At 40.0% G+C, this 144,179-nt stretch overlaps 1 protein-coding gene across 6 annotated transcripts; it reads right to left on the bottom strand.

The window, feature by feature from the left end:
• Positions 1–101,491: 101,491 nt before the first annotated feature.
• On the bottom strand, positions 101,492–130,810 carry ZWINT (ZW10 interacting kinetochore protein). 6 transcript variants are annotated; one of them, XM_072723527.1, is made up of 9 exons: positions 130,669–130,810; positions 130,113–130,203; positions 129,893–130,016; positions 129,577–129,743; positions 129,394–129,450; positions 128,718–128,860; positions 128,483–128,642; positions 128,294–128,376; positions 101,492–104,913 (listed from the first exon to the last, which is right to left on the bottom strand). In XM_072723527.1, the coding sequence occupies exons 1-8, from the start codon at positions 130,713–130,715 to the stop codon at positions 128,299–128,301; spliced, it is 867 nt and encodes a 288-aa protein (XP_072579628.1). In that variant the 5' UTR covers positions 130,716–130,810; the 3' UTR covers positions 101,492–104,913; positions 128,294–128,298. The 6 variants fall into 6 exon arrangements, with proteins under 6 accessions (XP_072579628.1, XP_072579626.1, XP_072579627.1 ...); XM_072723525.1 differs by lacking the exon at positions 101,492–104,913 and adding an exon at positions 109,614–113,453 and having other exon boundaries at positions 130,669–130,799; XM_072723526.1 differs by lacking the exon at positions 101,492–104,913 and adding an exon at positions 114,321–115,988 and having other exon boundaries at positions 130,669–130,799.
• Positions 130,811–144,179: the final 13,369 nt, after the last annotated feature.

Raw genomic sequence — 144,179 nt, 5'->3', positions numbered from 1 at the left:
GTGCTCTCCTTGTGCGTATCCATTTCACCTCTCACTTGCTTCTTTTAGAAACTCAATAGCCCCTCCCCAAAGTGAAGGTAGGTACACTGTGAAACCACTTGCAGTTTTTATTCCATTGTCATGACCAGTTTGTCTTCTCTTCTAAAGTGAAAGTGTTTTTAAGGCAGGGGACCCACTTGTACCCCAATCCCCACCACAACGCCTGGTGCCTGGTGGCACGTCGTAAGTGTTCGCTAGTCTGAAGTAAGACATGCTCCCTCTCACTCTGTGTTCCTCACACCTCTGTCCATCCTTAATCTGTTCTAAGAAACCTTGCAAGCTCATTATTTCTCCTCCAGGCTCCTAAAAATATAGAAACCACCGGCCTTACATTTTCCAAGACAATCTTAAGTGTCTTACCTACCCAAATAAAGTAACAAATGCGTTGCCTACTCTTTGTCCATTATTGCACTATGCAAAAAAAGACTGGATGGATTTTATTAAAATTGATATTAGTTAACATAAAATATAGACTTCATAGCACACCTCCTTAAAAAAAGAAAAAGGAAACTTTAGGAAATTCTGGGAGGAGCCCAAGGACACAGATATTCTTCCCAACAACTCCAAGTGTGAATCTATGGGAACGACTACAAGTGGGCAAGCTTGGGTGTCGCAAGGGGAGCAGTACTACTTCTCCCTGGGAGGACCACTGTCTGCACGGAGAGGGACGCCCCACGGAGACTGTGTGACCATGCATTTCCACCCTCAGACCACCACTGTCCAGAGGAGACTGGCGTAGCACCCCGCACACGGCTGAGGATCCCTTGCTGGTGGCTGCTTGGTGCCTTCCTTACAGATGGGAACGCTGACTTTGCACAAGGGGAGCCACAACCCCAGTAAGCCACAGCACGGACACAGTTAGGACTGAATCCAACTATCTGTAGGTCAAGTTAAGGCACCTCTACGCAGTCAATGTTTCAACAAGTGTTTTAAGATGAGTGAATTAACATAATATAAACATAATCAGATAAAAATCACATGTAAAGCAATTCTTTTTAGCAAGTGTGGTGTCTACGTGGGGTGTCTCTGGATGAGATGGGGGGCCCCAAATGTGGAGCAAGGGTAAGGTGGAAGCCAGTGGTGGGGGCAGTGAAGAATTCACTGGATGCAGAACAAATGTGATGGAAGTGATGGACGGACTACAGGGCAAGGGGGACTGGGCAGAACCCCAGGGGAGCAGCTCTGAGAAAGAGGCTGCTGTTGCAGGGGATGGGGGGTCTAGGAGTCTGGAATCTTTCCTTCTCAGCTAACTGTGCCTGGTGTCAGGAGCCCCCTGGTCAGTTAGGGCCTGTGGATACTCTGAGTTGGGCCACCCAGTGGGCCTGGCCTAAACCCCCCTGCTTATCCGTGTGCCTGAAAGCAGCCTCCACAGAAAGGGGGGAACCTTTCCTTATGAGATACTCTGTATTTTCTGTCATCCATTTATTTGCTGAATATTTGCTTCCTTTGAACAATACTTTTCTTTTAACTTGTCCTTTCTCCCCAACTTGGCTGATATCTTGCAAACTGATTGTTTAATGTCTCTTGAAACCATCTCAGTCTTCTCCACTATTAACTACCAACAATGATTTGCAGGTTAAATTGATGTACAACACTTTGTAACTCAAGTTCTAAAAATCGTATGCAGTCATCCCATAATAAGGAGGGTGCTGCAAGGTCTGGAGGCCACACACGCATCCACGGGCCACGTAACTCTTCATCACTGTTGGCACTGGAGATGATTATCTAATTTGTCTCCCTGTTTTTGTTCCTAAATGTGTTCCTGTTCAACATCTCACTCCAAAGGAACGCTCTGTGACAGGATGCTGATTGGGGTGGGAGACAAACAATCTTATCTCTTACCTCAAACTAAACCTGCTCATGGTGGAAGACAGCAAGCATTTCCTGAGCTTGTTTCAAGTGATCAAGTACTGAGTCAGGTGATCTTCACAAGGACTTTTATCTGTATTTGCAGATGAATTTACTGAAGCACAGGGAGAGAGGTGAGCCACTCCCATCAGTCCTTGGCAGTAGAATCCCACAGTCTGACCCCAGAGCCCACACTCCCTATACTGAACCACGGGGTCTTGTCCAAGAAGAGCCACAGGTGACCCAAGGACACAGAGCAAGTTCATGTCACAGCTGCCAAGGACCGTCAGGTTGTTCTGTTAGAAGAGTAACCTATCATTTCCAAGCAGAGAACCGTTCTTGTCTCAACCAAGTGTATATATTCTAACAAAGTTTACTTTCAAGAAAATATTTCAAAATTAACCTCAAAATTGTGTTGAGAACAAGTCACAGTGAAAAACGGGCAGAAAATTCACAGAACAAATGGTCAAGTTTCATGAAAAATCATTTAGCTTCATGTGTCTCTAAAGAATGGACATTATTCAGGTTAATAACTGAATTTATGTATAGGAATCATAGGAATCTAAAATATTTATACTTTATTAACCAGGAACCTTACTTTAAAAAAAATCCAAAGGAAATAATCATAAACTTAACAATATATACATAATAATATTAATAATGAAAACAGATTAAGCCTAAGTATCTGAAAAAAAAAAAAGGTTCTTTTACACAGGACATACTTAAGTAATTAATGTGAAAATCTAAAAATAAATTATTTTTCAGCCTTCAAAATACTAATGAAGACCTTTTAATGTCATTTGAAAATGTGGATATATTGATAAGGACTGTGTTGAATATGTACAGCTAATTGAGGAGTAGTGCCACCTTGATAATATTAAGTCTTCCAATCCATGAATATGGGAGTCTTTTCGTTTATTTAGAATTTCTTCAATTTCTTCCAACAACATGGTCTAGTTTCAGTGTATAAATTTTGTACCTATGTTAAATTTATTCCTAAGTATTTCATTTTTATTCTATTAGAAAAGAAATTGTTTTTCTTAAATTTTTATTGCTTGGTTTTAGAGAAAAAAAATGACCTTTGTACATTGATCTTGTGTTCTGCAACCTCATCTATCAGTTTCAATTATATTATAAGCGATTCCTTAGAAATCTCTAGATGCAAGATTATAATATCTGGAGAGATTTTTACTTCTTGTTTTCCAGTTTAGAAGCCTTTCACATCTTTTTCTCACCTAATTAATCTACAGCTAGAACCTCCAGTACAATATGAAATAGAAGTGGTGAGACTACCCTACCTGTATCTTGTTCTCGATTTCAGGAAAAGTCTTCCTGAAAGACTTTTGACATGTTTTATCAGTAACAAGAATGTTATCTGTGGGTTTTATGCAGTTTCCCTTCACCATGTTGAGGAAGTTCCCTCTATCCTTAGTTTGTTTAATGTTTTTATCATGAAATGGGATTACTGGTTTTACCAGAAGCTTTTTTTTTTTTTTTTTTTTCGTTTCTACTGAGAAGATCCCATGCTTTTTAAATTTCTCCTATTGATATAGTAAATTACACTAGCTGACTTTTGGGTGTTGAACCAACCTTGAATTCTTGGACCATATGATCATTTTCATGTTGTCTAACCCTTTCATATGTGGCTGGATTCAGTTTGGTACAACTGCTGAAGATATTTTCATACATACATCAAGCTGTAAATAAAGATAAGCCCCATTTACTTTGTTCTCCTTTTGCCTCTGTCCCCAATATAACTCACATGACTCTTCTACTGCATGCACATCTTCACATGAAGGGAAATGTCCCCTTAGATCAGTCTCACATCTAGGTTTTCCCTTCCACATTGAATCCTCAATATTTGTTTCATCATTTAACTGTCCCTAGGGAAGATTCTGCTTTTTAAACAAGAGATGAAATTCTTCAGGGCATTTATAAATACGGTAGCTGAAATTAGTGATATTTCTGAATAATGCTGGTTTAAAATCCTACGATCATTATGAAATCACTATTCCAGTCTGAATAGCTTTCAACCACTTGTCCCTATGAATACTTCCCACTGTGGGGCTAAGAAATGAGAGGAAAGCATGAGTAGATTCTGAAAATCTTTTGAGTAGTATATGACATTCCTGGATTGTTTGAGATGTTGAATTTTGGGCGATGTCAGAACCACTGCTTCCTACAGTTTAACAAACTCCCACTAGTAGCATCACTCTGTGCAGAAGAAAATAAGCAAACATAGAATTTTAACTGGGTGACTCCTACACTGCAAAGTTTATGATAGTGAGTTACAAACTGTTTCCTGGTCTGAAGTCATAAGAGGGATGAGGTATGTGTATTTGTTGAAGCTCATCTGGTGGATCCCAGTTCTTCAAAGGGACATTTATGACACTGCTTTCACCACATATTTATTCTCATTCATGTTTTAATGTATGCATGTGTTGGCAGGTGAGGGTGGCAAGGATACTAACCTAGAAATTTGAAATTCTGTGATGGTGAAGACATCAAAATCATAAAGCACAGATGTTTAGAGACACACATTCATGGAAATATCAAGACCAGCACATAAAAAATGAGAAGCTTTTATCTTACATAAAAATTAAGCATGTTTATGTTGAGTGCTATGGTGAAGTAATGGATATTTTTAAAGACAAGAGCGGTGTCTAATAATTTTCTAGACAGAGATTAAAACAAACTTTTAACATATTATTGCAATTAAAATTTTACTTTCCAATTCATCTCCATGAAGAGTACATTTCAACTTTACCACAATGATGTCAGAAGAACTAGAAAAAGGAAGTCTACTGTACTGACCTCTAGGAAGGAGACTCTCAGACATAGGATAAAGCTGAGTGATGCTTTAGTAAGTTTGGAAATGATGAATAACATATGATGTGCCTGAGGAACTCCTACTGAACTTAAGAGGATCCAGAAGGAAAGATGTCTTTATATAAGTACAGAACAGTGTGTGCCATTGCTGCAGATGAGTAAAACCTGTGCTGCAGAATCTCACTCCAGGCAATTTAAGAGATATAGTGTATATGCGTCAATATAAGAAATATTCCCTCAGGTCACGATCTCAGGATTGTGGACTGAGCCCCGAGTTGGGCTTGGGGCTGGGCATGGAGCATGGTGAGATTATCTCCCTCTCCCTCTGCCTGTCCCCCCACCTCCTGCTCATATGTGCTCTCTCTCAAAAAAAACATTTTTTAAAAATTTTAAAAAAATTAAAAACTAATAGTCTCTTTTCCCTATAGAAGTCTCTTTTGAAAAACCACATAAGGGGGCACCTGGGTGGTTCACTGGTTGAGCATCTGCCTTTGGCTCAGGTTGGGGTCCTGGGACTGAGTCCTGCCTGCATTGGACTCTCTATAAGGAGCCTGCTTCTCCCTCTGCCTATGTCTCTGCCTCTCTCTGTGTCTCTCATGAATAAATAAATAAAATCTTTTAAAAAGAGAGAAAAAAATCACATAAGGTGAATAATGCATAGAAAATTAAATACATCTCTGTTGCTAAAAATTAAAGCTAAAAAAAAATTTAAAAAAAATTAAAGCTAAAACAAGAGCCAGATATTTAAAGTGTCCACTTCCTTAACCACAATAAATTAGACTTTAAAAGATACACAGTGTTTTCCAAAATGGAGTTAATCTGCAATGACATTACCAGGCAGTTGCTCTTCATATTTTTATAGAAAATTAAAACATCATGGATTCAGTATCATTATCAATAAAAACTGTCACAAAACAGTCTTTTAGTATGACTGGAGCTGTCATGTATAAATTTTAGCTCCTCACCTGGAGATAGCATGCATATATATTAGTTCCTGAAATTCAGTCTGCTACTTGCTATAGATATATTAGTTCCCAGAAAAGTGAGCCTGGAAAACACTAAACTGTGAATAAGAAATGATAGTCAACAAAGTCATGAAGGTCACCGAGCATGGGTCAGAATTATAATGTCCCCCAAAATCAATCGGTAAGGCAGTATGAAACCCATTTGCTCCTCTTTCTGCACAGGTAGTGGGGAAGGTGAGTACCCAAGATGCATCGAGGGTCAGTTTACCTAGTAAATGAGAAGGACATTGTAATTTGGTTTCATCTGCTATTGCTCTTATTCTGCTCTGCTAGGTGAAAGGAATCACGCCTCCCTATCTTTAGCCGAAGTATCTGCACTGTGGCAGGATGAACAATTCTTAAAAGTTTCCCAGAAATCAGATTTCTGTATCTGTATATTCATAATCTAACTGTGAAGTCTGACCTCACTTCCGCTCATTATCTTGGAAAATTAGACCTAACTTTTTCTCTGACAACTAGCCTCAAGCCCCAGAAAGACCAAAGACCCCAAGAGCTCAGCAAATTCCCAATATCTTGCCACAACCCTGGCTGCTTGGAATTTACATTCCAAGTTTTGCCTTCATAACACATGGTTTCTTTCTTACTTTGTTGAGATCCATCATCTCCCTTTGTTTCAATGCATATCACTGCCATGCACATCACTGATGTCATCAATGTGTATTCAGAGTGCGCCCATTTTCCAGTAATACTAGTGAGTTCAAATAAGGCCACAGGCTTCTCTTTCCTTCACATCCACTTGGGTCACCCTGCAGCCCACTAGTTCAAGCAATTATCTATCCCCATCCCATCTATCTGTTCCTCTCAATCCAAATCTCAAATACTGTCCTTGTTTCAATGCAAAATACTTCATGCTCATCTTTTTCTGAAGCGCTATCATCAGTCACCGTCCTGTTTCCAAAATCATGTGTTAAGCCCTTGTAAGAAACGCCTCAAGATAAAGACAGATTCCCCTTGATGGAAGTCGGGTGACATTATACACGCTATCCCAATACGGCATATAAATTTACTTTTATATACCATCAATTCCACCAGCCATATTAAGTGATGGAGTATTTGTCTTATTGGTTTCATGTGTGCACATCGTCCTCTCATTTAATAACAGGTGGTAAGCTGTTTTGAAGAAACGGAATTTTCTGGGGATGAAGTTTTGGACAATGCAGATTTAGATGAAAGTAAGCATATCTTGCAAACCTGTATCAACATAAAGCCTCTTTACATTAAGTTCAGAGAGGTAGTTAGATAGTCTATACCCAGCAAAATGTCCCAAAAACTTTCAGGAATGAATGCTTTTGAGCTATCAAAAAACTTTAATCCTATAAAGAGGTTATATCCAATTCTTCGACAAAACGCATCACCATAATCTTATTTGGTACATTATTTAACTGGTGTTTATTTACTTCCCATATATGCCAACTACAGTGTAAGCTTCATGAAGGCAGAAATTTCTTTTTAAAATTCATACATCCTATTTCCTAGAACACTGATAAGTACATGAATGCATGATAAATATTTGTTGAATGAACATTCATTATAGCAGCCGTGAATACTTAATTTCAATACTTTATTTCTGTTGCTGATATTATATTTGTTTTAACTTTGTCAAACGATCTTCTTTGTTGACTATGTCTCCCTTTGAATGATTATGAAGAACATAGTGGATAAAATGAACGCTCTGGCAAGCAAAATGTCAAAGCTATTTTCACTTCACATGTAAGACAAATAAGACAAATACTCCATCATTTGATATCTTGGAAGTTAAATGGTTGAAAGCACATTTTTAGAAGAGAGGCAATCTAAAATTTGAATTTTTGTTCCATCATCTCAAACATGTGATGAGCAAATTTCTAAACTTTGCCATGTCTTCATTCATGCTGTGAGACTTGTGTAATATAATTGTTGAAGATTAAATTAGATGACATAGTTCATGGAACTATCAATGACCTGGTAGTTTTTGCAAGTATTATCTCTATAGAGAGGTTGTTAAGTGTTCATGTGTTTGGGCTGAATAGTAAATGCCCTTCACCATGGTGTCCTCTCCTCTATGTAGAAGAATGAAGTGATCAATAATTGATCACATACGAATGAATCAATAACATGACTGCTGCAGGTTTGGCTGCGGGGAGCCCTTTAAGATTGGGTTCAGTGTCCTTTGATGTGATGACATCCTTTAATTTATTTACTTCCAATCACTTCCCTATCTTTAGGAACCATAAGAGTCTCCAAGCTTATTTTTATTTTGTATTTGCTCTGTCTAGTCCTGGAATCAACAAAGTCTCCATAGAAGCCTGATATTCTTATCGGAAATTGGGATCTATTCCACTGGCTTTGCTCATTACAACTATTTCTGGGAAATTTATACACAAACGCACACACACACACACCCCAAACATGCTACACGTACAGCACATATATCAGCATGTGTGTATACTAACATGCTGCCCTGTATATCCACACGCATATGTTGTACCTAAGAGTCTGTACATTATGTGTACGTGAGACACACACCCTCATGTCGCAGCCTCCACCTCCTATCCAACATTGTGGGGTGGATTCTAGACTCCCCCCGGCCCCCGTCTGTCACTATGTACTCTTTCAATCAGAGAGCCCAGCCTCTCACTGTTAACAGTGCACTTACGGACTTGATCAACCCTGGTATGCGTATACATTAGTCCAGAAATGCTACTGCACAGGTCTGTGAAAAATACATTTAACTACTTGAGTGCAGTGTTTATGTAGAGTTCACTGTCTTCAACCTCACAACAGCCAGTTAAACAGTTTTCCACAGTTACTCAGCTTAGCTCCTCTCTTCTCTGCACCCCTCGTCATGCTTATGGACTGTGTCCAAATTCTCTTCAAGTCCTACTTGATCTATTTTTTAAATTTTGCATAAAGTCTTATTCAGAGCCTCCCCTATGGAGGAGCTGGGCCTCACCTCCACTTGGCCCCAAGTTCCCACCCACTGAGTTAGATCCCAGGGTGGCTGCCCTACCTGCTGCCAGGTGTGTCCAGCCATAGTAGAGAAGAAATGGGACCCTGTCACCTGCGAAGCCAGCCTTGCACCTGCAGAGAGAAGCAGGCCCTGAGCAGCATCAGGTGAGGCCACCTCACCCCCACCCCTCCCCAATGTCTGATCCCCGCCATCCCACCCTGGCTCATTTCTCTGACACTGTGCCCTTGGGCCCCAGCAGTGTCAACACAGTTTTATTCACATAATGTATGATTTTTACTCTGTGAGTTCTGACAAGTGCATAGTCATGCATTTCCTATCCCAGCCTGTCATATAAGAGTCCCATCACTGCCACAGCACCGTGACTCCCATAGTCAGCCCCTTCTCCTAGCGTTTCTCCTATTGTATGAGACAGCAGGTAGCTTTCTTGAGTGTAGATCCTCTCATTTAAATACATATAAGATTCAAGGAGCCTGGCTGGCTCAGCGGTTTAGCGCCACCTTCAGCCCAGGGCCTGATCCTGGAGACCTGGGATCGAGTCCCACATCCGGCTCCCTGCATGGAGCCTGCTTCTCCCTCTGCCTGTGTCTCTGCCTCTCTCTCTCTCTCTATCTGTCTCTCATTAAGAAAATAAATAAAATATTTAAATAAGTAAGTAAATAAATAAATAAATAAATACATTTAAGATTCATTAGTGTTCTATGGATTAATACTTCATTCTTTATCAGTGAGTGCTATGCCATTGTATGGATGCTTATCTATAACTGGTTGAAGGAGATCTGGTTTGTTTCCAGTTACTAGTGACTATGAATAAAGCTACTATAAACATTTGCATACTGATAAATATGTGACCAAAGTTTTCACATTTCTAGAAGAGGAATTCCAGGGTCATATGATAAATGTTATGTTTAACCATATAAGAAACTGCCAATATAATAACAATGACAAAGTTTGAAATATTGTTAAGAATTACCCAAATGGGACATAGGGTGAGCAAATACTATTGGAAAAATAGTGCCAATAGACTTGTTCAAAACAGGGCTGCCGCAAATCTTCAATCTGTAAAAAATACAATCTGTGGAGTACAATAAAAGAAAGCACAGTAGAGCCGAGGTATACCTGGATTAAGATTGGTCAGTGGACAGGATGATTTTAGAAACTGGAATATAAATGAATGGGGAAAAGTTTTTCAAAAAGCTTAATTCTGCTTCTTCTGTCCTCTGCACCATATGCAACATTATAAAAATACATACACAACTTCTATAGGCTTTTTAAAGTTCTGTATTTTCTAAAATATATCATCTCAGCTTTTGCTATAGCAATCTTCCTAAATTAAGTATCAGGGAAGTCTATGCAGGGGAGGAAAATTTTTTCTACTCTTCTAGGTTCTTTAGCTAATCTAATAATTTAATTGACATAAGACAAACAGTAGAAAAACAAACTTAATTCTGTATGTATAGTGGCCCTATAAAAACAGGAAACTCAACAGCTATAGGAGCAATCAAGACTTCTGTGCCATCTTGGGCCAAGGAATGTACAGGACCCAGGACTTCAAAGGGCAGGAGGGTGATTCATGGGGCACCAAGATGAAGTGATGTCTGGTAGTCAAATGTTTTCCCTGCCATACAGACAGTCACTCAGATAGAAGTTATCTCTGGTAATAGCTCTCTCTGAGCCATGCCCCCCAATCTAAATTATTGTAGGTAGTTTAGAGAAAGGTAAAAAGATTTTCCTAAGGCTGCTGGATCTTGATTGCCTTCAGCTCAAAATAATCCATGTACCAAAGTGGCATTTCTCCCTTTTACCCAGAAGAATTATTTGAATATAAGATTCTCTAAATAAATCCCAAGACTCAGGGATCTTTTAGAAAGAATAAGAAGAAGCCTTGGCAGTGAGTCCTAAACCAGTACATTTAGCAGGTGAACCCTAGGTCATCCAGAGAAGGCACTGATCTTTGATATACAAAATTTTTCAAAGGCCTGAAAATCTAAATTTCAATCCTTGAGAGGGAATTTCCTGTTAACAGGCTAAATCCTGCTATCCTACTATTAAATAAAATTGATCTGATGGGCCTAAAATCCCATGGAAATGAAAGAGACATACTGAAGGAAAAGTTAGTCATCTGAGAAACTGAAAGCCACCAAATTGCACTTAACAAAAGAAGTGAACTACAACATCTGAACCCTAATTCAAATCTCTTAAATTGCTGAGCTCTTTGCTTTCCTCCTACTTAATGATGTTCTCACCACTTATAAATTAAACAATAAGTTTTAAATATTATTCCTAAAACTTTTATTCTAAAAACCAAACTGCCTTGCAAAACAGGTCTAGCAAGATGCTGGCAATCATGCAAGGCAATAGTAACAGAAGAAGACAGAAGAGTGCTGAGAAGTTGAACATGTGAACTTTAGCTTTCCTGGAAGTCCAAGCCCAGCCTTATCCCTAGAGGAAGCTAGTAATGGGTCCACTAGAGCCTTTGCCACGTGTAGTAGAGGAGCCACCCAGTGAACCCTCTAGCCCCACTCCTAGCCAACAAAATCATGAATAAAAATAAGTTACTCTTTCTGTAAGCCAATACAAAATTTAAAAGTCAGGATTCCAGGGTGGCTCAGCGGTTTAGCACCTGCCTTCAGCCCACGGCATGATCCTGGAGTCCCGGGATCGAGTCCCAAGTTGGGCTCCCTGTATGGAGCCTGCTTCTCCCTCTGCCTGTGTCTCTGCCTCTCTCTCTCTCTCTCTCTGATGAATAAATAAATAAAATCTAAAAAAAATTAAAAGTCATATATTTCTATGCCAGAATCATACTCTTTTAAATAGTAGAAACTCTTTCTACAATATTCATGTTTTTCAAAATATTTTTGTCAGAATTGTTCATTGACCTCTTTCTTAAGAAATACCTTTACTGTATATTCTGATTTTAAAAGTAACAAGTGCATTGTAAAGATTTTATTTTTTAAATTATTTTTTTATTTTTTTGTCTTGCACTTCTTCTGGCTTTCTGTTGAGAGCCACTCTTTCACTTCTCAATTTTTATTTTTCTGCTTGTAAAAGCAGCACATTTGTTAGGGAATTATATTTGGGAACCACAATTTTATTTGCTATAAACATAGAGTTAAAGATAATAAGTTAAACTTAATTACACTGTTTTTGGCAATGCAAAGGAATTTCATAACAAAGCAACATATAAATAACATAAACAATATTTACATTGCTATGATCAAAAACCGTCCTTGGGCCTAGAGATATAGTCATCCTTTAGGCTACTTATGTTTTAATTTGGTTTAAGATATCTGAAATTGTACAGAATGACAATTTATGAGATAATGCTTGCAGATCCTTCTCATTTTTTTAAATAATAAATTTATTTTTTATTGGTGTTCAATTTACCAACATACAGAATAACACCCAGTGCTCATCCCGTCAAGTGCCCCCCTCAGTGCGCATCACCCATTCCATTGTAATGATTTTAAAATAGGATAAGGATTTTATAAATATCCAATAGCTTTATTTTGTTTCTGATTATAAATATGAATGTGCAAAGATTAAGTTAGGAGGAATTAGAGAAAACAGCTTCACAGTATACAGATTAAAACAAAGTTACATGGAGTTCTTTGATACAGAAATTCTCTGACCCTTTTTCCTATGTTAATATATCAGAAGGAAATTGCATGCAGCATTCCAAGATGATTTTTGAAAATTTTTCAAAGAGGAAGGTTAGAAATTATTGTGGTTATTATTTCACTAATGATGAGATATGATTTGGCTATTTGGTATATGATTCATCCACTGTATTGACAAAATGTTCTTATATTTTTGAACTAATTAAGATTGTCATTCTAATATCCAGAAAAAGATGCCTTTGGACATTTCCCTCTTCAATTTTAGTGGTGTGTTATTAAAATATTTATGATAATAAAATATCCTTGCTTTCCTACCTAAAGTCATGTCTGGGAAGACATTCAGATCTGTCACTGGAAAGAAGTCAAAGCTCTAGTCAAGTTCTAGATTGGCCCCAATTGTGAACGTGGGAAAGTAGGGAAGAATTCCAGCAAAATATTAGTGAAGTAGACGTCCATTTGTATTATGGCAACCTATGACTAAGGTTAAGTATATAGGTGCATGGGGACTTGTGATATATTTATCAGATACTGGTTTCCAACATATACCTCATATGTTTCTGTATAGGAAGATATTTAATTTTTATCATACTCATGCCTTTGCTCAATACAAAACAGTATCTTTGCTCAATATCAAGCAATGATACATGTGAGCAATAATGTCTGCAGTTCACAGAGAGCTGAACTTGATGTCATCATATATTTTCAGAGCCTTTCAGATAGGCTTTATTTTTCATTTATTATTCTGTGTATTTTCTCAGCTGAATCACATATAATCTTTCTAATTCTCTGTGATTAAGTAGAGTAAACGTCAGGATGAAAGCTAATAATGAATAACCTTTGAAAACACATTCATTTAATGTTACATCCATTTCCCATTTTGGAATGTTTGCATAAATTAAAGCAATGTTAATTTTCTTTCAAAAGTATGTTTGATATAGTAGTTCTCATTTCTTAAATGAAATACCATAACCGCCAAAGTGTTCAAACAAATTTTATCCTTTCCCACTGCTCTATTACATTATTTCCTCCCATTGTTCTCAGAACCACTCTTCTACATAATGTGTGAGTCTATTAGATGTCAGCATAATGAATCATGGGTCTTCGTAAACCCCAGTACAGAGAGGGCCATCCTTGGGTGATCAAGCCTCATCATCAGAAGCACAGAGACTCTCAGTCTGGAGCTGTTGTAGTTCCTGACTCACAGCAGAAGTCTCTCAATGGAGATTCTGGGAACTACTGAGGTTAGACAAAGACCCAGTTCAATTTTTAAAAGATTGTATGAAAAGGGTCCTTTAAAGGACTCGCCAGAAAAACAGTCAGAGGCACCAGATTCTCCTGGAAATTCAAATGCTTCATATGAAGTTCTACTCTCTCTTCATACCAAACATTAATCCCTAGAGCTTGTCTCAGATCCTAGTTCCTCAAAAAACCCTACCCAACTCCTGCATACTTATCTGAAGGCTCTGTATATCTCTTGGCAATGTGCTTTAGAATCAGACTTGTACCAGATTTCATTTTAATTGTGTATGCAGCCTCTCCCTTACTAAATGGTGAGCTTCTTTGATGTTAGAAGCTCAGACTCAAAGGGTTTGGTGTCACTCGTTACTTTTCTATCTCTAGCAGTTACAACAACCACTATAAACTGAGGGCAGCCAATTGATATTTAATTAAAGGTCAAAGAGTATTCAGGAATTATCTCAGTTTCATAGCTTTTATATTGAGGGGACCATTTCTTCCTTTATCTACTTGGTTCTTACTGCAGGACACTGCACCTTTTGTGATTTTTAAGACTTTCAACTTTATATAGCTTCATGATCCTTTCACTTAATCAGTATTGTGTATTTTCCTTGGCTTTTCAGCCCTGGGTTAGGAGATTAACATTATCCATGGTCACATAATTGAGATAAGACAGATCCCCCCAAGAAGACTAAGGAAGCCTGGGACCATTCTTGAGTTTCCTGCATTATCCAGCATCCCAGTGAATTTTTATTATTTATGTTTACTAATCAGAGGACCATGCACTCCTAACAACACAATTTTATCACATTTTTGGTCTTAAAATGTGCTATTCTGTTATATTAGTTCTTACATTTATTTTTCAGTAATCATGCTCAGGTCCACTACAACAAATTGTAAGCAGATGTGGGAACAATGTGGAGAATTTACGTCTTAAGACTGGATATATCTTTATAAATGGAGCAGGATGGATAATCCTGAGCTGCTCATTTTTCTTTAATCCGGTGGATATCTACTATTCTTAAATTTAGAACTATGTGCTCAAATGATATAAGACCTAGTATCATCCACTAAGAAAGATCTGTCACTTATGGGGGAAAAATATGACAAAGATGTCACAAGGAATTATAAAATTGAGAAACACAAGGCAGTTACCAAAAACACACATAAATATTATTTCTTGTTTACTTTGGTTTCCAGTTATTAAGACTGAATATTTATTATAATAGTTTTATGGACTAAGGCAAAAAAAATAACTTAGAAATATAAAAGCAAACTGAAATTTAATTATTTGAAATTCTACTAAATACCATTTACTGACTGTAAGTGCTGTATGTAATGTTGTTTACTAATTACACAAAACATTTTTAAGTGTCTTATAATTCAAGGTCAAAATCACTGCCAATCCATACAATTATCAACTCAAACAACAGATGTTGGTGAGGATGCAGAGAAACGGAACCCTCATACTGTTGGTGAGAATGCAAACTAGTGCAGCCACTCTGAAAACAGTGTGGAGCTTCCTCAAAAAGTTAAAAATAGAGCTTCCCTATGACTTAACAACTACACTGCTAGGTATTTATCCACAGGATACAAACTAGTGATTCGAAGGGACACCTGCACCCAATGTTTACAGCAGCAATGCCCACAATAGCCAAAATATGGAAAGAGTTCAGATGTCCATCAACTAACAAATGGATAAAGATGTGGTCTATATATAATGGAATACTACTCAGTCATCAAAAATAATGCAATCTTGTCATTTGCAATGACATGGATGGAACAAGAGGGTTATATGCTAAGCAAAAAAGTCAGAGAAAGACAATTATCCTATGAATTCATCATATATGGAATTTAAAAAACAAAAAGATAAACAGGGGAAGAGACGAAAATTAAAATAAGATGAAAATTGAGAGGCAAATCATAAGAGATGCTCAAATATAGGAAACAAACTGAGGATCCCTTGAGGGGAGGTGGGTGGGCAGGAATGAATAACTGGGTGGTGGGCTTAAGGAGGGAACGTAGGCAGCCCGGGTGGCTTAGCAGTTTAGCGCCAACTTTGGCCCAGGGCATGATCCTGGAGACCCAGGATGGAGTCCCACGTCAGGTTCCCTGCATGGAGCCTGCTTTTCCCTCTGTCTGTGTCTCTGCCTCTGTGTGTGTGTGTCTCTCATGAATAAATAAATAATTTTTTTTTAAAAAGGAGGGAATGCGATGTGATGAGTATTGGGTGTCATATGCAACTGATGAATCACTAAATTCTACTTCTGAAACTAATGAAAAAAAAGCCATTGCCAATCAATATGGAGAACAATTTCAAATAAAATACTGACATTTGATTGTAGCCATAATTTCACAAGTATATCCTCTGGATAGTAAAATAGTAACCTTAATTATAAAAAATTAATATAAATACATATTTATATTTAAATAAATATTATTTTAAGATATACTGTTTTGGAAATGCTCAAAATGTGCCGCCAAATGTGTAGTTAAGTAATAGTAGTACATGCACACAACAGAATACTATGTGGCCATCAGGAAATATAATAAATACCAATAATAAATTTAATATATACTTACTGTCCATAAAAGTAGACTAACATACTGTTCATACACATCTACACAGATACGTACTTGGACACATATTTTCAAATTTTTCTACATTGCTTCAAATTTTTATTGGTTCAATAAAAAGTTCAAAACTTTGGAGGTTTCCCAAAATTCTCAGGAAGCCATAGGTATGGTGCTCAGAGATGATTAATAACAATAGATTCAAACTTTTCTATTACTATTTTGCTTTTATCTTCTCCATCTAGGAACATGACTTTCTGTCTAAAGTAGAGAGGCTGAATATTACGGAGAAGATTCTGAATTCCAATACAACTGCAGAACTGCTAGGCAGCTTTTACATGACAAATGAATCCAAGTCTTAGCCAGAATGTAAGATGGATCATGAATTGAGTCTTGGCAAATGTGATCATTACAGAGTTGGAAAGTACAGGAGAGGAATCAGAAAGCCAAAGACGGGCAAATGATCAGTTTTCCAAAAAGATGAAGGAGGATAATGAAAAATATGTATCAGTGAAGTTAGAGTAAGCCAAAAATAAGATTTTTAGAATGACTATTTAAGATGACAATTTATCAATCATATCTGCAATTATAGAAGTGAGTTTCTAAAAACTAATTAATAAGCCACTTTCCCTCTTTCCTTTTTATACACTCATTATAATACTTTGAGATTCTGGAAATAGAATAAATTATAGTAATAAAGCTGAATTTGAGCAAAGAATTGATAAGTTTTCCAAAACAGTTTTGTGAGAGAGACATGGGCTTTGTACTTGTCTAATACAACTTTAATCAATATTTAAATTCTAAAACTCCAGTATAATTTAGAATCAATTCCAAATTGGATATTTCAACTACGATACTGTATTTAGCTTGTTTTGATATAATATAACCCTGAGAAGCTATAGAAGTTTATTGGTTTATATTTGAGGAAGAGACAAAGAGGGAAGGCTTCTTGGATACATTTGATATCAGACTGAAATAGACACTGGCAGATCTAAAGCAGCACATTAATATTCACAAAATAAACATGGTGATAAGTTCAAGATCCTATACTTGGTTCTAAAAAAATGGTACATTCACAATGGAGAAGAGCTAGCTAAACAATAGTTCATACAAAAAGTTTAAAAATTAAATTTATTCAAAGCAATTCCGAAGTATGAAAAGTTCAAGCAATGGCTACCTTGATTTACATTCCACGAGAGGTGATCATCCCATTATATACCAGACAGAAAGGCCATTCACAAGATTTTGTGTTTCATTCTGGACAGTACTTATCAGGACACAATCTACTGCATGTGTATTAATATTAAGGTAACAACAACATTACAATGAGAAACCAAAGATTTGTTTGCCTGTAAAAAAAAAATACTGATGGATCAGAACCTATAATAATTGCTGCCCTCAAGTACTCCATAATCCTTCAGAGGAATGGGTACAATGAACACAGCATTGGTTGCGCACAGAGAATCTAAGCTAGAGCAGGAAAGATTTCATCTCAATAGCAGTATGGATTTTTTATTGTAGAATCAGTCACAAGGTGTTGCGGCATTAAAGATGTGACTTTTTAATCAGGGAGGTACGTATGTAAGATGTGATTCTGTCCCTTAATGAATGGGAGACCCCAGGAAAATGAGGCAACGGTCTGAGCTTCAAATCCGTACTCGGTGAAGGGTGGATACCAATATTTCTACTGAAGTGTTGGAAGGATCAAATAGTAGTGTACGCAAAATACTTAGCACAGCGCCTGTTACAACAGAGAACTCTCAATACGTGGGGACTATTTTATAGTTGGTGTAATTCAACAAATGCGCCGCACCAGTCATAATTCTTGGTCGCAAGCAACAGAAATGCGCTCTGACTCTGTTAGCTAGAATTAAGCTTGGCTGAAGTGACAACACAACAAATTCTAAAATCCCAGTTGCTTAGAGTTGTAAACCCGCTAAACAAGGCCTTTTATTGGCTACCATCACTTACCTTTATTACTTTTACACTCATTTATCACCTTCCAAATAAATACTAGACTAGAACACACAAACTTAGGTCAGAGTCTCTTACTTGGGCGTGGGGGGTGAGGCGGTGAGTAGTGGATCAAGCTTAGAACAGCTCACACCAGAAATGCTCCTAAGAACTAGAACCCTCATGTTGATTTGATGAACTGGATCACCCTCTGAGCAGACAACAAGAACCTTGTGATTCTCATGGTGTGACGATAAATACGAGGAGCACTGATTGAACAACCCATACAAGTGTCCTACTAAAGATCAGGACAATAGGGGGAAGGAAGTCGGACCTTACAGTTTAGGATGTGCTATGTAGCTGGATGTTTCGAGAACTGCAAACCCCCAAATTTACCTGAGTAATCTGTGATAAACAAAATCTTCACCCTCTGCACTTGAAGCAAGCTGTGTCATCTGGCCCAGAGACAACACAGAGCTTCACTGAGTGAAAACATCTCAAGAAGGTGCTTACCCCCCTGGAGATATGCTTACCCCCCTGGAGTTGTGCCCTCATCTCCCTGGGACGTGTCCAGTCTGTGCCTGGCAGTGGGGATGTGCAGACAGCCTGGTAAGAGCAGTGCTGTCCTTACTCTGGAGGAAAGAGACTAAATGTGCAGGGGCCGTGGCTGACCTGTGCCAAGTGACTCTGGGAAAGCACATGCAGGAAAGGATTTTGGGCCTCTTGGAGCAACGTCCCTCAGGCTCAAGTACAAACCAGAGCACTGCCATGGGTTCTGCATGAAAAATAAATAGGGTGTTTGGGGTTCTTTTTATAATTACCAAGATTGTTATCCTTTCCTTGAATAACTCTACCAATTAAACATACAGTTCCCCCAGGAACACAGGGTTCCCCACTATGAGGGTTCACTTAGATGGGGACTTTTTATGAATACAGTACTGTAAATGTACTTTCTCTTTCTTATGAATCTCTTCATAACATTTTCTTTTCTCTAGTTCCTTCATTGTAAGAATACAGCAATATAATACATATAATGTACAACATGTGTGTTCATGCACCATCAATGTTACCAGCAAGGCTTCCAGGGATGAATTAGTAGTTAACTTTGGGGAAATTCCATAATTACAGACAGATTTTTGGGTTGCAGGGTGGAGAGGGTCAACAGTATAAGTCAGAGACTAAAGACTGGAAGTTTAAGACCTGAACCTAGCATGCAAACCTTTAGTGTTTAACAGACGCTGTCAAATATTTATAGATAATAGTACATGAGAGGCTTCTGGGCAGCACGGTCAGTTAGGAGGCTAATTCTGTATTTCGGCTCAGGTCATGAGCTCAGGGTCCTGAGATTGAGCCTCGTGCTGAGCTCCGTGCTCAGTGGGGAGTCTGCTTCAGATTCTCTCTCCCTCCGTGGCCCTCACCAACTTGCACTCATGCGCTCTCTTTCTCTAAAGTAAATAAATCTTTTAGAAACAGTAAATAAATAAATAAATAAATAAATAAATAAATAAATAAATCACATTATAATGCCTACAGCTGGGTCACGCTGTCAAGATCATATAGCCAACACTGTCTCCAAGAGTCTTATATCTATATTTTTCAGGTTATATTTAGCTGTATAATTCCTGAAGAAATTTAAGACTATAATCCTCTTTTTAATGGTTGAAACTATTTTCTCTTAGGCACATGTACTAAATATTTCCAAAATGAATACTCCCATATCATTCCTGATCTTCATATTGCTTAGCACAGATACATGTTTAATAAATGTTCATTTATTAATGAGTATGTTTAGAATTTCATATGAATTTTGTTTCAATGAGAGCATGCCTTGATTACCTAACTATTGCAGAGGATTGCAGAGGATATAAATACTCTGCATGGGAACTAGAAAACCATTATATTTTTTTCCATTCCTGAATACTCTTTTATCCTCTCTTTTTTCCTTTTTTTCCCTTTTATTTATTTTCTTTTTTTTTTCATTTAATACTGATCAAATTGAATATATATGTTTTAGTATTTTTTTTCATGTTTATGTTTCTTCCACTTACAAGAATTTAAGCTCCATGTGGGCAGGTATTTTGGATTATTTCATTCACTTCATCTGCTCAGAGCCTAGAATAGGGCCTGGAATATAGCTAGTGCCTGAAAAAATTTGTTCAATCAATAAATGAAATCTAAATAGGACTTATATAGGAATAGGAAAAATTATATCAGTATTCAAAATTACACTGGCAATACCGTATTCCTATAGTAGTAAAGCCATCAGGGTGGTTGGAACCAAAGGATGAAAGGGTCCAAACCCCTCCTACATACAGAGTCAAGTAATCACTTGGCCCCAACATGCTGCCAACAACAAACTGCATATATCTAAAAAGTAAAATGTGATCAACGCAACATATGACCACACCTGTGAAACCACTGCTACAATCGAGATAATAAACATATGCATCACTCTGAAGAGTTTCCTCATGTTCTTTGCTACCTTCCCTCCTGCTCCTCTGTACCCACCACTAACCTACCTCCCATGTCCAACCACTGACTTCTCTCACCCATCACTAAAATTAGTCTGCTTTCAATAAGGTTGCCTGGCCTTTATTAGCAGTAAGCATTCATTTAGCTCACAAGTCTGCAGGCTATTTAAGGGTTGACTGGTCTAGCCTAGAGTTGTATCTGCTCCATTCATCACTCACATTTCTCAGAAGACAAGTAAGTCACCCCTGCTATGTCATCCCCTGGTGATGCAGTAGCAAAAGGGAAGGATCCCAAATGTGCAAGCAACTTTCCACCATTTAGTCACACCACACATCCCATTAGCATTCCATCAGCCAAAGCAAATCTTATAGTCAAACCAAAGTCAAGGATTGGAAACATCTACTTTTCCTCTAGTGGAAGAAGCTGTGAGGCCACATGGCAAAGAATATAGATTCAGAGATGGAGGAGGTGTGAGAAGGAAGGAATTGTGCTGTTCATAAAATTAGCCACACCATCAAATGAGAGGCCTACTCAATTTTATGGATTCTCATGCCTTCCATAGTATGTTCTTCTGAAGTTATCCTAGTGCTCTAGTAATTCTTTGTGCCAAACAGAGATCTCAGAAACTTTAAAATAAATTACCAAAGATTCTGTTCCTTTATATCAAGCAACACTACCAAACTTTCTTCAAAGTCTTCTATTCCATAAATTTAGTTGATTTGTAATCTTTAAATCTCCAATTTTCCCAGAATATTTTTTCAATATGTAACAATGAAAGACAGAGTAACACATGATGAGTAAATGAATGAATTACTAGCTAGCTCTTGCCTATCTTATTTCTTCATGTACATTTCAATAATCAGTAATTATAAGTAAATTTAAAATAGCTCCAGTTTCAACTTGTGATGACAATCAGGTCTTTTGGTGCCAGAAATAACCTTTTATGCCTATATTATCTGTTTTTCATATTAAATTTGCCTCCCATTAGTAATTTTTAAGTCCTCTTTATTTTTTTTCCATTACACCAACAAAAGCAGGCTTGTTTATACAGATTACTTTGTTTATCAATGTGCAAAATGGCCAAATGTAAGATTTAAGAAGCAACTATTGATACATATAATAATGTCACGTGCTTCAAATCATAATAAGTAGATACTAGCCACAATGCACCAGACATTGGAACTACAGGGTACTTAAACAGTTTAAGAGTTAAAAAGTATATATTTTATATGTACATTTTGTAAAGTATTTGAAAATATTTTAATCACTGAAAATCAATCATCTAAACCTCTGAATTTTTGCTTAACATATGAACTTAACATATTAACTTGTCATTGTTTCAATATTGGGTAAACTTTGTTTTTTTTTTTTTTTAGAATTCTTACAATTCTATAGCTAACTACTCAATTGTAGAGTTTATGTGAGAACAAACACAGATTTGTAAAATACCAAACTGAAACTTACCTTTCAAAATAAAGCTAACAGGGAGTCTTTAAAACTCAGCATTTCACCTACTCGTATCACACATAGGTTGGATTAAGAGTCAAAAAAAAAAAAAAAGTCCAATTAAATTAACATTAAATACTTGTCAACCTGAATGAGAGGGAATGAGAGTCAGAGACAAGAGACTGGATCCAGTTCAAAGGAAGGGCTGGTAGAGAAGTCAGACCATCTTATAAACAAGGAAATCAGTTCTGGAGGGCTGAACCCAAATACGCAAGATGCATATACAAAGCACAGGGCACATTCAAGTAACAGTGGAATCACAGAAGTTCTTGGACCACACCAGATTTCTCTCTATTCTCCCTCATAGCCTGCAGCTGCTCTTCCAACACAACAGCCACTGGCCATGCGCCACCGCTACTAAGCACTGAAACTGTGGGTAGTGTGAACTGAGACATACTACAGGACACTACAGGGTACTACAGGGTGAAATACATGCTCTTTTTGAAAAATTAGGTCTAAAAAGTGATATACAATATTTCACTAATAATTTCATATTACTAATGCATTTGAAAGATAATATTTTAAATATTTAATTTCTACTATTACTAGAAGCAAATTTTCAATTACGTGTCTAGCTGCCATTATATTTCTATTTGACAGTACTAGACTAGAGAAAAGCTAAATCTTCCAAGGTAATTTTTCCCTAATTCATTTTATTTCAGATGTACTTAACAAAAATATCACTGTGGTATCTGGGTGGCTCAGTCGATGAAACATTCTTGAATTTGGCTCAGGTCATGATCTCAGGGTCATAGGATTGAGCTCCTGTGACAGGCTCTGTGCTTAGTAGGGAGTCTGCTTGAAATTCTCTCTCTCCATCTACCTCCTACTGTCCCTACTCCCACCATGTGCATGTGCACTCACTAGTACCCTTTCTAAAATAAGTAAATGAATCTTAAAAGAAAACCAAAAATATCATTAAGAATATAAAAAATATATGTATTGTAATAGTGACCCCATATAACTCACACTTTAATAAAACTGGAGGTAAGATATATATTTTTTGTTTGAATCAGGTTAACTTAATTAAGAATTATCCTAATAATCACATACAAATTAAAAGTTAGGCATTGTATAATGCTTCTTAGAATAAATAACATTCATTTGCTCAAATTTTTTTTCTGAATTACTAAAATCTATGGCCTCAACTGAGTAATATTTCTGATTGAATTTTATAACACTGCGGATGCTAAAAGAAAGTTCCATAATGAATTTTAAGAACCTTGAGAGAGCCAAATCCAGAAATGTAAGATTTCAATAAAGCAAGAATAACTTAATGCAAATATTATATGTAATTCAGTCTAGGTATGAACAATTTAGGCCACAAAGAAGGAAAGTCTCATTACTTTTACTTGACTTTCACTGTGAGTGATATGGTTCATTTGATCTTGAAATACATAATATAATACAACTTTGAAACCCATGAAAATCAATTTTGGAAAAAGCCTTTATGGTGGATGTTTCATGTTTTTACACAGTTATGGTTGATGCACTTTTGGGTTAAGGTAAGATTATCTTACTCCTCTTGGTTTATAATAAACTTCCTTATCTTCAATAACTTGTATTTTTTCACATTCTTAGAGACATATTACAGGTTGATTTTTTTTAACCATGACAGCTACCAATATATCATTTCATTTTATATCCACATGCAAATGGCCTAAGTTTTCCATAACTGGGTATAAATATGATTGAACTGAACCAAACATAAGTAAATCACTCAGGTAAGTAAAAATGTGTATTCATGGGAGAGCCTGGGTGGCTCAGTCTGTTAAGGGTCTGACCCTTGATTCTGGCTCAAGTCATGATCACAGAGTTGTGAGATTCAGTCTCATGTTGGGCTCTGCGCCGTGGAGTATGCTTAATATTCTCTCCCTCTGCTCCCCACCTCTCATCCTCCCTCTTAAAAAAGAACGAATATTAGTAAAGAGGAATAATATCAAGAACGTTCCATTTAAACATGAATCCTTTCTACATTAAGCTAAACTGCTATTTAAAAAATAAATATACAAATAGCAAAGCAGCCAACTTTCCCTTACAGCCTAAAGGTAAATCCAACATTGAAAATGACCTTTCAGAGGATCCCTGGGTGGCTTAGTGGTTTAGCGCCTGCCTTCAGCCCAGGGTGCGATCCTGGAGTCCTGGGATCAAGTCCCACGTCAGGCTCCCTGCATGGAGCCTGCTTCTCCCTCTGCCTGTGTCTCTGCCTCTCTCCTCTCTCTCTCTCTCTCTCTCTCTCTCTTTCTCTCTGTGTGTCTCTCATGAATAAATAAATAAAATCTTTAAAAAAAGTGAAAATGATCTTTCAGCTTACTAAAGCTTCTATCATTGCACTGTAAATGACATTCACATACAATTTTCAAAGGAAATTTAACTATGATTAATTAAAATTGAAATACCATTTGTTTTCAAAACTGTTTAATATTGTGCCTTGGGGGATACTATAATTAGTATATTTATCCAGTATTTATTTTATAGAGAAGTAATGAATAAGAAGATATTTCAAAATGTGTTTTCACCAAGCCACAAGCTTAACTGTGAGGCATCTGTGAGCTTCCACAATGTAAGTATGAATTGGAATAATTCAGAACCAGGACTAAGGTCAAAGGAAGTAACTTTCCCCAGGTCAGCTATATTCCCCAAAACAGTGAGCAACAGCACATGTTTACCCATAACATAGACTGATGCTAATATTGTAAACATCACATCTGACAGCCACTTACTCCACATTACTGTCAGCATCTGCAAGCAGAGAGATGTGCTGGTCTTGGTCTCTGGGCCCTGAACCCAGGACGAAGCAAGAACAGTCAACAGCAGCAAAACCAGACCATGTTCCCACAAGACTGCATGCTATAGTGGAACCTTTTGTGCCATGGTTTATTTTAGCTCGGGACTGTGTTTGGTTTTGAGTGATAAGAAGATTAAAAACTGAAGGTCAACTCAACTCAAGATTATCTAAAGGATATATTCAACTTTCAACCAATTTCTTTGTCATTCTCAGGAAGTTTTGGATGCAGCCTTCTGAATTCATTTGTAGAGGTTCCTGAGTACAGTTCAGCGCTGTGAAGTTAGAAAACTTGAATTATTACTCTCACCAATTCTCAATCCTGTTTTCCCTCAGAAAACTAAAAGATAGTAGCTACCTAAGCTTATAGCAGTGTTTTTAAGAGGTATACGAAAAGTTGCTTTATAGAGGATGCTATTTTACAAATCTGCAATTTTTTTTTTGTTACTACTATTGTTGCTGCCGTGGTAATGATAATTTTGCTGCTGGGAACCAGCTAATAAACATGCTAATATTACTATCTTGAATTTTGCATGGACCTGAATAAATGCTTCATTCTATCATATCCTTTTTTTTTTTTTTTTTTTTTTTAGTCTTTTAGATTTTATGCAACAAGCTGTCTATTTTCATGTTTATGTGTGTGGAGAAGGAGAGGTTTGCCTGGTGCTTGACTCATTCTCAGTGTCTTTAGAAAGAGAACAAAGATCCCTCCGCCGCAACTTTTTTAGTGTCCAGAGCTCAGCCACAGGACTCACGTGCTTATTAATGACTGCTTTCAGAGTATAGCCCTGAAAATTTAATTAATAAGAAAATGTTACTGAATAATCAATCTGGGATGAAGACATGCTGTAGCACAAAGGCAAGACCTGAATTAGTGCATATAACCAATTCATGTGACATCATAGGTGGCAGGAAAAAGCAAGAGTGGAGAACAAATGAGGTGAGAAGGGCTGGGAAATGGGGAGTGACTACAAGGGATGGAGGAGGTAGATGCTGAGGAAATGAGAAGGGCTCTGGAGACAGCTCCAGGAATGTGAGCCCCCCCACCCCCCCAGGGATGCTGCTTTTCATCTGCAGCCAACCAACTTCCTTCAGCACCAGAAGGGCTCTTTAAAGAGGTTAATGGGAGCCCAGCAGAGGACACCAGATGCTCACTTAGCATGACAAATAAATCTCTCTGTCATATCCAGAGGCTTTCAAAAAAAATTCAGAATTTCTGACAACCAGAAGTTTAAATATAAATATGCTCCTAGAGAGAAAAAGATGACTTGACCTAAGTATACTACAGGAGCACTTTGGGAAGTTAACTGTCTCCTCACAATCCAAACTTTGTAAAAGAATATCTAAAAACTATTTGATTTATAAAGCTAAATAGGTGGCTTATTGGGTTTTCCTGGGATGCAAATAAAGGCCAAGTCCATCTGTTTTGATGATCACAGTATCTATGCTTCTACTCTAACGAAGTGTTTTGCTGGCATAGACAGGGTGCAGAGTAACAACGATGAACCCTCACTGATGCAGCAACTCTGTTCTTCTGCATAAAATCCAGGTGAAATTGTTTATGCACCTGTGATGGGAGAACATCATAATCACAAGGATTATGACGAAATGTCCAACTGCATCATGGCCCCATCCTTATGGACTGTTCTCTTCACAGAGGCCAGGCGCTCTATACTGCTTCCTTGTTCCATCCTCCCAGATACTCTGTAAGGTCATGTTTTCTTTTCACTTCACACTACCTAGGCTGAAATAAGATGTTTCCCTTACAGATTCTTAGATTTTACATCCAGGATCTCGGCAGCTCTAATCTTCGTAAAGGATACTTCTATAGTTATGATCAAATCACTCAAGAAAAGAGTATCTAAGTCAAGAATTATCTGTTAAACCTCGATGAGCACACCACACACTGAACTCTATGACTCTATTCAACAGAATGTCTCACTCTGTATTTCTTTACGTCAAGGAATGTACTAGACATTTTTTATGGAAGCTTCAACTACTACGACTACAAGACTGCTGCCAGATTTTTAAACATGGACAAAAGCTGTACTTGAACCAAGTACTTTAAAAATAAGCACCTCCCAGAATCCAGTCACCAGTACTATAAATGACCAACCACCCTATGTTGCTGGGATTGTGAGCCTAGTTCCCAGGATCTCCAGGGCTGAATCCAACAGTCTTGGGCCAAATGGAACGCACTGGTCACTCTACTCGTGAGATGTGCTGTTCAGATGCTTTCATTATGAAATTAAGTCCAAAACATTCCCTTCTAATTATAATAAGAAATACCATTTGTCTCACATTGGTCCTTAAAAGCTATTTTATTTTATTTTTATTTTTTTTAAAAGCTATTTTATATGTTACGCTGGAGCTACCTGAGGTAGGCAAAGATCTGAAGGACCATGCTCTAACACATTTTTCCCCAAGACCAATCAATTTGGGGTGTTCTAAATCACCAATTAGAATACTCAAGAATTTTTCCCCAAAATACATGAGATTTCTGCCACATAATTATGTTTCATTTATTCACGCAAAGATCAGAATTCATTGTTTAAAGGAATATGCTAGAAATAGATACTATGTGTTTGATATCAGGAATCAGAATCAACAGATTGTAACAATAACCCCTATAGGTGCCCTCAAACTATTTATCACAAAGCTTCCCTCTCCCTTGACATTTTGAGTGCTCTGTACCACAAGATTTTTCTCCTCCATTAATCTTGAAAAAAAAAAAAAAACACTCATAAATCTAAATAGCAACTTTTTAATGCCATGCCTTGGTTTCTGTGTAGAGTATGAAGTGATCCATTGGGCATCCATTCAACTAGCATTACAGATCTGTTGCTCACGCCATGGGACTATACACAATTTTGTGTCTGGCACTTAGTAACCTGCCTAGCAGAGAAGATGACCTTGATACAGAGCTGTTGGTACAATAAATGATTCCCAATGGAAATACGTATAAAAATGTATTTTTACTACTAACTTCATCTTTTAAGAGCTTATAGCCTCTGTGGGGAAACACATCATCCATTAAAAACCATGTTTTCTCAACTTCAACACTCCTGGATATTTTGGGCCAAATTCCTTGTTGTGCTGGGCTTTCCAGGACATTACAGGACATTCGGCAGCACCCCTGGCCTCTACCTACTAGATGTCCACATCTATACAGTAAGCCTGTTCTGACCACAAAAGTATCTCCAGACATTTCCAAAGGCCTCCTGGATGACCCAGATTGAGAACCAGTAGTATAAAAAGTCAGTCACTAAATCTGAGATAACAGTAAGGACAGTTGTACCCCTACCCTGAATGTGACGTGAGCCCTTAGAGGGCCACCTGATATTGAGCGGCAGTGAATGGAGGGAGGGGTTAATACATTTGCAGGATCTGGGGAGAAAGCTCTCGAAATAATCAATTTAGTACCAAATCTTCCGGGCCCTTTTTCTTTTTTTTAAGATTTTATTGATTTATTCATGAGAGACACACAGAGAGGCAGAAACACAGGCAGAGGGAGAAGCAGGCTCCATGGGCAGCCCGGGGGGCTCAGCAGTTTAGCCCAGGGTGTGATCCTGGAGATGGGATCAAGTCCCAACTCACACTCCCTGCATGGAGCCTGCTTCTCCCTCTGCCTGTGTCTCTGTCTCTCTCTCTCTCTCTCTCTCTCCTCTCTGTGTATTCTCATGAATAAATAAGTAAAATCTTAAAAAAAAAAAAAAAAAGAAGCAAGCTCCATGCAGTGAGCCCGACCTGGGACTCAATCCCAGGACTCCAGGATCCTGCCCTGAGCCAAAGGCAGAGGCTTAACCGCTGAGCCATCCAGGCATCCCCTTCCAGGGTTTTACAGAGGACAATTTCGTTGTATTTTTATGGGGTCAAATTCTAAATGGATTTGAAATGATAATTTTTTGCATATGCCCAACCTATTCTTTAAATGCTTTAGAAAATTCCTGAAGACCAATAGTCTATACTACCTCTCAATAAATCCAGCACTGCCTATTTCTCCCCCAGCCCCGGCACACTTTACTCCTCTCCAAGCATCGGCACATAAAGTGGTTGGCTTGTTCTTAGCAGTTCTGCTGGATTTGAAAATTAGAGATGCATTCTAGGCTATAAACGCTTCAGGTGCAAGAGTGAAAACTACTCACATTATTTAACACATTTTTCATTATTTAATTTTTTTTTATGTTTTTCCTTTATGGCTGATGATGTATAGCTTCGTTTGTGCAAGTAATTTAAGTGTGCCTTTGATGTGGCTTGTCTCTATGAGACAGAGAACGGAATAAAAGACCATAACCTAGAAGGAGGGAGAGATCAAAGTTGAGCATGCAAATTGGAGCCCGGAGGAATTCCCAACATTGGGAGGATGCTGCTGGCCCTGTCAATGTGTTCCTGGGTGCAGTCAGCGTGAGGATGGAGGGTTAAGGGTGCTGCTCCTGTCAGAATAACAATGCCAGGGGCACCAGAAGTTTGAGTGGAGGGACAGTGGTGACCTGAGGGCTTGCTGAAACACCACTGGATGGGCGGAAGGGATTTATTTGGAAGCTATGGAGACTGTACCAGGAAAAACTAAGAAAAACTAGCAAATCCATGAAGAGGAGCCCATGTTGGTTGTTTGGGAAAATCACCATAAATGGGTTTGGAAGGATAGCGTAAAAGGAAAATTTGGCACCACACACTTGTTATAAACAGCAAGATTTATTTGATTTGAGCTACTGTGGTAGAATTGAGCTCGATTCTGCACACAGCACAGACGTGAGGGGTACGGGGGTGGAAGGTCACTCAGAAGAACCAGACTGGGTATCAAGGCCAGGGGGAGTCTGCTAACTGGGCTCAATGGAACTCTTGGTGAAGGTGGGCCAAGGACTCAGACGTCCACGTCAGGCTGTGCAGCCTGGACTAAATTACTTAACATCACAGTAGTTGTCTTCTGGCCTACAAAGCATAGCGCATGTCAAGCAAGTATTTTTGCAGAAATATATTCAATTACATGTAGTACTTGGAACTGGATTTGTATGGATAAAAAGGATGGCAGCTTCTTTTTTTCCTTTAGGTACGGATGCAACGTTTACAACTATGTAACATATTCATTAAAAGAAGAAATTTTATCTCATACATTTTGTGAGCCCCTCATCGTTCAATACTGATAAATATATGGCAGTTTCTCACAAAATATTTATTGATCTGCATCAGTAAGTTGATTCATTAATCCCACATTGGACATCGGTCCTAGAAATATTTAATTTTACTTCTTAATTCTAAGGACGTCATAGGATGGTGTTAAGAGCATTTCCCAAATACCTCTGATAAACTGGGCCCTAAAACAAATATTGTTTTTCCTTGAAAGTGAAAATTGGCCTCAGTGCTATTTTATAATTCTGGCATCTTGCAGTAATGTTCACCCTCTCATTCCCTGAAATTACATTACCTCAGTGCTCTAAAATTAGCTAATACCTTCCTCCAAAAATTTCTGATTTTAACAGTGAAGTAAGATAGTAAAGAAAAAGAATTATTTGAGAATTTAGAGGAGTAATAAGTAAGTTTAAGCAAATTTCCTCTTGCTTTCACACATGCATCCACATGCACACATACAAACATACACACGCAAGAGGAATTTTTTTTTTTTTAAGAATTAAATTCTACTTCGTTCTTTCCCCAAGAGATGGGCTCTTTGAGAGCTCTTAATAGAGGAGCTGCTTCAAGAGGGAACACTGAAGGAATGTCTCACAAAGAAACTGGGTATGTTGAAGTCTGGAATGAACTATTTGCTACTGGTGGCTATTTCTTACACGTGGAATCAGAGCTTCCCAGAAGCTTAACAAGTGGTGAAATTTGGGCAAGTTCATAAACCAAGACTCCAGAGGAAAACACAGAGAAACATTCAAAGAAATGCCTTAAGCTCTAAAAACACCATGTGCCTGGGCAACAACCCTGTTCTTTCATTTAAAACAGAAAAGCAAAACAAGCACATCTTTTCTGCTTATTATTGCATTCACTGGGAGAAAGCAAGGAAATGGTAGGAGCTTAGAGAATTCGAGTTCTGGTCTCATTAAAAGAACATTTAGGTGGAAGAAAAAGCCTTCAGCATGAAAAATGCAACAACTACAACCCAGAAAAACACTAACTGTCCATTTTACTTGGAGGAAGAGAAACAGATCCTCATAAAATGGAGATTTGTCAACAATAGAGGGGGAAAGACATCACTAAAAACCTAGGCTACAATCCTATCAAATTCTAAAGGGAAAGAAACATGTCTAATTTTGTAGAACTGCCAAAGGCACACAAATTGCTTCCACATATTCTTTGATAATAATGAGACAAAGCAGAAACGTTTCCATGCAGAGGAACAGGTGAGTCAATCAACGGCCAACTTGCACCCCAGGTAAGCCAAACGATGGGAAGTAGTGGGGGAGCCACACATGAGGAGTGAGAGATTCTACCGTCCCCCAAGTTTCCTGGCATCTTCTAGCACCACAGACTTACATCTTAGATATAGCTTTCATTCAAAAAATACCCGAGACAACTGTCCTTCTCACATTGGCCACACTGAAACAAAATAGTTTTCTCTTTCTATAAATCTATCCCTAGCTTTATGAACTATGACTTTATCCTTCTGAAAGTTGGCATGTGCACTCAACAAATCTCAAAGAAAGGTCAGTAGAATGATAAAAACTGTACTTGCAAAATAAATAAATGAATAAATAAATAAATAAATAAATAAATAAATTAATTAATTAATTAATTAAAAAAAAAAAAAAAACCTGTACTTGATCTGGTAAAGTCCCCTGGGCAGGCATCTTCAGTTAAAAATAAAGATATCCATTTGTTTTGCTCCTGGGAGTACACCTCAACCCATCCCTAATTTATGCTCCAGCATACCCCAAAGACCTGGAAGGGATTTGCAGCAGTCAAAGGGCATGAGTCCCCCACCCACCTGGCCCGCCCCCGGCCCTGGGCATCACAAAGCTCTCTTGGTGGGCTGCTTTGTTATACATTTCTCTCCTACTTGGGCAACTGCACCTTCTTTAACATAACTACCCTTTGCCAGCAGTGAAGACTGCCTGATAAATTGGTGTGTTTAGCAAGGTCAAACGTATCCCTCCATATTTTATTCCATATTCCGGGGAAGTCTCTTTCCCACGGAGAGGTAGGTAACAATTCTGAACCACTATAAACACTCACTGAAATGAAACAAATATGTATGAATAAAAACAGAGGAGCAAAAATCCATACAACCAGTAGGACGATTACAGGTGCACAAGTGGAAGAAGCCAGAATCATCCTTGCAGTGGATGGATCAGAATCTGAGGCACCAGAAAAAAAAAAAAAGAAAAAAAGAATCTGAGGCACCAGTGTGAACTCATGTGGAGCTTTACATAGATATAGTCACACATAAAAATTCATACAGAAATGTTTATATTCCCTGGCTAATACACTCACGTGTTTTTTCTTGCTCTGTCATCTTAGAGGGTCTAGAAGCAACGCCACTCCAGAAACAATGGACATGCCCAGTACCCAGACTGTGGCTTTTAATGCAATTCTCTGATAACAGCAAGCAGGAGGCCGGGAGGAAATGGCTGATTCTAGAGTGGGGCAGTAAATACAGGAAGGACCCAAACAGCATCCAGCGAGCCCCACACTGATGAGACCATGTCAAATGGGCTCTGAAGCAACGTTAAAATGCTTTCTACCTCCAAAACTGGAACAATTTGAGCAAGAACAAAAGTAGCATTGGATTATAATGTAACATAAGTACTCATGAGTTCATGCTGGTATCAGCAAATTATTGTACAAACAAACTGGGGAAAAGGGAAAAATCTCCCACCACAATGAGAGTTCACGTCACACTTTTCAGAATGGTTCCCACCAAAAAGAGAAGAAGTGCTGGCGGAGATGTGGGGAAAAGAGAACCCTTGCAAACCGTTTGCTAGAATGTGAACTAGTGCAGCAAGTTTGGAAAACAGTAGGGGGCTCCTCAAAAAATTAAAATAGAAGTACCATATGCCATAGAAATCCTACTGCTGGGTATATATCAAAAGGAAATAAAATCATTGCTTCAAAGACTTATCTGAACTCCCACGTTCACTGTGGCTTTATTCACAATACTCAAGGTATATGGTAATCACCTAGGTGTCTGTGAACAGATGACCGAATAAAAAAATGTGGTAGATATATGAAATGGAATACAATTCAGCCTTAGAGAAGAAAGAAATCCTGGGGCCCCGGGGTGGCTCGGTCGGGTAAGTGTCTTGATCCACGATCAAATGTCATGATCTCAGGTTCTTGAGTTCAGGCCCCGGATTAGAACCTGAATAAACAAACAAACTAAATAAATAAATATTAAAAATAAAAAGAAGAAGGAAATTTTACCATTTGTATGAATACACGTGAAGATGGAGGGCATGATGCTAAGGGAAATAAGCCAGACAAAGATAGACCAACTTCATGGTATCACCTCTGTGAGTCAAGGACCAGTGGGAGGGGTTGGTAAAAGAGAACCAACTCTCAGTTATAAGATGAAAGATGTCTGAGAATCTCACGTATAACACGGTGCTATAGTTGATAGCACTGTATTACATAACAGAAATTTGCTAATAGAGCAGAACTTAAATTTTATCATAAAAAGAAACCTCCAACACAGAATACTTCCAAATAACTCATGAAGATACACCATTCACAGAAGACGGAGCACGACTCCCTGGTTCCTGAGTGTGGCTGCACAGAGTGACATCCTTCTGAAGAAGCCTGACAAAGGTGGCCTGAGCCAGAGGGCATGCTTACATCAACAGTGACAGGTCACACTAACAGTGTGCACCCCAGATGTGATGAAAGGACACTACTTCTATTTTCTCCAAGACACAAAGCTCTCTTCTGGTCACAAGGTACCACCAGACACCCTCCCAAACATCTACGCAATACTCCTCAAAGCTATCAAGGTGACAAAAACAAACATTCAGAGAACCTGTCACAGCAAAAAGGAACATTAGGAGACAGGATGACCAAGTGTAATGTGTCACACTGGAAACATCTTAACCATGTAAGGGACCCTGATAGTCAAGACAATTATTTTGTTGGAAGTCCATGATTTCAACTTATATCATTCAGGTTTTTAGTTTTGAGGTTAAAGTCTCTTCAGCTGTCCCAAGTGAAAATGTCGATGGAGCCCAGAATAATCAAGATATTAATGAGTTAGTCACTACCACCTTAGTCTTTAAACTTCACTTCAATAAACCAACAGAAAATTACCTGAAACTGGAAATCAGAGAACAAAACTGACAGTATAATATTTAGAGCAAATACAGTGTGGGAGAGAAAAAAGAATGCACACCCATCAAGATAAGAAAGTGTTATTTCAGAGAAAGGACATATATTAATGGTACCTTTTAATGCCAGAATTTCTTTTTTTTTCTTGGAAAAAAAAAGGCTTTATTGACTTATGTGAGAGGAAGAGATAGAGAATACAAACCAATTGGGAGCAGCTAGGGGCAGAGAAAGAGGCAGAAGCTGAACGGGGAGCCTAGCATGTAGGCTCAATCCCAGGACCCTGGGCTCATGACCTGAGATGAAGGCAGATGCTTAACCAAATGAGCCACCCAGGTGCCCCAACAGTAGAATTTCTGTAGAAACAAGACATTTTTAGGTTTGACTCAGTCAAAAGAAAGTAGAGAACATGATGTACAAAATTGACAGTCACATGCTCTGACGAACATTTCCTTACAACTTGATTTTGCCTGGGATTGGGTCTGATGGGACATCAGAAATATAAATAAGGCAATTCATTTTATTAATGATAAAATGATAGTAATATATGATGAAATATATTTGCTTTCACGTATAGTATTCATTACAATTTTATTTTGTAAAAACCATTTGGAAGGTATAAGTAAGAAAAAGAGATGGTTGCATTTGAGTGTATTTTAAATATTTGGTTGAGTTACTCAAGTTAGTATAATAAAGAAGAAAAATTTGCATTGGTCATTATATTAGCAGGTAAAACCAAATTACATTATACACTTGTAGCCTCAAGACCAAAATAAATAGAATTTTTCTGGATTAAATGTCTCTTGCTCAAGTTAATGATCACATAATGAGATAACAGATCAATTAATTAAACAGTAATTACTGACTCATCATAGGTAGAAGAGCAATATCATCCTTTATCAAATGTCTGGATGGGAGTTTGTGAGGAAATTGTGGGGAGCAAAGGATGAAATCTCAAGCAGATAGACACACGTTGTAAATAAAAAATGGTTGAACATGTTTCCTTAAGAACTTCTTAGATGGAGTAGAGGTTTCTTCGATTGATTGAACATACTCATTGTAAAGAAAACAAGCAGTTTCATAGATCCTTTTAGTCCAATTATTCTTGCTGTCAGTCTTGTTCTATGAAAGGGAACGTGGTCCGAGGCCCAACAGAAAGGCCTGGCTTGGGTCTGTGAACTGCCGAATAAGCACAGCAAACACTACAGACTTCTGCGCAAAGTGCTGATCCTTCTTCTTTTGTGGAGGGCCGACTCCCCTCACAAGAGGGCTGTATGTATAGAATAGGAGGTCAACCTGCTATAATTTTAAGCTTCAGTTTAAAAAGTACAAAAAGAACTCTTTCATGAGCCTAGGAAAATTGGAGAAGTGTACTCCAAGCACCTTAGGTTTCTAAAGTTCTTTTTTAAAAAATCGATAGCAATATCAGGCGGTACTATATACTAAGAGAAATTTCTAAAGCATTTATACAATCCTCCATCTTTCAATAGAGAGCTTTGATTTTAAGTCCCTGTCCCATTGACACAAAGTATTGATTTTTCTTCCCATTGTTCACGAGGTCCTTTTATTTGTATAAGAATACTACTACAATCCATCCATCAATTCAGGGGGAAAGGGTGAATACACAAACTATAGTCCAGAAAAAGCTTTACTCTGCAAAAATATAAAAGAATACAATCTATGCTTTTACACTTTATGGTCACTCTGTATATTGATGCGTCATAAATACTGCATGGTTGGTCTAGTAAGGAAATCATTACTTTTATCATTATTTCAGGATCAATAGCAAGAAAGACACTCTAGTAACAGAAGAGAGTCTAGAAAATAAAGCCAAGTCTGTCAGTCTAAGCCCTGCTTCTCTTCACCAGTGACCACAACTGAAGCATTATCCAATTTCAATGTAAAAAAATAATTTTTGATTTACAGTTTAAAGAGTTAGGATAGTTTTGGTCCCCTTATGTAAAAAAGATCTGCACGTTTCTGACCTAAATCATCTCCCTCTGTCCTTTTTTAAATAAACCCAGATCCACAGGACATTTCTCTGGGACTTAATTATTCTTTGTTTTTTGTTTTGTTTTGTTTTGTTTGTTTGTTTGTTTTTTTGGGGGGGACTTAATTATTCTTATGTCATGTCTAAGAGCCAAGAGATGTTGATTAAGTACTGTCCTATCCCTGCCTCACACTTCTATTCTTCTATTCCTTCATGACCAACCAAGACTAATTAAGAGACTGTAAGACTGTAATAAGATTTCTAACTGCCAGAAGGCAACAACAGTCTCACTTTTTAACTGACCATCCTAGTCTCTGGTGTCTTCTAGAACTTTCAACATTGTGGTGAAGTTTGTTATGGCTGAAAAGAGGTGTGGTATAAAGAAGGAAGGCATGCATACATGCAAGGACAACTATAAAGCATAATTTTGGCACATAATTTGCCTATAGGTGTCAGCTGAATTATATTTTTTCACATGGAGCTATTTTTATCTCTACTTTAACAAAGTAATAAGTTCAATTTTGAAGGACTAAACACTATTTTATGGAATTGTCTGATAGTTTCTTATAATAATATATTTTATTTGTGCATACAGAAGTTTTTTAGAAGTCTTCACTAATTTGAAACTTGAATTTCATGACACAAACTTATATTTTAAAGTATATTTTCATTCTAAAAGGTATAATGTTAGAAAATAACAGAAAATAAAGAAAAAGATTACAATATGTTCGTAATCATCCCTACTGGAAATGATAATTTTATTTTATGTTATTTTTAAAAGATTTTATTTTATTTATTCATGAAAGGCAGAGAGAGAGAGAGAGAGGCAGAGACACAGACAAGGAGAGAAGCAGACTCCATGCAGGAAGCCCGACATGGGACCCCAACCTGGTCTCCAGGATCACCCCCGGGCTGAAGATGCCGCTAAACCGCTGGGCCACCAAGGCTGCATGATAATTGTAAATGACATATTTTCTTGACACATTTATCCTATTTGTATTTGTTACACAAATTTGGAAACATTGAATACACATTTTAAAAGTACCCAATTTCATTTAATAATATATCATGCAGTCATATAATTAAAATGATTTCTAAACCTTCTTTAGTGACTGGCATAAGATTCATATGGCTATAGCATAAGTTCTGTTAACTTACATCTATTTCTAGGCACTCAGTTTGTTCCCAAGTTTCTCCCTGAAAAAAATAATACTGCAATGTTCAGTTTCCAGTTCTGCACATAAGGAACTCAATATCCTAACAATGAGTCGTAAGCTGAACAGACTGAAAATCAACAACTACTTTTGATCCCTAGGAGAGGGCAAGACCAGGCAAACATTCCCCCGAGTCTGCAGAAACAGACAGGTGAACACATACAGTCAAGGTAAGTCTCTGGAGCAGAGACTCATGCGAGATACCACCAAGGGAACCAGTTACAGGGTAGGCAAACCTGAATTCTAACTGGCAAGATGCTGGAGCTCAGTATGCACAACATGAGTATTAGGAGCTCCCAGAGGACTCAGAGAGAGGCCCTCACAATATTGGAGTTAATAAATAACAGGTCATAGGACACAAGTTTGATATACAATAGTCAATTGCTTTCCTACATACCAGAAATGAACAAATGGAATTTGAAATTAAAAACATAATACCATTTACATTAGCACCGAAAAATGAAATACTTAGGTATAAATTTAACAACATGTATATAAGATCTATATGAAGAAAACTACGAAATTCGGATGAAATCAAACAACCAAATAAAGGAAGAGATAGTCTATGTTCATAGACAGGAAAACTCAGTATTGTCAAGATGTCAGTTCTTTTCCCAACCTGATCTATAGAATCAATGCAATCCAACCCAAATCCTGGTAAGTTATTTTGTAGATATCAACAAACTAATTCTAAAATTCATATAGATAGGCAAAAGACCCAGAGTAGTCAACACAATATTGAGGGATAAAAACAAAGTTGGAAGAAGGATGATTTCACCTTACCACAAAACTGCAGTCATCAACGCAGTGTGGTACTGGTTTTAACACTGATAAATAATACATCAAAAGAACTGAACAGAAAGCCCAGAAATAGACCTTAATAAATATAGTCAAATAACCTTTGACAAAGGCACAGAGGCAAGAAAACTGGGCAAAGACAGACTTTTCAACAAATGGTGCTGAAAAGGTAGACACCTACCTACATGTAAAACAAAACAAAACAAAACAAAACACTTTAGATACAAACTTAATTCCCTTCACAAAAAATTTATTAAAAAGGGATCCCATATCTAAATATAGAATGCAAAACTATAAAAACTCCTGGAAAGTAGCACAAAAGAAAACATAGGTAATTTTATGATGACTCTTTAGATACAATATCAAAGGCATGACCCATGAAAGAAATAACTAATAGGCAGGACTTCATTAAAATTAAAAAGTTCTGCTCTGTATAAGACAACATCAAGAAAATGAAGAAAAAAAAGACACGGACTGCGAAAAAATATTTGAAAAGGATACATCTGATAAAGGACTATTATCCAAAATATACAAAGAACTCTTAAGACAGTCCAGGTCAAAGATGAGTAAAAGATCTTAATGGACACCACAGCAAAGAAAATATAAAGATGTCACAGAAGCATATGAACAGATGCTCCACATCATATACCATCAGGGAAATGTGAATTAAAACAATGAGATACCACTATATATACCTATTAGAATGGCCAGATTATGGTCATTTGCTGGCAACAGCAAATGCTGGTGAGGATGTGGAGCAATAAGAACTCATTCATTGCTGATAGGAATGCAAAATGGTGTGGCAACTTTGGAAGACAGTTTGGTAGCTTCTTACAAACTCAGCCAAACTCTTACCATATGATACGGCAAATGTTCTCCTCGGTATTTACCACAATGAGTTGAAAATTCACGTCCACACAAAAATCTGCACACAGATGATTATAGGAGTATAATCACCAAAACCTGGAAGCAACCAAGATGGATAAATACACTGTGTTATATCCAAAAAATAAAATATTCAGTACTAAAATAAAATGAGCTATCAAACTGTGAAAAAAAGTATGGAGGGACTTTAAATGCATATTATTAAGTGAAAGAAGCCAATCTGAAAAGGCTGCCTACTGTATGACTCCAACTATGTGACATGTTGCCGGAAAAGGCAAAACCGTGAAGACAGTAAAAAGGTCAGTACCTGCTGGGAGTTGGTGGGGGACAGGGGCGGGGAGGGATAAATAGGCAGAGCACAAAGGAAAATACTCTGCATGATATCATAGTGACAGATCCATGGTATTATATGTTTTTCCAAACCCAAATAATGCACACCAAGAGTGAACCTAAATACAAACTATGGACTTTGGGTGATGGTGTATTACTGTGAGCTCCTTACCTGTAACAAATGTGCCACTCTGGTGGGGCATGCTGACAGTGGGGGAGGCTATGCACGTTGTGGTGGGGGGTGTATGAGAAATCACTGTCTTCCTCTCAAATTTACTATAAACCTTAAACTGCTCTAAAAGAAATCAAGTCTTAAAAAATAATACAATAAATTTGATTTATATAAAATGGACCAAACTTATGTGATATTTTGCTGGAGTCCAACTATAGATTGAATTGTTTCCCCTCAATGTTCCTACGTCAAAGCCCTAACACCCAGTACCTCAGAATGGGTATTATTTGGAGACAGGACCTCTAAAGAGTTGATGAAGTTAAAACAAAGCCATTTAGCTGAGACCTAAACCAATTTGACTGGTATCTTTGTAAGAAGAGGAAATTCAGGTACACAAAAAAGAGCTACAAAGGAGGCACGTTTATGGAGGAAAGACTGCAGGCGGACACGATAAGGGAGCAGACATCTGTGGTTCAAGGAGAGAAGCCTCAGAAGAAACCAAACCTGACAACTCTTGGCCAATATGACTGTAAGAAAAATAAGTTTCCTTTGATTAAGCCACCGCATGTGTGCTACTGTGTTCAGGCAGCCCTATCAAACCACTACAGGCGCATCCAGATGTGATAGCACTGCATGAAGCCCATGGACTTCTGAAACTCTGGATTCACACTGCCGTCTGGCTTAGAAAGAGTATGAGGATTCCTGTTTTATTATCTGCCCACAAAAATATTTGCTTATGTGTTCAAAAGAACAAAGGAGAAGCACCGGGGTGGCTCAGTGGTTGAGCATCTGCCTTAGGCCCAGGTCATGGTGCCGGGGTCCCAGGATAGAGTCCCACATCGGGCTCCCCACAGGGAGTCTGCTTCTCCCTCTGCCTATGTCTCTGCCTCTCTCTCTGTGTCTCTCATGAATAAATAAATAAAATCTTAAGAAAGAAAGAAAGAAAGAAAGAAAGAAAGAAAGAAAGAAAGAAAGAAGAAAGAAAGAAAGAAGAAAGGAAGGAAGGAAGGAAGGAAGGAAGGAAGGAAGGAAGGAAGAAAGAAAGAAAGAAAGAAAGAAAGAAAGAAAGAAAGAAAGAAAGAAAAAAGAACTAAGGAAGGAAATGAAGGAAGGATGGAGGGAGGCAGGAGGAAAGGCAAAGGCATTGCTCTAAAAATAACGTCTAACAGAGTCTGACATCTTTTAGGTGAGAGTCTATCTTTCATCTGATGTATTTGTCCTACCTATAATGTAGCCCAAAGCAATTTTTTTTCTGTTAATAAAGACTTGAGATAATTATGGGTTCCTTACACACCAAATACAGGGCAAGGAGTTATACATTATTTCCCTTCTTCATAATTATAATCTACAGAATCTGCAGAGAACAACAGAAAGGTAACAAATGTTCTAGGACCGTTTGACAGGAATCTCAGAAGGTGATCAAGTAAAATAATGATAACCAGTGGTAAATCAATATATAAAAAATGTTTTACTCTATACTGTACCAGACTATGATTAGTCCTTTTCCAACACTATGAGAATCTGAAGAATTATCTCACCTACCTTTTGTACAGAACCCTATAATCTAAAGTAGTGAAATACTAGACAAAAATGAAAATAACAAGCCAAGAATAAAACCTTACAGGTAAACTGAATCTTTACAATATAACGGCAATGATTATTTACCACTTTCTTAGTACATTAATCAAATGTCATGGCTTTAATAATTTAGAACTAAATCTGGGCAGGTATGTGTTAAGCTGGCAATATAATACAATCTCTAATTATACAAAATCAATAATAGAGTAGACATTTAAATGAGTCTTTGAATTTCAAGAGGCTTGCTTGGGGGAGAATCTTTCTCTATTCAAAAACTGATAAAAGCTGTTAATGTATGTAATACGGGAAAATGAGTTTGTGTTATACAATATTAGATCTAGATGAACCAGAAGATGCTACATTATTATTAACAACAATACACGAGTCCCAAGGCATGTTAATTATGTAATTTTGTGTTGCTTCATAGCTGTGATAGGGCAATTAATTTTTTAAGTGACTATACTCAAGAGTAAGAATTTTATATTATTTTTGTCATTTTAATAAAGGTGAAATAAAGTTTCAATGACAAATATTCATTTACAGCATTATTTTACGTAACTGCATTTGGCTCTAATTCCACACTCAGGGGACACACTTGCATCAGCAAGCCTCTCTTCAGCTCAGTGTGTTCTTACTAGAGTCATACATTACATACTGCTTGTTGGTAATCAGAAAATGTATGGGTTTTATCAACGTGTAGCAAACACTTCTACATGAAATATTTTTACTTGGTAGATGGGCCCAATGACCACAATCTTTTGAGACATTCTGGATTAAACAGTTACGCGCTCTCTTTTCCCCTGAAGGAATTCTAAGATCATTAATATGCCAAAATGCACTGGAAATCCCTAAGAGAGGTACAGATTTTTCAATATTTGCTAAGGTCAGACTGATGATGTTGTTAATAACTATGAAATAAGATTCTGGTTCTAGTCTGATTTATTTTATCACTGTTAAACAACCACATATACAAAGTCAACATCAAGCTCTACAAAGTAAATAACTCTAAATTCTAAACAATTCTGTTCTCATCCCCATTGCTAGTATTTTGGTTCTGGGCCTACTCTTGCTACACTATTACAATAGTTCTGCAAACATCCTCATCCCATCGAAACCAATTCTTCCCACAAATGGGATGTTTAAATCAGATCTCAAGAAGGCTTCACTTTCAAGGAAGTGTAAAAGAATAGCGACTCGCATTATGGCAACATGGTCTGTATGACCTTTAGGGTTAACCCTAACCCTAACCCTAACCCTAACCCTCTAATTCTAACCCTAACCCTCTAACTCTAACCCTAACCCAAACCCAGGGGTGCCTGGGGGGCTCAGGCAAATGTCTGCCTTTGGCTCAGGTCAAGAGCCAGAGAAGGCTGAGCTGCCAAGTGTCCAGGGAGTGGATTCAGACAACTGGCCAAACTCCCCCAGTCCCTGGCAGCCACCATGCTACTGTTTGTAGGATTTCAGCTTTAAGACACTACATGGAAGTGATACCATGTGGCATTTGTCTTCATCCAGCTTATTTCCCTGAGCATAATGCCCTCCAAGTTAGGTACAAGCTTTCAACTAGAAGATGAATTAGTTCTGAGGATCTAATGTGGTGATTATGGTTGATGATACTGTATTGTATAACAGAAATTTGCTCAGAGGGTAGATATGGAGCATTCTCACCCCAAAAAGGCGGGGTGATGGATGAGTTCATTAACTTGGTGGTAGGAACCCTTTCACAACCTGAGTATATATAGTAGTTCCCCCCACCCCCATCCATGGCACCTGTTCCAAGACCGTGGTGGGTGCCTGAAACCATAGATAGTACCATAACCTGTACATCACAGGGCCTTTTTTCTATATGTAGATATCTATGATATCGAATTTATGAATCAGGCATTGTAAGAGATTAACAACGATAATTAATAAAGAATAGTTTTAACAGTAAAAAAAAAAACCCTCTTTGCCTTGGGGTCCTGGGAGCAAGTCCCATGTGGGGCTCCCTCCTCAGCAGGGAGCCTGTTTCTCCCACATCTTCTGTGCTCTCTTGTCTTCTCTCTCAAATAAATAAATTTTAAAAATCTTTTAAAAAGTGTATCAGCCAGCAGAGAGAATATATAGGGAAAAATGATGCCTTTGTAAAACATCCAGTTTGTGCACCAACTGTATTTCAATAATAATAAAAAAGGTTTTCTCAAAGGAAGAGCCACAAACTAATATAAAATAAAAGATGTGCAATTCATTATGATTTTTCGCTAATTCCACTGTAAAAATACACTTTTTTTTTAAATTTTAGCTTCACCTACTATCGTCCTATACTTTGAGAGGAGACTGTTGTGGATAAGATGGCAAACTCCAGCTACGGAACTAGGGTAGGAAGATCTGGGTGCTGGAAATAGGGAGATGAAGATAAATGAGAATGGTGTCATGACTCCTCGTTTGATTGTTTCTTGGATGCCTCTGTGCTAGGGGACTTGCCAAATACATTTACTATCGTATCTATGACGTATGGAAAGACAAGAAAACACTAACAAAACGTGAAGTCAAAGGGCAAACTATTTAGGTCCTACATCCATATAACCATGTGAGTTTTGAGCTTTCACTAGGTGTCAGACACTGTGCCAAAACCAGTGATAGAAAAACGAGTAACTAATTCCAATTCTCATAGAGCACACAAACTAACGCTATGTGAAGACTGCTGTATAAGACATGAAAAATGCCACAAATGATTCTAGAAGCTGCCTGTTATGAGTCCTATCTCCCCAAAAAGTGCTGATGCCTCAAATTCTAGTACCTCATAATGTGGCCTTATTGGCAACAGGGCAGATGCACATGTAATGAGCTAAATTAAAATGAGGTCGTATTGGAGTAACCTGTCCTTATAAGAAGAGGAGAAGAAACACAGAAACGATACACATGGTGGGAAACCACCTGACAATGGAGGCAGAAACTGAGGTGCTGAATCTGCATGCCAAGAAAGATGAAGGATTTCTAGAAAATCACCAGAGGCTAAAAAGAGGCATTGAAGGACATTCTCCTTGACAGCTCTTGGAGGGAGTGTGACGCTGCCTGCATTTTGATTTCAGACTTCAAGCCTCCATAACTGCGAGACAGACAATTCCTATCATTGGAAGGTCTCATTTGGCGTACTTTATAAAGGCGGCCCAAGAGAAGCTCACGGAACGATGAACATGAAATTTCTATATTTGAGCTAGCTAGTGAATTAGCACTCAAAAGAGGAGATATTAGCTTTCCACAGAAAATGGACATTGCGAACAAAAAAAAAAATAGAGAGCAATTTGTGGAGCAAGTCATTAATTGGTTTGAGGAAGTTTTGTTGACTTAGATATTGCGATGATTCCTTATTTTCTGGACAAAGCAACCCTACCAATGCATATGAGCATCAGTTCGAAAGAGAAGAGGCCACGTGGCACAGGATATCAAGAACCTCCATGTGTCTCCCGTGGCCTACCAGTCATTTTCAGGCAATCTAGCATTAACAGTGACATAATCTTACAGGAACTGACTTTCAAGATTTTCTGTCTCCTTTTATATGTATAAAATATATATTTTATATTTCTCTCTCCAAGATTTTCCGACGGTTTCAGCTGTATGAGAAATCTTCAAGATTTCCGTCCTGTTTTCACGACCTCATTGGTTACTGACTTACAACATTCCCTTTAACTGCATCATTATACAGCAAACAAAAATTAGTTTGGACATTGCGAGACATGTTTATTTCCAAGGACTCAACACCATGCATCAGCTCTGTCAATAATCATATATTAAAGGTTCTACCTATAAAAACACTCAGCAGTAGAACAATGTAAGTCCTGTGTTGGAAATCTTTCCCCAAAATGGCTACTTCCATGCCTACATCTCCAATTTCCTTGAAATATATAGGTTATTTTAGTTTAGTTTCATTCCACTTTGTGTGTCTGGAAGTGTTATTTGTATTTTGTTTCTCCAAAAATATGTGTTTTTTCCGTATGGGAATTCTGGTGTTCACCTTACCCCTGATTAGCGGGAGGCATTTTCTACAAGAAGATTGTGCCAGAAGCAGGACAGGATGAAGCTGCAGAATGAGCTGCAGCTCATCCAGGAGATGAGTGATTTTTGTCTTACTCATCAAGAGACTCCAGGGCTTCAGTCCATTTTGCAAAAGGATACACTCCTCAGTTCTTTACCGTTTTTAGTTTAATAATCTGATTAACATTTGAGAAGTGCCATTATCAACCCTGTTCATTGCTCCTGATTACCTGGCTGATAGATTTACCAGGCTCTTGCAAATCTCCCTGCTTCCCTTCTCCAATATTCACATTGATCTGTTCCACTAATAACAATTCATAGTCAAGAGAATTTCAATAGCACATTTTCTTTCCTACAGTTTCAGCTGTGTGAGAACATTTAAAAACTGCTGCATGGTGTCCAGTCTGTGAAAGGTTAACAACTTTTTTTGGTTTCCAGACAAAAAAGCCTTCATCTTATTTACCTTGCCATTAATCGTCAATGCAAGCACATATGGTGAGTGTTCATGGCACTTATTGCTTGATGGCTCTTATGCAATTCTTAAAATCCAACTGACATTTTGTGTCATTTTTCCTTCTTATTTATACTTTAAAGCAACCTTTTGCTTTCCCGTTTATGTTTTTGTTTTTAAGAAGTTAGCCTACATTACTGGAGAGCGCTATTATCCTTCTTTTGTTAGTTCATCATAAACCATGATCAAAGAGAAAGAAAATTATTTAATTAGTATCATAACAGCATCCATTTTGGAATAACATTTTACAACATCTGCTTAAAATTATCATCTGTTCTTTCATCTCCCTCAAAGTGTCAAAGGTGAAATTAGAACTTGCCATATATTTGTAAAAGCTTAATTGAAAACATGTTATTTATTTCCATCCAATCATGACATAATGGAAATGGCCTTCCTTCCGTGTTTAACTGCTCGCTCTTGCTTTCTATGACTTCAATTTTGACCTTTCTAGAATTTTCATAAATGGAATCAAGCTGTATTTAGTGTGAATTCTCTATAATTTTGCATTTAGTTATTGTTTTTCAGCGCCATCACTTAATGTATCATACATTTTGAATTTCCACAATTAGCATGCTAATTTATACTGTTAGGTTCTTCTGCAGAATTAACCCATTTATTACTATAAAATGAAATTTTTTACCCCTTGCTGTGAAATGGACACTGGCTGATCCTAATATAAACACCTCTGCAAAATAAAATAAAATAAAATAAACACCTCTGCTTTCTCTGGACTCTCAGGTGGCATCCTATCTCTTCCCATCCTTTACCCTGTAACTTCCCCCAGTGATATTTCCTAAGGTGCATATGTTGCATGGAAAACCTGGGGGTGCTGAGTACGTTTAGCTTAATGATTATGGCAGTGGCTTCACGGTATTTATGTGTGTTAAAAGTGATCAAATTGTTCACTTTAAATAAATGTGATCTATGATACATCAGCTGTACCATAGCAGAGGTGCTAAATGTAATGTTAGATGAGCATAACTTGGAAAAAATGTAAGCAAGACAAAAAGGAACGCAAAACAAAACAAAAATAAAGAAAAGAACACAATACAAGTAATAGGGAAAATAGAAGACAGCAATTTATTAATTTAAACTCCATCACAAATTTAATTACATTAAATATAAACTACTCATAGTAAAAAAAATTGTTCACATTGTGTAAAAAAGCAAGATCCAAAAATATGCTGTATGCAATGCATATGCTCCCCCGGGGTGCGGATGGAGGGGCTCCCCCGGGTGCGGATGGAGGGGGCCCCCCCAGGGTGCAGATGGAGGGGCTACCTGGGTGGGATGGCGGGGATCCCCCTCGGGTGCGGACGGAGGGGCTCCCCCGGGTGCAGATGGAGGGGTCCCCACAGGGTGCAGATGGAGGGGTTCCCCCAGGTGTGGATGGAGGGGCTCCCCCCCGGGTGCGGATGGAGGGACCCTCCCCCGTGGGTACTGGCAGATGGAGGGGCTCCTTCCCGGGTACGGATGGAGGGGCCTCCCCCGGGTGCGGATGGAGGAGCTACCTGGGTGCGGATGGAGGGGATCCCTCTCGGGTGTGGACGGAGGGGGTCCCTGGGTGCTGATGGAGCAGATGGAGGGGCTTTCCCTGGGTGTGGATGGAGGGGGACCCCACGGGGTGCAGATGGAGGGGCTCCTCCTGGGTGTGGATGGAGGGGCGCCCAGTCCCTGCTCCCGGGCAGGGGCTGAGACTGCGACTGCATAGTTTGGGGGCCTTGTAATCATCCCTGATAGTCTTCAAAACCATGAGTCAAGGTGTAAAGACTTTCTTCTAAGACACTTGTGGTCTATTGCTTCATATTTCATTTATTCCTGAAATTACACTTCTATTTCGAATCATCTGTATTCAACGCAAGAAAATGTTTTCTGTACCTCGTTTTTATGAGATTTTAATAATTGCTGTACATGTTTGCTAAATATATTTTATATTGGACGAATGCACCCCTACTTCATCTGTTACATGCTGCCATTAGTGCAGGAGATACCTAAGTACTACTTTTGTAAAAATATTAAAAGAGTGAAATGTTGGCATATGCTGATATTTATTAAATACCCACCAGTATGATTCTTTACCACAGCATACAATTTAGCATAACAAAGCTGACTACATTAGAAATTCTCTTACTTTGGGACACCTGGCTGGCTCAGTGTTTGAGCAACTGCCTTTGGCTCAGGTCATGACCCCAGGGTCCTGGAATCAGTCCCATATCACGCTCCCTGCAGGGAGCCTAATTCTCCCTCTGCCTGTGTCTCTGCCTCTCTCTGTGTGTCTCTCATGTATATATAAATAAAATCTTAAAAAATATATTCTCATAATTATCAATAGTGCAATGCGGGTAACACCCCATATCTCTAGAAGATAAATTCTATGAATCTCCTGTCATGTGAGTAAATAATCATAATATTGGCAAATGAATGTAACAAGTTTAGATGCCATGCATATGTGGCTATACAATATATAAGATAAATTGATAATAAATATGATATGATCAGATAAATTATTGATATTGAAATATCTACCTGTGAGTAAATAATATATGTTTGCAACTCCATCAAAACTTGAGAAATTATTTTCCTGAAAAACCTTTTGACCCAGTCAGACAAATTTGACATCTACTGTAAAAATGCAAATGAAAAATATATTTTTACATGTAAAATACATAGTTCACATAGGGTACTGATTTACTTTTATTTTATATGCAAAGCTAATGAACTTGGGTATTTGGCCATCCATACTTCAATAAATTTAAGAGACAGGGCTCACTGAAATGGCAGGGCAGTTGAAGAATTAAAAAGTGAGCTCTTAAAGCAAAAGAAGAAACTAAACTTTGACATAACTTTAGTAAGAATCCCTATGTGATTTGAGTTTTTTAGCATAGCATGAATCAGCACTACATTACTCTCAAAAGTATCACTTATTTTATTACTGGCACAACAGAGTGCTACAAATTACATGTGTTTATGGCAATGAGTCATAAAAATAACAAATATAACAAGTCATTGCCACTGTACGCTTCTGGAAAAGCAATAATTGCTTTGGATGATTCCCATGACAAGTTGAAATAACTTTCTGGCACCAAAAAAAAAAAAAAGGTAACATTTGCTCATCTAGAAAATTTACATATGTGCCATTATTCAGGGAAATATACACTCATGTTTTTACATGTATTAGAGAGGAAATAGCTAAATTACAGGGTTCATGTTAGTAGATGGTTAAAGGGAGGTAATTCTCACAGGTTCTTTAATAACCCCTAAATAAAGACCTCCAAAGTACTCATTTTTTTACATCATTAAAAATGTATAGAACAACAAATCATACCCTGGCTTATTCTCTGTCTTACTGAGTATGAATATATAAATTCAAATTGAATTGCAGAATTGTATTTATTGGATAAATCATCATTTTGCTGACGGAGAAACTGTCCTCCTAAATCATTGCACTCAACAAATAAGATTTGCTGGTTTTCTTATTTACCTAACATTCTTCAAATTTTCAATAGCACAGTGTAGTGATATATGCTATCTCACCACTTCTGGTGCTCTTTTCCAAATCTGCTTTTACAAATTCATGGGTGGAGGGGAGGACATTTGGAGGAAGGTGGTCCAAAGGTACAAACTCCCCGTTGCAAGAGAGCAAGTCCTAGGATGCAGGTATGACATCCGCTGTATGACACATAGGAAAAGTTCTTAAATGAGTAAATCCTAAGAGTTCTCATCACAAGGAGAGTTCTTTCCTCCTTTATTCTTTTCATTTTCTTTTATCTACATGAGAAGATGGAAGTTAGCGGCACCGATCGTGGAAACCATCTCACATCATGCTATGCTCCCTAAACTTCTGCAGTGATGTATGTCAATTATTTCACAGTTAAACAGGGAAGAAAATAAAAAAAATCAAGCTGTAGTAAAGCCAATGAACTATGACATTTTTGTTTTAGGCTGATCTTGTAGTATTATAGCTGCTATTCTTAGACTCTCAGCCTACTTTCATTGAGAGCTTACAGTAGGATAAGCTACAAGATATAAACTATATATTTGTCTGCTATATAAAACTATAATTTTTTGAACTATAATCTTTTAAAGTTACTTTTAATCTTTCTCATTGTTCTTGTGCTAATATATTGAATTAACATATTTATTGGGTTTGTTCACACTTTTTGCCTTTTACCATTCAGTGAACGGCTATCATATATGAAGTTCATAAACTCCACGTAGCAAAAGTGAAGCCTATTTTTATAAAACAAAAGAGAAATACAGAAAATTTTTATTCAGATAATTAGTTCTCCCAGACTTGTTGGAATTTACTACCCACCCCCAAAACAAAATCACTATAGATGATATTTGTTCTTATACTGAAGGAAACCCATCCAATTATTTTGTTCCTCGGTAATTTCCCACAGTTCAGTAAGCAATAAACCCCAAATCGTATTTAAATAACTCTCCTTCCAAATGAAAAGGTCACAGAAACTGCACCATTGCAGAAAAGATAGACCACTAAACTATTTATTTATTTATTTATTTATTTATTTATTTATTTATTACTGCTAAACTTTAATGTCCTGCAGCCAATCATTCTGATGTGACCAGGTATTTTCCAAGAGCGTTCAGGAGGTGGGAATCCAGCCTGTGGCTTTCCCCGAGAGAAGTATGGCAAGAACAGCTCCCAGTCGACGCATCTCAGGCCTTAGAACTGATTGTTAAGACTAAGGCTGTTCAACCTTACACGGAAGCAACACTGCCCGGCGTTATCAAAGCTCTGCTCCATCCCATGGCTCCTCAGTGCTGTAATAAGAGGCGTGAAAGGCTGTGAGCTCCTGACACACAACCTACTGGGAAGGTTGGCCGGAGTATTGGCTGAGGGACGCCAGCCCTGCCCCCCCACCCAGGCTCCTTGTTCACTTCCATTTTTTCATTTATTCATGTGCTTCACTTTCTCCATCCACTAAGCAATAAATACTTCGTTCATCTCGCCTCCCCACCCTGCTCTGAACTGCTGGGTCAGCAACATAATGGAACCCAACCCCCCCCCCCAACCCAGGGTCACTCGGGTCTTGATTAGATGCCTTTGACTCTGGAGACAGGGCCTATCCGATGATTTAGGAGTGACCTGGAGGACGTTCAGGGTGTGATGCACCCGCTAGGCCTCAAACCTCCTGCTTCTTATGAATGCTGATGCTGTCGCCCAGAATACAAAATGTGAAGATGATGTTATTTAATAAAATAACTGTAGCATTTCAAGAAATAGAAGAGGATGAGCTACAGCATTAAGTGGAAAGCCTGATTCCTGCAGGCAGTGCTTTGGAGCAGCCTGCCTTCTCTCTCTGGAGTTCAGATAGATCCACAGCATTTAGGAATGAAGCGAATTAATGTGATGCCCAGAGAGACAACCATTCCCCCACGTTGCACACAGTAGATCTGAGATGGTGACTGTTCTCTTGGGGAGCAAGCGATCCCAGAAGGAAAAAGCTAGGGTGAGAGTAAAGGTAGCAGGAGTAGTTTCCCTAAGTACTGATTCTACAGTGTCGGGATGGTACAACGAGCAGCTCAAATGGAGATGTTTAGAGTCTTGGGCCGGAAGAGGTGGTTAGGGTAGAAATGGGTTCATCCGTCTCATCCTAGGGGCAGGGGCCTGTGGTGTTGTGGCTGCTGCTTCTTCAGGCAGCTCAGGAGTAGATCCTGACCATTCCACCTGTTGGCGTCTTCCCAGCGTCCCTGACAGCGGTGAGAGCTCTCATGAACCCAGACAGGGATCATGTGAGCTAAACAGAACCTTCCAAAGTAACCGCTGGGCATCTGGAGACTCCCATTTATGATCAGGTTGTGTGAGGCCTGATGTTGCCCTCGTGTCGCAGCTGGATCAGTGATTCACTGTCTCTTGGAGGCCTGGTCCCAGGTGTCTCTTCTGTGCTGCTGTCCACATGCTCCCTCCCTGTAAGGCTGGATGTTGCCCATATTTCAGAGCCTGTTTGTCGTGGGCTGGATAATGGTCCCCTGTGCTGGGTCATCTGAGTGGACCTGATGCCATCAAAGGGTGTTTACAGGTGGAACCCATGCGATAAAAGTGAGCAGCGAACACTTGGCCAAGGAACAACTGGCGCGATGCAAGGAAAAGGTCACGAGCACAAGAAAAGGTGAGGAGACACATTTTTCTCGAAGCCTTCAGAAGAAACGCAGCCTTACGCCCCTCTGGTTCTACAATCCTGACCTCCACCACTGCAGAAGGATACGTTTGTATTGACTTAAATGTTGCTGAGCTGTGGCCAACATGTTACAACAGCCACAGGGAACAAATACATGACAAATCATTTTATTGACACCCATAATCACCATCCCACTGGTACATCTCGGGATCCGACCTTATTTACCATTTTCTGTAGACTAAACACATTTTCTAGGACATGGTAGTCACGATGTTGCCGCTGCAGCAGTTGGAGAAATAAGTCAATGTTTATTTGTTAAGATGATCTGGTATTCTTGGGGGCACTACTGGACCAGATACAAAGCCAGGTAACCCCATGGAAGATGTCAAAGTGACGGAATGTACTAGCATTCAGTCCTGAGTGGTTAGAAACGACAGCAGATGGTGGGGCTGATTTACTTATATTCCTGGTGTCCTGCACACACTTTTCTGACAGGGACTCCTTCAAATTGTGCTATTTCATGATCAACCGATGTGTGTTTTTATAGCAAAAAGGGTGGAGGAGCAACTCCAGTGAAGTAATTGTTTTTTTTTTTTCTTTCCTACTAAAAAATGCACTTGACACAGTAGAGGGGAAATTAACTATATTTGATGAAACTATCACTCATTCCCTGTCTTGCTTTTCAAAAATGTAATTTAACTCATCTTTGTATAGTACTTTGGCATTCCCCCGCAAGAAGTACCATTATAGTGTAAATTAAGAGAATCTCTTTAAGCCATAAGATAAAGTATGGCTTTATAAAGCAACCATGTGTTCCAGCTGGTTTTGAAATAGGCAGTGATGGAAGATAAATTTTAGATTTTCGGTATAGAAAGGTTTAGAGAGCTCCTCCTCCGACACAGAGGTAGATAGATGTAGAGAGAGAGAACACAGAGAAAGAGAGAGAGTCCAAATTGTGGAAGCTCTCCCGTGTGGCCGCAAATAGCACAGGGCAACGCCATCCTATAGACTCCGGATTGAGACACAGTCAAAACAAATTTAGACACAATTTTTTACTATATCCTTCATTCCTATCAGAGCGAAAGAATATGCAATTATTATTATAATACAGGAGCATCAAACGAGATAACCCCTTCAAATTCCTACTGATGTATGATGTCTTCGCTGTTCTCATCATTAAGAGACAAAACAGAGATGTGGATTTGAATATTTAAGTGGATTTGAATATTTAAGTGGATTTGAATATTAAAAGGACTTACAAAGTATGAAAAAAAATAGGTACTATTATTTCACTTTGCAATTTAGTCCCTTCAATGTACCTCCTAACTTAATGTACCTTAAACACCTCCTAACTAGGGGGGTGTTTACCATTAAAATATGACCTCCAAAGTTGCCAGTAACTCATCAGCACCACTGACAGGCTAAGTTACCTATGTCACCTCCGAGTCCCCCCCTCCCCCGGTAGAACCATAAATGGAGTATCCCGTCGTGGAGCTCATGGGCTATCGTAAACATCAGTGTGCCAAGCACCAATCGATTTTAGTTTTAACATTGCTATTTCCTGAAGAAAAATGATGTATTTTAAAACAAGCCGTTTTTATAACACCAGACTTACAAAGCAGCAATCTGAATACTTGAAAGATTCAAATTAAAATACTCAGTTATATGAAAAAAAAAATTTAAGCTATTAAAGTTACAATGAGAAAGGAGGAAATTTGCTTAAAGATCCCAAGACCTAAGACCTATCTCTCAGCAAATATCTACTGTGAAGTTCCCAGGTGGCACTACCCAACTCTTTATATTTCTCTCTCCATAATTACAAAACCCCATCTACTTTTTTGGAAAAGGTTGGATTTTTCTACTTTTTAAGTACTTGTAAATGTTACGTCCACCCTAAGGAAAATAAAAGTTTGGAGTTTCCTTTTCTCATGTTACATCAAAATACATATTTTTTTTTCAATAATGAAGACAACTTTTTGGTATCATTTCAAAATTGAGTATGATCTTCAGAATCATTCCCTAAAGACAGGATATTTCTGGACCCTTAAAGAGTAAATATTGTGGGAGAGAATACAAGATGTATTTATGTCATAAAGTCTTCCTAGATTCCTAGTAGAAAAATCAATGATTTCAGAAGATGATGTGTAAAATGGACTCTTGAGTATGTGTCCTAGAGAGGAGGAGTACGAGCAGAATCAGTAAAGGGTAGCTGGAACTGTTTGACCTGACAGTGAAGGAAATGAGTCTCCTTTACCTGAACGCCGAGGAAGCGGGCTCACATCCCTTTTCTTTTTTTTTCTTTTTTATTCTTTTTCTTTTTCTCTTTCTTTCTTTCTTTCTTTCTTTCTTTCTTTCTTTCTTTCTTTTTCTTTCTTTCTTTTTTTACATCCTTTTTCTCTGAATGGTTTGTGCGGGAACTTTTGCTTTTAGGAGTAACAAAATGCATCGGTTGAGTTAAGCAACAACGCTTTTTTTTTAAAATTTTTATTTATTTATGATAGAGAGAGAGAGAGAGAGAGAGGCAGAGACACAGGCAGAGACAGAAGCAGGCTCCATGCACCGGGAGCCCAATGTGGGATTTGATCCCGGGTCTCCAGGATCGCGCCCTGGGCCAAAGGCAGGCGCCAAACCGCTGCGCCACCCAGGGATCCACAACAACGCTTTTGGATAAAGACAATGCAGAATTTAAATCTGGGGCATTTGAGAACCAAGTCATAGTTCCCAAATGAGTTACCTAAGCCTGTCAGTGGACAAACCCCCGGGGAATTCGCAGGTTGGAGCCTGTGTTAGACACACAGACAATATCTGCCCCTTGAAAGGGGAAATCTTGGACACCCTATCAGCTACAAATTGAGTTGGTCCCCTAATTGTTTCCCTTTTAGCAAAATGTTAAGGAAGAGTAAAGACCCTATTTGCGCGGCTCTGGGAGACCCCAAGAGGAGGATAGGATATAGACTGCAGCGTTGAGCAAGCTCCAGGGGACACACTTCTGTACATCTCGGAGCACATGACACACTGGACACACCAGTTATCACTCACAACTGCAAAACTATGTGGGAAGTCATGGCCACAGGGGCACCTGGGTGGCTCAGTGGTTGAGCGTCTGCCTCGGCTCAGGTCGTGATCCTGGAGTCCCAGGATCAAGTCCCACATCTGGCTTCCCACAGGGAGCCTGCTTCTCCCTCTGCCTGTGTCTCTGCTTCTCATGAATAAATAAGATCTTAAAAAAATAATAATAAATATTTATTTATTTATCTTGCGGGGGCAGGTGGAGAGGGAGAGAGAATCTCAAGTAGACTCCAGGCTGAGCATGGAGCCCGATGGATGGGCTGGATCCTGCGACCCTGAGATCACCACCTGAACTGAAACCAAGAGCCAGACCCTGAACCTACTGAGCAGCCGGCCACCCCCAAGCACCGTCTGCTGCTCTGGATGTTAGCTGTGGGCAGTGTTGGCTCCATCCGAGGCCAGGGAAGTCTGTTCCACGCCCTGCTCTCAGCTTCTGGTGGTTTCTCAGAAACAGGCCATGCTCCTTGGCCTGGCGACAGCCTGCCTTGTCTCTGCCTTTGTTTCCACACGGCCTTCTCCGTGTCCCTCTTCATACCCTCTTCCTTCTGTGCATGCCTGTCTCTGTGTCCAAAGGCCCCTCTCTCTAAGGGCAGCCAATCTTTTGGGGCTACGGCCCCACTCTAATGATTCTTCCCTGACTACCTCTGTAAATCCTGTCCCCAAATTAGGTCCCATTCTGAGATCCTGGGGCTTCAAGATACTCAGTTCATTACAGCCCCATTGACTTACTCCATAATTACGCAAGAGAAATTAGCCCAGGCCCGACAGTTAATGGATTAGCTCTCAAACACTGAGGCCTATGCTCCTGGGGAGGATCATCTTCAAATGTCACCAAAGTTCTACACTTGCCATGGGACATGTATACGTTTGCAAAGGGCACTTTCTAACCCATCATCTATCCATCCACCCAGAAATCTTTCGGAAACAGGGAATAGTTTATTCTAAGACATATTACCCCTGAGAGGCAGGGCTGGAGTCATGATGGCGGGGGTGGGGGGCGGGCAGTGAGCAGAGGGCCACATCTGCCAAACCTCATGATATTCACGACACAAGTGTGGCCAAGAAACCAGATTCATAAAACACAGCCACACGATTTACGACCCATTGGTCAATAAAGAACGACTAGTTAAGGAACTTAGCCCTAAATTTGATTTAATTGTGCATTAAAGTAATAATTATCCAAGAAATTAACATCAAAAACTTTTAAACCATTAAAATTGAATAGGCTTTTAAAATGTCATTTTTAAAAATTAAGGCATAAAACTTTTTATGTTGAAATCACATTTTCTCTATTTCCCCCTTGTGTCAAATGCTGAAGTCTATATAGGAATGCAGTTTTCACACTCGCTTTTGTGTATTGTAATGGAAGATCATTTCCAATTGTGGAAAGCTTTCAATGAGTGGCTAAAAAAGCATTGTGCCTGGATGAATTCTTATACAAATGGATGATTTTGATTTCACTTAGATAATTTTATGTAATTTATATCATAAAGGTTTTATTGAAGGTTTTTATTTTTTTATTTTGGTTTTACTGAAAGTTTTAAAATACGTACGCTTTAAAAATATATTTAAAAAAATAAAAAATATAGTTTTATTTATCTGAGAGAGAGGGAGAGAGAGAGCATGAGATGGGGGTGGAAAGGGGCAGAGGGGGAGGGAGAGGCAGGGGCACCCTGCTAAGCAAGGAGCCCGATGTGGGACTTGATCCTAGGACCCTGAGATCATGACCTGAGCTGAAGGTCAACACTTAACTGACTGAGCCACCCAGGTGCCCCCCAAAATGAATGCTTTCAAATGTCAGGTTTAAAGGTATGGTCAGGTTCTTTGACAATGAACCAAATTATAAAAAAAAAACCCTACACAGGTATTATAACAGAGGTGAATAAAATTGCACAAACTTAAAGTAATTACATTGAAATTCTTTTTATCATAATTGATAATAATCACCCATTTTTAAATGACAATTAAATTAAAGAATACTTAATGTACTAAAACGGATCTTCCTCGAACTCCGTGACATCGTCTCTTACCAGCTTGTATATCACAGGAGACAGAGATGCTCACAAGATGACGTTACTATTTCAGATGGGCCTGGACTTGAACCCTGACCATTCGAGGACACAGATTCTTTATTTGTAAGATGAAGCAATCAAACTTACAGACATCGAGGTGCCTCCCAATCCTTTTCTTTAGGGGGAAGCCTAAGTCCCAGGTTAACATCCGTTCATTCTGCTTCACTCACTTCATCCAACCAGCTAACTACCCTTCCAACTATCCTTTGATCCATTCGTCGAAAATCTAAACCAGTACTGTGGGTCGGGCAGGGTGCTAGCAGCCAGGAATGAAATTTGGAACAACACACACGACTTCCCTCCCGCTTGGAAGGTATTTCCCCAAGAACACAGGCTGCCAGGTCTCTCTGTGGCTTTATTATTTCACTGCTGCTCCAGCAGTCGGAAGGCCCATTGCACCAGCAAGTAGATCATTGCTTTCAGCTTATGTCAGAGTGTTTGCACCTGCTGTGATCAAGGAAGACATCCGTCATGGTCTCCAGGTCCAGGCAATGATGCTTTCACTGACCTCCTCCATCCCTCACTGTTGCTATGACAATGTCACTCCACTGGTGGTCTGGATTCCCCACCCGCAGGTGGTGTGTGGTCACAGGAAATGTCTCTCTGCAGTCAAGTTGGATGGCCTTGCCTGGCCCTCCAGCCTGTTGCTCTCTTCTCCCACATGGGGTCCCTAAGCCCTCAGGCCCCCACTTGCTGCCTGACTGTGGTGCTTCATCAGCCCTACTGGCTCTGCCCCATCCAAGCGCCCTGCAAGCAATCACACCCCGGCTGTAACGCTCAGTCACTTTTCTTCCGGTTAGCCCATCGAGTCAGGTTACCTGCACAAGGTGACACCAAACGTGTGTGTATTCATGATCACACTCTTCATCCCAATCCATCACAGAGGGGACACAAAGAAGCAAAAGTGAAGATATTCTGAAAAAGTGTGGATAACCCACTCACAGGCTATTAGAGTGACATCACTTTTGGCTTACTGCGTCCGGTCATTATTTATATTAATCAGGTTGGACTCTGGCCGACTTCGCATTCCATTACATGGGAGGATAAGTATGGATCAAGTAGGCACGGTGTTCCAGAACCTAGGACATTACAAGCCCTTTAAAATTAGGTCACACGGTTATATTTAGAAGTAGGTTCTTTAGACCCAGAAAATCCTTTTAATCTTTTTCCTCTATTGATTATTATCACAGTGATTTGGGGAAGCTACTATAATCTTCTGAGGGTCAGTTTCTTCATCTGTAAAATAAGGGCGGTAGCATTTAGTCCATAAAGTTATTTTTATGCATATAGGGACCAACATATTTAGGCCCCTTATCAATGGCTCAGGAGGGTGAAGGCGTAGAGATGCTCCCTATGCCATCACCATCCTTACCATCAGTAGATGCTCCATGAGCTCACAGCTTTAAGGATGACTATTTCTGTAGTTCTTTGCAGTTTAGAACAGTCAGTAAACCGTGGCCTGCGTGCCAAATCCGGCCATCTACCCATTTTAGAAACTTTTTGTTGGAACTCGGCCATACTCCTTCGTTAGTACACATCCGGGCTGCGCTGGCATCACAATGGCACAGCTCAGTAGTTGCAACAGAGACCTTATAGTCTGCAAAGCCCAAAATATTTACTCTCTGATGCTTTCAGAAAAAGTCTGAAAACCTCCGGTTTGATGGAAAAAGGAGTTTCCAGGATAGGCGTCTGTGTCACCCAGACTGGTGACCAGCAAGGGTTAAAACCCACAGTCTGTTTCTGAGAGAGATTAGCCAGAGAAAGCATCTCCTTAAAAAAAAAAAAAAATCATATTGCTGGATCAGAAGTGAATTTTGGGGCTATTAATACTGAGAATCCTTACGTTATAAAAACAAGCAGGATTACTTCTCAATATGTATTATGACATTGTGGCTTTTTCAGGAGAAAGAATACAAATGAAAAAAAGTTATATCTGATAAGCACTTTGACATTTGCTGGAAAATATGAACATGGAGGTGACACACATATATCTGTTACACAGAAAGTGGTTCTGGTTCAATCCAGGAAGAAAAAAAAAAAACTATTCCTTAGGATTGTGACTAACGTGTTCAAGAGAAACTGTTAATTTTTGTGTCAGGGAAGAGGAGCTAAATTACATATTTTTGTTAAAGCCATTTCCCCTCTGCATGTCTGCTATTTCTCACCTATTACAGGAAAGGGCTGTGCTCGATGCATTCTATGCTTCCTTCTACCTGAGAAATTCTTTTTTAAAGATTTGTTTATTTTAGAGAGAGAGAGAGAGAGAGAGAGAGAGAGAGTCGGGGGTGGTGGGCACAGAGGGAGAGGTAGACCCGAGCAGATTTGGTGCTGAGCACTGAGCCCCACAGGGGGCTTGATCCCATGACCAGAGATGACAACCTACACCCAATAAAGGACTGTGCTACCCAACACCCTTACTTGGGAGGTTTTAAAATTCTACTTTAAAAAAAAATAATTTCTATTTCAATGGCTTTCTTGAAATGCAACAGACCTTATGATAAATGATATGTTTTTAATTATAAATTTACTAAGTTTTGACATCTGTGAAACCATCACCACAGTCTAGATATGGAACATATTCATCACCCTAAAATGTCTCCCCAAACCTCTGTGTACCTCCTCCTTCCTACCCTCTGATACCTCGATGTCCGCTTTCTATTACTGCAGAACAGCGCCCTTCTTCTAGAATTTTTTTAAACATTGAAATATATAGTATGTACTTTCTTCCCATTTTGCTTCTTTAGCTCTGAATAAGTATTTTGAGAATCAAGCACACTGTGTCATGTATCAATAGCACGTCCCCATCTCTCACCGGGTAGCGTTCCATCCAAGAATAAAATGCGGTAGGTGTGTCTACTCAACACTGATGGACGTTGGGTTATTACAAATTACACTTTTAATTATGACAAATAAAGCTGTGAACACTCATTTACAAGTCCCCGTGTACATATGCCTTCACTTCTCTTGGATGAATATCCAGGAAAGGAATGTTAACATTTTTAAGGTCATTGCAACATTAGATATTCTAATTAGCACTGCACGGGCATTCCAGCTCATCTACATGCTCGTAAAAACTGGGCATATCAAGTCTTTTAATTTTAGTAATTCTAATACGTATGTAGATGTATGTCATTTTGGTTTTAATTCACATTCACTTACTAAGAATTATGTGGAGCATCTTCTCATGTGCTGATTTGCCATCCATATATGCTGGTTAAATGTTCAAGTCCTTTATTTTTAATATCTTATTCAGTTTTGATAAAATATTTAGGACACAAGTGTTATAACAGATATACGATTTTCAAACATTTTTACTAGGTTCGTATATTCTGGGGCTTTCGTTTTCATTCACTCAGCAGTATTTTTAAAAAAGAAATTTCTAATTTTGATGAAGGCCAATGTATCTGTTTGCTCTTTTATGAATCATGTTCTTGTTGCTGCTTCTAGGACATTTGCCTTACTCCAGTTCATGAAAGGCTTCTTCTTAGTCCCCTTTTAAAAATATATGGTTTTAAGTCTTATATTTTGGTGTATGATCTAGTCTAACTTACTTTTAAAATGAAGTATGACAGATGCATTAAGGTTGATTTTTTTGTTTCTGGATTTTTTATAACCATTCTCCCCATAATCAATTTTTTCAGGACCATTTAATAAAAGGCAAATTCTTTCTACTCTGAGATACTTTTCAACCTTTGTCAAACAAGAGTTGTCCATATACATCTGAGTCTAGTTCTGGATTCCCTATTATGTTCCATTGATCAATTTATCTTAGTTCCACACTTTTGTGATTACTTATAGTAAATCTTAAAGTCAGGTGATGTTAGTCCTCTGATTTTGTTCTTTTTTATCTAAAATATTTTGACCATCTAGGTCTTTTGAATTGCCATTGGAATTACAGAATCCATTTGTAGATTTCCACCATAAAAATCACAATGGTGGTTTGATGGGATTTAATTTATCCAATTTTGGGAAAACAGATATCCTCACAATATTTATTGTTGCAATCTGTGAAAAATGTCCCCATTTCTTTAAGCCACATTTAAATTCTCTCTCGGCAATAATTTGTACTCTCATTTCATGTTTCTTTTGTATCCTTTTAAAAATGTTTTTATTTATATTCCGATTAGTTGACATACAGTGTTCTATTAGTTTCAGGTTTATAATACGTGACTCAACACTTCCATTCAACACCCACTGCTCATCACAAGTGCTGTCTTTCATTTCCATCACCTACTTAATACGTGCCCCAGCCACCTCCCCTCTGGTGACCATCAGTTTGTTCTCTATAATGAAGAATCGGTTTCTTGGTTTACATTCCTCTCTCTCTCTTCCCCTCATTGCTCATTTGTTTTGTTTCTTAAATTTCATATGTGAGTGAAATCATACGTTATTTCTCTTTCTCTGACTTTTTTCACATAGCGTAATACTCTCTAGCTCTATCCATGTTGCAAATGGCAAGATTTTGTCCTTTTTTGTGGCTCAGCAATATTCCATTCCATTCCACATTTTATCACTTTACCCATTCATCAGTTGATGGACACTTGGGCTATTTTCATAATTTGGCTATAGTTGATAATGCTGCTGTAAACAGTGGAGTGCACATATCCCTTCAAATCAGTATTTTTGTATTCTTTTGGTAAATACTTAGTACTGCAATTGCTGGATCTTAAGTAATTATATTTTTAACTCTTTGAGAAATATTCATACTGTTTTCCATAGTGGCCACACGCCTTGCATTCCCACCAACAGTGGAAGAGGTTTCTCCTTTTTCCACATCCTCACCAACACCTGTTGTTACTTGTGTTGTTGATTTTAGTCATTCTGATGGGTTTGCAGTGATAGTTTCATTGTAGTTTGGATTTGTATTTCCCTCATGATGAGCAATGTTGATATATTTTCATGTGTCTGTTGACCATCTGGATGTCTTCTTTGGAAAACGTCTATTCCTGTCTTCTGCCCATTTTTTCACCGGATTATTTTTTGTGGGTGTTGAGTTTTATAAGTTCTTTATATATTTCGGATACATATCCTTTATCACATATTTCATTTGCGAATATCTTCTCCCACTCCATAGTTGGCCTTTCAGTTTTGTTGATTGTTTCCTTTGCTGCACAGAAACTTATTAGTCCCAATCGTTCATTTTTGCTTTTGTTTCCCTTACCTCAGGAGACATATCTAGAAAGAAGTTATTACACTCAATGTCAAAGGGATTACTGCCTGTGTTCTCCCCTATTTTTGTGGGAAATGTCTCACATTTAGGTCTTCAACCCATTTTGAATTTATTTTTGCATTGTAGGAAAGTGGTCCAGTTTCATCCTGTTGCATGTGGGTGTCCAGTTTTCCCAAAACCATTTGTTGAAAAAAACTTTTTTTTCCTCGTTCCATATTCTTTTCTGCTTTGAAGAAGATTAACTGACTCTATAATTGTTGGCTCATTTCTGGATTTTAATTCTGTCCATTTATCTGTGTGTCTATTTTTGTGCCAGTACCATACTGTTTTGATCACTACAGCTTTGTAATAGAATCTGAAGTCCAGAATTGTGATGCCTCCACTTTGCTTTGTTTTTTTCAGGATTGCTTTGGCTATTTGGGTTCTATACAAATTTTGGATTTGGCTATTTGGGTTCTATACAAATTTTAGGATTGTTCTATACAAATTTTGGATTTGGCTATTTGGGTTCTATACAAATTTTAGGATTATTCTATACAAATTTTGGATTTGGCTATTTGGGTTCTATACAAATTTTAGGATTGTTTGTTCTAGCTCTGTGAAAAAAACGAACAGTATTTTGATAGGGATTGCATTGAATGTGTCAATTCTTTGGGGTAGTATAGACATTTTAACGATATTTGTTCTTCCAATCTATGAACATGAAATGTTTTTCCATTTCTTTGTGTCTTTTTCAATGTCTTTCATCAATGTTTAATAGTTTTCAGAGTACAGGTATTTCACCTTCTTTGGTTAGATTTCTTCCTAGATATGATTTTGGGGGCAATTGTAAATGGGATTGATTCCTTGGTTTCTCTTTCTGCTACTTCATTATTAGTGTATAGAAATGCAACAGATTTCTGCAAGTTGATTTTGTATCCTATGACTTTACTGAATTCGTGTATCAGCTCTAGCAATTTTTTGGTGGAGTCTTTCAGGTTTTCTATATGGAATATCATGTCATCTGCAAATAATGAAAGCTTTGCTTCTTCCTTTCTGATTTGGATACCTTTTATTCCTTTAAAAATGTGCAATACTTCATGAAATTGCAGTGGGGGCCATGTTATCTCCGTATGGTTCCAATTTTAGTATATGTGCTGCCAAAGTGAGCATTGTTTATTTTCAAGTGAGTTTGGTAATTACTGTCTCTCAAGAAATTTATCAATGTTATATAAAAAGTTTTAAAATGTATTTATATAAAGTTCTTCATAATATTCTTTTACCCTTTTAGTATCAGTATATTTTCTTTTGATGTCACCTTGTTCATTCCCAATACTGGTTACATTTGTCTTCTCCATTTTCCTGATCAAAGTGCCCGGAGATTTATCAATTTTATGTATCTTCTCAAATACTCAGCATTTAGTTTAACTGATTTTCTCTGTTATATTTCCATCATATCTCATCTCTATGTTGGTCTTCATTATTTCTATTTATCTTAGCCTCAATTTTGTCATCCTTTCCTGGGTCCTCAAAGGAGGAAACTAGTATCATTGATTTGAGACCCTTCTTCTCTAGAGTTAACATTTAGCACTGACATTTGCCTCCAAAATCACTTTCACAGCATCACACACATGTTGATGATCACACACACGCTTTCATTTTCACTAAGTTCAAATAGGTTTTTAACTTAATCTTTGATTTTTTTCAGTGAACAAGGAGTTATTTGGGGTTATGTCATTTAATGTCCAAATTTGGGAGATCTGCCAGAGGTCTTCTGTTACTGATTTCTACATGAGTTCTACTGTTTAATGGAAGGATGGGTACTTTCTATGGCTTTAAATCTTTTCCATTTTATGGAAGTTTGTTTTAGGGCAAAGAATATGGTCTATCTTTTTTTTTTAAGATTTTATTTACTTATTCATGAGAGACACAGAGAGAGGCAGAGACACAGGCAGAGGGAGAAGCAGGCTCCATGCAGGGAGTCCAACATGGGACACGATCCCGGTCTCCAGGATCATGCCCTGGGCTGAAGCCAGCACTAAACCCCTGAGCCACACGCGCTGCCCATGATCTATCTTGATAGATGTTCTGTGTGTACTTGGAATACAGTAATAATAAGGGCTTTCGTGTGATGGATAATTCTCTCATCTGTGTCAGGTCTGCGTCAGTTTTGATACACTGATTTTCTCTTCTTTTCGTATGGTTTTATGTTCCTTCCTCCAGGCAGCTTGATAGTTTTTAATAGGATACCAGGTACTAAAAATTTTACCTTATTCATTGCTGAATATTTTTGAAAGATATTCAGTCTTTGTTTTTAGACATAGTGACATTAGTTTTCCCTTGGAGTCTTGCTCCTAAGACTTTTAGGCAAAACTGGAGTTGTTTTATGTCTAGGGCTAATTATTCCCCTTTCCTAAAGCAAGATGCTTCTCTACACTCTAACTACTGCCTTAGAACCAAGAGTTTCTCCAGACTCACTATTGGGAACAGGCCTCCTCCAAGTCCTGTACCTCTGGGGGTTTATATCTTCATTCCTTTTTGGTGGTTCTTTCTCCTACCTTGAGTATGGTTTCATGGATGTGTCCATCAAATCTTAACTGAACACTGGAGGGGGTTTCTGAAGATCTCTGGAAGTCTATCTTTATACTGCCCCTCCCCCGCCCCCTTACTTACCTGTGAAAACTCTGGTGCCTTGTTTCCCCCTGGCTCTCGGCTCCCACCTTTCAACTCAAGGAGCTCACTGGGACTTGCCTGGATCCCTCCTCCTGTTGCCTGGGCCTAGGAATGCTCTGATGGCTGGGCAGACATAGAACTCACCGCAGTCGTCCCTGAGCAGTGGGGCTATGATGACACTCACCTTATTTTTATCTCTCAGCTCTCAGGAAACGCTTCCTTCTGTCACCTGAGAGACAGCATCTTGAGAAATGTCAGTTCATAAGCCTTGCACAGTTTTTCAGCAGCCCAGTAAATTCAGTCCCTAATAGTCTATCTTGCCCAGAAGTGGAAGTCATACATCTTATTTGTCAATACTTTGCTGGCTGTGATAAACTTTTGAAACGATTCCACTGGGAATGTGAAAACATGGAGAAGAACCTCACTTTAAAAATATTTTGTACAGCAGCTTCCCCTGTTCATTGCCTTACTAAAGGGAAGGAAAAGGGAATTAATCTAATGAGATAATTAATCTTGCAATGAGTATAAAAGAAATCATGTTTACAAGGACTTAGTGTTATACAATTAGATTCATTCTTGATGATATGCCAAATTATAAAAATCTCGTTTGTGTGTTTCCTACCTGAGCACCTTTTTATATAGCCTGAAAACTTCATAAAAAGCAATTATTGTATGTCAATTGTATTCAATTAAATAAAGTATAATTATCTATTTTAATTCTGATAGGTTATATTAAAATAACATATGGATAATGCTTTTTAATTGTTTATTGACTTTTTTGTCTATGTATGTCATTGCTAGAACAATTACCAGAATTCAAATGTGAGTAAATATATTTTAATATACCAAATGAATTCAGGCATTAAAGCTATTAATGATAATCCAATTATTTCCCCTTAGAAATTTAAAAAATCACATCTCAATAAACCAAACCCACCCTTTCTCAAGTTGCAGTGGTTGATAGCTTTACTATCACGTCTTACTGGATATTGTGAATGCTATTTTGAGGAAGTCAGTACAATTTTTGGTGACATAAGATAACAAACCAGGGGAAAAGTGAAGCATCTTTGTTTCTTGAAGTTTTGTTGATATTGTTGTTGCTGTTTTTCTTATTTATATTATATGCCACCAGACTCAGCCAAATAGCCGTCTCAGCTAAAAAGTGAAACATGAAAGTGCCTTCAGCTTCAGTATAAAAACCAAGATCCCACTGCACGTTTCACTCTCTTGCTTTCCCTATGTGAGAGGTGAATTAGGTCATCTCCAAGACCTACGAAGAATCACGGGGACTATTAATGAGCCTTAGTAGAGAGGAAAACCACATAAACAAAGTTCCAGACTGTCTGATCATAGAGATAAAATAAAAGATGAAAAATTATATGAAACTCCTTGCATCTCAATGTAGACTTCTAGTGCTCTGGCTGACAACTTGACTAAATATTGAAGCCTGGGGTTAGGTGGTAACTTGGAATATTATTTGCCTACTGAATAGTCATAATTAATACTTTGAAATTAAATAATGAATCTAAAACTCTTTTTTTTAAATGATTTTATTTATTTATTTGAGAAAGAGAGAGAGAGAACACAAGCAGGGGCGAGGGGCAGAGAGAGAAGCAGACTCCCCGCTGAGCAGGGAGCCCAATGTGGGACTTGATCCCAGGACCCTGAGATCATGACCTGAGCTGAAGGCAGAGCTTCACCGACAAAACTACCCAGGCCACCCAAGTATCTAAAAATCTTTAGTTCTTGAATATCAAGGTGACAAGACTCTTTAAAAAAAAATCCTTTGGTATTAAAAAATTAAACAGAAATATAAATTTGTGAATATTCTGTTAATTCTTAGGGGTCAGACCTTAGCTCTACTTCTGTGTATTTGTTCCTTTCTTACACGTAGATCATGTTGGTGGTTTGGGGTTTGTTGTTGTTATTTTTTTTTAAGATTTTATTTATTTATTCATGAGAGACACAGAGAGGCAGAGACACAGGCAGAGGGAGAAGCGGCTCCCTGCAGGGAGACCCTGGGATCATGACCTGAGCCAAAGGCAGATGCTTAACCACTGAGCCCCCCAGGCGCCCTGGTATTTTGAGTTTTATGTTATTGTTAAGTCAAAAAATATTAGATTGTTTACAAAGTCTTTCCTGAATATAATTTTGAATCACAAGAATAATATAATAGATTCATTCAAAAACTTTTGTGAAGGTTTATATGATTCTACATTTTATATTTTAAATAATTCTATTTCCTATGAATAATTTAACATGCCACCTATGATGTTTCTTTAGAAGTTTCTCAAAACTACTATACCTAAATATTTTCACCTCTCTTCATATACCTTTTCTTTTCGTTATCTTTAGCAAAAACACCTACTTCTACTAAATTCCTAAGATATGTCAGAAGATTTTATCTTTACCTCAATTCATCTTTACAACTAAACATCTTATAGGACAGGAAAGAGAATAAGAATCTGCCTTCATTGGATGCCTTGTACAGGTCAGATCTCAATTTCCATCTAACGTTAAAGTTTTCTTAATTTCCATCTAACCGTAAAGTTTTCGTGCTACATATAATGCTCCCTAATAAGGGGAACACCTGGGTGGCTCAGTTGGTGAAGTATCTACTTTGGCTCAGGTCATGATCTCAGGGTCCTGGGATCAAGTCCCATGTCGGGCTCCCTGCTCAGTGGGGTGTCTATTTCTCCCTCTGCCCCTCCATCTGCTCATGCTCTCTTTCTCTTTCTCTGTAAAATAAATAAAATATTTTTTAAATTAAATAAATACATCTTTAAAAAAAAGTACTGAATGCTCACTACTGTTTTCTTGTCCCATTAAACTTGACCCAAACACATTTGTCTATAACTGAGATTCTGGATGTTTGTACTTGTTGCCCTAACACCCATCACATCACAGAGAATTAACATTCTCTTACCACCTTAACGATTTGGAAATGTAGGTCTTATTAGAGCTACACAATGGCAAATTGTGTTGTCACTTTTGAGGAGAGTGCAATAGACAAAGATATTCACTTAAAATATTTGGATATTCATCGAAAACTTAAAAATGTTCAATACTATAAAGCCAGCTTCAAAAAATTACAATTTTTCCCAAATATGTATTGCACATTTGAAAACACAACTTCTGGGGATCCCTGGGTGGCTCAGCAGTTTAGCGCCTGCTTTCAGCCCAGGGTGTGATCCTGGGGTCCCGGGATCGAGTCCCATGTTGGGCTCCCTACATGGAGCCTCCTTCTCCCTCTGCCTGTGTTTCTGCCTCTTTCTCTCTCATTCTCTCTCTCTCATGAATAAATAAATAAAATCTTAAAAAAAAAAACACATCTGCTATTGGTTATTTTAGCCCTAACCAGTCTCCAACATCTCTATGCCAATTAACCGGAAAATGGGATGTCTACCGTACAGTGTTGAGTCCTGAACTGTGAAGGATCTGATATGTTATGCTAACTTGTAAATTAAGAAATCTGCTTTCTACTATTGTCAGATTCTCTAGTCGGTTAGAATTCAGACTCTTGCAACGGTTTGGGAGGAGAGCACCAGAGCATCTGCTTTCTGAGTAAGGCTCCACGAGCATTCTGAAAAACGGAGATCATTAACACACCTCTCTCTTGCACCTTTTGGGGTCTAACGTGTTCTTTCCTTAGATATGGGGACTTCTACTCTCCCTCCAACATCACAGAATCTCATGTCCGTAGTTATAATTTCATTTCTTCCCCAATCTTCCCCCACTTACAAATAGACCTTTGCCCAAAAGGGTTGAAGGCAAGATGCAAGAGGAACAAGACATTTTCATAAAAGTTAACCTGATTTAGTTTCAAATCCCCTAGACAATCCTTCAACCAGGCTGCCAGCTATGGGGTTTGCCCACCAGAGTGGCCTAGTTGCTGTGAGGATAAAGGGATACATTATGCCCAGGACTGATCACAGCAAAATTTTCAAACTATCTCTATGTAATTACCGGCTCTTGCCTTGTGGTCACTACTCTGGAAGCCGCTTAGTGGAGATTATCCCATTGTAGGAATGGCTGCATTTAATAATCAAACTGCCTTATTAATGCATATGGACCAGGAAAAGGTGAGGGAAGTAGATGACCAGCTTGCTGTTGAATAGCTTCTGCCTTTCTTACAATCATTTTTCATAAATACAAAATGAAATGCTGTGACAGTGAAATGCCAAGTAAATAGGGCTCTCTGGGCTTCTGGGGAAGTAATTTTTATTTGATAAGGAAGGAGATAAGGCAAGAACTTCCCACTCTATCCTTCCAAGGAGGTTTTCCAAAGATGGCAATATATCTTCAGGTTTCAACATAAATCACCATCATCATGGTATCCAAGTGGATATTGGCAAAGGCCTGTGCTTTGGGCAAGCCTCGGACTCTATGGCATAGTCCAGCCTCACGGCTTCCTGATTCTCAGGGCTTCTGTAGGATTGTAGCAACTACTGTGGGATCTGCTCTGCTGTTTCTTTAACTCTGTCCCTGTGACTCCAGGTGCCCACCAGTGACTTACGTGTCCTGCAGTGTTACCTGCTATTGAGTGGATGGGGAAGGATGTAAGAATTATTTTTTTTTCTCGCTACAGGTTTTACTTCTGCTAATCATTATTATCAAGATGCCAAGTACTCCAATAAGCAACATGAAGCCATAATCTAATTTATTCCTAATCTCCTTAATCATATATTATAGTGATTGCTACAGTTCACATTTTATGAATGGGAAAACTGAGGAAGGATGGATTCAATCACTTACACCAGGCCCCACTGCTGAAAATGCTGGAGCAGCTTTTTTTTTTTTCTTTTTTTAAGATTTTATTTGTTAATTCATGAAAGACACAAAGAGAGGCAGAGACATAGGCAGAGGGAAAGGCAGGCTCCCTGCGGGGAGCCCGATGTGGGACTTGATCCCAGGACCCCAGGATCACATCCTGAGCCGAAGGCAGATGCTCAACCACAGAGCCACCCAGGTGTCCCATTGGAGTAGCTTTTGAATATGAGCCTCAGACGCCAAATGTAAGCTCTTAAAATGGACCTATAGTTTTATATTTTACAAGATACTCTGATATTTACTTAAGTACAGTCCCAAACTATGTGTCCATGACTACCAGGAATAAGAAGTTCAATAATCACTATCCTAAAAGCCATGATCAACTTTGCCATATATAGTACAGTTCTGTGGACTCTAGTCACGGAGACGTGTATCACCTGGTCACAACTTCTTCATTTTACAACTGCGGGCTGGTTCCCTGTGACCGGCTTCTCCCTGACTCCTCCAACCCCAGCCCCTGCTGACCACACTCTACTCTCTATTTCTGTGAATGTGGCATTTTCAGATTCCACACATCGGTGATATCAGACAGCCCTGGTCTTTCTCTGACTTATCTCCTTTGCATAAGGTTTGCAAGGTCCCCCCAAGTTGTTGCAGATGCCAGGATTTCTGTCTGTAAATTGCATTGCAGATATGCCACATCTTTATCTTCTCATCCATTGACACTTGGGTTGTTTCCAAGTCTTGGCTGTTGTGACTGATGTGGTGATCGTGGAAATACAGATATCTTTTCAGAGCCCTGTTTTCATTCCTTTGGCTGTATACCTAGACATTGGATGGCTGGAGTACGCGGTAATTCTATTTTAAATTTTTTGAGGCATCTTCATACTGTTTTCCAAAGTAACTGAGCCAGTTTGCATTCCCAACAAGACCCAAAAGTGTCTTTTTTCTCTACATCCACATCAACACATTATCTCTTGTGTTTTTGATGACAGCCATTCTAACAGATTTAAGGATGTACCTCACTGTGGTTTTGACTATTGGCATTTCCCTGATAATGAGTGATGTTGAGTGTCTTTTCATGCATCTGTTGGCCATCTGGATGTCTTCTTTTTTTTTTAATAATAAATTTATTTTTTATTGGTGTTCAATTTTCCAACATACAGAATAACACCCAGTGCTCATCCCGTCAAGTGCCCCCTTCAGTGCCCGTCACCCATTCACCCCCACCCCCCGCCCTCCTCCCCTTCCACCACCCCTAGTTCGTTTCCCAGAGTTAGGAGTCTTTATGTTCTGATATTTCCCACACATTTCTTCTCCCTTCCCTTATATTCCCTTTCACTATTATTTATATTCCCCAAATGAATGAGAACATATAATGTCCTTCTCCAATTGACTTATTTCACTCAGCATAATACCCTGGATGTCTTCTTTGGAGAAATGTCTATTCAGTTGCTCTGCCAATTATTTATTTATTTATTTATCTATCTATTTATCTATTTATTTGTTTTTAAAGATTTTATTTATTTATTCATGAAAGACACACACACACACAGAGGCAGAGACACAAGCAGAGAGAGAAAGCAGGCTCTATGCAGGGAGCCTGATGTGGGACTCAATCCTGGGACTGTGGGATCATGCCCCAGGCCGAAGGTAGGCACTTAACCACTGAGCCACCCAGGCATCATTCCTCTGCCAATTTTTTAATCAGATATTTTTGTTGTTGTTCTTGAGGTGTATAAGTTCCTTGTATATTTTGGATATTAATCATTTGCAAACATTATCTCTTGCTCTGTAAGCTGTTTTCTCATTTAGTCAGTGGTTACCTTTGCTGTGTAGAAGCTTTTCCACTTGATGTAGTCCTGTTTGTTGATTTCTGCTTTTGCTGCTTTTGCTTTTTGTGTCTTTGCCAGGAAATCACTGCCAAGACCAATGTCAAGAAGCTTATCTGCTGTGTTTTCTTCTGGCACTTTTATGGCTTCAGGTCTCATGTTTAAGTCTTTTAATCTCTTTTGAGTTAATTTTTGTGAGTAATGTAAGATAGAGACTAGATTTCAAATGTTCTCACCACAAAAAAGAAATGATGATCAATGTGACATGATAGAGACGTTCACTAACCCCGTGCTGGGAATCATATTGCAACTTATAAATGCCTCACCTCCAAATAGTACACCTGAAAATTATACAATGTTACATGTCATTTATAGGTCAATTTCAAAAAGACGTCCTCAACTCAGTGATCTTACCTCATTTCTCAGGTTAAGGGCCTCAATTTTACCTTTTGTAAAACATCAGTTCCTTAGTGCTTTATGCTAATCTCTGGTGGAGTTAAGTCATGTGTTTCAACTGCAAGAGTAAATCAAAATCATTGACTCTTTTTGAAACAATGGGAAATTTCCAGTTAAATGTAAATCTTAGGTGTGCAGTGGGATCACAAACGAGTGCTACATTTATCTTGATTTTGAAGCCTGTTAAATGATTCTGGATTGGAAGACTCTCCAGCAGTTGGTTCTCAGTCAGTTGGTCACCAGAGCTTACTTGAGCTGACTAAAAGTCAACATTACATTACTGGGATAATTTTAGTTCTGTTTCCATAGAAATAGGAAATAGTTTTGCACATAAGACAAATGCTAGCATTTGTATTTAGCTTTCTATTTTTTCTTGCAGATGACAGCAGTGTTGTCTTTTAAATCACACATCTGAAGTAGTTGAGCTTTGGGGGTAAAGATAAAAGCACCATCATATTTCATCGTATCTGTCATTCTCAATATGATCTTTAGGTAGGATCACATACTGCTAATTCTTTCTTCTCCTTGATGTTGTTTTCATCTGAACTTTAAAAAACATCATTAGGGATCCCTGGGTGGCGCAGCGGTTTGGCGCCTGCCTTTGGCCCAGGGCGCGATCCTGGAGACCCGGGATCGAATCCCACATCAGGCTCCTGGTGCATGGAGCCTGCTTCTCCCTCCGCCTGTGTCTCTGCCTCTCTCTCTCTCTCTCTCTCTCTCTCTCTCTGTGACTATCATAAATAAATAAAAATAAAAAAAAAATTTAAAAAAAAAATCATTAGGAAAAGTTACCCTATATAAATGGCTATTGAAGACTACATGAAATATAATATATATAAATATATAAAATATATAAATATAAATACAACCTGTATTATGTAACTAGATAGAAATATCTCACATACAGCAGCTCCTGTGAAAGGAAAATAAAGATTAAGTGTGGACAAGCTCAATATAGTCATTGAAATAGAAAACTTTTCTGGGGATCCCTGGGTGGCGCAGTGGTTTAGCGCCTGCCTTTGGCCCAGGGCGCGATCCTGGAGATCCGGGATGGAATCCCACGTCGGGCTCCGGGTGCCTGGAGCCTGCTTCTCCCTCTGCCTGTGTCTCTGCCATTCTCTCTCTCTCTCTGTGACTATCATAAATAAGTAAAAATTTAAAAAAAATTTTTTTAAAAAGAAAACCTTTCTGCTACACTGGCCATCTTTAATGGAAGTATTCTGTTGTAAAGAAAGGGGACCTTCTTTTTCAACTCATACTTTGAAATCTATTGCTTGAGTGTGATGCTCATTTCTATCTTCCATTCTTAGACCAGCTGAGGAAACATAACTCAAAGAGTTAATGAAGGATCTTGATGTCTTAAAACAACTCAAATGTTAAAGAAACTCAGCAGCCAGACCTGGGGGCGGGGGGGCTAGAAGATACTATTGGTATCTTAAAATTATGTCCCTTTCGAGGGCAGAGGTAAACTTCATTAGTTATATGAAGTTGTATGGAAGCAGTTTTTGACACCAAATAACAAAACCTCTGATTTTTACTTTCCTTTTCTATAATCACTTCACTAGCTCTTTTACTATTTTTTAATATTTTATTTATGTATTTGAGAGAGAGCGAGCGCACATGAGTAGGGGGGAGGGGCAAAGGGAGAGAGAGAGAGAAAATCTCAAACAGACTACCAGCTAATTGCAGAGCCCAGTGCTGATAGGCTTAATCCTGAGACCCTGAGATCATGACCTGAGCCAAAATCAGGAGTCCATTGCTCACCAACTAAGCCACCCAGGTGCTCCTTTACTAACTCCTTTATATACATTATGACATTTAATACCCCAACAGTTCCATAAATGTACTTTTTCATATTTTTTATGGATCACAAAGTTGTAGTTCAGAGAGGCTAGGTAACTTGCCAAAAGTCACACAGCTTCTAATTATTGGTATTGAGTTTGTACTACCTGTGCCCTGTTTCTTTCACTATTCCAAACTATCTCCTTACAGACTATACTATACTCTGATGAATATTATATGGATAGTGTTTTCCTATTAGGTTCATAAGAAACATAAAAAATCCTTTTCAATTCTTTTAGCTTTTTTTTTTTTTTTTAGATTTTATTTATTTATTCATTAGAGACACAAAGAGAGGCAGAGACATAGGCAGAGGAAGAAGCAAGCTCCCTGCAGGGATCCTGATGCAGAACTCGATCCCGGGACCCCAGGATCACGCCCTGAGCCAAAGGCAGATGCTCAACCCCTGAGCCACCCACGCGTCCCACAATTGCTTTAGCTTTCAATAAACTTCTCCTGCACCAAATTTTAGTTGTTTGAAAATACCTCCCAAGCATACATATTCTTATACTAAAACTTAAGGATCTTGAAAAAACCTTCAAATTTCCTCACAATGAATAGGGTTCCATCTTTTGAAAGAGATGAATTCAGAGACACTTCAGAGTCCCCTAGACACTCTCCACTTTTACAATGGGTAGTATGTTTCTTTAAATTATGCTCATAAAATGATGAATTAAGTCAAGGAATGACTAGTCCTATTGTCAAATTTAATGAATTAATGTTTATTTCTATTATGTTCTTTCTCTAAATAGATGCCTTACAACATAATGCATTTTTTTCATACGTTCCAGGTTACACAATTTGAGTTAATTCCTCTGCCTACTTTAATTCAGAGCCCACAACCTAATCCTAGGAATAGACGGCAATTGTTTATAGCAATTCTATATCCAATATTTGCTCAAATAAACAAACAAAACAAAGTCCCATACCCAATACAGCATGCATCACTGGCTATTCTTCAAGATCTCTGATTCTTTTCTAAAATTAAGTGTTATATGCAATGTAACGTGTGTGTTCACATACATACACGTGTGTGAGCAAAATAGGGTAAAAAAAGTAAAAGGAAGATAGAATTGGAATTGTTTGGATCAAAGAAGAGGAACTATGTCCATTTCAGGCAACCGTACTCATTTTGCAATTGTTATTGTTGACTGATCAATGGTTATTTGTAAAAGGCTGGCCAGCTTTGTAAACAATGACTGTGTTTCAAACACATGACTTTCTAAACCCCGTCTTCCACTTTATAATTTGGAGCAAACTCAAGTTCTAATTCAACCATTTGCTTGACTGAAGAGAGAGGAGGCCACTATAAAAACTCTCATGCGATCCCAACTAAAACAGCATGACATTACCATGAAAACATATTAACCACGTGAAATGGCATCCCTGCAGAGCTCTGATTTAAAATATCTGAAAACTAAACTAAGGCTAACCTGAAAGTAAACTAATTGAATGATGTATAGCTATGGAGTCGGAAAATGTATGGATGTTGGGTTTGCTTCTGAGATCCGAAGCTGCTGGAGAGCAACAGGATACCATTACAGCACCCGTGTATGACGTAACCTACACTCTAAGCTCCTAAGGGATCCCTAAATGGCAGAGCACCTCAGGGAATGAATATTCTGCATATTCCATATGAAAATACAAAACAGATTAAGCCATGGTTTATACTTGAGATCATCAGTACGTAACACCCGTATTTAGAACTGTGAATCTAGAGGTTGAGTTATGCAAATGGAAATTTATATATCACTTTTTAGTTATCAAATGCATTAGGTTAGAGCTTGTTCTCACAGTTGAATATAAGGCCCATAATTTTACTGGCAAAAAATAAAAAAAAATAAAATAAAAACAGCTATTTTCCTCTCATGAGACAGCAGCCATCAAGAATAAACTCATAAAAGCCTCCATAATATATAAAAAAAGCAATTTTGTACTGAGGTCAGTATAAGCTAAACCTAAATGTGGATCCATACCAAATATTGAAACAGCCTGTTATAATTACTACGGCAGCATACTTACACAATCAAACCTATTCTTGAAAAAACATCGGTTGGTTAATTTTAGTTATCTTTACATCTAAATTAACTATCTGCGCAACGGTGTTTGGCATATTGACAACCTGGATCTGGTAGTCGGAATTCTAGAGCGGCTCCACCCCTTGCTATTATTCCTTGGTTATATCATATCACAGGATGGAAAGCATTTTCCAGTGTTGCTAAGGTCATTTATCAGTTAATCTTAGAGGATCTGGATACTGCTCACCTAATCACGTGACTGCTTTCATAGCAGAGCGCTGCTGGCTCATAGCAAGTGTAGAAGTTCATGATTCTTCCCTGGAGGGGGATCTGATGTCTTGTGTTTCCTGCTGCGTGAAGGACCCACAGCACAGGGACCTGCAAGCAGTGGAAAGAGGCACGCAGCATGCAGCCGACCAACAAAGCAGGACTGCAGTCCTGGGACTTCAAGGAGCTGAGTTCTGCCAATGACATACATGAGACTAACAGAAGGTTCTTCCCCAGAGCCTACAGATAGGAGCCCAGCCTAGCCAACACCCTGATGAGAGCTTGTGACACCCCGAACAGAGACCGAGCCACACTATGCTGGCTTGCTGACCTACAGGACCATGAGCAATACATAGGGGCTGTTTTCAACTACTGTGACAGTCGTGATACCTTGTTAGGCAGAAAGAGAAAACCAAGTGAATGACCCATATTGAGTGAGTCTCAATTAATTGTTACATAATGTGTATCTTGTACCCGATTAGCCAAAAAATCCTATGGACACACACAGAAAATCAAAACCTCAGACTAAAATACTTGTAAAAACCTCACTCTTGCAATTCCAAGATCCTCACACATTTTTTGTTCATCTATCCATTCATTCATCCATCCATATATTCTCTCAAAAAATTATGAGGAATTGTATTTGTCTCTACAAATTCAATGCTGAACAACATTATACATTTTCTGCCCTTATTGATCTTATAACCACCTCTATAAGAGTGATTTCTTCTTTGCTCACTTAAATTTGAGCCAAGTGTGATAACTGTATTTTTAGTAATATAAATTGCATGACATTCCCATACTTTTGAACTTAAATTTGAGCATATATATTGTAGGGACGTGAGTTTTCATAAACTCTAATTAACGTGTTTGTCATTAGTGATTCTACAACAGCAAATTATATTATTAGAAATGCAAAAAAAAATGTTATGAGGTAGGGTAGGCCTACATACAAAGATGAATTTGGCCTGTTCGACAAATTATTTGGACAATAATGGAATTTGTAAATAACTGACAGGGCACCTTTGAAATATATCAACTAAGAACATCGTGATAGTCTAAAACCTCTGTGTGCTGCAGATAATTAGAAACACTAGAGTGGAATCTTCAAAACTTCTATTAGACATTGATATATTATTCTTAGTTTCTTAGAGAAGGGAAGAACAAAGAGGGGATATTGTGATACGATAATGAAGATCTATTCTGAGGGTAGGACAAGATTCTAGGAAAGATGAAACTGTTTGCTGGATGATACCAAAAAGTTCTCAGTGACACAGTGTACCTGCTTGTACCACCAGCCCACCTCACTGATAGAACAGGTAAGAACTAGGCATGAAAGATGATAAGGATGGTGAAGAAGAGGAGGAAGACCAGGTAGGCAACATTATTTATCATATTTGGGAGATTCTTTTATGTGCCAAGATCTCTGAGAAGAACAATATATACATTTTGTGTTTATTCCTCACTGCAAAACAGTAAGTTAAGAATCAGTTATTCCTATTTTAGAAATGTTCTTAGTTTATAAGTGAACAGCAAACTGTTAGAGTTTAAATAATTTGACCTGCCTTTTTTTTTTAGAGAAAGATTTTATTTATTTATTCATGAGAGACACACAGAGAGAGAGAGAGAGAGGCAGAGACACAGGCAGAGGGAGAAGCAGGCTCCACTCAGGGAGCCCGAAGTGGGACTCGATCCCGGGTCTCCCAAGATCACACCCTGGGCTGAAGGCGCCACTCAACCGCTGAGCCACCGGGGCTGCCGGATAATTTTAAATGACCTATTTTCCTGACATATTTATCCTATTGTATTTGTTACACAACGTTGGAAACATTGGATACACATTTTTGAAAGTGCCCAATTTCATTTAATAATATATCATGCGGTCATATAATTAATGACTAAAGCATTTCAACAAAGGATTTGAACCAAGGACCATGCTAACATCTATGCCCTGAAAAATAATAACCATGAATTTGCCTCTTCCAAAGCCGCTTGTCTAAGCCAATCCACCCAGACTCCTAAGTCAACTTTATGAGAACATAAAAGATCTCCAGCTCTGGAAATAGGAATAGAAATCAGAGCAGACGGGCTTCATGCAGGGTGGCATGGCCTGGGAATCAGACTCCACTTCAGCCTTCCTAGCTTTTGGGGAGTCTTTGTAGAACAGCCTTGTTTCAGACTTGTACATTCAACTACTTACTAAAGGTCTCCCCCTAAATTTACAAGGTCTCAGCAGACAGTATCATCTCCCCCTTTATCTTTGCTTTCCCACATTTACACCCCCTCTCTTTGTAAATCAGAGTGATGCCACGTCCCTGGCCAGCTACATGACTCATTCAACCTATGTCTCCATCCCTGCCCAAGCTCTCCACCCACCTCCAGCCAGGCCCTCATTGTCTCTTTCCTAACCTCCTCCCACCACCTCGTAGCTGCACTCCCTTTGTCCAGCCCCTTGTTATTATGATCACACTGATGCCGTGATGGCCCTTTGGGGGATGCATGGCCAGTCATCTGCATGGCAACCATAGACTCAACTTGCCTATCACACAGGACCTCATGTCCATCTTCCATTCTCTTTAGTCTCATCTCACGTCATCCTTGCAAACTCACTGCTTTCTGCAGCTGTACTTCAGTGCCTGGGTTTGGGGAAGGCATTACATGGTCCACGACTCTGTGTTTTTGATTCGTTTGCTCCCTGTCCTTGTGTCCTCCACACTGTCCCAGTTGCTCCTCTGCTATTGGGCACACATCTTCAGCTTTCTTATGTCTCCCTGCCCCTGGATCCTGAGTCTCTGGAGGGTAAACTAGTACCAAGTAGTTGAATACCTGTGGTTCCTTATCAGATACTTGAAGGGTCAAGATGAGAGAAGAAAAAACACTATTTACATAGAGCCCTCCATTATGCCAAGTGTTTTCAATCTGCATAATTGGTACTTTGAAAGAGAGATTCAAGCCAAGTATCAATTCAATCCTGAAACAGAAACAAAGGTGTTAGACTAACATTCATGAGAGTGGTAGACATTGATTTACACCTAAAAAGAGACAATTTTTAGTAGCATGAGTGATATTCTAGGGCACACGCAAAGGCATTGTCAGGAACTCGTAGATTGTGGCCAGGGAATACAAATCTAAATTCCATTTTATTGGGCATTTACACAGGAGTCCTAGGAGACGACAGTAGAAAGCTTGGGTCATGACATCAAACGCTTTTAGAAACAAGCGGGAAAATCTATAATTAATTCTGAAAGCAATAGGGAGTTAGTAAAGATTACTTCTGATTTCCTTGAGACCTAATTAAATCTCTGTTTAAGCAGATCATGGAAAGTTCTTTTATGACTTAAAATGAGATTTATCAATATCCAAACTTCAAATCTTATTGAAAAGTAAGAATATTTCAAATTATTACTATCACACAATTATATAAAATAGTTGGATATTTACTTAGCCCCACTACTAAATGAAAAACAAGTTGGGAAAGTGTCCTACCTTTTTCCTAATGAACCTAAATCTAGTTTATTCCTCTTTTAAAATTTTTCCAGGCACTTTGGGATTTTGCAGTCATCGGGGCGATCATTGTAAATTCTCACTCTTTAGGATTAAAAAAAATGAGTATACAAGTTTTTTTTTCTTGTTTTCAATTCTGAATACATTCAGTGTTCAGAAAGAAATGTTTGCTCAGGGTTCAACTCAAGAGTCAGATTTGTACTTACTAAACATCTCCATTCAGACTTACCTTATTATACTATATATTTAATCCATTTAAGAAGTTTTGCCTGCTTATTATTGCACTGGACCATTCCAAGGGTTCTCTGTTGCAAGCACCAGCTTCACGTTGTTTAGGAGATACTTCCTACATTCTGTTATCCCTATAGGCACTTCTGTGCTTGTCACACTTCTGTGCATTGTGGTTTCTAGCTCTTAGGAGGCTGCAAGAAGGATAATTTTTTTTTTTTTTTTTTTTTTGCACTGAAGCTACACAAGGAACTTGGTAGCTATTTTACAGTTAACATAATTCTTCTTTTTAAAAATCTTCTATCCTCTTGGTTGTGTTGGGCACATGATATAGGATAAGGGGACACAGAGTGTACAAAAGACCAGATCAAATATGATCACCTAATAGGGTCTAGAACATTCAAACAGTTCTCCATGTGTAGTTATATAATCTCTCCCAGGGTAAGTGTTGCCTCATTAACTTGCTTCATTATGTAAGTGCCATCATCAACGAATTAAATAAAAAATATCAAGCCAATAAAAACTTATTAAGTACCTTTTAATGTGCAAATTGCTTCCCTGGGCACCCAGAGTAAGATGGGTTTTCAAATAGGTAGATGAACATACTCTCTCCTCTGTTTTATCTTTTTTTTAAAAGATTTTATTTACTTATTCATAAGAGACACAGAGAGAGAGAGGCAGAGACACAGGCAGAAGGAGAAGCAGTCTCCCTGGGGGGACCCTTTTGAGGGACTTGATCTCAGGACCCCGGGATCACACCCTGAGCCAACAGCAGAGACGTTCAACCACTGAGCCATCCAGGTGTCCCTCCTCTGTTTTATTTTATAATTATTTTCTAATGATCACTAAAGACAAGTATGTCTTTAAGTCTCTTTATCTATGTTCATGCTTTCTTGTGGTGAAAGCTTGGGTATTTGAGAAAGTTCAGTTCACTTTGCTGAGGATGTAACATGGCAGGGAAAGTGGCAGGTAGACCTTCGCTTGCCCTGTCTCCATCCGTTGTGCCTCCACCACCGTGTTACCAGGCCAAGGAATGACTGACATTCCCAGGAGGATACGTGGAGCATTTGCCCAGTGCTGGGCCACTTCATGGAGAGTACACGAAGTTGTCCACACCTTCCAGGCACCTGCACTTAATTGGACTCATTATGACTGGAATGGAGCACTTCCTTTAGGGTAAGGCATTACTTCTCTGAACGAGGTACTGTTGGGTCCACGAGTCTCATTTTATAGATGACATTACCTGCTCTCCTTTGTAGGTGGCAGAAATAAACATCTAAAGGGCACTCTGCTGGACACCAAGCTCGCAGCCTAGAACCCTGTTCTATGCTCGGCTCCCTGTAACTTACTTCCTTCTGAGACTGGATCCAGAAGACAGTACAGCCCTGCAGGGCTCAGATCCCCCATTGCAACACACAGCCCCGTACAGTCTCCTTTACCCTCTCAAAAATGAAACAGTTCAAAGAAAATAGAATCAAAGCATACTTTGTGATATAAGCAAGTGCTATCCTCAGAGAATAGCCTGGAAAATTTGGGGAAGGGTGTACATCGGGCTCCCTTCCTACCTAAATTCCAACAGAGCTATCCAGCAGCTACAATGATGCCCCAATGAGAAGGACTAGATGCTGCACAACTTCTAGTTTGAACTCAGTAAAAATGAAACTTCCTGAAAGACGTTTTTCTGTCATGTTTAGAAGCCCAGTGGGTGACGGAGTCGGATATGAACAGTTAGGATAGCTGGCTGTTTTGAGGATTTCCGAATGGAGTTAACTTATTGCCATCATCTGCTTCCTAAGCTCATTTGCAGTCACCAGCTGTTAAGGGGAGGTTTTTATATTTAACAATAGGAAACATGCATCTGGACACCAGATTTCTTGTAGTTTTTACAGACATCTATAATATACTACTAGAAAGGAGAGAATCAATTCAGTTTTGTAAAATTATCTCAGAATATTTATTATGGATTCATTTTATTTATGCGTATGTTTATGTGTGTCTGCATATGTGTGTGTGGCTATAGTTTTAGTTTAGAAGACTCCTCTATCCCATAATTCTAATTTTTCATTGATCCTGAAGTATACTCAGTGATATTGAAAAAAATAAAGTAGAAATTACCAAAAGATGACTATAGTACAATTTATTGATAGTTTTCCATTCTCTGAAAATGAGTTCAACAGCACTTGTGAATTTTCTATATAATTGAGAGCAAAATCTTTCATGTCCAGTATAACAATTTTTTTCCAGCAGAAAATACATTATCATAGATTTGTAATGTTCTTTGCGAATAGATCCTAATGCCATTTTAATTCTGTTTTGCTGACACTTTGATAAGTAGTTAGCTTATCTAATGAGGTAGGACATACTGTAAATCATCCTATACATATCAATTAAAGAAAAGTAATTCTGAGTTGTGGATTGGACAGTGCCTGGGCTCTTGCTCTCTGCCCTCCATTCCTTCAAATATTAATGTCATTTAGATTTTGTGTTAGATTTGTGTCCCAAATAATTACGTAGTATGGAATTTCAAACTCAGTCCTGAATAATAAATACCACAACTATTAAAAGTGAAAGAATTATTCTGGCTGTTTTTAGGCTCTTTTCAATCACTTTTTATTTTTGAACCATGATCTATAAGCTATAAGTAACATAAACATTAAATAAGTGAAGTGTGGTTTCTCCAAATACATTAAAGACTTAAAATTGTCAAATGGGCTATTTGTGGGAAAGAAGGGCAAGGAATAAAGTATTCTAAATATATCTGTACTACAGATATATAATTACAGCCTACTTGGAAGAAATTCAGTAAAAGAGAATCTGATAGGCATGTATATTATTTAATTTATGATATCTAATACATTATTTCTGGGGCACCTGGGTGGCTCAGTTGGTTAAGTGTCAGACTCTTGGATTAGGTTCAGGTTGTAATCTCAGGGTCATGAGATCGAGCCCCACATCAGGCTCTGTGCTTAACTGAGTCTGCCTGGGATTCTCTCTCTCCCTCTTCCCTTCCCCCTCCTCTCTCTCTCTCTCTCTCTCTCTCTCTCTCTCTCTCAAATAAATAAATAAATCTTCAAAAAATAAATAAAATAACACTGCACATGTAAGTGAGATTATACAGCATCACAAACTAATTGGCCACATAAGCTTTAGGTTTATTTCTGGGCTCTCTATTCTGTTCCATTGGTCTAGGTGTCTATTTTTCTACCAATACCATACTGTCTTTTATTACTACGACTTTGTGATATACTTTGAAATTATGAAGTGTGATGCCTCAAACTTTGTTCTCTTTACTCAGGATTGCTTTGACTAATTAAAAAAATAGCAAAATTAAACTACTAGGGCTATACCAGATTTGAAAGTTTTTGCACAGCAAAGGAAACCATCAACAAAATAAATAGGCAACCTATCGAATGGGAAAATATATGATACAGGAGAAGATATAAATGATATATCTGATAAGAGGTTAATATCCAAAATATATAAAGAACTTATGCAACTCAACACCAAAAAGCCCCAAATAATCCAATGAAAAATGTGCAGAGGACCTGAATAAACACTTTCCAAAGAATGCAACAGACACATGAGAAGACGTTCAACATCATGCATCAAGGGAAATGCAATTTAAAAATCACAATGTGGTATCACCTCATACCTGTCAGAATGGCTAGAAACAACAACAGAAGAAACAACAAGTATTGACGAGGATGTGGAGAAGAGGGAACCCTTGTGCACTGTCGGTGGGAATGCAAACTGGTGTAGCCATTCTGGAAAACAGTATGGAGGTTCTTCAAAAAAAAATAAAAATAGAATAATCATGGGATCCAGTCATTCCACTACTGGTTATTTACCCAAATAATGTGAAAACACTAATTCAGAAAGATATGAACACTCTGATGTTTATTGAAATATTATTTACAATAGCCAAGATATGGAAGTAACCCAAGTATCTATGAAGATGTGACTCTCTCTATGTCTCTCTCTCTCTCTCTCTCTCTCTCTCTATATATATATATATATATATATATATATATATATATATATATATCTGTCAGGAATATTATTCAGCCATAAAAAATGGAATCTTGCACATTGTACAGCAACCACATGGATGGATCTAGAGGGGATAATGCTAAGTGAACTAAGTCAGAGGATGACAAATACCATATAATTTCACTCATATGTGGAATTTGAGAAAGAAAAAAAAAACAAATGTACAAAGGAAAAAAAGGAAACAATGGACTCCTAAATACAGAGTCAGATACAGGGGATTGCCAGAGGGGAGTTGGGTGGGAGGATGGGTAACATAAGAGATGGGGATTAGAGACTACTATACTTGCTGTGATGAGCACTGAGTAATGTACAGAAGTCTCCTTTTTTTCTTACGTCTTTATTTTATTTATTCATGAGAGAGAGAGAGGCAGAGGGAGAAGCAGGCCCCCCTCCCAGAGAGCCCAATGTGGGAATCCATTCCAGGACCCCAGGATCACACTTTGACCCTAAGGCAGACGCTCAGCCACTGAGCCACCCAGGTGTCCCAATGTACAGAATTCTTGAGTGGCTACATTGTACACTTGAAACTAATATAACACTCTATGTTAATTATACTTCAGTAAAAAAAGGAAGAAAAAGAAAAAAAATTAAAAAGAAAGGAGTAATTGATAATATCAGAATTAATTAATTAGTTAATTAATGTGCTTATTTACTGACTGACTAACCGGTCACTTCATTATTTAAATTATTTACTTCAATAGACTACTTTCTCCTCACCCTGTTAGATAGGAGAGTACCCTGATCTTCCATTAGCTAAGTCATTTTGCCAGCCTAATGTCACTTTCAACCTGTTCCTAAGTACCTGAACAGTACCTAAGTACCTTTACGGCTGTGTCTGTCTTTATGCCTCACTGTTACCTTGATCCCTACGGGTAAATTATTAACATATAATGGAAATTATATAGTTTTGGAAGTTCAGTGGTGCTGGGTCTGTATCCTAGTTGAGACGGTCCCTATGTGTGTAACTTAGAGGAAGTCATTTCTCAAGCTTAGGCTGTATGAACCTGAAGTGCACCACACGGTCCTGCCCATCCAGCACATTCACAATACACATCCGGCACTGTTTTACCACTAAACAGACTCAGGTTTTGTGTTTAACAATCTAACTCTCAGTAAGACAAGATGACTCCTGCCTGTAGACTCACAACAATTAGTTGGAATCCTTATTTATTTTTTTTACATCTCTTATCAGACTGGTTCTCTGGGGAGCTGAACGGTGGTTCCCATCTGGCCCACTATCTTATGGTCTCATGCAATATGTGGACTTCTCACCAAGAACCATGGATGACTTTGATGGCTGTTGGCTACCTGAACAGGTTCTACCAGGATGTTTATCTGAAGCTTCTTGAGTATGACATGTTGTTTGAACCACAAAAAAGTCTTACTTTCCTCATCTCTACACTGGAAATAATACTATGACCACAATGCATTGTCTAATTAACTATCATCACCAAACATTTATCATGATGCCTGACACACGTAGACTGTTCAAAATATGGTAGCTGCAGTTATAAATGTCTTTAGTGTTATACACGAATGAATATTGTAATATTCCTAAACCAAGGTCAGGATCTTCATGTCCCTTTTGTCCTCAAGCCTTACGTGATTTAGCTACCTAATAGAGGCAATTCTGCATTTCAGCAATTTTCCCTGGACCCTTACTCCATTTGGTTTTGCTTCTTTATCCATCTTATTCATTGATATTTGTAGACCTGTCAGACAATCTTATAATGTCATTTATTTAAATAAAGCAATGCACCTTGTACATTAGGGATTGCTCTATAATCCTGATGGTACAAAAGAGATTTACAATATGGTTGCAAGCACAGTGAGACTTTGCCCCACCCTAGACCAATATGAATCTGTTAAAAATAATCTAACGGTGATACCTTAGATCTTCCGATGCAAATCGACCTTCTTTTACATTTAAATTATACAAAAGTCTCAGAATATTCTACTCATGAAATTCTAATATTTCACCTTCATGTATTCTTAAATTTTCTGTTCTTTTGTAGCTGACTGGATTCAATCCCTGGAGTTCTGAGAAAAGTCTTGTCCTGAGAAAATGTAGGGAAGAAGAAATACCCATCCGTACATGTGGTTCTTTGATCGGGTCTAGGTAAAACATCTGAATTATTTTAATGTTTGTTCCACATGGGTGTAGGTTTTGAGGCAAAGGGTATATTCTTTAATCCTTTCTATGTTTCTCTTTATCAGAATGCTTGATCAAGAGCACTGATAATCTGCTGCCTGGTACTTCCCCAATCATGCTATATTGACAATGAAAAATCTAGAATGAAATGCCTGAGAATTTTTATTCCCTCCTGAGGGCATATTTTTATGACTATATGTTGGCATGCCAATTATCTTACCTAATGCCTGTGATTGCAAGCAAAAAAATGATAAAATTTGCATCCAGAAGTGATAAAAATAATTGTTTAATGTATATCTTTAGGTCTTATTCTCATAGCTGAGTGAATAAAATCTTATCGTGCCAAATTAATGTGATTTAAAGACCTAGGCAATTATTCCCAACCATCACCAGTCAATCAGGACCATGTTAAGTACAAGAACCCCACTATTTAGTAGGATTTAATGTCAAGATACATGGACTTCAAAGTCTTTGAATTCAACAGGCATCACCTAAAATGAGTCTGGCTCTGTACATACCATCTCTGTCTTGCAAGGATAGCCTGTGTGCAAACATCTCTGAAAAGATAATTGAGATAAAAAGTAGTTCTTCTGCTCACATGACAGGCAGAAACACAAGAACCTGTGGCGCTGTCTCCCCCAGAAAGCATGCAGTCAATGCATCCTGAGTGATCATGATTTATGGAGATTTAGTAATATATTTGATCAATTCCACTCACCAGTCTGGAATCAATATTAACGATGCTGTTGAAGGAACATATGTCACAGGAGTAATAATGGGAAAGCAGAGGAGGGGGAGGGGGAGGTAAATGAACATCTGATCAACACCCTTGAGGGTCCTCCACTTCTGGCTGAGGCAGAGTAAGAGGCATAGCAGTCACCCTTCCACCCAGAAGAGGGAAACAACGGGACAAAGGCACAAAACGACTGGTACCACACCCTGTGCAACAGACGGGCAGGACAGAGATCTCTGATGAGGGGAAGAAGAATGAAGTGATCCTGGTGATGGCCTCACCTGGCTGCCTCGAAGTAGCTCCCAGGCTGTGGCTCAGGAACACCCAGCCCACATGGGGAACACACCCACCCGAGGAACACCCAGCCCACATGTCCTGCTGGAGGGAGGGGACAGAGCTAGACATCCAGGGAGGCTCGACGAGCTAGGGCACATGGGCAGACACCAAGGGGAAAGCAGCGGGCAGAGAGAGACACCAGCTTCGGGGATGTGAGTCCTTGTAGTGTCTTTTTTTTAAATAAATTTATTTTTTATTGGTGTTCAATTTGCCAACATATAGAATAACACCCAGTGCTCATCCCATCAAGTGCCCCCCTCAGTGCCCGTCACCCAGTCACCCCCACCCCCGCCCACCTCCCTTTCTACCTTGTGGTGTCTTTTGATGAGAACTGGCCTCCAGAGGGAGGACCACCCTGGAAGGGCACAGGGCATAAATACAGGGCCACACGGGGCTGAGAACAGCAACGCTTTCCAGCAGCCTGACTGGAGAAAATATTTGCTTCAGGCAAAGATTTATTGCTCACAGCACCAACTGCAGGGACCATAAAAATAAACAATTGGTCAATTAGAATTTCTGCTCTTCCGCAGACAAGAGAATGAAAAATAAAACTAGAAATTGTTTTCAGATTATATATTTAATAAAGAACTTGTATCTGCAATATACAAGGACTCACAAAATGAAGAAGACCACTGATTTCTGACAAATAGGCAAATGATCTGAGCTGGCACTTTAGCAAATAAGATATATGAGGGTAAATGAGTACATGAAAAGATGCTCAGCATTATTAGCTACAAACTAATTAAAAATTAAAACCTCAGTGACACACCTATCAGAATAACACTACCCCCTCCAAAAATGACTAAAATTAACAAAGCTGGCTGTACCAAGTGTTGAGGACAAGGAATGGCTGGGATTCTCTTTCACTATCATGAGATTGTAAAGTGGTTTTAGAAACACTTGGAAAGAAAGTCTGTCAGCTTCTTCAAAAGTTCCTGACACGTCCATATAATTCACCTTATGCAGTTAGAGGTATTTACCCCAGAGAAATAAAAGCACAATTTCACACAAAGAACTCTACAGGAAAGGTCACAGCCACGTTACTCATGATAGCTAAAACTAGGGGAAAAAATAGCTAAAACCAGGAACACCTCAGATGCCCATTAACAAGTCCCCCAAGACTTGTTAACTTTGCATGTTATTAAAAATAACATGCAAAAAAATAAATACAATAAATAAATAAAAATAAATAAACAAAAATATAAATAAAAATAAAATGCAATGAGCAAAGGATCCAAACAACAATACGGTGTATCTCAAACCGACTAAGCTAAGTAAAAGAAGCCAAACAAAACAAAACAGAAGAAAAAAAAAAACCAGAAGACTGCATATTACACGATTCTGATTATATAAAGCCCTAGAAAGTGCAAACAAACTCATGGTGACAGAAAGCACATCAGTAGGCAGGAAGCCGTCTTGGAATCAGGAGCTTGGGAGGGAGGGGTTGCCAAGGAGCAGGGCAGGTGTCTCAGGTGACACGTCCAACACTTTGGCCGTCACCATTGTTTCGTTCCTGAACATGTCTGCGGAAACTAATCCAACTGTACATTCTAAACTTGTGCAGTTAATTGTGTTTAAATAAAGTAAAAAAGTCTTGACAAAAGACTCAAATAGTATTGATGATTAAGAAACAGGAAGTGGAAACCATGAAAAGTGTTTATTTTGTAAAGTTTAAAAACTAAAATTTCCCTTTAAATTTCACTTTTAAATGATCTCAGTTTAGATTATATATATATAACCTATCTATATCTAGATATCTATATCTATCTATATCTATATATCTGTATATCTATAGATCTATATAGATCTATATAGATATAGATATACCAAATCCAGCAGAAAAAAATACTCGTTTTCCTGCCAGGGGCTTTTTTAATGGGATGGCCATGGTGATATTAGGAAAAAGCTGTAATATAATATACATAGATACACTTACGGGCTTTTCCAGGCAAAGTACTATAATCAAAGCAGCTCATCCGGACATATAGTTCTGTCTCACGTGATGTCGCATCAGAGATGCTTACACAGATGATAAATGAGTAGGCTGAAACTCTGCAAAGTATCCTGATCCTGGATCCAGAAAGTAGGCTGTTTCTACAACTCACCTGCTGGACCGAGAATGACGTTTTGTCCCGTCGCTACCTGCTTCCCTAATGATATATGATAGCTGCGCTGTGCTCTGTTTTAACAAATGACACCTGACACAGCAAAGGACATACATAGGTCATCGGGTCCAGGTCACTGGAACTGCCTGGAAAACCAGGTTCTCTTGAAGGGAGGGGGTGAGAAGTCGGAGTCCAGCAAATTTACAAGTGCTCAGCGCCCTCAGCAGCCAACAGCAGGGGACAAAACCTGCCGAACTAGGGGCAGAGCAAGGAGCTAGGCACCTGGAAGTAAAGGAGCCCGAGTTCACTTTCCATCATCAGAACCGAGTGAAAAGAGAGGAGCTCCAGGCTACCCCCAAAGAGCTGGGCCTGTGAGAATGTCACAGTGTCCCCTGCACTGGGATTCTGGAGGCCAGGGGACCGGGCCCACGTCCACTGCAGAGGACACACATCCCTCTAACGTTTCCATCTCTCTTACCTCAGGTAGGAACAGCTCCTGGAACGGAGACAGGATGGAGACAGAAGGTGGGACCAGACCACCCACCGTCGGGAGGAGGAGGGGAACTGAGGCAGAGAGTGACGTAATCATTCTTGAATTTCACGTGTAGAAGAACCTCTTGGGGGACTTTGTGAAAATTCGGATTCCTATCCTGACTCACGCTCGCCCACTGGAGTCAGATTCGTTCAATCTGGACTGGGGTCCAGGACTCTGTATTTAGAGAAGATGCGTGTGGTGTGGCCTGCGGACCACACTGGGCAGAAGTACTGAGTGGTTACGAGGAGGCCTTTGTCCCAGTCCCGGCCGTGGGGGTAAGAGCAGATCTAATTCTCACCCCCTCCCAGTTTCAGCAAAAAAGAGGAATTCCCTTATCTCCAAAAACACTGTGAGGATTAAGTATAAAACATTAAGAATAGAGCATAGCACAGAGAAAACAAATTATTTGTAACCAATGGGCTTCCTCTTTATCATTATAGAGGGAGAACCAGGCAAAGCCCGACAAGTGTTTGGTGCCGCATAATTATGAAATGTTCGACCCTCGTTCTGAGAGTGAGGAGCACACTGTGACCGGGGGATGGAGGGCCGGTCCCCTGGGTGAGGGCCAATGGCATCAGCTGACAGCCCGGCTGTAGCCAAGGTTACTCTGGTAAAACAAGATGGCGGTAAAAAAAAAAAAAAAAAAGAGAAACTAAATTCTAAAGCAAAGGATAAAAGCAATCTGTAAAGATTTAAGAATTCACATCATGACAGAAACAGGTAAGTTCTAGATGTTTTATATCATAATCTAAAATAGTATTGCATAATTTTGTCCTTTTTATGCATTTCTGAAAGAATGAAGACCACACTTCAGCCAGTAGGCCTCCATTTATGCTAATGTAAATAGCAAAGGCCAAAGGAAATAGTTGTAGGACCACAGGAGAGAAAATAATAAACATTTTTAAAGAATAAAAATGGAATTGTTATACTGTGTCTATTTGTAAAAAACATTAATACCTCAAATAACTTCAACTATGTTTTAACCAGAATCTACAATGAATTTGTTCAATTATTTCAATCTTACGTTATGGTCATTGATGGAGCCAAATGTACACAATATTTTTACAGTGGTAACTTTCAGCAGTTTCTTATCTATATTCAAAGCCAAAGGACAGTAGTACTTTCGGGATTTTTTTTTTTTCCAAAGCTCTGAGGTGGGGCACCTGGGAGGCTCAGTCAGTGAAGCATCTGCCTTCAGCTCAGGTCATGATCTCAGGGTCCTGGGATCAAGCCCCGCATTGGGCTCCCTGCTCAGTGAGGAGTCTGCTTCTCCCTCTCCCTCTCCCCACCCCCCTGTTTGTATTCTCTCTCTCTCTCTCTCAAATAAAATCTTAAAAAAAAAGCACTATTGATCATTAGGTTATAGTGACAAAAGATGTACATAGTCATATGTCACTAAGCTTTTGAAATTAAAAAAAAATGTAATGAATATAAACTGATGAAAATAAAATCAGGCAGACTGTATTTTTAAGGGAGATTTCATTTTTTAGCAGTTTTAACTTCACAGTAAAATTGAGTGGAAGGTACACAAATTGTGTTTTTCTTTCCAAGTAACATAAGAAACTGACATACTTATAAAAAGGACAAATAACACAACTGTGAATTAATCTAAAAAGCCCAAGCAAACAACCTTCCAGCAACATCAGTGGAGGTCAAGGTGTGTAAATTGTGTGAACACATTATCATCTCAGCCCAAACAGTCTTTTATTGTTTGGAAACTCCAACAAGGGAAAATGCTTACTTTGGGATGGTATCTTGAGGTTCCTTTTGAGGTTTGAAATCCAAGAGAAAGACCCATTTTTAACGTTTCCATCTGCTATGGACCTTGAAATCCTGATAAAAAATTGTGTGCTTCAGAGGCATTACCTTTGAAAAGTCACCCAGTTCTTCTTTTTTTTTTTTTTAGATTTTTATCCATTTATTCATGAGAGACAGAGAGAGAGAGAGAGAGAAGCAGAGGGAGAAGCAGGCTCCCTGCAGGGAGCCCGTGTGGTGCTCGATCCCAGGACCCGGGATCACAACCCGAGCTGAAGGCAGATGCTCGACCGCTGAGCCACCCAAGCATCACATCCTCCCAGTTCTTTAATGGCCACATCCTTTCTAGTAGATGTAATGATCCCCTGCGCTTGTTTTCTGCAGCTCCCCACGGAGCCCTGCTCAGCCCCCCATCCTCCACGCTCCAGGGTCCCCCATCCCCGTGCCCTCAGCCCCTCTCCTTCTCCATTCTTGGATAACATCATCTCCTGACTCAACCTCATTTCCTCCATCTCCGATTCCCTCAGGATTCTTGGTGATTGAAATCTTCACACAGATGACGCTTCTACGTCGTGTCCTCATCTGACTTCAGCCATTTATTCCCGCAGGCCCATGCCTTGTCATTAGGTAGGACACCCAGGATCCCAGTGGTAACAGAATCACCAAAGCTCCGTGGCTGCAAACAACACAAGGTTCACTGCTCTTCTCATAACATTTTCCGTCAGCCCAAGTCCTCCCGGGAAATGCCCCCCACCCCACGTAGTAAGTAGCTCAGCATCCGAGGCACTTCAACTTGCACCAAGTCCTCTTCAACATGACATGACAAGGTTCTGCAGCATCAAGGAAAAAGCACGGAGAATTCTGGGAATTAGTTTACAGATGCATCAGCCCAGAAATCAGAGAACTACTCTCAACTCTTTGGCTACAGCAAGTCACATGGTCACACTACTCCCCAAGGGTGTGTGTATATACATATATTTTTTATTATGCCGTTTTCTTGGTCAAGACTTTAATTCTGCTTAAATTCCATCCTAGCCTAGGCTGTGTGTGCACCTGTTCAGGGCGAGCTGGGTACTGCTGAATCCACCCCATGGACCTCCACCAGGCAACCTCACCACGTTTCTGGGATTCAGCAACTCTTAACCATCCTAGACAACATCTACCGACCTTCCTCTCTTCCCATAGCTTCAGCACATCCTCGGAATTCTCATTCTCAGCTCAGAATGTCTATCCCCAGGACAATATATTTTTTTGCCTTTTCGTAAAATATAAGTTACATAAATCGCTGCGTAAGGGCTGATTCTCCTGCCCACTGGGGGAATGGCGAGAAGCCTACTGACTCCCCCTCCATCAACACCCTTCTCTGTCCTGTGTCTTTCACTGGCTGCCCATCAGGTCCCCTGCTCTGAGAGCTCGTCTTGCCGTCTTGCAGGGTTGGCATCCTCCTGGGGTTTTGCTCTTTTCTTCCGACGGTTCTGGACACATCCACTCCAACAGTTACAAACGAGGCCTACTGCAGAAGCATTCATGATCTTATTGCCATTGCGGACCTCACCCCTGATCCGCACACTTGCAAACGCAGCTGGTGACTCAGCCACCCCTTGACTTCAACCTCACACCTACCCCTCACTCCACCCCCTGAACCTGAGCTCCTAGCAGGTGACCCACATCTTCACTCTACACGGTCCTTCCACATCCCAGTGGGTGGTAAGTCCACCTTCCCAGCTCCTCAGGACAACACAACCTTCAGCCCCAATTTAATGTGTCTTTAACCAAACCTTACCCATGATAACTCCCCGTCCTCCCCTGGCCATTCTCCCCCCCCCCCCCCGCCCTACCTGCTGTATTTTTATTCATAGCACTTTTGCTGCTATGTTTTACTTATCAGTCTGTTTCAACATCTGCACTAAAATGTAAGCAGCAGAAAACTGGGAAAGGAGGTAAGAAATTCTGAACGCAACTACCATGTAGGGAGTTGAGTTTAATGAGGTCCTAGAACTAGGAAATGATACAAGGAGGGAAATAAAGCTGAAATAACATGAAAAATAAAAAGAATCACATTTCTGCAATGGTATTTTGGCTCAATATCTGTTGACTGGAGTTCATTTTCTAAAGTTATATGTCATATAGAGAATATCAGAAAAGAAAATGGATTCTAAAAACCAGTATCACATTACGCTAACCCCAGAGTTTATTTTATACAGCTACCTCCATTTTGCAGTAATTATTTAGGCACAAGACATTTTGGAAAAAACCTTTCTGGCATTGTAAAAAGAATGTGAGTTTGGGGAAAAGAAAACCTGACATGTTCTGTATCTGACTTAATTAACGATTCTGAAAGTAGTCTCTCATCTGAATTATTTTTATAAATTGCTACTGGGAAAAGTATTTCCTATTGTGTGTGTATCTGTGATTGGCACGCAAGCATATCCTGAGACACCATACAAATGAGCAGCGTCAAAATTAAAATGGAGACGATGTGCATCAAATGTGCCAACAGTCATCCTCCACGGCGGTGCTCCCATCTGTGCGGCCCCAGCCGGCCCATCGCTTGGCGGGGAGACCTCATATTCTTCCACACCTGGCTCATGCTTATGATAATAAGCCAGGTTCTCCTCAGCAGGATGGCAGCCTGTCCAGCAGCTAGAAATGGAATTGTACTGTGGGCACATTTATCTTTGAGTTTCTGAAAGTGCCTCCATGTGCTTTATACGCCTTCATCACATCTTGGCATCCAACTCCTAGGCTGTCCATACTTACAAGATACAAAAGGGCAAACTTTGTTAAAGTTTGTGCTTTTCTTCTTAAAAGTTCTGAGGGAAAGATGCTCAACATCACTCACCATCAGGGAAATGGAAATCAAAACCACAATGAGGTATCACCTCACACCTGTCAGATGTCCGTATCAAAAAGATAAGAAACAACAAGTGTTGGCAAGGATGTAGAGAGAAAGGAGCCCTTGTGCACAGTTGGTGGGAATGCACACTGGTGCAGCACTGTGAAAAACAATATGGAAGTTCCTCAAGAAGTTAGAAATGGAATTACCCTCCTATCCAGGACCCATACAACTAGGGTTACAAAAACAACTTCATTCAAAATACAAAAACCACTTCATTCAAAGGGATATGTGCACCCCAGTGTTCATAGCAGCAATGTCCACAATAGCTAAACTATGGAAGGAGTTGAGATGTCCATAGACTGATGAATGGAGAGAGAAGATGTGGTGTATACACAATGGAGTACTACTCAGCCATCAGAAGGAATGAAATCTTGCCATTTCCAATGACATGGGTACAGCTAGAGGGCATTATGCTAAGTGAAATAAAGTCAGAGAAAGACAATTATCATATGATTTGACTCAGTGGAACAGAAGAAACAAAACAAATGAGCAAATGAGTGAGAGGGAGAAACCAAGAAACAGATTCTTACAGAGAACAAAGCAGATACCAGAAGGGAGGTGGGTGGGTGAAACAGGTGATGGGGATTAAAGAGGATAATTATCATGACAAAAATATAAAAATAAACACAAAAGCAAAAAAGGAAACTCAGTTTGTGCTTTCACACCCTTCATTTTCTTTCTTTTTTTTTTTTAAGATTTATTTTTTAAGTCGGGGAGAGGGAGACAGGGTGAGCGTGTGAGCAGAGGGGAGGAGCAGAGGGAGAAGGAGGAGCAGACTCCCCACTGAGCAGGGACCCTGACAAGGCCTCTGCCCCAGGACCTTAGGATCATGACTTGAGCAGAAATCAAGAGTCGGTCAGCCACTTAACCAACTGAGCCACCTAGACGCTGCTCTTCATTTTCATAAAACGAAGCAAAATCAGACAGAAATGTGAGCCTGAGACTTCAGGGAAACTGTAGAGTCATAATCATCTGATCCTGATGCTCCACAAGAAGATGCATTTAAACCAACCATGATTGTATCTGGACATAATTTCTAAAGTTAGAGACAGATAACCTTCCCATTGTTTCCCCCCAAACATTTTATGCACAGAATCATACTTCTAATACAAGAACAAGAAAAAAATGCACTTTTCCTCACAAAAATAAGCTTCCAGAGGATGCTTAGGAAACAAGTTTTACTGTCAGCAGTTCTATTAAGTTATGGAATGATCACTGAATATCCGGCTTTTCCAGGAGCAGCTGGGATCCTCTCTGCGCTCTGCTGGAGCCAACAGCGAGCGCAGGTATCAGGGCCTAGGGCCGGAGGCCTACTCGATCACTTAACTAGTCATTCTGAGTATCACACAGTTTCCCTACCTTTACAACACAGGTGACCTGTCTCCAAATCTGAACGTATTTAGCACAGTGTTTGGGTCACTGAAGTAGGTGTCTACGAAGGGTTGTGACCACGGATTAGTAAATTCTGGTCATGACACTCACTTGTAATTTTTAATGTTACTGATCAAGACCAAAATGGCTAATGCTGGCTTCACCCATCACTTTAATGGGTCATTACTTGCAGATATGTATGAAGGAACAGGACAGCGAGGGGTCCGGGTGGCCACGAGGGAAGGGCGCACTGCGGGGCACTGTAATCTCGGGCTCCTGTGGGGCCCGCAGCTCTTCTTCCCATCAGCACTCCCAGCTTTGTTATAAATGCTGATTTTTTTCCACATCTTTTGTAAGAGCGTGATTTTTGCAATTAGTTTCCCTAGTGTGACAATTTTGAATAGAAGTCACGTGCAAACATGCAAAAACGAGACAAACACCACGACTGGTGGGCGGCAGCGTGAGTTGAAGAAACCAACAGGAACACTCATGAGTGGAAGGCCCACTGTGTGGTTTACCTCACACAGGTGCTTACCTGGCTCTGACCAACCGGGGGAACGTACTAAGGCGATCACTTATGCCTCACAGTTGACTGGCAAAAACTGGGCTAGCAAAAATGTCCTCCCCAACGATCTGTGAGGAGTACACATCCAGTTTATATTCCAATTCTCCACAAAGAGAAAAACAAAACCCAGGATGGTTTTATAAATGTTTAACATGAATTTTCTGGGGACCTAAGGTACAGTTTTCTAGAATATAAGTTTTCAACATTATTCCTTTTTGGTTTTTGGCTCTTTTTGTTCAGCTTTTTTGAGAAATAATTCACAAATATAATTCTAATATGTTTGAAGTGTGTAATGTGATTTGATATAATGTGAAAGGACGCCCACCAAGTTAATGAACACATCCATTATCCTACACATTTACCTTTTTATTGGGGCGCAGAGCAGAGAACCAACTGAGCCACCTAGTATTTGAGTTGTACTCTATTAGCAAATTTCAATTATGCAAAACAGTAATATCAACTACCGTCACCACGGCATACATCAGGTCACCAAAACTTACTCGTGATTACTGAGAGTCTGCACCTGTTTGAGATCCAATTTCCGTCATCCCTCAGCCATGGCAACCACCATGCTAATATGTTTCTATGAATTTGCTTTTTTTTTTCTTTAAGACTCCTCAAAAAAATGATACCAATACAGTATTTGTCTTTCTCTGTCTGGATCATTTCACTTTGCATAATGCCATTCAGTTTTCACCCATGTTGATGCAAATGGCAGGATTTCCTTATTTTTTAAAGCTGAAAAATATTCCTTTGTGTGTGTGTATATTTCCTTTATCCAGTCACCCATCGACAATTAGGTTGTTTCTAGACCTCAGCTACTGTGAATAATGATGGATGAACACAGGATTACAGATAAGTTCTTGCAATAATGATTTTATTTACTTCTAGAGGTGGGATTGCTTTAGCATACTACGGTCCTATTGTTAACTTCTTGGGGAACCTCCATACTGTTTTCCACCATGGCTGCACAAGTTTGCCCACCAAGAGAGTGTAAGGATTCACTCTTCTGCATATCCTTACCAGCATTTACCTTTTGTTTTTATGATAACAGGCCTCCCTCCCAACAAGTATGAGATCTCCCCTCACTGTGGTTTTGGATTTCCCTGGTGATGAGTGATGCAGAACATCTTTTCACATACCTGTTGGTCATTTCTAGGTTTTTATGTTCTTTTATTTTTTTTAAGGTTTTATTTATTTGGGAAGACAGAGAGCAACAGAGAGAACAAGAGAGAGCACCAGCAGGGGGTTGGGGGGAGGGAGAAACAGGGTCCTCACTGAGCAGGGAGCCCAACACAGGACTCGATCCCAGGACCCCAGGATGATGACTGAGCCGAAAGCAGATGCTTAACCCACTGAGCCACCCAGGTGCCCATTTCTAGGTTTCTTTCAAAGAATGTCCTTTGCCCATTTCGGGAGCCGGAGAGTAATTTGTTTCTTTGCTATTGAGTCATAGGAGTTCATTATAGATCTGAATATTGCCTCATTGTAAGATTTGTGGTTTGCAAATATCCTCTCCCTTTTCGTAGGCTGCCTTTTCATTTTGATAGTTTGCTGTGCCGAAGCTTTTTAGTTTGATGTAGGCCTATTTATTTCTAGTTTTTTTTCCCCTTTGTTTTTGGTGTCAAATCAAAAAAGTCATTGATGAGACCAATGGCAAAATGATTTTCCTTATTTTCTTCTAGGACTTTGATGTTTTCAACTCTTGTGCTCATGTCTTTAATCCATCTTGAGTTGATTTTCATGCATGTTATAATACAGGGGTCTAGAGTTGTCCCTTTATATGTGGGTGTCCAGTTTTCCTAACACTAATTTACTTAAGAGACCATCCTTATCCCATTTTATACTCTTGACTTTGTGGAAAGTTCATTGACCATATATGTAGTGGGTCAATCCTTAGGCTCCATGTTCTATCCCATTGATCTATGTGCCTGTTTTTACGCCAGGACCATGCTATGTTAAGTTTGAGGTCAAGAAGCGAATGGCTTCCAGCTTTGTTCTTGATTGCTTTGGTGTTCATAATCTTTTGTGGTTTCATAAGAATGTTAGGATTCTTTCCTCATTTCTGTGAGAAATGCTATTGGAATTTTGATAAGGACTGTATGCAATTTGTAGATTCGTTGGGTACAATATTTATTCTTCCATTTACTCCAACCTATAAACACCAAGTATCTTTCCACTTATCTTTTTAGATTTCTTTCATTGATGTTTTATAGTTTACAATGGATATATCTTTTTACTCCTCAGCTGAACTTATTCCTAAGTATTTTATTGTTTTTGATGCTATTGTAAATGGGACTTAAAGTCTCTGGTAATTCATTGTTAGCTTATAAAAATGCAACTAATTTTTGTATATTGATCTTGTATCCTACAAGTTTACTGGATGCATTAGTTCTAACAGCTTTTTGGCCGTCTTTGTGGCTTTTCTATATAATACTATGTCATCTGTGAACAGAGGCAATTTTACTTCTTCCTTCTTTTCGGATGTATTTTATTGCTCTTCTTGCTTAGTTGCTCTGGCCAGTGTTTCTAGTCTATGTTGAACAGAAACAGTGAGAGCGGGCATCCTTGTTTTGTTCCTGACCTCCACTTTACACTGCTTTTGTAAGATTTTAGTTGTGGGCTTGCTGTATATGGCCCATACAGGACTCCCTTGCTATCCAAAAGTTCCCTTTATGCCACTTTGCTTTTACAAAAGACCTACATTAGCATCTATTTTTGCTAAGCAAAAATCCAAAGATGGTTTTTGCTTTTATGAAATAATAATTGCTTTACAATCAAGGTCTCCTAGGAATGATCTGCTTTTGGGTACTAGAGGAAATCATCATGTTGAGGTGCATTCCTTCTACACCCAATTTATGATTACACTTCAATCCCCTTATTACTGATCTGTTCAAGTTCTCTCTATTCATGATTCAGTCTTGACAGGTTATATGTTTCTAGGTACTTGTCCATTCCTTTCAGATAATTTGATTTGTTAGCATAATTGTTCCTAGCATTTAGTACTTAGTATTTCTAGGTATCAGCTATAATGTCTTCTTTAATTTCTGATTTGAGTATTCTTTTTTTTTTTTTTGGTCTAAATATTGGTCAATTTTCTCATTTCATTGATCTTTTCTATTATCTTCCTAGTCTGTATTTCATTAAATCTCATGATCTGAGTTATTTCCTTCTTTAATTTGTCCTTCTTTTTCTTGTTCCTTGAAGTGTAAATTTACATTTATTTGGAATATTTTCTCTTAATATAAGTATTCATCACCATAAACTTCTGAGAACTGCGTTTGCTGCATCCCATATGTTTTGGTATTTTGTGTTTGCATTTTCTTTTATCTCAAGATATTTTCTGATTTCCTTTTTGATTTCATCTTTGACCCATTGGTTGTTCACTAGCATGTTGATTAATCACCACATATGTGTGGATTTTCTAGTTTTTTTCTTTTCTTTTCTTTTTTAAAGATCTTATTTGAGAGACAGAGAGACAGCATGAACATGAGCATGGTGGAGGGGCCAAACAAGGAAGAAACAGACTCTCCGCTCAGCAGGGAGCCTGATGCAGCACTCGATCCCAAGACTCTGAGATCATGACTGAGCCACCTAGATGCCCCATGCTCTTTTCTTGCAATTTTCAATTTCAAATCATGGTCAGAAAAGATAATGAACATAATTTCAATTTTTTTTAAATTAAGATTTGTTTTTTGGCCTAACATATGATCTACCCTAAAGAATATTCTACATGTGCTTGAGAATATGTGTTCTGTTGCTGTTGGATGGAAAGTTCCCTGTATCTTTTAGGTCCATCTAATCTAATTAAGTTTGATTTTGTCCTTACTGGTCTTCATTTGGAGTGTGGAGTACTGAAATCCCCTACGATTAGTGCCTTGCTGTTCATTTCTCTCCTGGGATCTATTAGTATTTACTTATATGTGTTTTAGTGCTCCTATGCTGCTCAGCTGGTTTCGGGATTTCTCCCAGAGGGAAATGTGCTGTGTGGAGCTACATACTTGGTGCATCCGTGGAAGACAGAAAACTCAGGAGCCTCTTATGTCGCCCTCTTGGTCTGGATCCATCATGACTCATTGTTAACTATTCTTATAATAAAATAAGACAAAGGGAAACATCTGGGACTAATTTTCAGTTAAGTGTCCAAAATAGATGAATAGAACTGTTTTTGTCAAAGCTAAGAATAACGAACTCACGTGAATAATTACATGTCCTGGCATTAAAGATGGAATTCAATCCAAAAGGCACTGCAGTTACAGCTCCTGTGGGATAAAATCTTCACATATTCAGACCGACTCTTAAAGGAAAAGCCACTGAAGGTGTAAACTGGCCCCAGCTCTGCTTCTATTCGACTGTGTGGTGACAGTGAATTACCTTTGACATTTACACCTTAGTTTTCTTCTCTATCAGATAAAATAGTAAGTTCCCCACCCCCCAACACTTAAACTCCAAGATTCTCTGATCCTGAACACTGGAAAGCTCAGTATCCAGGAAAGATTGAGAGATTGCCAGAGGTGTGTGATGTGTTGGTGAGAGCCTCTGCATCACTGCTGGTTAGTACAGATGGGGGAGCTAACCTGTCTGGAAGTTCAGCAGGCTCCTTCCCAACACAGAAACGTGGCTGCACTTCTCTCGAGCCTATCAGGTCGTGAACATCAAGGTGAAGGAGAGACACATGATTAGCAGACCATTACATTCCGAGGGCAGCAGAAAGACAAAGGAAGTGAGAACAAACGCTGGAAGGCTGGTGTAACAGGCAGTCTGAGGTTGTCCCAAGCTAGAACAACTCCATCCTCCCCTGTCCAGTCACAGCATTCTCAGTTTTAAGAAACAGTCTATGTGGTTCAAGACAGCTCTTTTATCTCATCCTATTTATTACTTTGGATATATGCCATGTGGTGTCATTAGAAGTACTCAAGGAGTATGGAGACCCTGGCTAGATAAATTCTATCAGAAAAAGCAGGGCCACAGCAGGCCTTCACTTCATTACATGACACTACTACAACTGTGTACTCATCAGGAACCCATGGCAAACACATCCTGTCAGCCTGAACCTCAAAATCCGTCCATGATCTAACAATTGATCCACACCTCCAATGGTACTCGCCAATCCAAGCACCATCACCTTTGCCTTCCTACATTTTATCTGTTTTATTTTCCATGTAGTAGCTATGTGCTCTCTTAAGGTATGAGACAGACCATGCTCGAAAATTCTTACCAGCTTCCTAACTCACTCAAAATAAGCACAACTCTTTACTATGGGCTACAAAGCCCCCTACTGTCTGGCCCTGAGCTTCTCCTCAGACATTCTGTACTTCCATCCTTACTCTCTGCTCTAACTATCCCAGTCATCAAACAATCCACAAAGACACGACACACTCTCCTGTCCCAGGGGCTCAGCTTTACTACTTTATTGCCAGGACACCATTTCCCTCAGTCATTGGTTTGAATTTCTGCCACATTTTGTTCCTATCTCTGCTCAATGTCACCCTACTAGGGTGGGCCATCTAAGAAAATTTTCATTATATCCCTTTAACTTTTGCTTCATCTTTTTACAGAGTACGATATGATGTTGTAATCCATGTTTTCCATTTGCTCAGTCTCCTCCACTCAATTATGGTACTAAAGTCAGGAACTTTGGTTTCACTGCTGTATCCCACATGGTGAGAATAGAGCATCACACTAATTAAGCACTGAATGTGCTATGAGAATGAATACCTTTACTGCTGTTATTCAAATGTATTTAGGGAGATCATAAAAAGAAAAGGAACTTAGTGAAATGAATCGCTGGTCCAAACGATAAACACGTATATTTTTCCGGCAGAGCTGGAGTCAAAAGAAATGCAGTCATATCTTAAAAGGTGAAATATGGACACAAGAAATCCAGGGAGGAAGACCCCAAAATTTGAGTGCTAGGCTGTGGTGTCTTCACATTCTCACCACCACATACAAATCCTTCTTAAACACAGCGCTTGTGATGGCGGTGGAGGCAGTGGAAAGGTGGTAGTGTTGGTGGCGACGGAAGTGGTGGTTGTGGTGATGATGGCAGTAGTGGAGGTGGTTGGGTGGTGATGGCGGTGATGGTCGTGTGGTGACTGATAATGATGGTAGAGATGCTTTGTTTCTAAAATTAAAAACCGGGATCCCTGGGTGGTGCAGCGGTTTGGCGCCTGCCTTTGGCCCAGGGCGCGATCCTGGAGACCCGGGATCGAATCCCACGTCGGGCTCCCGGTGCATGGAGCCTGCTTCTCCCTCTGCCTGTGTCTCTGCCTCTCTCTCTCTCTGTGTGACTATCATAAGTAAATAAAAATTAAAAAAAAAAAATCTAAAATTAAAAACCATGTATGGCAGATTGTTTAAGAACATTCTGCATACTTTAATACTCTGAGAACTTGTAAATACACCCATTTAATAGTTTCTGAGGTCATTTGACCCTGGGTAAATCTGTGATTTCAGTGGATAACGGCACAAAACTCTGAGCCTTCTTTCTATTATTACTTACTAGTTGAGACTAAATGTCTGAAATTCAGGTTTCCCATTTATGAAACTGGATGAAAAACAATTTAGCTTATATATGGTATTTGGAGTTATCAAACAAGAGTCTGATAATTAGTTGTGCAATTTAATATCACATAATGGAAATGGTCTAACCTGGCTCATACCTGAGACTCTTTGATAGATGGGTGCAGACAAATTTTGGCGAAAATTTCTATTCAGTCACATGTTCTCAGTGTTCTAAGATTATTGCTTTCTTTGGTGAGGCTAGAAATTTTAGCTCCTCAGAAATATAGTGATGGTTAATACACTTGAATGCATGAAGGGTAAAATAAAGCATAACTTCCTTCTCTTTGTTGTATTTAAAATAAATAACTTTTCATCCAGGAAAGTTTGCATTAATTTGTTTAAAGAGTAGTATAACAATACTAAGAACCTCACATCCATATGTACTCATAACTTTTCTTTTTTTTTAGATGTATTATTCATTTTAGAGAGCACACATGTGATAGGAGGGGCAGAGGCAGAGGGAGAGAGAATCTCAAGCAGATCCCACTCTGAGCGCAGAGCCTGATAGGAAGCTTGGTCTCATGACCCTGAGAGCAAAACCAAGTCAGATACTTAACGGACTGAGCCACCCAGGTGCTCCTGTACTCATAACTTTTCTATACGTATCCATTATTTCTTACTGCAAGAAACTGCAGTTCTTTTGGTGATGAATGAGGACTTTCCCTGCCCAAGGAAGTTTTCTGGGCACATATGCAAACTGCCAAGTTGATGACACTGATGAGAGCAGTTCTCAACCAATGCTGATCCCCTTCCTCATTCTTTAGATACACCAGCTCCCTGGGGTCTCGAGAAAGTGTGTTAATCAGTCACCCGTGCAAGGAGCAGTCACTGATATACCTGTACTCGATTCCTTCCTTTCTCACCGATATGACTCCCTTCCATTGCAGTGCTGTTTGGGATCATTTCCTAAATAAACTACTCAAATCTATGTATTTATTTTTTGGTGAGACCCAAACAAAGAGCACTGGTGCTACATGTGGTCTTAGAAATTGGATTTTTAGGATGGGGTTAGGTGACCTCAAAAAACGCTAATGGGATTGCAGTCGCTAATGGTAAGCTGCATGGTGTTAGCCTACGATTATCTGAAGCAAACAAGTTCTGAGGCTCAGAACCGGGATGAGGCACAGCAGACGGAGCTGCATTCACCTTCAGGGTATCCTGAGGCTTATCAGATTTTAAGCCAAATGTAACTGTAAGCCAGGGCTCTGAAATTAACTCAACAAAAAATACAAAACAAAAAAAGTAGGCTAAAGCCAGCCTTCTCACCCTGTGCATGCTGTGCCAGCGACGGCCAGTGAAGGCCTCCTTAGTAAGCTTGAAAAGAAACTCACTTCCTCCTTCTACAGCCAAAGAGCAGAACGTGTTAAAAATGAAGATGAAGACTTTATTGCTGGGGGTGAGGGCTTACAGTGAGGCTGAACTCCTAGCTGCAGCAAGCTGCCCAAGCTAAAAGACACTGAGATGCTGAGATCTGGCAGGGGACAGTCGAGTGGATGCTTCGGAGAACTCCAGACTGCCCATGACAATAGCATGACCTGCTTCTAGTATGTACTTTATCACCCAGAAAGTTCCTTCCCAGTGGTTACTGGACAGTTAGAAGGGCTTCATTAAGGTACAGTTAAGGTGAGATGGCCAGCTTGGAAAAGACACCAGTGGGGCTGGAGTCCTGTGCATCAATGGTCCTGCATCTCTGGAGCTCAAATACATGAGTCAAGGAACCAAGGGTGGTGGTTAAGAGTGGCCAATCTCACCATCATGCTCAGTGACCCAGGGCGTAATCTATACTTCCCATCCCTCTAACATTAGAGTCTATGCAATCAGGTTCTATACTAGATGAAGGCTGGGTGGGAGACATTCCTCCTAGAAGAGACTTCAATTTCGATAAACATAAAGCTATGAAAACCACTTAGTTATCTGCGGTTTCTCTTGCCAGGAGCCCTGCAGGTGGCCAAAAGATAACACACTATACTACTGACTGGAACCAACTAACCCTTAGGGCCAGGGGATGGGATAGTGGCAAGCAGGGACAGAATGTATGTATCTTGAGCTCAGGGGATCGACTGGGGCACCTTGTGGGACTTCCATCCATGGGGATGACCTTCAGCGGGCAACTGGAGAAATCATGGTCTGAAGGGGCAAGACCCCCAGTGTTCTTATACTTTAAGGTCACATATCTTCAGTATTTTGCAAGCAAGCAACCTGGATGGTCAGATGTGCGGATGCTGGCTGAGGTTAATCTGGAATCTATGGGATAAAAGGGAAAAATGATTATTAACGATACGCTCTAAGCTAACTGCAGTTGGAGAAAATGAGTGAAATACCGGATCTTTGTGTTATTTTTTAAAAGTGCATGTGAATTTACAACTATTATTCCAAAACCCACAGTTTTTCTAAGTGTGTAGGTAAAATCTTGATGGGCCATGATCTCACTAAAGCAAAGATGAGACGTGAGGAACAGAACGTGAGATGACAATGGGTCTGAGTAGCGCAAGTGGGGGCTGTAGAAGCAGCTGCCGGAACCCCACTCACTCCTGTTGTCGTGCAAGTTTGTCCACTGCCCCGGTGGGAAGCATGTCCTCTGTGCACAGGGCAGAGGCTGAGCACCAGGAAGCCCATCCTCTGAACAATCTTAACATAGGACAACTGAAAGCTGCCCTTCTACCCTGGGTCTCTGCACTTAGGACAACTCTACATGTTTCCACCATCACCTGGAGGCCACAGTGGTAATACCCCATTACCCACAACAGCAACGGGCTTGTTAAACCCTGGGTATTGGCTTCCCTCCTTCCCATCTCTGCACGGTCCACACTCAAGGCCAAGACTTCCTCCAACTGCCTCCCAAACTACTTGTGCTCAGATCTTGATCACTGATCTCCTCAGGCGGACATGAACCAAAAACAAGTAATGCTATGAAATTCTCTGAGGGGACTTACTTTTATATCTAGTACTTTGGGGAATATTGAAAATGGAGACAAACAGGTTTTACTGCAAAGCACATCAGGAAACACAATTCAGAGAACAGCACTGTGGCTTTAGCCCTGTTTCCAAGCAGGTGCATGGGAGTTGTGAGTACATTCATTCCCTCTACTCAACCTCCCAGCTTCGCTGAGACTCTTGGGCCACCATGAAATCCGGAAGGCTGGGGAACCCTCTGCTATGCCCTCCAGCTGAACCACCCTTTATACTCAGTCCCCTAAATCTTAAGTTGTCAAGACGACGATCTTTTGAGAACCCACAGCTGCACAGGTATTACTTCCCCTGTGGCACTCTCTACCAGACACGTGATCCCAGAAGTATCTCCACTGTTGGTAAAGGGAATAGATAGATCCTCATTATTTTTGCCAGGGTCATTATCTTTCTTTCTGTCTAGGGCGAAAAAGTTCCTTATTCTGCAAATTAATTTCTTCATGTGATTCTTATCCCACTCAGGGTTAAATGTCTACAACCATCACCATGAATTGGTCTTATTTCAAATAATATTGCATCGCATCCACAGAACTTTGAGTTGGAGAGACAACCGGTTTCCCTAGCATACAGATGAAGAAGAGTGCAGTTGTGACTAGTTTATGAAGAGACTGACGCTCACATAATGTCAGGGACTCGCCTAAGGTGGGACTGTCAGCTAATGAGAGAGCTTAGACCTGAACAAATCAGTTTAGTGTGTTCCATGGACAACAGAGACAGGAACGCACAAGCGAAGGCATGAAGGGCATGGCATGTACATGGGGAAAATGGGATAGTTACTCTAAGACAAAAATGAGGACAGCTGTTAATCAAGATGTAATGTTTCTAATTGCACTGGTTGCTAAGACTCATACTGATTGTAAAGATATTAAACTGTAAAAGTGAGCATGTGAGAATCAGTACCATGATGACAAGGACACTCACAGAATGTCACGCCCGAGTGACACACGTATATTACTGAACCCTCACAGCAATTCCTGTCGATTTGCTCTATTAACAAAATCTGTACCAGTAACTCAATACTAACCTACTTGGGAATTGTTTCTTTACTCTTTTAAAAGAATTCAGAAAAGTCTTACCTGTTATTTTGCTATTGGAAAAAAAGAATTGAGCTACTGGCTTGCACATTTTATTTTGCACGAGCATTACCTGGGTTATTTACTAAAACACAGATTAACGGACTTCACTCAAAAGATTTCAGTAAACCTGGGTGGGAACCAGAATATACTTTCAAAGGAGTGTCCTGGGGATCCTGCTGGTCTTCAGACAATGCTAATAGAGGGCTGGCTTAACTGTCCTTTACATTTTTTTTTTCATATTAGTCTATTGTTAGAGACAGTAATAAAAGTTGTGCTACGGGCAATGGTTTTTGCAGTAGGTATGGTAGCCTGAGTAGAATGGGATGTACACTGATAAAAAAAGTTTACAAAGGCAACCGAATTTGAGCCTTTGAAAGTAGAGAAGCAGGACCGTGGAGGAACTTTAACACAGCCAAAAACTCAGCAATGCAGCGAGGAAAGATGCCACTGTAAGTTTGTGTCATTTCTCTAAGCAACCCGAATACTTTCATTTATTCACCATGAATACAATGTATGCAGTATCTTGTAATAAGTGCAACAGCAACTCTCTGCCTGGTTTCCCACCTAAGATATGCAGAGGGGATTACAGCGTTGAAACCAGGCTCCCCGCCGGAATCACTGGTGCTAAGAGCCTGAGAGGGAAAACTTCCACATCAAGCCCTAGGAGACCCAAAACACAAGTCCCTAGTCCACGAGTAAAGGGTAATAGGACACTCTTTATGCCTTTTAGCCTCCTCCCCAGACACCTGCCTGCACCTCTCCACACACGCACATCCACACAACACATGTTTGCACTTATTAGGTAACAGCATTAAGCAAATGTGAGATGCAGAATGCACAAGAGAATAGTTGGGATGATCTGGTTATGTCTCCAGAGCTAACAACGTAACACAGCCTTTCTGATTTTCCATAACATCTTAGGCAGCTGCCAAATGGTCTCATATTTATAAATTACTCATAACTAAGTGCATGAGTAAGAGACTTAATGACAGGAAGTTTCATAGCTTTGGAGTTAGGAAGGGAGGGAGGATGGAAGGAATCAAACACCTAGACTGGCTCCCAGGTAGGCCACGTGTGTCATACAAGCTCTTGAAAAACTACTTGAATGTTCATAACCTCATTCTCCGCTTTTTAAAAATACTGGTTTTCACGTTTGTTGTAATCCTTAAATAAGATCAATACAGATACCATCAGACAGCATTCTAATAAGATCAATCGTTTTGAGCTTTATGATAGCTTACAAATAGCAAATAATATAGCAAGATAACTGGTGTTTATTACATATTAGCAGATGCCTCTCTGTTTATGTTTGACTGTCCGTGACTTTCAAAATTTGTCTTTTTATGTAACCTGAGTGTCTCTTGTATATGTCTTAGATCATTTTAAAATTTCTTCTCAGGATCTGTTTTATCAAGTAAATTTAATCTATATACATTTTCCATTAGCAAGTCTCTAATTTCTATCTTATTTTATACGTCCCTTTATTATGTTTTTATTTTTCTTTTCAGGCTCCTCTTGGATTTTTTTCCCAGCAGTGAAGAACTGTAGTACCCACAGCACACTGAGTAGCAGAAGCATCATGCTCCTGGTGGTCCCCTCGCCCTCATGCCCCATGGGGTCAACATGGAGCCAACATGGAGGTGCCACCTCTACACCACACCTGAGTGGGTTTGTGACGCACCTGAGGAACACCGACCATGGAACACCCTCCCCTCTTACCGAAGGCAGTAGGCAAGCCTGCTCTTTCTCCTAGAGGGAGTGACGGCTGCATTCCTCAGGGCTGCCTGCTGCACATAAAACACTGGGACACAGACCAAGCAGAGCAGTCAGGGCTTCGTATTCCTGCCACACCCAGCAACAACGTTCACGAGGGCTCAGGGCCTGTGGCAGTTTGCTGTCCCCAATATCTGACCCTACGCTTTCTTGGCTGAACTGGAATAATCACATGAGTATACCACTCCACCTGCCGCTCTGGTAAATCTGACCAACAGGCACTGGGGCTAACAATATTTGTCTTGTACATAATATGATCAAGGGTATTCTCAACGGAACGTCAAGCAGCAACATGAGGCCAACCCATCATAGTATCGGCTTCAACAGTGCTGCCCAGGGCCCCAAACTCAGTCCCTTGTGAATAAGCCTCCAACAGGGCCAGTGGGTCTTATCTCAGACACTGGGGACATAGTCAGGCAGCAGTCAGTGATCAGAGCACATTATGGGTACTGGAGGACGGGTCCTCACTGCTCGCCCCGGCTTCCTGCAAGCCGCATGCAATGTGCTCCAGGAACATGTGAGTGGCTGTGCGCTGGGGCCTGGGCAACAGGTAAAGTTGCTGAGTTCAGATACAGAGTGACTTTGGAATTGGTCACAACTTACCATCTGAGTCATCCCCTGAAAGTTGTAATGTCTCCAAAGTCCAAAAACAGTTAGGTTAGACAGGTCCTACCAGGTGACTGGTTTCCTGGGTGGGGAGACGGACTCCTGGAGCTTCCTCTTCTGAATCCTCTCCTTGAAGCCCTTCCTACACAGGCTTGTATACAACTGACCTGGTTGAAGGACAGACCCAGAAGGATACGGCCACATTTTTTCCATACTTGGGTTATTTCTATTTTGCCTGAATCCCACTTATGCAGGTGTTAGGACCAAGTTATCTTGACCAAATTTGCTAGTTTTTAATTTACATCGGTGAACTTCACTTTTTGAAATACCTCTGTAAAATTCAGGAATTTTTCACCTATGTTTGAACTGTTTTATTCACATTTTGATGGACTCTTCATCATTTCATTATTCTTCAGTTCTCTTTTCTCTATCATTATTGACATTCATGAGAAGAACAAAATGGCATAAATTAACAGTATCATATGTAGAAAATCTGAACTAAAGAAATATCTGAAAATAATGGAAGACAGTGGCATTGCAAATTTTATTAATGACAGAAGCATCTATAAATAGCAACGCACATTAGACATTTATAAAGTGTAACCACCTTCAGTTATGTATAATTTTATAAGCAAAACGAAAAGTGTATTGCCCAAAAGACGTTTGTGGCTATTATTCATGAACATTACATTTTAACATCTAAAGTAAACTCCATGTTTATAGAATTTTGTTTGCTTTTAGAAGCCTCCTCAAGTATATTTTGTTGTATTTTCCATGCTATTATTTCTGAAAATAAAGAAGAATCTCCTTTTGTGTACACAAATTTTCTTCATGGCAGTGTAACACAAACAGGCCTCAAGTCCTACACTAAACAATAATAATTTTTAGGCAATAAGCAATATTAAGCAATCTTATTTTCTTTCATATTTGAATGGCCAGTTTCTGGGAGTTTTCTGGATGGATCTTGCATATGAATTCCATATAGTTTCTTCCATCTTTATGAACCTAATTTCTTTTTTTTTTTTTTTAAGATTTTATTTGAGAGAGACAGTGTACACTCATGCACACATACAAGTGGGAGCGGGGAGCAGCGGGGAGAGGGAGAAGCAGACTCCCCGCTGAGCAGGGAGCCCAACATGGGACTGGATCCCAGGACCTTGAGATCATGACCTGAGTTGAAGGCAGACCCTTAACTGACTGAGCCACCCAGGTGCCCCTAACCTCTTTTATTAAAGAACTTGAACCATATTCTCCTAGGACAAAATCAGAGGGTATTTAGGGTGTATCATACAGTGTTATTCCCCAACAATCCACTCTGCCAACAAAGAGCATTTCCTCCAGAAAAATGTCCAGAAATGTATTCTATTTTACCTTGAGGGTAAAATCCCATACAACCTATAACACTCTCTAGAAGGCTGGGGTAGGCGCATGTTGATTTAAGAGTCTTAGATCCCAATCTTCACTATTTTCATAAGGGCTACTTGTTGGCCTAATCCAAAATGCTTTCAGTAGGTGTGCTCTGAGTAGGTGCACACACAAATATTCTTAAGCTCACTCATATAGCTTTAAAATTTAAATTACTACCTACATTCCTATATTATAGAAAGAGAATTAGATATAAAAGAGCCTTCAAAAATCATTTAACAGTCATTCTCATTTTACAGATAAGACAACTGAGTCACGAAAATACTAGTGGTGTTCATCACCAGGTTTGGAACATGAATCCCGGTTTCTCAAAAGCAGGGTCACCACTCTCTGCACTATGACATGTGCCCTTAGTGTAAACTACACACTTTCACCACAGCAAGGTAAGTGATAGCTACTAACCACTGACTTTACTGGTGGAAACACACATATGTAACAGTGCAAAAGTGAGAGAGAGCACTTAGCACATTAAGCCAATCCCTTCCTTCCAGAAAATTGAGGAGGAGGAAACACTTCTGCTAGATTGTGTCCCTCCCACAATTCACACGCAGAAACCCTCACCTTCAAGGTGATGGTAACAAGAGCTGGGGTCTTTGAAAGCTGACTGGGTCATGATGGTGGAGACCTCGTGAATGGGATCAGTGCCTTTATAAAGACCACCACAGAGCTCCCCCATCCTTCTACCATGTGAGCACACGATGGGAAGGTGCTGGTTTGAATCAGAAAGAGGGCCCTTACCAGACACAGGATCTTCTGACACTTTGGTCTTGGAGTCTCCAGTCTTAAGAACTGTGAGAAATACGTTTCTGTTGTTTACAAGCCACCAGTTTATGGGATTTTTTTTATGGCAACCTGAACTAATTCATGCTATGCAGCTAGCATTACCCTGACATCAAAGCCACACAAAGAAAAACAACAAAACTACAGATAAGTTATTTCTTATAAACATCAATATAAGAATTTTCCACAGAATAACATCAAAACAAAATACAAGAATGTGTTACAAGAACTATTCACAAAATCAAGTAGGATTTATTCCTGGAATGCAAAAATGGTTTAACATATCAAAATCAAACAATGACATACATCACAGTAACAGAATGAAATAAAAAATCCCATGATTATCTCAATTGGTGCAAAAAAAGCTTCTGACAGAATAAAACAATTCTTCACGATAAAAGCACTGAACAGACCAAGAATAGAAGAAAACCTTCTAAAATAATAAAGGCCATATATAAAAAACACATGGCAACCATTATACTCAAATGTAAGAACCTGAAAGCTTTTCCTCTAAGATCAGGAACAAGGCAAGGGTTCCCAAGGCATGTTCCACTTTTATTCAACATAGTAACGTAAATCCTGCCAGAGCAATTAGACAAGAAAAAGAAATAAAAGTTATCTAGATAAAAGAGGAAGAAGTAAAATTATTTTTGTTCACAAATGACATACTCTTATATGCAGAAAACCCCAAAGATTTCACACACAAAAAACCTACTGGAATTAATAAACAGATTTAGCAACGTTAATAAAAATAAGCCCTTACACATACGGTAGTAAAATATCTGATAATGACACAGAACCAGTCAAGGGGGAAAGGCCTCATTTCAACAAATGGTGTTAGAAAACTGTATACTCACATGTAAAAAAGAATGAAGTCAGACTCTTGGCCTGTATCACATACAAGAGGACTCAAAATGGATCAAAGGCTTTATACTAAGAACTAAAACAATGAAACCTTTAGAAAAATACATAGGAGAAAAGCTTAACTACATTTGCTTTGGCAATGATTTCTTGGATAGGACACCCAAAGCAAGGCAACAAAAGAAAAGAAAAATAGGTAAGTTGGATTTCACAATTAAAAATATTTGTGCAACAAGGACATAGTCAAGAATAAAAAGGTAATCCACAGATTGGGAGAAAACGGTTGCATATCATATATCTAATAATGGGGATTAACAGAATTCAGCCAAAAAAAACAAAACACCTGATTAAGAAATAGTCAAAAGACTGAACAGACATTTCTCTAAAGAAATGACCAACTAGTGTATGAAAAGATGCTCAAGACAGGCAATTAACAATTGATAGGGAAATGCACTCAAAACCACAATGAGATACCACTTCATATCCATTAGGGTGGCTATTATCAAGAACAAAAAAACTAGAAAAGTAAGTTTTGGTGAGGATGTGGAATAGCTGGAATCTCTGGGCACGGCTGATGGGAATGTAAAATGATGCAGCCACTGGGGGTTTCTCTGAAAATGAAACATAGGATTACCATATTCTCCAGCAATTCCAGTTTTGGAGTTTCAAAATAAGTGGAGGCAGGGACTCCTAAGGATATCTTTATCCACATGTTCACAGAAATGCTGCTCACAAGAATCAAAAGGTAAAGCAACCGAAGCACCCACTGGTGGATGTTTTCATCCAGGGGCAAAATGTGGAATATTCATACAGAATGGTCTTCAGCCCTAAGAAAAAAAAAGTTTGACATTCAAAAAACTGTGCTCAACGTCAGCCAGTCACGCAGGAACAAGTATGGTATGATTCCATCTACATGAGGTACGTAGTCAAATTCATAGAGACAGAATTAAGAGTGGTGGTCTTTAGGGGCTGGAGGGAAGGAGGAACGGTGGGGCAGTGGTTAATGGCAAGGAGGCACAGCCTGGGAGCATGGAAAAGTTCCGGAGGTGGATGGCGCTGACAGATGTACAGCAGCGTCAATGTACTTAATGCCGCTGGACTTTTAGTTACAATGGTAAATTCTGCTATGTATGTTTTTCCACCATGAAAACAACTACACCTATATATCACAAAATGTTAACACTGTAGTGTGAACAAGCTTCCCTCATTCACTGGGAGATTTCCTCGAAGGCTCCATCTGCCCCAGTCCATCTGTATATCCTCACATAGTGCCTGGCTTGAACTGAGTCCACGTCCCTGAGACACAAGGTTCAAAAGTCATAAAAAGAACAAGCAAAGGATAAAAAGAACAAGCAAAGGAAACAACTCTTGGATACCTTCCATGAAAGAGGCACCATATTTTGTACTAATAATATACAAATAAATCAGATAAAGTGTTAGCACTACATTCCATAAAATATGGTGAGTGCAGAAGCACAGAGGAGTGGATCCTGGGTCTCTGCTGGGAAACACCAGAGATAGCTCTGAAGAGTACACACTTTTCCAAAGGTTTGTGGAAGTACTACAAATGTATTTCATATCTTACTATTCAATATTATAAAGTTGCAAGTTTTACTACCTACAAAACAACTTCTAGCTGCTGATAAAGATCTACTGCATTAAAGTCTTATAAAAACGGCCGACGGAAATACGAGGGGAGAGAGTACCAATTAGGAACAGATGCGATCAAAACATTTCTTGTTTTAAGTTTTCTTACATTTGTACAGCTAACAGGTTGCTATGGCAACTTGGTTACCTTGAGATACTCAGAGATTAAACAACTATAATGTAGAAAATATACATTTCCACTTTTATTACTTTTATTTTTTTATTAATTACACTTTTAACAAAAAGATAAGAGTTACTGCAGATTATTATTATTATTTAAAAGACAATAATAGAAGATGTTGTTCACAGACCAATGAGTTCAGGAAAATAAACGAGGAAAAGGGCCACCCCCAAACTCTCATCACCCTGCAGGGCTCTAAGCCTGTGTGTGCATGTCTGCCTGGGGACGGGGTGAGAGGGGACCCGGGAATGTAACTACAAAGTAAAACTTAAAATGTGACATGTGACACGTAGCTTCTGAAAATTAGAAAGCAAGAAAGAGAAAATCATTGCAGCTTTTTTTTTTCTAAGATTTTTATTTATTTGTTTATGAGAGACCCACAGAGAGGCAGAGACACAGGCAGAGACAGAAGCAGGCTCCATGCAGGGAGTCCCCGATGTGGGACTCAATCCCCAAACGAGGGATCAAGCCCTGAGCCACCCAGGGGTCCCTCATCTAAGCTTTTTAAGAAACATCCCACTGAAGCATGAAGTCTTCAAGAGCACCTGAATCCAGAACAGCAACCATGATTTACGATGCTGCAGGTACTGCGGAGACCACCCCGGAGCACCACGGTGACGGCCGTCCCCGTCTGTCCTAGACTCTGTGCTAGCATCAGGGAGAAGGCAGCTTGGGTGATGGGAGGATGCCAGGCCACGCAGGGGTTCATGGGACCATCTCAGTACAGAGCACACGGCCACCGAGCCAACAAGGACACTCTGAGGCCAGAAGCATGAAGTGTTTTGGGGTCGCCGAGCTAACAAGGACACTCTGAGGCCAGAAGCATGAAGTGTTTTGGGGTCGAGTGCCGTCCGGCAGCCTCCCCGCTTACAGGCTGATGCCCCTGCCTGGTGCCTGGTGTCCGGAGCAGCCGGAGCAGTAGCTCTGGGATGACTAGCTGCTCACGTCCCAGCCCCCCCAGGAGGATCTGTAAACTTCCTCCTCCTTCCAAGGGTGAGGCAAGATGATTGGAGCTGCTCAGAGTTCCTAAAACTCAGGGTGATTGTAGGACTTCCTACGGTTTCTGCCGTGAACAGTTCAGCGATCGAGGCTTCCAGTGAGGCAGGTCGTGAGGTTTCAACACCACCGGGAGAGGGGCTGCGGGAAGAGCGAGGCCAGCTGTGTGTGCCCTTTAGTGTGAGACGGACCACCTCGGGAAACTACCGCCCGTCTTCAACCAACACTCCAACAGGTTTGCCTACAAACCTGTTCCTGGGCACAAGGACCCTCAGAGGAGTGGCTTTCCCAGTCTGGCAGATGTTTCATTATTGCCACCGGCAGGTAAAGGAGCCTTCCTGGGGAAAGCAGAGGTGTCAGCTGTCTGCCTCAGTGGCTCCAGGAACACAGAACACTGGTCCTCATAGGGGGGCCCCAGGCTCCTGCACACACGTCTGCACCTTCCCCACCATCCTCAGCATCCGCCCCGTGTAGCCAGCAGAGGAAGAGAGCAGGTGCTCATGTCACATCTTCACAAGCCAGGCTTGGAGGTCTCGTCCGTCCCGTGTCCCCAACGTAGCTCAAGTCCAGACATAGGGCCTCACCGGATGAAACAGGCCACTAGGAATTTAGCTTAGCTGTGGGCTTGGGGCACGATCTATAAATTTATATTTATATTTATAAAGGTAGGCAGTTTATTTCCTCACGGAGAAACATTTTCATTTCCTGAATTTATTTTCTGGGGGAAGAGAGTGAGGAGGTGTATGGAGCCCACACACTTCCATCTGTTCCCAGATGCATGTGCATGTGTGCACGCCGGGCCACCCCCATGGTCTCGAACCCTCACCCCACAGCACACATCCGCTTCCATGCCCTCCCACTCTGCCCTCAGCCGCAGGCCACATGTCTTCTCCCCTTCAGGGTCCTGCCACAGCCCAGAGCTCCCATCCTCACGTCATGTCCGCCTCGCCCGGGTCACCAGTCCTGTCACAGGCACGTCCACTGTGTCTCAGGGATGACCTGGCAAGCTGATAATACAATGAACGCTAAAGTCTTAGCAGAAACCAGGGAGGGTTTCCCACAAAACAGTCCCTAAATCCAGCGCATCATAATCCCTGGAGGTGTTTGTTACGTTTGCAAAATCTAAACCATGACCTGGGAAGTAGGATCTTTCCAGGCAACTGAAATCAACATTTAGAAACAGCTCCAGGTGACTCTACTGCATGTGAAATTTTAACAACCAAAGGGTTCGCTCTACGTCTTCCCAGGTAACAGATCATCGCAGCCAGGGACTGTGTGCCCGTCAACCATGGTGCGAGGGAAGAAACCAGGCACAATGGCCCGAGTATCACTGGGATTGAGTCTACAAATGGTACAATCCTATTTAACCAGTTAATGCCTAAGAGCATTAGATGTTCATCTCTTTAAAATTTGTGAACTGATAAAAACCTGCTATTTTCACTGAGATGACTGGAAGGTGACAAAATCAATACGAAGTTTTGACATCTACTTGCTTTTGTCTCTAAACTTCAAATTTTGAGGACGTCACTCGGCACTGGTTGGCCAACCAAGGCCTCTAACATCTATCTCCCAGTCACACACACCCCCCACAGCCTTCCTGTGGCCATGTGGCGCCTCCGGGGCTCCTCCACACGGTCCTGTAGTACTCTACTCATCCCACATGTGGAATTTTGCTTAGTTTACCCTTACTCTAAAATTCCCCAGCAAAACATACATTTTACAAAGGCTTCTTTCTCACCCCACTATTTCTAAACATTCCCTGGATTTATTCCAGAAAATTAGCTCCCCACTTCACATACTTCTGTAACACACATACGTTATATTATGTTGATTTCAACATATTTTAGCAGGCAGAGCAAAATATTTTCCTTATGTGCCAAGTTCTATCAATCAGGAGTGGCTAAATGGGGTCCTGGGGCAGGGCAGGGGAGTGGTCGTCCATATTTATGGCCATTATGGAAGAGCCAGGATTGACTAGACGTTTGTTCTGTGACTGGGGCAGGGAACGGCTGGCAGCGGTAACTCTTACATGGAACAATTTACACCTGCAAGCATCACGGATCATTAGAATCGGCCCCCCATAATTCTGCAGCAACCTTTCATTCAAATTCACACCATAAAACCCACTGTCACAGATTGCCAATGATGTCTGTGGTAAAAGGATACTCGAATTGTTATGATTAAACCAGAAGAGTCTCATTTGAGCTCTCAGACCTTCATTCTCTTAGTCCGTGAACTTCACATAGATTTTTGAAAGAACACTTCGGGAAGGCAAATGCAAAGTTCCAGGCGCCTGTGCTTGCCTTCTCAAGAGCTGCTCACATGCCAGGCTGACTGAAGTCAGCACAGGCTACATAAACACAGAGATTTAGCAAGTTCAGGCTTCTCTGTTTTCCCAGGTACTGGCCGTTCAGCCACAATCATCACTACAGAAGCAGGCAACCATGGTTGACGAGGTCTGAGCAGTAATAGTTCAGGTTCTTTTTTATTTTCCTTAAAGATTTTATTTATTCATGAGAGACACACACACACACACAGAGGAGGCAGAGACACAGGCAGGCTCCTCACAGGGAGCCTGATGCAAGACTCAATCCCCAGACCAGGGATCACACCCTGAGCCAAATGTAGATGCTCAACTGCTAAGCCACCCAGGCATCCCAATAGTTCAGGTTCTTATTCAAAAGCATAAGAAGAGTAAAACCAATGAGACAGTTGGTCAAGGAAGATGTTAACGTTAAACGTCAATACAAAATGTCTTAAGGGGCTACAGAGATTGCTAATCATGGGCCTGAGGATTTAAAGTATAAAACCTTTTGGAAATCTCTGGAGATAGGATACAAGGATGGAGATTCCTCATCCACACTTCTGTGAAGACAGTGAGGCCTGGAGGAAGACATTAGATTTTTAATTTTTCTACATTTTGTATTATACATATTTTCATATACTTAACCATCTAAGAAATATTAGGCCTCAACTGACACTAAACAAAGTAAGTAAACTGCTCTTGCTTCAGAACTTTAACACTGTCCAACCAAAACATCCAAGAATCAAACATCTCTCGAGTGAACTCTGCTCCTAATACAAACTTTAAAGTGAGCTAGTATGTCCAGTCAACTTCTTTACAAATAAACTGGACACTCAGATAAAAAGCAGCAGACTACGGATGGCAATCACTACTACAATAAAGTGAAAAAGGTTTCCCATAGCTTCCAGGTGTCTTCATGATTAGAATAAACGACTCCTTAGAAAACAACAGTAAAATTAAATTATAAAGAGAGAATAATACCTGCCTTCATAGTTTAGAATATATGTAAGACTGTGGAAGGAGCCTCGGTGTCCATCGAAAGATGAATGGATAAAGAAGATATGGTTTATGTATGCAATGGAATATTCCTCAGCCATTAGAAACGACAAATACCCACCATTTGCTACAACGTGGTTGGAACTGGAGGGTATTATGCTGAGTGAAGTAAGTCAATCGGAGGACAGTGTATGTTCTCATTCATTTGGGGAATATAAACAATAGTGAAAGGGAATATAAGGGAAGGGAGAAGAAATGTGTGGGAAATATCAGGAAGGGAGACAGAACATAAAGACTCCTAACTCTGGGAAACGAACTAGGGGTGGTAGAAGGGGAGGAGGGCGGGGGGTGGGGGTGAATGGGTGACGGGCACTGAGGGGGACACTTGACGGGATGAGCACTGGGTGTTATTCTGTATGTTGGTAAATTGAACACCAATAAAAATTAATTTATTAAAAAAAAAAGAATATATGTAAGATATCTAGCTAGAAAAAACAACACAACATTAAACAGCTTTAAATTTAGGTTTCCAAACAAAAATTAAATATTGTAAAAGATGTCTGATAGAAAACACAGTTTGTGAAGAGTATTTAACAAAGATATCTCACCCTAGCGACTGAGAACTAAGTTCTAGAGATACACACACTGCACGGCAAAGGCCCACACCATGCCCCTCGTCGGCAGAGTGACACTGGAGGCAGCTGCAGAGGCCATAGCAGGACGGACCCCTCGCCCCCCAGTAGCACTTGGGTTTATGAGGAGGGACTTGTGACTGAGGGGACAAGAGGAAGGGGAAGGAGTCAACAGAGAATACCAACATGCAGTGAAGGAACGGGTTTCCTGCCATCTGCTTCAGACCACCCATGGACCTCTGGATATGCCCCATGTGAGAATGCAATGCCGGGCCCAGGGCACCCCAAAGCCCCAGATGCCAAGCCCACAACTCCCCCCACTCTGCCACCAGCCAAATGCATCCACAAGAACCAACTGTTACAGGAAAAACCACCAATGAGCTACAGCGCCACCTTCCACAATGAAAAAGAAAGGTTTCTAATGGCCAGCCTGTTAAATCAGAAGATCCAAAGTAAACATAAAACCTTAATTAAGGAAGGTGATTGCTACTTCAAACGCTGAAGCAGAAGTCCATGTCTTCAAACACCATGAACAATCAAGGAAATAGGATAGCACACAAAAAATAATTATCTGGCAACCAAACCCAAAGGCACAGAATACCACAATCTAACTGATAAAAGAATTTGAAGTGGTTGATATGAAGATATTCAACAAGCTACAAGAAAGCTCAAGACGGTAATTCAGTGAACTCGGGAACAAGATTAATGAACAGAATAGTTATCAAAGAGATTATTAAAGTTATAAAGAAGAGCCAAACAAATTCTAGAACTGAATAATTCAATAAATGAGATGGGGAATGAAGCATCAATAACTGGCAGATCAGATGGAAAACAGAATAAGTGACCTGGAGGATAGAGATGTAGAAATAATTCAGTTCAATAGGAGAGAAAACTAAGATTTTAAATAGTGAAGAAACCCTGCAAAAGCTGTAAATTTCAATCAAAAACGTCAAAAAGGCAAATACAAGAGTAACTGGTGTACTGGAAGGAGCAAAGGGGAGAACGGAGGTAGAAATAATAGCTGGAAACTTCCCAAACCTGGGAAGAAATTGGTATGAGGTCACAAAATGACAATACCCTATTATCTCAATGCAAAAAGATCTTCTCATTATAATGAAACTGTTGAAAATCAATGCTAAAGAACCTTAAAGGCAGCCAGGGAAAGGAAAGTAATCCAGCAAAGGAACCCTATTGGCAGATTTCTCAGCAGAAACTCCACAAGCCTGGACAGAGTAGAATACCATACTCAAAGTGCTGAAAAATAAAAATTGCCAGGCAAATATACTTTACCTGGCAAAACTACCCTTCAGATATGAAAGAGAAATAAAGGCTTTTCCAGATAAACAAAAGCTAAAGCAATGTCCCCACCAGACTTGACTTGAAAGAAATGCTAAAAGGAGTTCTTCGAGCTGAAATGAAAAGATGCTAATCAGTGACGCAAAAACCTATGAAAGGACACCACACCCTGCTACAGAATCAGAAAACCCTAACCCTGCATTATAACAGCACTGTTGCCATTGAACTATGATATAAAGGTTAAAGGAAAAGAGTATTAAACCTTACAGCTACTATACTTTGTCAACAAATTCACATTATGAAAATCAGTAAACTGACATTAAAAAAAGGGGGAGGAATAAAAGGGTGGAGCCTTTATAAAGGAATGAAGATAAGCTGCTTTCAGCATAAAATGTTTCATCTATGACATGTTTTACATAAACCTCATGGCAGTCACAAAGCAAAAATTTAGACTAGATTCACAAAACATTAAAAAAGGAGGGGCAAGGGGCACTGAGCTAATAATCACCATGGAAAACCACCAGAAAGCAAACAGTAAGTTGGCCATTGCAAGTCCTTCCCTATCAATAATCGCTCCAAAATAAGTGGACTGAGTTATCCAATCAAAGGCACAGAGTGACTCAATGGATAAAAAAACAAGACCCAAACATATGTTGGGTCATTTCAGCTCTCAACACACACAGGCTCAAAGTGAAGAGATGAAAGAAGATCCTCCATGCAAGTGGAAATCTAAAAAAAGCAAGAGTAGCCATATATAATCAGAGAAAATAGACTTCAAGCCAGAAACAGTAACAAGGGACAAAGAAGGCTGTCATATAATGATAAAGGGCTCAATAAATCAAGAAGAAAAAATCATAAACATATAGGCACTCACCATTGGGACACCTAAACACAGTAAGCAAATACGAACAGGTATGAAGGAAGAAACAGACACCACCTCAAAAATACTAGTTAACTTCAACGCTCCAAGGTCAGCAATGGAGAGATGATCTAGACAGAAAATCAACAAAGAAACACTGGTATTGAACCACGTCTTAGACCAAATGGCTTAACGGACATACATACAACATTCCATCCCACAGCAGCAGCATACACATTCTTCTCAAGTGCACGTGGAACATTCTCTAGGGAACATCGTATGACAGGACACAAAACAAATCCTAGCAAGTTTAAGGAGACTGATCATATCAAGGATTTTTTCTGGCCAAATGGTATAAATGAGGACTCAGTAGAGAAAAGCTGAAGGGTGCCTGGCTGGCTCAGTTGGTGGAGAGTGTGACTCTTGATGTGGGTGATATGGGTTTAAGCCCTCTGTTGAGTGTGGAGGCTACTTCAGAAAAATAAAATAAGAGAAAAAGTGAAAATTCTTCAAATATGTGGGAACTAAACAACACACTTCTGAACAACCTCTGGATCAAAGGAAAAATCAAAAGGGAAATAAAAAATTATCCTGAAACAAAAGAAAATGGAAATATATCAAATCCTGTGGGATGCTGCAAAAGCAATTCTGGGAAGAAAGTTTATGATGATAAATGCAAACATTAAGAAATTAGAATGATCTCAAATAAAAAAACTAATTTTACATGAAGGAACTAGAAAAAGAAGAACAAATTAAGTTCAAAGTTAGCAAAAAGAAGATAATAATAATGATCACAGGAGAAATAAATGAAATAGAGACCAAAAAAAACAATGGAAAGGATCAATGAAATTACGAGCTGGATTTTCAAAAAGATAAACAAAACTGACAAATCTTTTGCTAGACTAAAAAGACAGAAGATTCAAATAAATAAAATTAGAAATCAATTCATACAGAAATATGTAGGATCTTAACAAACTATGATAAACGATCATATGCCAGCAAGTAAAACCTATAAGAAATGGATGAATTTCTAGTAACGCAATATATACAAAGACTGAATAAGGAAAAGAGAAAATCTGAACAGACCAATAACTAGTAAAGTAATTCAATCAGTAATCAATCACCTAACACAGAAAACTCTAGGAGCAGATGGCTTCACTGGTAAATTCTAACAAACATTGAAAGAAGAATTAATGTCAAGTGTTCTCAAACTATTCCAAAACCAAAAATCAGCAAATGGGAGTACATAAAGCTTAAGAAGCTTCTGCACAGGAAAACAAAGAAACAAAAACAAGTAACAAAATGAAAAGGCAACCTACAGAAGGGGAGAACATTTCTGCAAACCACATATATCTAACAGGGGTTAATATCCAAAAAATAAGCAATTCTGACAACTCAGTAACAAAAAAACAAACAGTATGATTAAAAAAACATACGGGTACAGTAACTAAATAGACACTTCTCCAAAGATATCCATTGCAGACAGGTACATAAACAAATGCTCAACATCACTTATCAGGGAAATGCAAATCAAGGGGCGGCCCCCGTGGCTCAGCGGTTTAGCACTGTCTTCTGCCCAGAGTCTGATCCTGGAGTCCCGGGATCGAGTCCCATGTCAGGCTCCCTGCATGGAGCCTGCTTCTCCCTCTGCCTGGGTCTCTGCCTCTCTCTCTGTGTGTCTCTCATGAACAAATAAATAAAATCTTTAAAAAAAAAAAAAAAAAGACCACCCTGAGGTATCACCTCATACCTGTTAGATGGGCTCGTATCAAGGAGACACAACACGTATGGATGTGGAGAAAAGGGGACCCTTTCTAACCGTTGGTGGGAATGTGTATTGGTTCAGCCAATATGTAGAATAATACAGACGTTCCTAAAAAATTAAAAACCTATCTTCCACGTGACCTGGCAACTCCATTTCTATGTATACACCCAAAGGAAATGAAAACAATTTTTGAAAGACATATCTGAACTCCCATGTTTACTGCAGCATTATTCATAATAGACGAGATACGGAAACAACCTAGATGTTCATCCTTGAATGAACTGATGCGATGCGTTTATGTTATATTTAATATTATCCATGTATATGGTATCTATTCACGTATATACACATTTTATACATGTTATCTAGCCACATGAGGGAAATCTTGCCATTTGAGACAACATGGATAGACCTTGAGTAATTATACTGTGAGGTAGGTCACAGAAAGGCAAGTAATGGATGAGATACTTGCATGTGGAATCTAAAAAAGCCAGACTCCTGAAAACAGAACAGGATTCGTGATTACCCAATGATGAGGGGGTGAGAAATAGGACTGACACTGCATAAGGGACACACTTGCACTGAGAAGTAAATAGGGCCTAAAGATCTAATGTGCAGCGTAATGAACAGAGACGGTCTTGTAAGATCCTCCTCAAACTTGCTGAGACTAGAATTATCCCAACCACTAGAAGAAATGATAAATAATATGACAGAGGTGCTCACTATGGACCTCTACACCACAATGGTAATCACAGTATAAGACATATACTATCAAATTAAGATGTTTTACCTATTAAATTTACTCAATGTTACATGTCAAAAATATTCTTATTAAAAAAATGGAAGAGTAACAGACATATAGGTACTTAGAAAAGTTTAAGTCCATCATCAACAAATACTAATAGAAAAAAATTATCAAGTCAGTAAAATTCTGAATATACGTGTAATTATCAACTTAGTCTCAAAATATAAAGGAACACATCTTGCATGAATATGACTGGGTATGTGCACACACATGCACATACACATACACACACACACAATTTCAGAAGAACAAACAAGTCAAGATATTTGCCAGAAATTGCAAACCCTGTAAGGAGATTCTCACTACCATCTGCCAGACTGTCCCCCGTATAGCTCGGCAACGTGACTGCGTGACTGCAGGTGCTGTGACTCACACCAGTAACACTGTGGATAGTATCCAAGAGCAAACAAAACTAATTTCATTACTTAGAGAGAAAACAAAACTGTTTCCTGAGGCACATGGAACCCCACAGCTTTAGCTGTTCTCCTAGACAAGAGGTATACAACATTTAATAATGATTATCAGAATTACTGAATCCCTACCAGCCCTTCCTTGTTATAAATGTCACATTTGTTTCACTACCCACTTCTGCAGACCGCCACCACCACTGCTCCAACAGAGTTAGAATTAATTAACGAATTAGTTTCTGAAAATTCCTGAGATGGGGTAGAGATGTGTGGAAGGAGTAAAACAGAAAATCTCATGATGGCAACCAAACTTTTAATCAAATACGATTTCCCTTATTCTTCTTCAAAAGAATAGGAACAAAAAAAAAAAAAAAAAAAAAGAATAGGAACAGCAAGCCCAACAAACTGCAAGCAGAATGAATGAATGAGTGAATAAACAAATGAATGCCAATAGGAGAGCCCTGACGTATAAAAATCAAGTGGGCAAAACAAACCAAAGTAAACGAGTGAATGTGCACAAAACACCGTACAGAACAGGAAGTCCAGCTGCGAGAACAGAATAAGCTAGAAGGAATACACTGCACAGAAATACCTCATTAGTTCAGGGTATCGTCAATGGTCGAGTCATCTAAGCTTCCATACTTGTTTAGGGAGATGGAGACCCCTTAACTTAACTCTAGACTTTATTGACTACCAAAGCTAAGCGGGAATAATCATCAGTGAGGCACTTCAGAAGAAAAACGATAAAAGGAATGAACAAAGTGATAAAAAAAATAAAACCAAAGGCAAAAAAAAGAATTTATAAAACACAAGAGAGAAAGTAAAAATGGACACAAATACAAAATCTTAGGGACAAAAATTATGAAACTAGATGTTTAAATATAGACTAAAAGTGACAAACATAGGATAAAGAAAGTTTGAAACTGAAAAGGTTGTAGGAGTCGTACAAGCAAAGGATGAATGGGGAGCTGCCAGGCGGTGCTGGTGTCCATCAGACCTGGAGCCGGGGCCCAGCCGGGGATGAAGGTGGCCCCCACGGAACAGCCACGTCCAGCCTGGAAGAAAGACACAGTGTAAACTCGTCGCACCCGAAGAAAGTAGCCACAGAGCACATAGAGCCATGAACCGTAGGAAATAAATCCACTCTCATACCTGGAGACCCCAACACACCCCTCGGAAGGTGATCATCAGAAAGCAAAAATTAAGTATATAGAAGATTAACGGAAAGCGTAACAAGCATAACCTAACAGATGCACAAAAACCACCACAGGTGGCAATTCCTAAACAGACACGCTTTTCATGTCCACATGAAACACAAAGACACAGAGCCAGACCACATTCATGGCCGCAACTACTTTCCTCATCAAATTTCAAAGTTTTTATTATATAGATGATGTTCTCTGACCAAATTAGAATAAATTTACATTATCTTCCCAAGAAACTCATAAATCAAATCATTATAATGAGAAACAGAAAATTCTGTGAAGTGAATGTGGAAATATTTAGAGAAAACTAAAAGAAATGTATAGCCTTCCAGGTTTATTTGAGAAAACACATCAAGAACCAAATACACACAGTTATCAACCGATACAAATTAGATGTTTACAAAAAAAGTACGAGAGAGAACGTAGGAGAGGCCCAAGACAGGAGTACAAACCAATGAGTCAGAGTAGACATACGACAGTGGATCACGAAGCCAGCTCTGACTCTTCAAATATTTGGAGATGAATGAAAGTCTGAAGATAGATCAAAGGGAAAGTCAGATAAGGCACAAAACACCAGGAATATAACATCAGGCCATCCTACAACAGGCTGCAGATCTTAAGATAAAAAATATCGTGACAACTATACCAAGAAGTTTAAAAAATTAGAAATGAGATATTCATAGAAAAATATTACAGTAGCTAGGAAATAGGAAATAAAAACTCAAAAAAGAAAAAGAAAAAGAAAAAGAAAAAGAAAAAACAGCCACAGCAAAATAGTATTTGCCACCAACAGAAATTTTGTTTAAAAGGAAAACTTCAGGGATCCCTGGTGGCTCAGCGGTTTAGCGCCTGCCTTTGGCCCAAGGCGCGATCCTAGAGTCCCAGGATCTAGTCCTGTATTGGGCTCCCAGCATGGAGCCTGCTTCTCCCTGTGCCTGTGTCTCCGCCCCTCCCTCTCTCTATGTCTATCATGAACAAATAAATAATCCTTATAAATAAATAAATAAATAAATAAACAAATAAATAAATAAACAAACAAACAAACAAATAAATAAACAAATAAATAAATAAAAGGAAAACTTCATTCTTATGGAAATCAGAGAGCTTTACTGTGGTGGGACTAGGGCCACTCCCCGTTTTGTTTATCAAGGACACATGCGGTGAACAAAGCATCCCTCCCTCCCTGTCCCTCACTGGTCTCCCTGTCCCTTGACCTTCGACCTTCGTCAGATGGAGGAGGAGGAGGACACCATCTGCTCACAGGGCTCTGTGTCTGTGTGCAAGACACAGGTTCCCAGGGGAAGCCCTCCACCCTGCACACAGTGCACCAGGGCCGTTGAGATCCAGTTCTACATGAAACCCCAACTCCTGAGTGGGAGTCAGACCCAAGGACCCAGGCAATGGACCACCCCGGCCAGGAAACACCCAGGCCCCTCTCCCCTTTGGCCTCACGGGCAGACTGTGTGCCAGCCTCATCTCTCCCAGTCCCTGACTCCTCCGGAGCATCTCATGGTTATCATACTTGACCTCCGCACGCTGCCCTGCGGGGTACATTTGCCACATGCCGGGAATGTGACTCAGCACCATCCCACCCCACACCCCAGAGGCCCCAGCAGACCCTCCATCCCCAGGGCATGCTCCTGCTCCCTCTGCCTGCTGTAAAAGCTTCAGCGTCTACGAGATGACAGACAGACATAAACCAGAACGTGGATGGCGGGGCAGGACGGAGGTGGGCAGGCCTCTAGAAGGCTGCATTCAGGACCGCGTGCACTCTGATCATATGCTCTGCTCTTCCTTCCAACATCCTTTTAAATGCCTTGGCCCCATTATGTAGGCACCAAGTGGGGTGGATATCAGAGGTCTTTGAGGACCACATCAGGATGGAGTGAGGGGTCTGAGGATTGAGGGCACTTCTCTAGGACCAGGATCTGTGCACGCCCTACATAATGAGGCCAACTGCGGAGAGGAGCAGAGCGTATGATCTGAGCGCACGAGGATCCCAACCTCTTCCCAAGAGAAGGCACCTGGCCTGAGACACCAGACCATGGCCTCTTGCCACAAGGCCCAGGTGCGTCTTTCTCAGAGAAGCCTAGGTCTTTCTTGCACACACTGGTCCTGTCCGCAGGTGGACAATGGGCTCCCAGGGCAGCTGTCCCTGGTCTCCCGTCTCCACACCATCCCCGTGCTGTCCCTACGCCCAGCACTGCACGCACACACACAACACGTATTTGTGTGTGTGAACTCAAAGAGAGGAGGGTCTCTCCGCTCTCTTACCACGGCTCTGAATTCATCATGCTATTGTTATAGCTGGTGTTTAGCACGTTTGCCACACCCTGCAATCAGGTATTGACCTGTTTACACGTCCGTGCTCAAGATGCTCCACAGAGCGCAGGACTAGTCAGACAAGCCCACTGCTATAGCTCCAGTTCATGGCAAGGGGCCCGGCACAAAGCACAGATTCCATCAATATCTGGGTCAGCAATTAAAATGACCTTCCCACATCTAACCACCTGCACAAGGCCTTCTCCCCCTCCCAGAACCGATCAGCTCAGCCCGTGTGATTCCTATGGACTTGGACGAGCAAGCCCCAAGGCTCCAGGCCAGGGCCCCGTCCCATCAGCACCCTCTCCATTCACGCCCGTCCCAGCACCTGTCACATTGTTGGCCTTTCAGTGTGTGGCTCTTCCCACCAACATGTGAACACAAAAGAGAGAACTCACAGAGCCCTACGGCTTTTCATCAACAACCCAGAGCCCACGGGCACCTGGGTCACGGTCAGAAATCAGGCTGTACTCAGAAGTTCCACGTCCACCCGGCAAAAAGGGTGGGACCGGAGGGGCTGGGAGGACAGAGAGGGGTTAGCCCAGGGCAGACTGGGCACAGGACATGGGGCTGCGCTTCAACCACAAGCTAAGTCCCTGCCCCTTCCCACCTGCAAACCCCTTGGTGGAAACAGAGCTCTGATGCAGAGACAGGAGACACCAGGTCCTCCCTCCACCATACCTGCCATCAAGGACATGAGGGCCTGAGCCGGCATCTTACCTGCTCTACGTTCCTTTCCCATGTTGCTGTCCCTCAGGAAACCAACGTGAGCTTGTACCTCGGGCAGGCTGCAGGCCATCGGCCTTGGGAAGGGAAATGTGGTATGGGTTGTGGGGGGGGCGGTGGGCGGTAAGGCCTGTCTCCTGCCTTCTTCATCCCCATCCCTGCTCCTGCCCATCACTTACTCACCTGGGATGGCATACTCCCGTCTTTCCCTACAGCATCCCCAGTGTTCTGCTCCTGGGGCTTAGCCTCAGGAACACCCAGCTCTCGAGGCCGCTCCGTCTCTGCCCCGGGGAGCAGCGGCTCACCCTGCAGTATGTGCAGCAGCTGGAGGAAGGTCTGGTGCCTGGCAGGAAGAGGTGGGTGGTAGAGGGAGGAAACTGGGGCATGCTGGGTCGGCAGCCCACACTCCCAGCCTCACCTCTGAAGCCTGTCCCGCTTCTGCCCTGCCTGCTGCTGTAAGGCTCCGAGTTCCTGACGCAGCCGCTCAAGCTCCTGCTGAGCTCCTCTCTGCCGCTGTCTCACCTCCGCTGAAGCCTCCGCCAGATGCTGCAGACGCTTCTCCTAAAAGGAATGAGAACCAGACACAGCTCACCAGGTGCTCCCGTCTCAGAGCACTCCAGGCTACATCCAACTTAGGGCAGAGACCCAGAGGTGGCAAGAGGGACCCTACCCACTCTCAGGCAAAACAAGGGGCCTAGAGAAACAGTAGGGTCAGAACACACTATCCCAGCTGAAGCATTCCAGAGGAAACAGACACAAGAATGGTAACACTTAGTTTGCTACTACGTGCCATAGTGCAGAGTGTTCCTTCCAGTACTTGCTACGCTAATGACTTGATCAACTTAACCCTACAGAGCAGGTGCTAGTGTTGCCTCCACTTCACAGACACAGGAGCAGCCGAGGAAGTGAGGGGACGGCCCGACGTCATGCACAGTGAGCGGCAATGCTACCACTGAAGCCGTGCTGGCACCTCTGTGCTACCACCCGTGCTACATGCCTCACGAGGGAAGAGGGGGACGGAGGTCTTTCAGGCAGATGATGGAGCCCATGCAATGGCGTAGGGACGGAACATGCTCCTCGGGGTGTGGACCTACCTGTTGCAGCTGCCACTGCTTCTGGGCTGTTCTCGCTCTCTCCATGGCCACTTGCTTCTGCAGGTAAGCACAGGAGGGAAACAAGCAGAGGAGGAGTGTTCTCCTAGCTGGATTCTGGGAGGTGGTTGGTGGGTCCCACCCAGCACACCTGCCCTCTCCCTCCATCCCTCAGCCTGGCTGCACCTTGGCCTGGAGCTGTTCCAGGGCTTCCTGGAGCTGCACCCGCTTGCTCTGCGCCTCCTCCGTCTTGGCCAGGGCCTGGGTCAGGGCACCTGTGATGGCTTCCACGTGTTCCTGGTAAGTGGCCTTCAGCTCTTTCCATTGCTCCTTGACTGCAAGTGCCTTCTGCCCTGGGAGGAGCCACCACGGATGAGAACACAAGGGAGACTGGCCTGCCCGTCGGCAACACTGGGGCCTGGGTCTTCCCATCAACCAAGGAGCTAACCTGACAGGGCGTCTGCTCCTTTCCCATCCCAGCCCCCCCCCCCCGCCTACTCACGGCTGGTGTCTTCAGAAGCCAAGGGGTCTAGTCCCTGGACGATGTCTTCCTGAGCCAGGAAGTTCTGCAGGAAGTCTACTACCTGAAGCTGACTGCAGAGCAGCTTGTCCTTCTTCCGGGAGTCCTGTTCGGGGAGTGGGCAGGGGACAGCACAGGCGGAGTGGGCGCTGCCCCCGGGGCCCTGGGGGCGGCGGTCCCTAGCTTCTCATGCTGCACTTACCATCACGAACTCCGCCAGGATCTGGGCTGGCAGCTCTACCTCCTCTTGCCGGCCCACGGGCTCCAGGATGTCCCCCAGCGCGGCCAGGGCCCTGAGGGCAAGAGATGGGGCGGGGGGGGGGGGGGTGCTGCAGACTCAGGGGCGCCGGACAGGCCCCAACGGCTCTCCCTGCGCGGAGCTGCCCTGAGCTGCAGGCCGCGGGGTGGGAGGGCACAGGCACAGGGCGGACAGAAGACAGCGGCCTGAGCACGGCGGGCAGAGCTGGGGCCGGGTGTGGGGGGGTGGGGGACTGCCCTCTCCGGAGTCAGTCAGGGAGACGCGGGGCCGGGAAGGGAGGGGCCGCGCTGGGCTGGCGCGGGCACCTTGTCCCCCCTCCCCCCGACACCTCGGCGCCCAGACCCGGGGGCCCAGCGGGGCCCGTGTGCGCGCGCAGCGGCCTCGGAGGCTGAGCGACCCCGGCAGACGCGTCCTGCGTGGCCGAGGCAGGCGGCGCGCGGGGACCCCGGGCCGGGAGCAGCCCCTCCCCCCCGGCCCTCCCCGCCGTCCCCCGGCTTACTCGAGCGCTTGGGCGCGCGCCCCGACCTCCGCCTCCGCCTCCGCCATCCCTGCCGCGCGAGCCTCGACTCTTCCGCCCGCCGCCCCTACCGCCCTTTGAATTCACCGCCGCTGCGCGCCGGGACCGGCGATTGTCTGCGCGCGCGGTGGGGCGGGATCTAAGGGCCAGACTGCACTCTGATTGGCCAGCGCGGACGAACGGTCGGCCCGCCGGATGTTTGGCGCCAGCGGGGTCGTGGCGGGGCGTGGCCGGCGAGCGGGCGTTCTGCGCATGCGCGCAGCCTTAGGCGGTGCCGGAGCTGGGGCGGGGCGAGGCCGAGGGGCGGGGCGGGGCCGAGAGGCGGGGGCGGGGCCGAGAGGCGGGGGCGGGGCCGAGAAGCGGGTGTGGGGGCGGGGCCGAGGGGCGGGTGTGGGGGCGGGGCCGGGGCTGCGGAGCGAGGCCTGTTCAGACTTCGCGGGACCCAGAGAACGAGTCCCCGAGTGCGGGTTTCTGGGGAGACTCTGGGCAGAACAATTAAAAAATTATGTTGCGGTAGAGGCAGCACAGTGCTGTGCCCCTCCAGACGCTCGGCATCGCTGGGGAAGAACAGGCGGACGCAGGGGGCCGGTGATGCCCGGGCGGGGCCTGCCGACGTGTCGGGGCAAGTCCTCTGGCCCCGGCAGCGGGAACTGGGGTGCGCCCCTCCGCCCACCTGCCGGGGTCCGCCCACCTGCTGGCGTTCCCCCACCTGCCGGGGTTCCCCCACCTGCCGGGGTCCGCCCACCTGCTGGCGTTCCCCCACCTGCCGGGGTCCGCCCACCTGCTGGCGTTCCCCCACCTGCCGGGGGCCGCCCACCTGCCCGGGTCCTCCCACCTGCTGGCGTTCCCCCACCTGCCGGGGTCCGCCCACCTGCTGGCGTTCCCCCACCTGCTGGGGTTCCCCCACCTGCCGGGGTCCGCCCACCTGCCGAGGTCCACCCACCTGCTGGCGTTCCCCCACCTGCCGGGGTTCCCCCACCTGCCAGGGTTCCCCCACCTGCCGGGGTCCACCCACCTGCGGGGGACCAGCTGTGTCCCCTCAATCCACCTCCCAGGCTCCGCCTACCTGCTGTGGGGCCCAGGAGGCTGCCCCTAAAGGGCTTAGGGAGCCAGGAGATGCGGAGAGGGGAACCATGACTGCACCAGCTGGGGGCGGCTAGAGCACCCATATGTGTGCCTTCCTGGTGGGGAGCAGTGACCTTAGACTGATCACCCCTCTAATGCGATGTGGCATCTCAAAAGCAAGACCCAAGTGGGTCAGACTGTGAGCAAATTAACTAAATATGTGACAGAGCAAAGCACAATAATATTTATAGAAAGAGAAAAATGTCCAGCAGCCATTAAGGTACAATTTACAGTGTCTGCCTCCAATTAAAAACTATAAAGTTTGCAAAAAAAAAAAAAAAAAAAAAGGAAAAGAAAACCCATAATGAGAAGAAAAAAACAAACACCGATCAGAAGAGAAATAGATGTCAAAAACAGTTAATGTTCAAAAAAATAAGTAGAGTTATAACAAAAAGTATAATAAAAGGTAAGGACTTACAGAAAGTGGAATGTTGGTTATTGCTAGTTGGAATAGAAAACGATGCATCTACCTTGGCAATTTAGCAGTTCCTCAAAGTGTTAAAAACAGAGTGACCATGTGGACCTCAATTCCACTTCTAGGTATATATCTAAGAGAAATGAAAGCATGTTGGCAAAAAACTTGTACACAAGTGTCCATAGCAGCATTATTTACAAGGGCCAAAAAGTAGAATCGATCCAAACATCCATCAGCTGGTGAAGTGGAAAACAAAATTGACAGCCATTCAAAAGGGTATTTTTCAGTAATAAAAGAGAATGAGGTATACGTTCTGAAGCATGGATGAACCTTGAAAACTTTGTGCAAAGTGAAAGAAACCAGCCACAAAAGACCATATTGTGTGATCCCATTTATATGAAATGTCCAGGTCAGGGAAATCTAAAGAATCAGAAAGTCGACTAGTGATTGACCCGGCTGGGATGGGGGTGAGGGAGCTGGTGGGAAATGGGAGGCGGTGGCGAGGGTATGGAGAGGACATGGGATTTCTTCAAATTAAAGTGTTCTAAAATTAGATTATGGAGAGATCACACAATTGTATACAAAAAATCTATTCAATTCAAATGAGCCTCAATAAAGCTCTTTAAAAAGTTAATCAGAGATATGAAATATAAAGACCTAAGTCAAACTTGTACAGGTGAAAACTATAATGTGATAGATGAAAATAGGGTAGAAGCAAATTAAACATTACATAATGAAAAAATGAAATTAAAGACTTAGCTTTAGAAACTAACATGAATTATAGAAAATTAAAACAAAATAAAAAGAACAAAATAACAGTGAGCTGTGGAACAATTTGTAACATCCGAATAACAATTATAAATGAAGTCCCTGAAGGAGGCAAGAGGAGAAAAAAAAATTAATAATGACTAAAGATTTTGAAATTTAATGAAGACTTTAAATTAGGAGAAAATCCTGAAAAAATAGAGATAAATAAATATAAAATAAATAAAAGAGAAAATGTTGAAAGCAGCTTGGGCAGAGAGGGAGTTTTGTTATATAAAAATAAATAAAAATAAGAATTACAGTAACTTAATGCCAACAATGCAAGAAATAGCACAGCGGAGCAACATCTTTAAAATACTGCTAGAACATAAATAGACAAGTAAATAAATAAATGTACTATTAAAGGAAACAAACCTTCCAGAAAATGAAGGTTAACTAAAGACACATTTGGACATACAAAAGCTGAAGGGTTTTATCATTAACTGATCACGAGCACTATGAGAGTCTATTAGGAAGAAGAAAATGACACTAGATTGAAATCTGAATGTATCCAAAGAAATGAGTAGCACCCGAAATGGTACCTTCATGAATAAAAATGTGCCTTTCTTAAGTACTTAAATCTTTTTTTAAAAAGATAAGGAATGGAGTACCTGGGTGGTTCGGTTGGTGAAGCATCAGCTCAGGTCCTGACCTCAGGGTCCTGAGATTGAGTCCTGCATCGGGCTCCCTGCTCAGCAGGGAGTCTGCTTCTCCCTCTCCCTCTGCTGCTTCCCCTGCTTGCATTCTCTCTCTCTTTCTCTCTCATATAAATAAATAAAATCTTTAAAAAGAAAAGATAATGAACTGCATGAATAGAAATAGCAATATTGTGGGGTTCATAACATATACAATAGTAAAATGTAGCACAAAAAGAGTATGAGAAGATAAAAGAAATAAAAGTAAATTATCTATCTTTGTCATTTATGTAAAGCTGCGTATCAGATGAAAGTAGACTCTGGTAAAACAAACCGTGGACTACAACTCTTTAGGAAGTGGTAGTGACAACCCCCAGGGTGGCCACCAATGCCACTCAGATCATCTTTCTCGGTGAAATCTAGGACTTTTCTAAACAATGGAATAGAGCACTGGTGGTGGGATATCATCTGTCCATTAGGCTACCTTAAGCAAAACACATCACTTCTATGACTTCACCTCATCATATAATGCTCCACAGCAAACCTGGGACAGAGCTCCCTTTCTGGCCTTGAATAAGCAAACAGGCCTGTTGGATCTTCCAGGGGTGAGGATCATGTGGGCTCGAGGACCTGAGACTAGATTCTAGCTGGTAGGGAGTAGGATAGGGCCCTCTGTCACACAACCACAAGAGGCTAAGGTGGTGCTTGGAAGCAGATTTTTTCCCTTTGAGCCTACCAAAAGAGTACCGCCAGGTTAACATCTTGATTGCCACCTTATAAGACTCTGAGAAGAATGCAAAAATCCTGCCCAACAGAAACTGCCTGAAATCCTGACCCATGGAAATTGTGAGATAACAAATGAGCCTTTTTTTAAGATGCTGAATTGTGGTGATTTGTTTTGCAGCAAAAGAAAACAAGTGACTTCTAAAATAAGAAAGCAGAGAGTTATAGCTACTAAGCCAATAAAATCGATAAAATAAAATCTAAATAATATTGACAAATCCAAAAGAAGACAGAAAAAGGGAAGAAGGAGAAAGAGAAGAGATGAAGGAAACAGAAAGTAGGAAAATAATAGATTTTAAGCCTGATTACATGAATAGTTACAATAAATGTAAATGCTTTAAATGCGCAATGGGCAGAGATTAGCAGATTGAATCGAAAAGCCAATTACATTAAGAGATGGAACAAGGGCGCCTGGGTGGCTCAGTCAGTTAAGCATCTGACTCTTGATTTCAGCTCAGGTTATAATCTCTGGGTCCTGGGATGGATGTGTTCTGCATGGAGTGGGCTTGAGGATTCTCTCTCTTTCAACCTCTACCCCCCCCTCCCCACTTGTGTGTGCTCGCTATCCCTCTCTTTCTCTCTCTTAAAAATAAATACTTATTTTTAAAGATGTTATTTATTTATTCATGAGAGACACAGAGACAGAGGCAGAGACACAGGCAGAAGGAGAAGCAGGCTCCTCGCAGGGAGCCCAATGAAAGACTCTATCCCAGGACCCTGGGATCACACCCTGAGCCAAAGGCAGATGCTCAACCACTGAGCCACCCAGGTATCCCTAAATAAATTAAAAAAAAAAAAAGAAATACACTAAATATAAAGACAAATAGATACAAGTAGAAGGGTGGAAAAAATTTGCCATGCTAGTGCTAATTAAAAGAATGTTGGGGTGGTTATTTCAGTATACATGTGAGTATTCAGAGCAAAAATACTACCAGTAATAGAGAAGGTGATTTCATAATGATTGAGTGGTCATTGATCAGTTCATCATGTGAACTTAATAATCACGTTGATTTACACTGTATAAGAGACCATCAAAATATATGAATTGAAAACTGGCTGATTTGAAAGGGGAAATAAATCTATAGTTACTTACATTGGGATTTTAGTAGGCCTTTTACAACATTCTATAGACTACACGTAACGGCAGTATATTCTTCCCCAGTGCACACCAAATGATCAAACAAGTCCATATTATGGATCATAAAATGCATCTTAATAAATATAAGTGAATAGAACCACACAAGTATGTTTTATGTCTGTAAAAGATCTAAATAATTTCCTCTACATGTTTTTAAAATGATGATGTACTCTAATAGAGCAGTCTTTTTTTTATTTTTAAGAAAATCGAGTTAATTCTTAAATTTTCTTTAGATTTCTGCTCCAAATGCTTCACCTATAATCCTAGATCAAACCTCTTTATCACAGATACACAAAACTGGATTTTATAAACTGATTGCAGTTGCATTTTTACATTTGATTATACAATTATTTGATTGATACCTTCCTTCTTTCCTAATCAGCAAACTCATTGAGGGCATGAGTTGGATATATTTTTGCTCATAATCAATGGTAAGCAATTAACAATAATTTGTTTTATGCATGTCATAAGAGAGGAAGCTTTAAGCAAGGTCTTAATAAGCCGTTTTAAGAATGTTGGTTTTATCCTAAGAGTAATTACAAGCAATCAAAGATTCATTGGTTATTAGATGATAAGTCAGATTTCACTATTAAACCTGGATTCTGGGTGATAAAGACAGACTGAGAAATGATTCTATTATAGTAGTGTTAGTAAAAGATGAGAACATTTTTTGAGTATATGATTCAATCTGGTGAAGTGGCAGTGGCGGTAGAAATAACTTGATGTATTTGGGTGGGATAATCCATACATGCATGATAGTGCATCTGGATATATTGAAGTTGCTAAAATGTGTATTAATCATGAGCTTAGATTTCTGACTATGCAACTGGGTGAATTATGCTACAATTTCTTGGAATAATGATTCCTGGAAGAGAATCCCATTTGGGGAATGACAGGGAAAGATCCTTGATTTGTCTCTGTTGACCTAAGTATTTTGACTGACCAAGTGAGTATTTTTAAGATGCTTGGACAAGTAGGTTTAGAATGTGAAAAGAGACCAGAAGGGGAAATCTGAGTTTCCTAGTTATAAATACACAGGCAATTGGAGCCATGGAGATGGATGCCGTCTTTTAGGTTAATAACATGTCTCGGAAAACAACAGATGGCTGAACCAACGCAATTGAGAAACTCTGGTGTCTTATGGATTTCTGGAGAAAGGATGGATTTTAATTAGAAGAATCTACAGTAATTAAACACACACACACACACACACACACACACACACACACACACAATCAAGGGTGATATGCTGTAGGCAAGGGGAAAGAAGGTTTCCAAAAAGAGAGAGACACTGAGTGGAAAAGTATGCCGGGATAGAGGTTACTTACTGAAGTTAGCAACAAGGTGATTATTAACTCACCGCAAGAGATGTTTGAGAAAGTAGGAAGAACCTAGAAACCGGATTATGTAGAGTTTAAATGAAATAAATTAGAAGTATTAAAGCCAAGAAATGGAAGTATGTTTCACGTAAAGTTCTTAGGAGAATGTTGACAGAAGACTTTGGAAGGTGGAATATCAACTCTCAAATCAGTAGTACCAACTCTCAAATCAGTAGTATTTCACCAAAGTTTTAATAAACTGTACTCTAATTTGTATTATATATATATATATATATACTTCTAGTGGGAAATGCTTTCCCTATGGTTTCAGTAAAGAATCTTCCTGCCTGACTACAAAGAGTCCTTCCTGCTTCATGCACTTTGTAAATATTCTACGTATATATAGTGGAGACAATAAATGATACTTTCTTGTGGGGTTCGTTTTTATGACACTTTAGGCACATTTGATTAGACTAGCAAGAATTGATTTTGTTAATCTGTTTATGTTTGAGGGTTTGGGTCTCTTTTATCTATTTATACAAATTTCCCTGGAAATATTGACTTTTGAATCATTTTTTTCCCAAATATATTAAATGACCTCACATCTAAATGTAAATATTGGTAGGGTAAACTACATAAAATTTAAAATTTAGTTTCGAGATCACATTAGCCACATTGCAATGTGAAACAGCAAATGTATGACCAATGGCTACCATATCAGACAATGAAAGTTTTAGAAGATTTGCACTGATGGTGGCTCCTGGGTGGCTCAGTGGTGAATGCGGACTCTGGATTTCAGCTCAGGTCGTGATCTCAGGGTCATGGGATTGAACCCCAGGTCGGGCTCTGTGCTCTGCAGGGAGTCTGCTTGTCTCTCTGTCTGCCTCCCAGGCTTGAATGCATTTGCGCGCTCTCTCTCTCTCTAAAATAAATAAATAAAATCTTTAAAAAAAAAAGAATATTTTCACCGATGGAAAGTTCAATTGGACAGTAATGGTTTAAAAAAACTCATAGATACGTTAGACATGTATATCCTGTACTCATACAAAAGTTTACATTTTATTTCAACATAACTAACAGGTTAAAGATTCTATAGTTTAAAAAATACCACATTTGCAAAATATTGTGTTTATAAATTTATAGATTTACAGAGTGCTTGTTTGCAACTCCAATGCCCTCCATAAATACATACAGAAATTTTGTGTTCCTCAACCAATCTTCCTGTTGCAGAAGTAACAGTACAACCAGAAAAGAAGTGAATTCCCTTCAGCATATAATTGATATGAGTATTGTATTTTCATTATTAAGACGGTGACATCTATTCAGTCATTGAACAAGTGGCAAGTAAAAAAAATAAAGCAAATGTTCCTGGAAATAGAAAAATATCCTCACTCATTTTGAAGCATTTATTGTGTAGCGTATGTGAGATGGTTTTGAAAATAGTACTTATGCCAGCATTCAAATGGAACGTGCACTGTTGTAGTGGGATGCATGAAGTGATTATGGGGAAGATCCAGCTGAAATTCATAGAGCATTAAGCAAATAGAAGTAATATGGTAAGACATATCTTTGCAATTGCCCCCAGTACTTTATAAAACATTACAGACAATATAGACAATATCTCATGTTTTCAAGACTGATTTCCAACCACACAGAAACTTCTGTTTGGTGTGTCCAGCCTTCTCACATCATTCTAGGATTTGAAAATGCATTTTCAGACCTTCTCTACCCTGTGGCAAGTTCCTCTAAATGGGTCAAGGGAAAATCCAATGAATAAAACATTACATATAAATAGGTACCTATATTCATAACTATCTATCTATGTCTTCATACAAGTCTTAATATATCTCACACCAGAAATACCAACTGAAAAGTCATATTTTAAAATCCCTTAACTTTTCTCCTCGCATATTAATACTAGCCTTTTTTCTCTGTAGAAATCCTGATTCTTTTTGCTTTCCATGTCACAATCAAGCACAGATTACTAGTATGTAATTCCATTGTGATTTTTATTAATTCAGAGGCTCAAGTGATAGTGATTTGTGCCAGGATATTTTTAAAAATGCTTAAAAATGTGTTAAATTTTATTCATTATTGAGATACAACTGTCAAAGGTATTTCTTCTTTCCTACCTTCCTAAACATGGGAATATATCTATGTTTATATCATTTTAGAGCATTGCCTGATGGATTTTTTTTCTATATCTCAAATATTCTCCAAGTAGGACTTCAGAACTTACATAATTTAGCATGATGAATTTTTTTAACAAGTGATTTTGAGTAATAGTAACTTTTTAGGGTGTTTTTCAATAGCTAGCATTATGAAATATAAAAATTTTATCTAAAAACTTGATAAATGATTATTCCTTTGGTGCAGGTGTTTTAATTAAGGTGAATTGTATATCTGGTTGGAACATCTATGCAGCAAGATAGTCATACAGCAGACAATACAAATAGTTAATTAAAAAGTGTTCATAGCGACTCAAACTCTTGATGAGGAAATCTTTTGCATTTATCAACCAATAAATATATCCTCTGTTGTGTGTGTGTGTGTGTTTGTGTGTGTGTGTGTTCAGTTTTGCTCTGGGAATAAGGGACTCCAAGTGGCTTACTTGCTTTATAAAATAGCTTTATTGAAACATGAATTAAAAATTTAAGTATAAATGTAAAATTCAATGATGTCATTATATTTACAGAATCATATAATCAGTTTTAAGACATCTCTATCGCTCCTAAGAGATCTGTTTTCCTGTTTGCAATGAATCCCTACTACCACTCACGGTCCCAGATCGGCAGCGATGTATTATTTTGGCTCTAGAGAGACTAGCCTTTTCTGGACAATTCAGAAACATATAATATGTAGGGAATTTTTTGTGTCTGGATTCTGAGCCTTAGCACGTGGTGCAAGGATGATCCATATTGGAGCATGCATCAGTATTTTGTACTTTTTTTATTGATAAATACATTCCAATGTGTGGATATGCCACATGCAATTTATCTACTCAATATGCAATTTATCTATTCCAGTTGATGGAAATTGAATTATTTCTAGTTATTGACATTTACAAATAATGCTGTTCTGAACATTCCCTTAAAAGCATTTATGTGAACATATGTGAATAGTTCTCTCGAGTGGATACCTAGTAACAGGAGTATATTCAGTGGTTTTGCCTTATAACCACTCTAGTGGGTGTAAAGTGGTCTCTTGTGGTTTTATGTGCATTTTCCCTGAAGACTCAGTCTGATGACCATCTTTTCATATGTTTATTATCCATTTGCATACCTTCTTGGATGATTCTACTCATTTAAAAATGGTTATTTGATTCCTTAATATTGAATTTTTAACAGTTATATCTATCCTACATAGAAGTCTTTTCTATCAGGTATAGGATGTGAAAATATTTTTTCCCAGCATGCACCTTTTCTTTCATTTTCTTAACTGAATCTTTATTAAGAATACTTGCATAGCCAAAGTTATATAAGGTTTTTTGTTTTCCTCAAAAATATTTAGTTTTAAATCTTACATTTACATTTATGATTCATTTTTAAGTTACTTTTTTAAGTGTGTGGTAAGAGTCTAAATTCATCTTTATGCATATGAACATCAGGACATCCTATGGTTGTATCACCAACTATTAGTAATAGTAAAATAGTATTTTAGGAATAGCAAAATAGTAATAGTAATAGCAAATAGTTTTTTACTATTAGAATAGTAAAAAAAAAATTCTTAGTTTTTTACTATTCTTTCTTCAAATAGTTGTCTTTGCACCTTTTGTTAAAAATCAACTGGCCATAATGTGCTGTGTTTTCTGAACTCTCAATTCTGTTTCATTGATCAGCATCTTACTCTTACAGCAGCACCACATTGTTTGGTTATTACACCTTTAGAGTATTTTAGAAATTGGGAAGTGTATGTCTTCCAGCTTTTTCTTCATTTACAGAAACAACTTGGCTGTTCTGGGTTTTTTCCATTCCTATATACCTTTTAGAGATAGGTTATCTATATCTGCCAAAAGGCCTGATGGAATATTTTATGGATTGCATTGAATTAGGGTGGAAGGTATGTGGTATGGTCTATTTGCCTCTGGTTCTGTTTGTTTGTTTTTCATTTTGTTTTGTTTTAATTTACCTGTATTTTGACCACTCGGTGGCATTTCAAAGTTTGGCTGCCAATAGTTTTTAAAGAAGACTTAGTACCCTTACAGCATGAGACACTGAACCTGCAGGTACCCCCAGGAATATCCTGGAGCTGGCGAGACCAAAGTCCAGCCATTAAACTCTTCTTTCTCCAGACAAATATCTTAAACATGGGGATGGACCAGTTAGATTTCTGGAAAGAATTTTATACTCATATCAAAGAACTTGATACAATAAAAAATCACCATATTTAAAAGAAAGTAGGCACAGAGATTAAATACTTCATTAACAGGACACAGTAATATATTGATAAAGTGAGATAATTTGCTCTGACACATTAGGGACTTCTTTCCCTTATAAAAATGCGAGAAAACCTACCCTGCCTGAAAATCTCAGGAGCCAATCATCTTAGCGTTTTGTAAAGAGCAACAGTGTATTCTCAAATGAGGTGACTGTTCTGAGATTTGGAAAAGAAAATGGACCAAACCTGATATCTATGGGAACTGTGCGCCAGATGGCTGAAATTCTCATTTACTAATCCAAAAGCACTGCACTAGATTTTCAAACAAAGCAAACATGTTCTAATTTAATTGCCACACAGGAGCTCTCGGATCTAACTTGCATTACTTCCAAATGAATATTAAGGACACAGAAACTCAGGGAAGTGTACACAACCAGAGTCACTTAGCCACAGCCCCAGAGCTAGTGAGTTGCAAAGCCACATCTGAAACAAGTCTGTGTGGCGCCGTGTGGAGTTGGACCTGGGAGCTTTGGGGCAATGGAACTTCGTGGAAGGCCCATGTGCCTGGGCGGCGTCAGCACCTGACTTGCTGCCTGGTTCTTGGTCCACATGTTTGAAGTGGGTTTGAAGGGTTTTGCTATGTTGTTCCTTTCTGTTCTACTACATGCAGCTCTAGTGCTTTACCCCCCAGACTCATGTGCCTTATCTATATGGTTTCTGAAACTTTAAACTTAAACTTTCCATGGACTGATGGTTTCAGATACTAAGACAGCCAAGAGGAGGCCTATGTTAGTACGTACAGATTTTGAATTAGTCTTCATTACAGCGCTCCGATGACTAGTTTGTTCAATGTTTTATACCTTTAACTGCTTTTTCTGTAAATACTTTGTAGCAAAGGTGAGGAGGATAAGGAATGCACCTCAGATGCTTCAAGCCTCCTGACCTTAGTTGACACATCCTTCATCAGAGGAAATTAGGTTATGCCTGAGGTGCTGGAAACCAGGTTTCTAATAGCACCATTCAGAGCACAAAGCACGTGGTCTTTGACCTCCAAGAGGTTCAGGTTCAATCTCAACTTAAGGTTCTGATAGAATTTGTGACCTTGGACGATTTATGTAAAATCAAGAATTTGCTTTTCTCATTTCTTACAAAGGGATAGTGATGAGCAGTTTTCTTTTTTTTTAATTATTTTTATTTTATTTATTTATTTATTTATTGATTGATTGATTGATTGATTGATTTAGATGAGCAGTTTTCTTGTGAGAAACCAGACAAACTAGTTTCTGGAAAATATCTTGCCCTATGTTTGGCACATAGAGAAAAAGATTACCATCGAAGTCCCCATTTCTGTGAGTCTCCTTTGAGAGTCATATTCAAACAAAGCCAGAGCATGAACAACTGCAAGAGTTCTGTAGGAATAGTCAGTGGTGTAAGTGCTCAGTAAATGTGTAGGTGTTTACAATGTGGATTAGACTTGTTTTCTAGTAAACTGTATCTCTTCCAGCTGCATTAATGCTTAGCATGATCCACAATCATTACCTTTCACAGTTTCCTGTGGTTCATTATTCAACATCAACTTGCTCAATAAACTTAGAATTCTAGTTCTGAGTTTCAATAAAGCAAGTAAGTAATAGTCTTCCTGGGGCCGTTGGGTGGCTCAGTCAGTTGAGCGACTGCCCTTGGGCTCAGGTCCTGGAATCAAGTCCTGTATCAGGCTCTCTGCTCAGTGAGGAGTCTGCTTCTCCCTCTGCCCCTGTGATCTGTCTTGCTTTCTCTCAAATAAATAAAATCTAAAGGAAAAAAGAGAAGAGAGGAGAGGAGAGGAGAGAAGAGAAGAGAAGAGAAGAGAAGAGAAGAGAAGAGAAGGGAAGAGAAGAGAGAGAAAGAAGAGAAGAGAAGAGAAGAGAAGAGAAGAGAAGAGAAGAGAAGAGAAGAGAAGAGAAGAGAAGAGGAGAAAATACCCCTCCCGAGGCTTAACTTTATCTCACAAAGCCATTACTACTTCCCAGGGAACTATGATTCCAAGAGTCAGTGATAGTCTGGTGTTAGCTACCGCTGTGCTTGGTTGGAGTTTTCAGATAACACACAAGTTGTCATTTGAGGGCGAATTTCCATGTTCAGCATCTAAATTGCAGATCATAAGGCAATTCTCACCTTGATTTGCTAGTTCCAGATGGATGGACTCCCACTCTGCTCAGCATCCTATATCAGCCCATCATGCTTTTAACAATGCTCAGCATCCATTGCAATTTGGACACGAACCATCAGAGCTAAATTGCAAGACCCCCGTGAGAAAGAATGTCTCGCTAGGAGCATATGCCCATGAAAGCCTTTTGAATCTTTTCTAATCACTGTCTCACCCTCCAGCTTCTTACTCTTTGTTTTCTGACAGTAATGAACCAAAACATGGTGATGAAAGCCTGAAAGCTAAAGGGATTATTTTTTAATTCTGAAACTCATTTTTATGGATCCGTTGCACTTATAATCAGGTTTAGATTGTTCCTGTTGCTTTCCCCCTAATTTTCAAGGGAGATAATTTCACTTTCTATAAATCTTTCCCTTTCGGTTCAAGAAGAGTTACCTGTTTCCCTTCATAGATTAAGCTGAGTGCTCAGTTGATTTGGTTTTCATCGCTGAACAGCCATTGAGACTCACCCAGGCACAGCTGTGTCTCCCAGGTATGCAAAGTGAGTGACTTGGGAAAGCAAGGGGGGAGCAGACGTAATTCAGGGATTTCCCCCCATTTCATTTATATCCATCTACTCTACAATATTGTGATACTGCTATAGAAATTACTAATCCTTTTGAATTATTTTTGGGTGTTTATACACGATAATGGGAGAAAGGTCATAAATCTTGATGTAACTTCACATTTCCGTTAAAGACAGTGCATTAAA

This window comes from Vulpes vulpes, chromosome 10, assembly GCF_048418805.1.
Source record: "Vulpes vulpes isolate BD-2025 chromosome 10, VulVul3, whole genome shotgun sequence".
NCBI lineage: Eukaryota > Metazoa > Chordata > Mammalia > Carnivora > Canidae > Vulpes > Vulpes vulpes.
The sequence above is the reverse complement of the archived record's forward strand: the minus strand, read 5'-3'. Positions and strand labels throughout refer to the sequence as shown.

Excerpts from the sequence above, each read along its gene's own strand:
- ZWINT (XM_072723527.1), bottom strand. The coding sequence starts at position 130,715 with ATGGCGGAGGCGGAGGCGGAGGTCGGGGCGCGCGCCCAAGCGCTCGA. Across the intron at positions 130,017-130,112 it reads TCCTGGCGGAGTTCGTGATG|GACTCCCGGAAGAAGGACAA; the intron begins GTAAGTGCAGCA and ends CTCCCCGAACAG. Across the intron at positions 128,861-129,393 it reads AGCAGTGGCAGCTGCAACAG|GAGAAGCGTCTGCAGCATCT; the intron begins GTAGGTCCACAC and ends CATTCCTTTTAG.